This window comes from Elgaria multicarinata, chromosome 1, assembly GCF_023053635.1.
Source record: "Elgaria multicarinata webbii isolate HBS135686 ecotype San Diego chromosome 1, rElgMul1.1.pri, whole genome shotgun sequence".
Lineage (NCBI taxonomy): Eukaryota > Metazoa > Chordata > Lepidosauria > Squamata > Anguidae > Elgaria > Elgaria multicarinata.
Window position 1 is genome coordinate 214607090 of NC_086171.1, and position 144179 is coordinate 214751268.

At 46.7% G+C, this 144179-nt stretch overlaps 1 protein-coding gene across 1 annotated transcript; it reads right to left on the reverse strand.

Annotated features, from left to right (window-relative positions):
- Positions 1-16445: 16445 nt before the first annotated feature.
- Positions 16446-76805, reverse strand: RSPO4 (R-spondin 4). The gene is made up of 5 exons (XM_063143600.1): positions 76612-76805; positions 33559-33747; positions 26308-26451; positions 18823-19051; positions 16446-16503 (listed from the first exon to the last, which is right to left on the reverse strand). Exons 1-5 carry the CDS (start codon positions 76688-76690, stop codon positions 16446-16448), a joined length of 699 nt encoding a protein of 232 aa, XP_062999670.1. The 5' UTR covers positions 76691-76805.
- Between the last annotated feature and the right edge of the window lie 67374 nt (positions 76806-144179).

Sequence of the window (144179 nt, forward strand, 5' to 3'; positions counted from 1 at the left end):
ATTCCCTCTTCATCACAACAGTTCAAGCTGCAGGAGCTATACTAGAGTGACCAGATACAAAAGAGGGCAGGGCTCCTGCAGCTTGAACTATTGTGATGAAGGGTGGTTGAGGGAGGGGAAGGAGTGCGAGAGTGAGGCGTCCCTGGCCCCCTCCTCCTTACTAGTGCTCAGCAAAGGTGCTGCAACCTTTGACCTCGTAGCAGTACTGCCATGGAAGCCGAGTTTCCAAGTCACCTCTCTAGGGCTGGTCTCCGGTTATGTGGGGCAGAGAGGGGGAGAAAGAAAGAGAGAGAAGAGAAATCTCTTACTAGGTCCTCTTGTGGCATCGCTACCGTTGCAACGGTGCTTGCAGCTCGGCTAGGGTTGAGTTCAGCACCAAGGCGACGGAGCCCATGGGAAGCGACCCAAATGTGGTGGGTCTCCCAACGTGGCTACCTCTCTCTGTTCCTTCGTATTCCAGGAGGAAGGAGTCTAGGCCGAGCAGGGAGCATCTATGAACAGCCCAGCCAGTTCGGGAGCACGCACAGCAGCCTCGCAAGACATTAGGTTGTGCGTGGGCACACCTGGCACCCCACCTGCGCATGCCTATGGGTGCATGCCTTAGCACTGTGGACTCATCTACATTCTAAAGTGACACCGATTTTATACCAGTCGTGCTCCCCCCACCAGGAATCATGGGAATTCTCCTTTATTGAGGATGTTAAATCTGTTCTGTTAAGAAGAGAGCCCTCATTCTCATCACAGAATTCCAGTTCAATGGGGGAAGAAGGAATAACTATTAAATCACTTTAAACCTGTGATGGAACCAGTTACCTATTTATTTATTTATTTATTTATTGCATTTCTACACTGCCCAATAGCCGCAGCTCTCTGGGCGGTTCACAAAAATTAAAACCATTCAAAGTATAAAACAACAGTATAAAACCATACTATAAAATACAATTTAAAAGCTCAACCAGATAAAAACTGCAGCAATGCAAAATTACAAATTTAAAACACCAAGTTAAAAATTTATTTATAGACTGTTAAAATGCTGGGAGAATAAAAAGGTCTTCACCTGGCGTCTAAAAGCATATCATGTAGGTGCCAAGCGAACCTCCTTAGGGAGCTCATTCCACAGCCGGGGTGCCACAGCAGAGAAGGCCCTGCTCCTGGTAGCCACCTGCCTCACTTCTTTTGGCAGGGGCTCACGGAGAAGGACCCCTGAGAATGACCTTAGGGTACATACGGGAGGAGGCATTCCTTCAGATAGCCTGGCCCCAAGCCTTTAAATGTTAATATCAGCACTTTGAATCGGGCTCGGACCTGGACTGGCAGCCAATGAAGCTGGAAAAGGACTGGCGTGATGTGGTCTCGTCGGCCAGTCCGTGTTACCTAGCGAGGTCGTGGGCTCTCCCACACTGGAGGCATTCAAGAGGCAGCTGGACAACCATCTGTCAAGTATGCTGTAGGGTGGATTCCTGCATTGAGCAGGGTGTTGGACTCGATGGCCTTGTAGGCCCCTTCCAACTCTACTATTCTATGATTCTATGTTAATAATTCCTGTGGGGAAGTGGGAAGAAGACAGGAGGGAGACAGAGCTGTAAAGTCTGAATTGCGACCAAAACAAGTCCCTACGGAACTAAGGCCCTTTCTACACCCAAGGACCTTCAGGGAGGGAGGAGGACAATCCTGGACTTACCTGCTTCCGGGATTGTCCCTGGGCATCTAAACGGAAGCGCGACATCCCAGTAGGGAAGAGGGACGTCGCGCCCTCCATTTTTAAAAACAAAAAAACCCAAACAGGAGCCGGGGCGCACTTGCACTCCAGCGCAAAGTAAAAAAAGAAGAAGCCCCAATTCCACTCCTCCTCCCACAATGTCCCTAGACTCCCCCCAGCCTGGCTCCTTCCCTCTGCTACTTACAGGGAGGAGGGAAGAAGTTGGGATGGGTGCCCACACTGCCCGCAGTCCTCGGGATCGTCCCAGGACCACGGGTAAAACTGGGATAACCGAGGTCTCAGTAATCCCGGGAAAATGGAGGGATTGTCAATGCCTGCTCCCAGGATTCCATGGGTGTCATTTGGATGCACAGGGACAATCCAGGGATGATCCCAGGGGAAAAGTCTGGTGAAGGGTCTTTGTCAACCTTCTCCAACCAGGTGCCCTCCAGATCTTTTGGACTGCAATCCAAGCATTCCTGACTATTGGCTATGCTGGCTGAGTTGCAGTCCAACACATCTAGAAGGCATCAGGTTGTGGGATACAGTAGGAATACACTCAGAATGATCTAGGAATACATTCGAGATTATTATTATTATTATTATTATTATTATTATTATTATTATTATTATTATTATTTATTTATATAGCACCATCAATGTACATGGTGCTGTACAGATAACACAGTAAATAGCAAGACCCTGCCGCATAGGCTTACAATCTAATAAGTTGTAGTAAACAATAAAGAGGGAAGGAGAATGCAAACAGGCACAGGGAAGTGTAAACAGGCACCGGGTAGGGTGAAGCTAACAGTATAGAGTCAGAACAAACTCAATATTTGAGGGCTATAGGGAAAAGAAAAGTTTTTAGCTGAGTTTTAAAAGCAGTGATTGAGTTTGTAGTTCTCAAGTGTTCTGGAAGAGCGTTCCAGGCGTAAGGGGCAGCAGAAGAAAAAGGACGAAGCCGAGTAAGGGAAGTGGAGGTCCTTGGGCAGGCGAGAAGCATGGCATCAGAGGAGCGGAGAGCACGAGCGGGGCGATAGTGTGAGATGAGAGAGGAGAGATAGGCAGGAGCTAGACCGTGAAGAGCTTTGAAGGTCAGCAGGAGAAGTTTATATTGGATTCTGGAGTGAATTGGAAGCCAGTGAAGAGATTTCAGAAGTGGAGTGACATGGTCAGAGCGGCAGGCCAAGAAGATGATCTTAGCGGCAGAGTGGTGGACAGAGACCAGCGGACTGATGTGAGACGAAGGAAGGCCAGAGAGAAGAAGGTTGCAGTAGTCCAACCGAGAGATAACCAGTGCGTGAACGAGAGTCTTGGCAGAAGAGACAGACAAAAATGGTCGAATCCTGGCAATATTATACAGGAAGAAACGACAGGATTTAGCTACTGCCTCGATGTGAGGAGTAAAGGAGAGCGAGGAGTCAAATATAAAGCCAAGACTACGAGCTTCCTTGACCGGAGTAAGCGTGACATCGTTGACAGTAAGAGAGAATGAGAGGTGAGGAGAAGGTTTAGGAGGAAAAACAAGCAATTCAGTCTTTGCCATGTTAAGTTTCAAACGACGATGAAGCAGTCAGGCTGAGATGTTTCATAAAGTATTACAGGACACACGTGGAGCATCTGTGGAGTGGTTCCAGGCCCTCCATCCTCCCCATCTTGATTTGGGCTGGAAAGACCACAAAAAAGCGTGGGTACATTGGGGGGGGGCAGAAAGTTGTAAGTAAGCACAGTTTGTGACATCGCACAACATCATTATTACAGGTCATAGTGGCATATCTTAAACCAGTAGGGTTTTTTTTTAAAAAAATCATTCAATACTATTTTAGCTCTTTGGAACTGTTCCTCAGCCCTTAGTAAATTCCTTTGTTGCTGAAAAGTTTCTTTCCCTCCATGCTCTGTTTTAAAGTGATTTGGAATTTTATCGTGGTATTTTGGTTGCATTTTTTAGGTTTATTGCAATTTCTTTTGTTTTATGCTTTGTCATAGGGTGGCCTATAAATTGTATAAATAAAAATAAACCATCACACCCAAGACTCTGCAATGCTTTGGGGAGAAGGGTGCTTTTATTTATGTTTGTTGATAAGGAAGCATTTGTTCTATAATGTTCTCCCTTCTTAAGAGGAATTCAAAGCCATTGTCCAAGCAACATGAGAGGCGAAGTCCTTGTCTGAGATGTTGCAACGGAAGCTCTGAGGAATCTGTCCCGTTCTGCCAGGCGTGCTGGGGCCGTGCCAGCTGGGCAAATAAACATCCTGGCCAGTTCTCTTTACATGTTTGGACAGACTGCTCCTCCGAGGCCCTGCCCTTTGATCCGCATTTGGAAATAGAACCGGCCCAAACTCCCCTAGTCTCTAATGCAAATTGTCATACTTATGCCTATTTCGGTAGATGAAAACTGGCAGGAATCCATGGACTTAACCATGCTTCACATAGGACAGGGCTCCGGGTTTGTAGAGTTGACTTTTTAAAAAATTAGAATCATCATAGAATCATAGAATAGCAGAGTTGGAAGGGGTCTGCAAGGCCATCGAGTCCAACACCCTGCTCCATGCAGGAATCCACCCTAAAGCATCCCCGACAGAGGGTTGTCCAGCTGCCTCTTGAAGGCCTCTAGTGTGGGAGAGCCCACAACCTCCCTAGGGAACTGATTCCATTGTCGTACTGCTCTAACAGTCAGGAAGTTTTTCCTGATGTCCAGCTGGAATCTGGCTTTCTGTAACTTGAGCCCGTTATTCCATGTCCTGCACTCTGAGAGGATCGAGAAGAGATCTTGGCCCTCCTCTGTGTGACAACCTTTCAAGTATTTGAGGAGTGCTCTCATGTCTCCCCCTCAGTCTTCTCTTCTCCAGGCTAAACATGCCCAGTTGTTTCAGTCTCTCCGCATAGGGCTTTGTTTCCAGACCCCTGATCATCCTGGTTGCCCTCCTCTGAACACACATACTTATGCAAAGCTGGGTAGATGAAAACTGGCAGGAATCCATGGGCTTAACCGTGCTTCACATAGGACAGGGCTCCGGGTTTGTGGAGTTGACTTTTTTTAAAATTAGAAATCTGAGTTCCACCAACCAGAGCTCGGTGGACCATAGTGGTGCAGGAGTGGAGCCAATGACCTATGGCATTCTATGAGCCGCGCACTGGTGTGGTGATCTTCACATACAAGTCTATCTTTCAATGGCTGCAGATCATGAGACTCTTAGCCTAAATTTTTGCTGTCGCTGCTATGAACCAAATGGGAGTCAGAAAGCTTTGCCAGAGACTGCTGCAAATCATTCAGTGATCTACTGGTAGATCGTGTCTAACTGCTGCCCACTCTTGATGTAGGGTTCAATAGTGGCCCTGGTCTTGTGGGATTGCTGAGCTGGGACTTATCACAATGGATTGATCTTTTAAAGCAAAGCCTGATCAGAGTCCAGGATTTGAGGAAGGAAAGGTTAGCATATCCCTTAATTGTCCAAGATAGCCTGGGGATGTCTTGATGGGAGCGAATGTTCAGAAGATGACTTCTCTTGAAATAGCAACTTCTCCGGAATGTTTGCAGTGGGAGAAACCCGTCAGAGTTTAAGGAAGGTGATACATCCCAAGCCCTCCAGCTAAAGGAAGTATGTGTGTGTGTGAAAGTGAATCAGAGAGAGAGAGAGAGGAAGTACTAGAGCATTCTTCCCCACCCTGATGTCCTCCAAATGTGTTGGACTACAACACCCATCATCCCAAGCCAACATGGCCCTTGGCATCAGGTTGGGGACAGCTATAACAGAATGTCTCCAAAACAACAGATAGCTGAAAGGCACACATTTAATTTAATTTAATTTTTTTTAAAAAAATCAAACCAGTCACAGCAGTCTTACAGCAAAATAATGTTAATTATCAGTTACATGTCCTGCTTGTGGGTTTCCTGTGGGCAGCTGGTTGGCCACTGTGTGAACAGAGTGCTGGACTAGATGGACCCTTGGTCTGATCCATAATGGGCTCAAGTGAAAGGAAGCCAGATTCCAGCTGGACATCAGGAAAAACTTCCTGACTGTTAGAGCAGTACGACAATGGAATCAGTTACCTAGGAAGGTGGTGGGCTCTCCCACACTAGAGGCCTTCAAGAGGCAGCCGGACAGCCGTCTGTCAGGGATGCTTTAGGGTGGATTCCTGCATTGAGCAGGGGGTTGGACTCGATGGCCTTGTAGGCCCCTTCCAACTCTGCTATTCTATGATTCTATGATTCTTCTGATGTGTAATTGTCACACGTCCCTTAGAGTGGTGTGCATGGGGCCCCCACTTTTTTTAACCCCACGACAACCCTGTAAAGGAGGCTAGGCTACGTGACTGGCCCAGGGTTATCCATCACGTTTCATAGCTGAGTGGAGCATAAGAATAAGCGCTACTCTGTACAGCACCATGTACATTGATGGTGCTATATAAAATAATAATAATAATAATAATAATAATAATAATAATAATAATAATAATAATAATAATACCTGCCCTCCAAGGAGTCTCCCCGTTCCTTGTTCCTGTGTGAATCACTGTTGGGGGCAGGGTGGGGGCTGCTTCTGAGTAGAATCATGCAGAGATGCAACAGAACCTCCTCTGAGCTCAGGCCATTCTGCCACATCCCTATTTATTTATTTATTTATTACTTTTCTACACCGCCCAATAGCCGAAGCTCCCTGGGCGGTTCACAAAAATTAAAACCAGAATAAAACAACCAACAGGTTAAAAACACAAATACAAAATACAGTATATAAAAAACACACAACCAGGATAAAACCATGCAGCAGAAATTGATATAAGATTAAAATACAGAGTCAGAACAGTAAAATTTAAATTTAAGTTAAAATTAAGTGTTAAAATACTGAGAGAATAAAAAGCCTTCAGCTGGCGACAAAAGGAGTACAGTGTATTTATTTATTTATTACATTTCTATAATGCCCAGTAGCCGCAGCTCCCTGGGTGGTTCAGTGTAGGAACCAGGCGGACTGAATAATAATAATAATAATAATAATAATAATAATAATAATAATAATAATAAATGTATTTATTTATTACCTGCCTCTCCCTCTGGATCAAGTTGGGGAATAACACTAAATAAAATATAATACATAAAATTAGTTAAAAGAGCATATAAAACCAATACAATATTAAAATAACAATCGCAACATCTTGAAATTCTCAGGTTAAAATTCATCTGGGTAGGCCTGCCAGAAGAGACTAGTCTTTACAGCTGTCTTAAACTCAAAGAGAGCTTTAAGCTGACGAATCTCCTCCGTCAGGCCATTCCACAGTCTGGGGGCAGCAGAAGAAAAGGTCCTCTGGGTAACAGTTGCCAGCCTAGTGGTGGCTGACTGGAGTAAACTAGGGCTGTGCACGGACCCCCCCCCCCCAAATCTGCTTCGCACCTGGTCCGCAACTTTCGGATAGGGTCTGCTCCGCCCCGCGTCGATCCGCCTATGGTCCGCTCCACTCCGGATGCTCCGGATCCGAATTGGAGCTCTGCAGAGCTGCCACCGCCGCAGCCAGGTAAGCCCCCCTCCCTCCTCCTCCCTTACCTGGCTCCGTCGTGGTTCAGTGGCTGCTTCAACTGAGCTTGAGGACTCAAACAGGAAGACCAGGCCTGGTTTGAGTCCTCGGGCTCAGTTGAAGCCACTGCCGGAACGTGACGGACTCAGGTAAGACCCTGCCCCCTTACCTGGCTCTGCTGCCGTCGTCGCATGGACTGCAGTGGCGGCGCTATCACCAGGTAAGGCCCCCTCCCTCCTCACCCCTTACCTGGCTCCGTTGTGGTCCAACGATGCTTCAACTAGGGTGACCATATTTGGGAAACCAAAAAGGAGGACACCTAGTGTGTGTGGGGGGGAAGCAGCTTTCTGAGTCCTGCAGAAAGTACGTTATTCCCCCGCCACCTTAACGAACCCGATTGGAGTGGAGGAGGGGAAAGGATTTCATTCTGCACCACCACCATCCACTCCAATTGGGGCCTTTTCTATAATGTCCACGAATGACCCACTTTCCCCTTTAAGACCTCAATTGGAGCTCGGGGTGGGGGAATGATGTGCCTCAAGAAAGCATGTCATTCCCTCCTGCCATGCTAATGGCAGCCTTAAAGGGGAAGGTGTGTCATTCCAGGACATTATTGAAAATTATAGAAAATCCCCCCTGACACCATGGAAAGAACAAAAACCAGGACAAATCCGGGGAAATCCTGACAGTTGGTCACCCTACTTCAACTGAGCCCGAGGACTCAAACAGGAAGACCAGGCCGCAGTCTTCCGGTTTGAGTCCTTGGGCTCAGTTGAAGCTGCTACCGGAACACGACGGACTCAGGTAAGACCCTTCCCCTCTGCCCCCTTACCTGGCTCCGCTGCCGTTGCCGCATGGACTGCAGTGGCAGCGCCAGCGCCAGGTAAGGCCTCCTCCGTCCTCCCCCCTTACCTGCGTCCGTCGCATTCCGGCAGTGGCTTCACTTGAGGCCAAGGCTCAAAGTAGAAGGGCAGGCCGTGGTTGCGGCCTGGTCTTCCAGTTTGAGCCTCCAGTTGAAGCCTCTGCTGGACCGCGACAGAGGCAGGTAAGTCCCACTCCCCTCTGCCCCCTTACCTGGCTCTGCCGCCATTGCCGCACGGACTGCAGCATTGCCAGGTAAGCCCCCACTTACCTTTTTTTCGGAGCTCCTGATGGAGGCAAAGGATCCACTTGGTCTTGATCCTCTTCGCCTCGAACCGCAGCCCCCCCGACCCACTTCGTCTCCGCCTTTGTCAGAGGTGAAGTAGGCTGCCTCGCTATTGCTTCTGCGCTCCGAAGCGAAGCGGAGCACAGGCCTAGAGTAAACCCTTCCCAGAGGACCTGAGTACGTGGGGCAGATTGTACGGGAGAAGGCTCAAGTTAAAGGAAGCCAGATTCCGGCTGGACATCAGGAAAAACTTCCTGACTGTTAGAGCAGTACAACAATGGAATCAGCTACCTAGGGAGGTTGTGGGCTCTCCCACACTAGAGGCCTTCAAGAGGCAGCTGGACAACCATCTGTCAGGGATGCTTTAGGGTGGATTCCTGCATTGAGCAGGGGGTTGGACTCGATGGCCTTGTAGGCCCCTTCCAACTCTGCTATTCTATGATTCTATGAATCCCGCTGGTAACCTGGACCCTAATCATGTAGGGCTTTAAAGGTAATAACCAACACTTCATACTTCGCCCGGAAACTAATTGGCAGCCAGTGAAGTGATTTTAAAGTTGGTGTAATATGGTCACCCCTAGGTGTACCGTTGACCAACCTGGCTGCCTGGATTGAATGATGGGATCACACCTGATGAATAGAAGCAGCGGGGTTATTATTCATCCCCAGCAATGGCTGAATAGAAGAAGGCTAGGGCAGGACAGTGAGCTGTCAGGCACACCAGAAGCAGTTGGTATTTTGGTCTCTTTCTCTCCATTGGTCATAGGACGAGATCTCAGGGTTGCCCAATCCAAGTGGAGGGGGCGCGCGAAAAGGAAGCAAATGGGCTGCTAGCTGACCATTATTTTTGTCAGGCCGGCTGCTGGGTAATAGCTCAGAGTGGTCATAGTTGGGGGACAGTGGATGATCTGTGTTGGAATGAGATACCTACCAGAGCCCAGGGAAGGTGGATGTGTGTGGAAAAGCAGCAGTTTTGCACAAGACAGAGGGAGGGGAGGGGGTTAGGCTAAAAGTATCTTTAGGATGTTGAGACCCTTTCTGGGGCTCTGATCTGGTTAAGGAACTGCTGTAGCGATGGCCACCAATCTGGATGGCTTTAAAAGGGGGTTGGTTAAATTCCTGGAGGCAAAGGCTATCAGTGGCTACTCGCCCTGATGGTTGTGTGCTACCTCCGGTATTCGAGGCAGTAAGCTTGTGTGCACCAGTTGCTGGGGAACATGGGTGGGAGGGTGCTGTTGCACCATGTCCTGCTTGTTCGTCCCTGGCTGATGGCTGGTTGGCCACTGTGTGAACAGAGTACTGGATTAGACGGACTCTTGGTCTGATCCAGCATGGCGCTTCTGATGTTTTTATGCCCACTCTTTGCCTCCACCAGCAATGCTGGTAAATAAAGTGGGTAGTGCAAAAACTCCATACCTCTCCAATTGGAAGCCAGACCCCAGCAGCCCTGCACCAGGACGTCTCACAACTTGCAGATGTTGAGAAGTGAGCAACTTTACAATCGATGGACAGAATTGCTGCAGTTTTGCAAACGGGGGAATTTATTTATTTTTATTTATTTATTGCATTGATATACCGCCCCATAGCCGAAGCTCTCTGGCTGGTTTACAAAAGTTAGAAACACTAAACGTTAAAAACAAATATACAAAGTTTAAAAACATAAAAAGCATCAAAACAACAGTATCCTTACAAAAACAGCTATTCTGGGGGTCTATTTTTGGTCTGTCTTCTGGGCAATGAGTTTGTCTTCTGGGCAACGAAAAATGGCAGCCATTTTTCATGACTATACAAAACAACCTCCCTAGGGCTGCCATTTTGTGAGAGTGCCCACGACTCTTTCAACATTCCAAATGTCCCCTCTGGCTCAAATATATGTTTCTTTTATTGAAGCTGCCAATAAATTCGGCTTCCTTCTCATTGCAGGTCCAAAGCCTTTGTGCTTTCTCACATCCTTGTCAATGGCAGCACTGGGTAGGGTGACCATCTGAAAAGGAGGACAGGTCTCCTGTATTTTTAACAGTTGCATAGGAAAGGGAATTTCAGCAGGTGTCATTTCATCAAAGCAGTTAAAGGTGCAGGAGCTATACTAGAGTGACCATTTTAAAAGAAGGCAGGGCACCTGCAGCTTTAACTATTGTGATGAAGAGGAAATTTCACCAGGTTCCCCATATATACAAATGACACCTGCAGAAATTCCCTTTTCAATACAACTGTTAAAGATACAGGAGCCCTGTCCTCCTTTTCAGATGGTCACCCTAGCACTGGGTTGCTGTGAAGGGGAGGGGGAAGGAACCCCCCGCCCCCAGAAGACACACACACACACACACACACACACACACACACACACACACACAGAGTTGTAGGTCTTTTTTCTGTCTAAACATGCATAGGATTGCACCTTAAGTAAGTTAAGTAAGTAAATATATGCACAAGCCCCGTTGAGGTCTATGAAGTTTATCCCCAGGTAAGGAGTGTGTCTTGTTGCACTGTTAAGCACCTACCTTTATACTGTCTCACTGAAGTCAATGGGACTTAAACGTTCCTAACTCCGAATAGGTCATGCCTGGTGTTGGACTGCAACTCCCATCATCCCTGGCCAGGTACGTGGGGATGATGTGTGATGTAATCCAAAACATCCAGAGCTCACTAAGTTAGAAAAGGCAGGCTTAACTGCAATATTCCTTCAAGCAAGCAAGAATCTGTACTGCACACAACCCAACGTCCTTTTTTATAGTCTTTATTGAATAGTGAGTAAACCAGAGAGCTGCCCTGCTTTTTGACGCAATACAGGCAATATATAAAACCGTAGCAGTTTATGATCTCGTGTTTCTCTTGCACTCACCAAAAAGCAAGGTTTTTTTAGAAAAAATTATTTAGTACAAACAGGAATAAAAGAGTATCAGTCATCCTCTAACTCTGTAGTGCCTCCATGTGGTTGCCAATAAAATGCACGTGGAAAAGGAATGCAGGCATTTCGCTTGGATAACTTCTTTGCTAAGATAAAAATTAAGGGGCAATGTTTTCGTCAGGCTTGCATGCTTTCTTGTTTATTTGCTTTTCAGCCTAAGTGTTGATGAAGATTGAAATCCAGACAGCTATTTACAATGCATCATTAAAAACCACAACCCAAAAGACAAAAATATATATTTTTATAAAAAAATTAAGAAATATATATATATATAATGAAGGGCATTCTTAAATACACTGACATCCTAGAAATAAATTCTCTATATTATATATTTATTTAGTCATTAATTATTTATAGAAACAATAAAATGTTTTTTCTTTCATCCAGAATCACAGAAACCCATCTGAAATCCACACCAAGCTGAAGAAGTAGACCCATCTAGACTTACAGTGCATGTTTACTCAGAAGTAACTATAGGCTTAAGGAACATTGTCCCGGAGGACTTTGTCCTATGCAAGCTTCTTTGAAAATCATACGTGCAGGAGAAATTCCTGGTGGATTGGTCCCACTATATAATCCCGTCATTCCAGGGTCATGCAATCCCAGAACATTGGTGCATTTTCAAATCCAGGACTTTGGAAGATGAAGTATTATTATGGCTGTTTCAAGTGAGCAACATCTTCAAGGCTGTTTCCATGAATCTAACACCTGATAAAATGCTTGTTACAAACATTCCTAGTCAACCCCAGAATAAAATTGTAGAGCATTTTTGTAAAAAAGAAAAGAAAAGAAAAAAGAAAAAAGGGACTAATTAAATATGACCACTTAGGTTTTTTAATCAGGTGGATGAAATGCACCTGTGCAATGTTGTGCACTTGAAACATATGTAGCACATGCTTGTCTTCAAACTCAGTTAAATTAGGGTGACCATATGAAAAGGAGGACAGGGCTCCTGTATCTTTAACAGTTGTATTGAAAAGGAAATTTCAGCAGGTGTCATTTGTACGCATGCAGCACCTGGTGAAATTCCCTCTTCATCGCAACAGTTAAAGCTAGGTGCCCTGCCCTCTTTTAAATCTGGTCACTCTAGTATAGCTCCTGCACTTTAACTGTTGTGATGAATAGGGAATTTCACCAGGTTCTCCATATATACAAATGAGACCTGCTGAAATTCCCTTTTCTATGCAACTGTTAAAGATACAGGAGCCCTGTCCTCCTGTTCATATGGGCACCCTTGTTAAATTACTGTTGTAAACTGGAGGGGTGGGGGAGGGTTGGACTCAATGACCGCTGGGATCCCTTCCAACTAGTAATTCTAAGACTCTGGTTTGGATAGACAGGATTATCTAGGGAGGTTGTCATTTATCTAGGGAGGTTGTGGGCTCTCCCACACTAGAGGCCTTGAAGAGGCAGTTAGACAAACATCTGTCAGGGAGGCTTTAGGGTGGATTCCTGCATTGAGCAGGGGGTTGGACTCGATGGCCTTGTAGGCCCCTTCCAACTCTACTATTTTATGATTCGATCTTAATAGCCTCAGCCCAAAGAATCTTTTGTTAGGCAAATATAGGTGATACCTTGCCATGGGAACTAAATTGGCCAAGAGGTAAAGGGCATGCATGGAGGAGACTCATCATTATTTTAGGGTGGGCATTTACACCTCATCGAAAAAGAGGACATGCACCACCAAAACAGAGGAGAAGAATTTGCATCAAGTCTGAATATGCTCATGTACGTGTACAGAAGCATATTTATAAATAATTACTAGAATTAAAGTTTTTTAGAAGGCAAACCACGCCAATTCATTTCACATCCAAACCGCTCCCCAAAATGCCGCGTTTCAGGGCAAAACTCTCCCAAGGCAACCCACAACGGCGTGCCTGTATACTTTCCCAATTCTCCTTTCATTCATTCATTTATAGAATGTAGTAAAGGAATGAATGGAAAACTGGTTAAGCACACAAAAGCAATCCCAATTCCGCGTCCAAAAGTTCTCCCACCCATGATCTGGCCATTGCTCCATTTCATTTTAGAATGTTTTTGGCAACAGACGATCCTCGTAAATACACACAGGAAAGCACTTTTAGTGGAAGAGGGCAGTGCAGGAGCGAAGACCCGCTTGGAAGCAGAAAACCCAACAGAAGTTAAAACAGAGCGTTAAAATAGGTCATTCGGGACACCTCACATTACTCTCCCCTCTCTCTCCAGGGTGAGGGGGGCAAGATTAAAACTGCATGCAAGTAGGGAATAAAAGGACAGAAAAGCAGACTGCAGTTTTAATTCAGGCAGGAACAGAGAGCTGAGTTTGGAGTTGTGGAATAATAACACCTTGGGGTGTGGTGTTCCTCCCTGGAGATCTGCTGTAGGAACTGTGGATCTGGGACTCTCCATTCAAGTCTTAAAGCTGCGCTTCCATCTATGCTCAACACATATATTTGTAAATAAACTAAATATTACAAACACCGGCAAGTGTCCAGTAACTTCCTTTCAAAGGCAACATCTCACTGCTCAGAGAAATGAGGTGCACGACCACCTAGGAGGTTAGGATGAAGCTAAGCAGAACCAGCACAGGATCACAGTTGTCCTCATCACAGATCAAGATCCATGATGCTCCCATGAGATGCTTTGGCGCCTCTCCTGCGTTACAGAGTCCTCTCTTTAGTGGCTCCAGCGGAAGGGGGTGGGTGGGATGGTTGCCTAGCAACTGCTCAAAGTTTTGCCTGTCCTCTTCTCCCATGAGAAATACATTGGGTGCCTGCTAGAACCCAACTAGGTTCCTCTCTCCGGAAGAGGTCGGTTCTGTTAGACAACCTATTCTGCTCCTAGGTAAAGGATGTGGGGGGAAAACAGGGGAGTCAGTCTATTTAGGAAAGGCAAGAAGTTGTCCATCCATCTGCAGAAGAGTCTGTACAGCTTGCATAAACTTGTGAGTGGCCATTTCTGCATCGCCGTGCAAGAAGACGCGCAGGGCAGGGCAGGGGGAGACGTGGTCTTAGGCTTATGAGACGTTCATTTTCCCAGTTCCTAACCGAGTTAGGATGTCCTGCTGGCTCAATGCCTCATTCTTCCCAGGGGCCACTGGGACACCTTCTCCTCACCAGTCTTCTCTGAATCCCATTGTGATCTCTCCCCATTTCAATACAGGAAGAGTCATCGTATACAGCCACGGTTTTTCCTTCGGTGCTGTCCTATTTGTGCAATCCCGTGAGCGTTCCAGCAAAATGGAGCCATGGGGAGGGGGGGAACTTGTGTGGTGGTGTGGTGGTGGTGTGTGTATGTGGGGGTTGGGCGGTGATGCTTCATATTTGAATTGGCAAAAGGGATGCATGTAATAGGCTGCAAATGCTCCCTCTTCTCTCTTCCTTTGTCCGAGCATGCTGGAAAGAAAGCCGAGAAGTATCGCGCAAGGGATGGAAAGGACGGGATGGGGGGAATTACAATAGCTGGGGAGCAAACTCTGCTGAGGCAGACAGAGGGATTTTGGTCCACTACAGTGCCCCCTGGTGGACTGCCTCACGAGTTGCTCCCCCCCACCCATGACATTCCACTTGCTCTGAAGCTAATTAAGTGATCATTTGGGAATCTAGCTTTTTCTTCTTCCTCCTCTCTTTCTTTTCTCTTCTCTCTTTCCTCTTTTCATTTTTCTCTGAAAGACAAAACCAGGATTCAGTTAATACATGGGGTATATTTAATGCCCTAAGCCAGCTTTCTCCAACCTGGTGGCCCCCAGGTTGGACTGTAACATCCATCATCCCCAGCAAAGGTGATGGGAATTGCAGCCTGACACATCTGGAGGCTACTAGGCCAGGGAAGGCTGCCCTAAGCAAAATCAAGGCCAAACGGATCATCCAGCCTAGAACTGAGCCAAAACTACCCACACAGTTTCATTTTTAAGATTGTCATTAACAAAACGAAACAAAACCCTGAACACTTCTGTTTTCCACTGTCTTTTCATCAGCTGCTTGACTTTTTTTGAGGGGGGAGGTCAGGGAGCTTCCTTCAGCTTCATTCTTGTAGACTAGTTCTGCTCCTTCAGGACTTAAAATAGGGTGACCATATTTGGGAAACCAAAAAAGAGGACACCCAGTTGAAGGGTGGGGTGAGAAAGTACACCTTCCAGGGCCTCTGGAAAGCGCATCCCCTTCCCCGACACACTATTGGCAGCTGCCATTAGCATGGAGGTTCTGAATGACAGGCTTTCCATGGTGGTCTTAAAGGGGAAAGTGTGTCATTCCAGGACGTTATAGAAAATTACAGAACCACCACCACCCTGACACCCAGGGTTGAACAAAAACCAGGACAAATCCAGGGAAATCCTGACAGTTGGTCACCCTACTTAAAACAACAGTGACAAAGCAACGTCCTGGTCTCCGGAGTTTCTGCACAGCCAATGACAAAACCTGTGTGTGTATGTGTGTGTGTGTGTGTGTGTGAGAGAGAGAGAGAGAGAGAGAGAGAGTTGCTCAGGGATGTGAAAGAGCAAACTAACTCCAGTTTTCACATGATTTGCACGGTGCCTGTTTGAAAAGTTCCTCCATACCACACTGCCTCATCAGGGTTGGCTCTAAAAGGTGAGATACAAACACAATTCAAAACCAAACAGTCCGTCTTAAGGATGCAAGTGTCGATATGGAAACGGCCATTCACAATAACTCTGGCTTGGCCCTAATCTAGAACAGACCAGGTGTTTCCTCTGACGGACAGCGCCTCTCCAGGGCCTCCGGCTCTCTTTCCGAATTCTGACACCTGAGATCCTTTAACTTGAGATGCAAGAAATTGAACCGGGGACCTTCCACATGGCCATTCAAGATGAAGACCCCACCCCCAAATACCTTGCATTACAACAGGACAATATTTGTTGTTGTGAAAATGTGCCATTCCCCATTCACACACACACACGCCTACTGTAAGAATTGCAGCTAAGTTCAGAAGAAACAGGGAAATCATAAGGGTGTGAGAGATGATTTCAGTGTCCCTGCAAGGAAAAAAGTTGCTGGCACTGTTTTCCTGTGAGCCCTGGCTACACTACACCGCTTGTTATTTTATTTTATTTATTGCATTTTTATACCGCCCAATAGCTGACACTATTTGGCTGGAGTGGAGGAATGGTGGGGTGCAGAGAAGTTGCTTAATCTACTACTTCAACAACAACATACATGTTTTTCAATTCAAATTTGCCTTTTCTAAGCTGCCTTCAGACAGTGAATTACCCCAGAGAAATACACAAACCGGATACCAGGGCTGCCGTGAAGGGTGGGAATGGTCAGGCATCTACTGAGGGCCCACGCTCCAGCAGGGGCCCCACTAACAAGAGGGACTTGTTCCTCTTCTTCATCATCATTGCAACCTGCTTGCTCATTTGCCTCTCGCTCTGGCCCAGACAACGAGGTGCTGGTGAGAAGATGGAGCAGAGGCCGCGGCCTCCTCGCTCCCTGCCTCCCTGCCTGTCAAGTGAGCAAGTGGGGGAAATGATGGAGCGGAGGAGGAGGAGCTGGTGACACTGGTGGTGGTGAGTGTCATGGGCTGAGCCCATGGTCCCTTTAAGAGAACATCTTTTGCTTCATCCTAGGGAGAGGGAGAGGGGTTTCTTTGTGTCCGAAAAGGGAGTAGCAAGGGAAATGCCAAGGCCGCGCTGGACGAGAAGCGCCTGGCATTTGATAACGCCTCCCCAGGCTGGTACCAGGGGTGGGGGAGAGTAAGAAGTTGCAGCTGTGCAATGTCTGGGAGCATTCCCCCCTCCCTTCAGGAGAGGGGTGGGTAGCTATGGGGTTTCTATTGGTCAGGGTGGGTCTGGTGACAAGGGGGTCCCAGAAAGGGATAAAAAGCCTGGGCACCCAAGGGTCCGGTCTCTTTCCTGTGGGTGTCAGGAGTCCAGCGTGTGCGTGGTGAGTCAGAGCATCCAGGCCAGGCCGGCTGGATGGCGGAAGCTCCACGCGGCCGCTGAGGGAAAGAGTCCTAGTTCGAGTGACGTAAAGTCAAGTCAGAGTGAGCAACAAGGGGTTGAGTCGCAGAGTTAAATGTCTGTCATGTTTTAAGTCTAGGTTTGGGTACAAGTGGGCAAGGGACCTTGCCGGAGTTACGGCTGGTGGGTGGTTAAGTGGGGAGTGAATGCGAATTCAATTGGCTTGAGCATGTAAACGGGGAGGGTAAGGTATTAGTCCCTGCTGTCCTAAGTGTGTCATTCCTTTGTCCGTGTTTTTCTCCCAAACCTCTTACGTGTTTACCTTAATGTGTGGACCTTTACGGAAGTGTGTAGTGTGAAGAATAAAAGTGTTTGGTCCCTATCTGTGGAGTGTGGTGTTGAGAACCTAGACTACAAAGGGTTAACAAGTGGCAGCGAAGGGGCATGTGCCTGGGCTGGCTGAGTTAGACCCCCCGTTCTCCGGCTGGGGAATCGCTGAATCAAACGGAGCGACTCCACTACAGTGAGAAGGCATGTCTACACAAGGGCTTATCCCAGGGATCACCCCGGGGTCATCCCTGTGTGTTCACATGATGCACAGGGGATTCCGGGGGCGGGGAGGGATGATCCCTCCCTTTCCCCAGGATAACCGGTATGGCTATAATCCCGACTTTTCCCGCGGTCTTGGGATCGTCCTAAGACCACGGGACGTGTGGGCAGCCATCCCGGTTTCGTCCTGGCTCCTCGTGAGTAAACGCGAGGAGCCAGGAACTGGACATTGGGCACAGGGCTCTTCAGGAGCTCCATGCCCATTGGGGGTAGGGAGGGAAATCTATTTAAAAAACAACAACAACCCAAACCTTCTCAATGGAGCGCTTGTGCGCCCATCTTCAATAGAAAAACAAAAACAAAATGGTGGTTGTGACGTCCTCCTTCATCCCAGCACGTCACGCGCCATGTGTGGACTGAGAGGGAGGATCTTGCGATCACCATCTCGTGAGATCCTCCCCCTCCCTAGGTCTAGACATGCCCTCAGTGAGGAAGGGGGGCTGTTGAGAGTGACTTGCTCAAGGGGCTTCAAAAACCTGGAGGCACCACACCATCAGGGGTGCGTGCGTGTGTGTGTGTGTGTGTGTGATGTTTCTCAGAGAGCTCCTGCTTTCGATGGGAGACAAACGATGAGGCTCCATGACCGACAGCCCACAGGTGGATTCCTGCATTGAGCGGGGGGTTGGCTCGATGGCCTTGTAGGTCCCTTCCAACTCTGCTATTCTATGATTCTATGATTCTATGACCCTAGCATCAGCTAGCTTGTTGGGACGCTCACCTCCAGAAGAAGGCTCACTTCCCACTGAGTGTGTAGGATTTGGCCTTGAGGAGATAAGCTCTGGAGAGGGCTGACTCCCAGATGGGGAATCGCTCCTGAGAGCTTCCTCCTCCACTGGTACAGGCTGGCTGGTGTCTGGCGCTGCGTCTCCTAGTTCTGACTCTGACTCTGACTGATTACCTGAAACACCTTCTCCCAAAACAGGGGCAGTACGGTTAGACACGACAATGAGATGGGAGGCACCCTGCCCAAACCATCCACTTCGTTATAACCTTCAAGAGAGCAGCTTCGGATTTTAAAACAGCGGCACATGCTTATGGCTTTTAGCCACCTAGCAGCCATCTGCAACCCTGCCCCCTCCTGCCTCGCCTCACCTCCGGGGCAGTGCTTCTTCATCCGGCATTTCCTGGACTCGGAGAGCACCGGGCACGTCGCCACATCCTCTCTGCTGTTTCTGACGACCTCGCGGACCCTTGTGGCTGAGCCCCGCTTGAAGCCGCACGTCCGCCCTTGTTTGGTGCAGAGGCTCCATTCGCCCCATGGACCCATCTCACACTTTTCTGGCAGGGATGAGATAGGAAGAGAAATCCATCATCAGGATAAGAACGTAAGAACATCAGAAGTGCCCTGCTGGATCAGACCGAGGGTCCATCTAGTCCAGCACTCTGTTCACACAGTGGCCAACCAGCTGTCGGCCAGGGACCAACAAGGCAGGACGAGGTGCAACAGCACCCTCCCACCCATGTTCCCCAGCAATTGGTGCACACAGGCTTACTGCCTCGAATACAGGCGGTAGCACACAACCATCAGGGCTAGTAGCCATAGATAGCCTTCGCCTCCAGGAATTTATCTAACCCCTTTTCAAAGCCATCCAAATTGGTGGCCATCACTACACCTTGTGGTAGTGAGTTCCATAATTAGAAGAAACCTAGAGACTGAAAGAACTGGGCATGTTTAGCCTGGAGAAGAGAAGATTGAGGGGAGACATGAGAGCACTCTTCAAATACTTAAAAGGTTGTCACACAGAGGAGGGCCAGGATGTCTTCTCGATCCTCCCAGAGTGCGGGACACGGAATAACGGGCTCAAGTTAAAGGAAGTCAGATTCCAGCTGGACATCAGGAAAAAGCATGACTGTTAGAGCAGTATGGCAATGGAACGAGTTACCTAGGGAGGTTGTGGGCTCTCCCACCCTAGAGGCCTTCAAGAGGCAGCTGGACAACCATCTGTCAGGGATGCTTTAGGGTGGATTCCTGCATTGAGCAGGGGGTTGGACTCGATGGCCTTGTAGGCCCCTTCCAACTCTGCTATTCTATGATTCTATGATTCTAGGAAGAGGCCTCATCCCAGGCCAGACTCTGTTCATCTGTCCCAGAATCACCAAGTCTGACTGTGAACTACACAGTTTCAGGCAGAATCTTCTGCATCATTTGCTACATGGACCTTTCACTGTTAACTGAAGAAGCCAGGAATCAGGGGTCTTGTTAGCTACTTCAAGAATCCAGGGCAGAGGCCCATGATACAAATTTGCATGTGCCAATAGATGTGTATGGCTGTGAGAGTGAATGAATACACACACATGTATACACGCAAATTTAGAATTACTAGAATTTATTTACATTTCACCAACGTTAGCAAAAAATAGCAGTGAAATAAGGAGTACCTCTGAGCATATGTAGAATGGTTTTCTCACACCACTGACCAATTCCCGCTCCTCCTCCATGCACACTTAATAGTGATGGAATATATCCAACACAGATTAACGCCTCAACATCCACGTTTTAGAGACTAAATACTGGCCACACTCACTGCAAGGAAACTATAACCAGATCTCATGCATTCTCTTCCCTTGCACAAAATAATCCTGCTTCATTTTTCCATCCCTCAGCAACTTTTCATAAAGGCAGATGTTTTGTTTTTGTTTTTTTGTAAATCTGTTCTACCTCTTCCTTGTTAAGTGCAAGTTCTCCTTGCCTCTTCCTCCCCATAACTTAATTTGTGCCAAGATTTCACCAGGATTCAGCCAAGGAGTCTGTTTTCAATACTAAGAACATAAGATAGGCCATGCTGAGCACAAACTCAAAAGAATCCCTGCTTTCTAGTCTCCAAGGAATCATAGAAAAGCAGAGTTGGAAGGGGCCTACAAGGCCATCAAGTCCAACCCCCTGCTCAATGCAGGAATCCACCTTAAAGCATCCCTGACAGGTGGTTGTCCAGCTGCCTCTTGAAGGCCTCTACTGTGGGAGAGTCTACGACCTCCCTAGGTTCTATTGTTGTACTGCTTTAACAGTCAGGAAGTTTTTCCTGATGTCCAGCTAGAATCTGGCTTCCTGTAACTTGAGCCCATTATTCCGTGTCCTGCACTCTGGGAGGATCGAGAAGAGATCCTGGCCCTCCTCTGCGTGACAACCTTTTAAGTCTTTGAAGAGTGCTATCATGTCTCCCTTCCATCTTCTCTTCTCCAGGCTAAACCTGCCCAGTTCTTTCCGTCTCTCTTCATAGGGCTTTGTTTCCAGACCCCTGATCATCCTGGTTGCCCTCTTCTGAACACGCTCCAGCTTGTCTGAATCCTTCTTGAATTGTGGAGCCCAGAACTGGACGCAATACTCTAGATGAGGCCTAACCAGGGCCAAATAGAGAGGAACCAGTACGTCACGTGATTTGGAAGCTATACTTCTATTAATGCAGCCCAAAATAGCATTTGCCTTTCATGCAGCCATATCGCACCGTTGGCTCATATTCAGCTTGTGATCTACAACAATTCCAAGATCCTTCTCGTTTGTTGTATAAGAGCTATCCTAGATCAGACCGGGGACTCACCTAGTCCTGCATTCTATTCACACAGTAGCCAACCAGTTTCCTTTGGGAACCCAACAAGTCAAACATGAGAGCAATAGTACCTAATGTACTGGGGCTAGGTTATGGAGAAAGTACCTCTGAGCACATACCAAGTGCCTTTCCCCACCACTGAAGCTAGAGAACATGCAAAAAAAGGAAAAACCCAAATGTCAAAATGTGCATAGGCTTGGGCTGAAAAAGTAGCCTAGTCACTGGGATGCATAGGCGTGCGCAGTAAATCTCATTAGGTGGTTCGGCCAGGGATATATATTTTTAAGGTAAACACTGATTGAATATACAGTAATAAAGGACTTTTTTCATTCATCAAACAAACGAAATAAACAAAAACTGAATTAAACTGTATTTTTTTAATTATAAGGTAATCTGTCCTGCACTGTTGTAATTATTTGATTGCCACGGAAGTAGAGGAGCACTAATTTTACTGTACTTATTGTCTTTAAATATGGTTAAATATCCCACAGTCACCTTGCTATTCTATTTTTACAATTCTTTTTCTCCTATCTTTTTTTCATCCTCTCTTCGTTTTCAGGCTGCATCCTATACACATTCATCTCAGAGTAAGTTTGATTGATCTCAGTGGGGCTTACTTCTGAGTAGACGTACATAGGATTGTGCTGCAGCTCTGTTTTAAACTGACACAAGATACACACATACCATGTTTACCAAAAGAACGGCTTGAAAAAAGGGGGTTGGACACCCTAAAATAAGCAAGGGCAGATAGGAATAGTTTTAGCAAGCATTCTGAAAAAGGTGCCGCTGAATGAACCCTCCTTAGCCAGGAGGTTCGGGGGCGGGCATTGCAGTTCTCCCCCCTTCCCCCTTTCTTTTCTCTTGCTGGAGTCCAGACTGTGGTGGGCGGTGGGGCAGCGATGAGGAGAGGAGGCACGTAAACAGACAGCTTCTCTCTCTCTCTCTCTTTATTATTTATTTATTTATTTATTTATTTATATAGCACCATCAATGTACATGGTGCTGTACAGAGTAAAACAGTAAATAGCAAGACCCTGCCACATAGGCTTACATTCTAATAAAATCATAATAAAACAATAAGGAGGGGAAGAGAATGCAAACAGGCACAGGGTAGGGTAAACAGGCACTGGGTAGGGTAAAACTAACAGTATAAAGTCAGAACAAAATCAAGTTTTAAAAGCTTTAGGAAAAAGAAAAGTTTTTAGCTGAGCTTTAAAAGCTGCGATTGAACTTGTAGTTCTCAAATGTTCTGGAAGAGCGTTCCAGGCATAAGGGGCAGCAGAAGAAAATGGACGAAGCCGAGCAAGGGATGTAGAGACCCTTGGGCAGGCGAGAAACATGGCATCAGAGGAGCGAAGAGCATGAGCGGGGCAATAGTGGGAGATGAGAGAGGAGAGACAGGAAGGAGCTGGACAGTGAAAAGCTTTGTAGGTCAACAGGAGAAGTTTATATTGGATTCTGAAGTGAATCTTTCTCCCAAACATTACAGTACCAGCAGGGCTGATGACGAGAGGAGGGCAGCAGCTCTGAAGGGGGGAGGGCAATCTTGCTACTTACAGAAACAGTCCCCTCCTCGGCTCCACCACGTGCTGCTTCCTGGCCCCAGCGTGGCTGCTGCTCCCACCTTGCTCAGCAACTGTCTCGCGAGAGGTCAGGCAGAGCAGCTGGGAGCAGGGAGCGCACATGCCTTGTGGTCACTTTTTCTAAAAAGGCCCATACTGGGAATTGAACCAGGATTTTTTGCATGCAGTATAGGTGCTTTGCCACTGAGCTATAGACCTTCTCCTAACAAAAGGAAAAACACAATAATTCATGCTTCTGGTGGGCTAGGCATGGGGGAGAAATTCATTGTTTTGCACTTCATTTGGTTCGCATTTACATGAACTGAAATTCAGTTATCCTTTGAAACTGGTCCAAAAATATTTACAAAAGAGTATAAGGTTGGGCAAAAATGCGCATGTTAGTAAAATAATGTTAAAAAGGCGGTTTATTTGGAAAAGCACTTGCAAAAATTTGTACATTAGGCAAAATTGGTTAGGAAATTAATGTATTAGGAGAAATGTGCACAAGAACGCATAGGGATTTTCATGCATTTTTAAAAATTTTCTTCTTTTGTGGTAAATCTCAATGCCTGGGATGAACCAAACTTAAGATTGGAAAAAATGAGAAACTGGGAACAACTGAAATTGACAGACGCTTCCATCTCTATGCTAAGAACATGTCTTGTTCATGTAGGCAATATTTGGTTCTTCTGATCGTTGTACTGACAAGTGACTCTAGGGTGACCCTATGGAAAGGAGGACCTCTTTTGTATCTGGTCAAGAGGGCAGGGCTCCTGCAGGTTTAACTGTTGTCATGAAGAGGGCATTTCACCAGGTGCTGCATGCATACAAATGACATCTGCTGAAATTCCCTTTTCAATACAACTGTTAAAGATGCAGGAGCCCTGTCCTCCTTTCCATAGGGCCACCCTACAAGAGACCACACAAACAGGGATGAATTTTATATAGCATTTTACTATAAAAACCAGTATAAGATTAGTTTAAACTAGGACTACAACATCTAGTCAGAGTAATTAAGTTACACTTTTCATTGACTTAAAAATGGCCTCCTCATTAATTGGGACGCAGATTTTCAAAATGAAAAAAAGTAATTGCTTGTCATTCAAATACTGTAAAAAAAACACCGGTTGGTATTAGGTGTCATGTCATCTTCTTCAGAGAGGCCTTACTGCCTTACTGCTTGAAACATAGAACGCTTCTGTAATGTTACCTGTTGCACTAAAAACAATGTACGCGCATTCCCTCCTCTTTCAAAACTATGTATTTTATTCACGTGCGCATGCATACAGCTGGAATCAGTTGACGGAAATGTAATGCGTCGGGCAATAGATTTCCTCATTCAACTGCCCTAATTTACGGTAGCTGCTGGAAAGACACTCTCGGATCTGTCGCTTAGGGTTGTCTGTGGGACATTTATTGGCAGCAGGGAAGACTTCTAGCATGCTGTGTGGAATGGTGGCCGGGTTGCAACATCTAGTTGATTGATTGGTTGCACAAATTAAGTAGCAACCCTGCTGGGCTTGTCAGTCGAGTGGCAGACTGGAGCACAGAACATATGAACATGAGAAGAGCCCTGCTGGATGAGACCAAGGTTCATCTAGTTCAGCATTCGGTTCACCCAGTAGCCAACCAGCTGCTTGTGGGAATCCCTCAAGGAGAACATGAGTATAATATCAGCCTCCCAGTTGGATTGTCACACAGAGGAGGGAGAATCCTCTGTGTGTCACACAGAGGAGGGCCAGAATCTCTTCTCGATCCTCCCAAAGTGCAGGACACAGAATAACGGGCTCAAGTTACAGGAAGCCAGATTCCAGCGGGACATCAGGAAAAACTTCCTGACTGTTAGAGCAGTACGACAATGGAATCAGTGACCTAGGGAGGTCATGGGCTCTCCCACACTAGAGGCCTTCAAGAGGCAGCTGGACAGCCATCTGTCAGGGATGCTTTAGGGTGGATTCCTGCATTGAGCAGGGGGTTGGACTCGATGGCCTTGTAGGCCCCTTCCAACTCTGCAATTCTATGATTCTATGATTCCCCAGCAACTGCCTCTGGTACTGGAGGTTGTCTTTAGCCATCAGCATTAATAGCCTTCTCCTCCACGAATTTGTCCAACCCCCTTTTAAAGCCACCCAAATTGGTGGCCATCACTACATCTTGTGGAAGTAAATTCCATAGTTTAGCTATGCACTGTGTGAAGAAGGCCTTCCTTTTATTCCTTTTTTTGTGAACCGCCCAGAGAGCTCCGGCTATTGGGCGGTATAGAAATGAAATAAATAAATAAATAAATAAATAAATAAATAAATAAATAAATAAATAAATATTTGTCCTGAAACTCTCACCAATCAGATTCATGAGATGACCCTTTTGATAGGGTTACCCTATGGAAAGGAGGACAGGGCTCCTGTATCTTAAACAGTTGCATAGACAAGGGAATGTCTGCAGGTGTCATTTGTATTTATGGAGAACATGGTGAAATTCCCTCTTCATCACAACAGTGAAAGCTGCAGGAGCTATACTAGAGTGACCAGATATAAAAGAGGGCAGGGCACCTGCAGCTTCAACTGCTGTGATGAAGAAGAAATTTCCCCAGATTCCCCATGTATACAAATGACACCTGCTGAAATTTCCTTTTCAATACAACTGTTAAAGATACAGGAGCCCTGTCCTCCTTTTCATATGGTCACCCTACCTTTGGGTTCTAGTATTATGGGAGAAGGAGAAAAATGTCTCCTTATCCACATTCTCAATACTGTGCATAATTTTATAGACTTGTATCATGTCTCCCCTTATTCGCCTTTTTCCAGGCTAAACAATCCCAGCTGTTGTATTTATTTATTTATTACATTTTTATACCACCCAATAGCCGAAGCTCTCTGGGCAGTTCACAAAAATTAAAACCATGAAAAGCATAATAAAACAACCAACCGTCTGAAAACATAAATACAATATAAAAAGCACAACCAGGATAAAACCACACAGCAGAAGTTGATATAGATTAAAACACAGAATTAAAACAGCAGAGTTTAAATTTAAGTAAAATTAGGCGTTAAAATACTGAGAAACTGAAAAGATCTTCAGCTGGCGACGGAAGGAACCTCTCTGGGGAGCTCATTCCAGGCGGACCTCTCTGGGGAGCTCATTCCACAGCCGGGGTGCCACAGCAGAGAAGGCCCTCCTCCTGGTAGCTACCTGCCTCTCTTCCCTTGGCAGGGAACCTTCCTTCCTATGAGAACCCCTTCATCATCCTAGTTGCCCTTTTCTGCACTTTTCCCAACTCTACAGTTTCCTTTTTTAGGTATGACAGGTTCACCTTGGTTTTTCGACTCCTTTCATGTGGGAGCCTCAGAAGGACTAGAGCTTTGAGCAGCCTAAATGGTGACAACACTCGTTGTTCCCCCAAGGGGGAAAGACTATCTGCCCGGCTTACCTTGGCATTCCCAGGTCCCGGACTGAGCCACGGTGTCGGGAGGACACGTGTTGAAACATTTGCCTTTGTGTAGGTAGAACTGCTCTTTGCATTTCATGCAGAAATCTTTGCTGAAACAGCTGTCGCAGCTGGGTGATTTGCACTCTGCACAAGAGAAGAGAGAACCAATAGTCAAGACCAGTTTGCAAACTACAACAACGATAGGGTGACCATATGAAAAGGAGGACAGGGCTCCTGTATCTTTAACAGTTGTATTGAAAAGGAAATTTCAGCGGGTGTCATTTGTATATATGGAGAACCTGGTGAAATTGCCTCTTCATCACAACAGTTAAAGTTGCAGGTGCCCTGCCCTCTGTTAAATCTGGTCACTCTAGTATAGTTCCTGCAGCTTTAACTGTTGTGATGAAGAGGGAATTTCACCAGGTTCTCCATATATACAAATGACACCTGCTGAAATTCCCTTTTCTATGGAACTGTTTAAGATACAGGAGCCCTGTCCTCCTTTTCATATGGTCACCCTAAACAACAACAACAACACACACACATACACACACACACACGAGACGCGGGGAGAGAGAGAATACCAAAGGACACCAGGACCGTTTCTCTACACCTGCCTTTTCCCCTGGGATCGTCCCTGTGCATCGAAATGACACACAGGGGATTCCGGGAGCAGGCAGAGACAATCCCTCCATTTTCCTGGGATAATCCTTCGGTGTAGAAAGGGCCTAGGAAGCCATCACAAGGCTAGGGTGACCCTATGAAACAGAGGACCGGGCTCCTGTATCTTTAACAATTGTATTGAAAAGGGAATTTCAGCAGGTGTCATTTGTATATATGGAGAACCTGGTGAGATTCCCTCTTCATCACCACAGTTAAAGCTGCAGGAGCCCTGCCCTCTTTTAAACCTGGTCACTCTAGTATAGCTCCTGCAGCTTTAACTGTGGTGATGAAGAGGGAATTTCACCAGGTTCTCCATATATTTAGTTATTTATTTATTTATTACATTTCTATACCGCCCAATAGCCAGAGCTCTCTGGGCGGTTCACAAAAATTAAAACCATTCAAAGTATAAAACAACAGTATAAAACCATAATATAAAATACAATATAAAAGCTCAACCAGATAAAAACAGCAGCAATATATACAATATATACAATATATACAAATGACGCCTGCAGAAATTCCCTTTTCCTTGCAACTGTTAAAGATACAGGGGCCCTGTCCTCTTTTCCATAGGGTCACCCTATGTCACAAGGCTAAGGGGGTGGGGGGTGGTCTCTACAATGCAGATTGCATCTTTGGGGTTCCCTCCTCCCCCCGCAATGAATCTTAGCAGTCCTGTTTCCAGGACAGCAGAAATATGCACTTGCTTTAAACACACACAGACACACACCAAAACAAACAATTGTGTGCAATTGTGACCTTCCCTCCCAGGCTCAAGAGGGAGCAGAAGGCATCATTGCACCCTTCTGCCACCACACTGAAGCGGTGCAGTGCAGTAACCAGAAGGTGGGTGGGAAACATTCCCCTCACCGTCCCGCTGCTACAGCTTGATGGCAGACAGGCGGGCAGAGAATGCTCCCTGCCCACCCTTACAGCACTGCAACCCAACGCTCTCTCTGTATCTGTCACTGGCAGGGATAGAGAGATCTTGAGCCACGGTAATTAGGGTGACCCTATGAAAAGGAGGACAGGGCTCCTGTATCTTTAACAGGAATGTAGAAAAGGGAATTTCAGCAGGTGTCAATTGAAGAGGGTGAACTTTCCTCTTCATCACAACAGTTAAAGCTGCAGAAGCCCTGCCCTCTTTTGTATCTGGTCACTCGACTATAGCTAGTGTAGCTTTAGCTGTTGTGATGAAGAGGGAAGTTCACCCTCTTCAATTGACACCTGCTGAAATTCCCTTTTCTACATTCCTGTTAAAGATACAGGAGCCCTGTCCTCCTTTTCATATGGTCACCATAACGGTAATGGCAGTAGAAGGGTTGGGGGAAGGCGTTCCCCCTTTCCGCTGCCATGCAAAAGCAGAAAATCTACCAGCTGGCCTGATTCACTGCAGGGCAAGTCAGGCCAGCTGGAAAATGTCAAACCAAAGTCTGGGGGGGTCAAGCCGGCAAAAGCTCCCTAAATACGGTGACCCTATGGAAAGGAGGACCGGGCTCCTGTATCTTTAGCAGTTGTATTGAAAAGGGAATTTCAGCAGGTGTCATATGGGGAACCTGGTGAAATGCCCTCTTCATCACAACAGTTGAAGGTGCAGGAGCTATACTAGAGTGACCAGATTTAAAAGAGGGCAGGGCCCCTGCAGCTTTCACTGTTGTGATGAAGAGGGAATTTCACCAGGTTCCCCATATATACAAATGACACCTGCTGAAATTCCCTTTTCTATGCAACTGTTAAAAGGTACAGGAGCCCTGTCCTCCTTTTCATAGGGTCACCCTATCCCTAAACCCCACCCCACAAATGGATTCCTCAGGCATCCCTGATTGCTTGTTACTCACTTGTTGTTGCAGAGAACAGGGTAGGCTAAACGTTGATGAGCCCAAATGTACCATCAAAGCAATTACATTGTGCAGCATTTCCTGGACTAGAACATTGTAGGTGGCAACAGAGCGCATAGTTAAATTATGGAATTCACTACCATGAGAAGTAGGGACGGCCACCCATTTGGAAGGCTTTAAAAGGGGGTTAGATAAATTCCAGGAGGTGAAGGCTGTCAATGGCTACTAGCCCTGCCGAGGCAGTAAGCCTGTGTGCACCAGTTGCTGGGGAACATGGGTGGGAGGGTGCTGTTACACCAGGTCCTGCTTTGGTGATCCCTGGTCAACAGCTGGTTGGCCACTGTGTGAACAGAGTTCTGGACTAGATGGACCCTTGGTCTGATCCAGCAGGGCTCTTCTTATGTTCTTAAACTCACCCAGTGAGCTTTATGACTGAGTGGGCACTCCTGAATTCCCAGAGTCCGACACTCTAACCACTACACCATACTGCCTCTCAGACTGTGTTGTATGTATTTGTGTTTAATATGAGGGAACATTCGAAGATATAGTCTACCACCTTCAGTCTGAAATGGTTCAGCCCAGCGGGAGCTGCATGTGGGACTCCTGGTTGTGTTCTCTTTGTCTTAGTTACTGGATTATTCTGCTTTCTTGGAACAAACGCAAATACAACAATTCTCTTTTTGTGTGTGCATGCCTGGCTTTTGTGAATTGGGGAAGGGATTTAGATGTATTAGTATATGCTGAGTTCCCTTTTTGATTGTTCGTCTTTTCCCCATGACTTAAGAAACTAATAATGTTGCGGTTTTAGCTACTGGTGGCTCTTTTGCCTTGGATGTTCTAAAATGTTCTTAATTTGTTGTCTTACGCACTGTTATTTTTTTCCAAAAAAAAAAAAGTCTGTTGTTGTAAGCCGTTTTAAGCATATGGGAAAGTAGCTCAAAAGGTTTTCATGAATCAGTAAATGTACTGGTCCACATAAATAGCTTATACTATGTCCAAGTCTACACTGAATCAGGACTGTTGACATCTAGGAAAATGTATATTGTGTTAAAGAACCAGCCTTGAACTGTTTCACGTTGAGAATATTACCAACTGTTAAGTAAAGACAGTCCATTTCAACCCTACTACCGCTTTGGTATTATCATTGCTGTATTTATTATTTATTTTATTTATTTATTACATTTTTATACCGCCCAACAGCCGAAGCTCCCTGGGCGGTTCACAAAAATTTAAAACCATAATAAAACAACCAACAGGTTAAAAACACAAATACAAAATACAGTATAAAAAGCACAACCAGGATAAAACCACGCAGCAAAATTGATATAAGGTTAAAATACATTGTTTAATTGGTTATAAATACTGTTATCTACTTTGGAATTTTGTTTATGGAAAGGCCAAGTTGGTTAAGGGTTTTGAGCTAACCATGATGACTTGGTGTGTTGCATGTAGGGCATTTTCTCTAACCATGGTGGCTACATAACCATGGTTTAACCATCCTCACTAACCATGAGCTGCAAAGGGGTTAACCATGGATTAGTGTGTTATCTGCCACACCCCCGTGGTTAACCAAGTGCTGCTATAGAGCTCCCATTAGCTCCTCCGTTAGAGGCGTGAGTAAATGTAAATGGTGGCTCTATGCTAGGGTGACCATATGGAAAGGAGGACAGGGCTCCTGTATCTTTAACAGTTCTATTGAAAAGGAAATTTCAGCAGGTGTCATTTGTATATATGGAGAACCTGGTGAAATTTCCTCTTCATCACAACAGTGAAAGCTGCAAGTGCCCTGGCCTCTTTTCAATCTCGTCACTCTAGTATAGCTCCTGCACCTTTAACTGTTGTGATGAAGACAGAATTTCATCAGGTTCTCCATATATACAAACAACACTTGCTGAAATTCCCTTTTCCATGCAACTGTTAAAGATACAGGAGCCCTGTCCTCCTTTCCATATGGTCACTCTAGCAGTGGGGGTTTGAGGACCCCAGTTTGGCAGCCCAAATGAGAGAGGGAAGTTTGTTGGTCTCCATCTCTCTATCGGACGCCTGCGACATCCCTAGCGGGGAGCAAAGATGTTTTCGATCCCACACCACTGTTATCATCACAGCCAGCTCGAGCACTCTGCATTCCCAGGCACAAATACTTGCGGAGGAAAGCAAAAACATCCCCGCTCACCTGCTGATGGCCAAGTGCATGTCTAGATGAGTGTTTATCCCGGGGATCGCCCTGGGATCATCCCTGTGTGTCCACATGATGCACAGGGGATCCCGGGAGCAGGGAGGGATAACCGGTACAGCTATAATCCCGACTATAGTCCCAAGACCGCGGGACGTGTGGGCAGCCGTCCCGGTTTCTTTCCGGCTCCTCGTGAGTAAACACAAGGAACCGGGCACAGAGCTCTTTAGGAGCTCCGTGCCCATCGGAAGTGGGAGGTGGAAGTGGGAGGTGTTTTTTAAAGGCTTACATTTGCGATGGAGCACTCCTGCGCTCTTTTTCATTAAAAAAAAAAAAAGCCAAAATGGCAGACCCAACGTCCTTCCACTGGTCTAGACATGCCCCAAGAGGAATGAAAACTTCTCCCCATGGTTCTTCAAGTAGTTACAGAAGAGTGGCTACTCCCGCACCCTGCAGCAGTGCAAGGAGAAAAGAAAAGTGCTCAAGAAAAGTGGTTAGGGTGGAGGGTAGTTATGCACAGTGGTTAGTGCCTCTGTGGCAGGAGCCCTCAGCGTGGTTCGTGCTAACCACCATGCACTGTGGTTAGTCTTCCCCAAGTTATGTCTGTACAGAGCCACACACAGCACGGAATCAGAGATGGAGGTACCTTGGACAGCATTCTGGACAGACGGCCGTGCAGGCACGTTTTGGGGGAGCTTTAAATCAGAACCTGCCGCAACCCCTGAAGAACAGACAGATGTCACACAGGTCCGCATGACCACCTCTGTCCTGGATCCTTGCCCCTCTTGGCTAATAAAAGCTAGCAGGGATGGAACAGCCAGCTGGGCCAAGGAGGTGATTAATGCCTCTCTGCGAGAGGGAGTGGTCCCAGGCCGTCTGAAAGAGGCGGTAGTGAGACCACTCCTGAAGAAAACTTCCTTGGACCTGGAAAATCTTAGTAACTACAGGCCGGTAGCAAATGTTCCATTCCTGGGCAAGGTCCTTGAGCGGGTGGTGGCGGGCCAGCTCCAGACACTCTTGGATGAGACTGATTATCTGGATCCATTTCAGTCAGGCTTCAGGCCTGGTTTTGGCACGGAAACAGCCTTGGTCGCCCTGTATGATGACCTATGTCGGGAGAAGGACAGGGGGAGTGTGACTTTGTTGATTCTCCTTGATCTCTCAGCGGCTTTCGATACCATCAACCATGGTATCCTTCTGGAACGTCTGGCTGAGTTGGGAGTGGGGGGCACTGCATTGCAGTGGTTCCGCTCCTACTTAGCAGGACGGCTCCAGAAGGTGGTGCTTGGGGGACATTGCTCGGCCCCGTGGACTCTCCAGTATGGGGTTCCGCAGGGGTCGGTCTTGTCCCCCATGCTGTTTAACATGTACATGAAACCGTTGGGTGCGGTCATCCGGAGTTTTGGAGTGCGCTGTCATCAGTACGCTGGCGACACGCAGCTCTACTGCTCCTTTTCATCCTCATCAGGTGTGGCTGTGGCTGTGCTAAACTGGTGCTTGGCTGCGACAATGGACTGGATGAGGGCTAATAAACTGAAACTCAATCCAGACAAGACTGAGATGCTGCTGGTGGGTGGTTCCTCTGATTGGATGTGGGGCGTTCAACTGGTTCTGGATGGGGTTGCCCTCCCCCTGAAGGAGCAGGTTCGTAGCTTGGGGGTTCTCCTAGAACCATCTTTGTCACTTGAGGCTCAGGTGGCCTCGGTGGCACGGAGTGCTTTCTACCAACTCCGGTTGGTGGCCCAGCTACGCCCCTATCTGGACAGGGATAACCTAGCTTCAGTTATCCATACTTTGGTAACTTCCAAATTAGATTACTGCAATGCCCTCTACGTGGGGCAGCCTTTGAAGATGGTCCGGAAGCTGCAGCTTGTGCAAAATGTGGCGGCCAAATTGATAGCTGGAACAGGGAGGTCTGAGCATTTAACACCGATTCTGGCCCACTTGCATTGGCTGCCTATATGTTTCCGAGCCCAATTCAAGGTGCTGCTTTTAACCTATAAAGCCCTACATGGCTTGGGACCACAATACCTGATGGAACACCTCTCCTGACATGAACCTACCCATACACTGTGCTCAACTTCTAAGGTCCTCCTCCGAATGCCTATTCCGAAGGAAGCTCGGAGGATAGCAACAAGGGAGAAGGCCTTTTCGGTGGTGGCCTCCTGACTGTGGAATGATCTCCCCGATGAGGCTCGCCTGGCGCCAACATTGTTATCTTTTCGGCGCCAGGTCAAGACTTTTCTCTTCTCCCAGGCATTTTAACAGCATTTAACAAAGTTAAGTTTGTTTTTAATGGACCCCAGAATTGTTGTTTTTAAATGGATACTGTTTTTTTTTATACAGTTTTTTTATGCTTTTGATGGTTTTTAAATTTTGTATACTTTTAATGTTTACTATTTTTAATTGTTGTAAACCGCCCAGAGAGCTTCGGCTGTGGGGCGGTATATAAATGTAATAAAATAAATAAATAAATAAATAAATAAATAAATAAATAAATAAATAAAAAAAAGATGGGCGGCTGACCAGGCACACCGTGGGATGGAAAACACATTTGTGGAATCGGCCACCTACTAATGCATCGGTTGACCTCTTGGCCTCGCACCCCAAAGTATCCCGGTGGGCAGGCATGGACACAGGCACCGTACTGACGGATCCCGTCCCTCCAGATGAGCAGGAACAGCCTCTGCTGGCAGGAGATGCAGCCGTTGTCCTCTGAGCACATGATGCATCCAGTGCAGTTCTCAAACAGCGCAGCGCTTACTGGAAGAGAAACAAATGCGAGATGCAAGCTGGCGCCATACGAAACCACAATTGCAACGACATTTTTGGACGAGGCTGTTAAGTCCAGGTTCTAAAATCACCTAGCTGTGCCACTGAAGGAGACACCGCTTTTTAACACACATACACAGAGAGAGAGAGAGAGAGAGAGAGAGAGAGAGAGAGAGAGAGAGAGAGAGAGAGTCCAACAGTGCAAAGAGATTCAATGTCTCTTAAGGAAGCTACAATTGCGCCAGTGGTCGGTTTGGCAAGGAGAGGGGAGTGAATTCAACACACATCCGTGTCTACGGTGGCCAAAAAAGAGGAAATGCAACATCAAAAAGAGGGCAAACAGGGACACAGATCTGCATAAATTGTGCATGTGCTAATGTATAGGTATCAGGGCAATTTTTGACATATTGTCTAGATTTTAAATAGAAATGCACTATGAGCGTCACGTTTCTTGCACGTTAGCTATTGCCCCCTTATGGATGTTCAGGCGTCTTTTAGATTATGATGTCTGCCTCCCACTCGCCTCCTGCTCCTTCTGCTCATTTTCCCGTCGCAAAACAGACCCCTTTTAATCCGTCTTTTAAAAAAAGAAACGGAACATGTCACCATTTCCTGCTGTGTGCAGGAAAAGCAGCGTGATAAAATCGGCCCCTGAAAAGCGTGTTAAAAACGGTCCCTCTTTGTTTACTTCCTCTTTCCTCTCTGGGAGAAAAGAAGAAGTAATGAAGGACAGAAGCGGGGGCAGAGAAGCGACGGTAAGGAAAGGCGATTCCCCCCCCCATGTGATGACACTCTAGGCCTCACCAGAATGGGGAAGACAGCAGCCTGTGTACCTGCTGCTCAAAGCGTGGCCATGCATCTACTTTTACAGAGGACAGTCCTCTGTTTGAAGGGCTGTCAGAGGACTATCCTCTATTTGGAAAGCTTCAAGAGGCAGCTGGACAAGCATCTGTCGGGGATGCTTTAGGGTGGATTCCTGCATTGAGCAGGGGGTTGGACTTGATGGCCTTGTAGGCCCCTTCCAACTCTGCTATTCTATGATTCTATGATAAAGACATCGAATCTTCACAAGGAAGAGCTGGGCCTTGATGTGGCCCATCAACAGCACCTGAACACCCACTATGGTGAGATGCTCTGTATTTCTATTTAAATTATAATAATTATTTCTACATTTGCATATATATGCAAATTTAATGCAAATCAGTGTCCTATTTTGCCTTCTGTTTTGGTGATGCATGACTTCTTGTTTGGCAATTAAGTGGCACCCCCAGCTGCCCAATTAACTGTAGAGGTACGAGCTGTTGGCAGACAACTTCACGGTCTCTGGTTTTCCTTCTTACTGTTCTTTGACTTTAAATTGGACTTGAAGGTCCGGGCCCGATTCAAAGTGCTGGTATTGACATTTAAAGCCATAAATGGTTTGGGGCCAGGCTATTTGAAGGAACGCCTCCTTCCATATGTACCTGCCCGGACCCTAAGGTCATCCTCAGGGGTCCTTCTCCGCGAGCCCCTGCCAAAGGAAGTGAGGCAGGTGGCTACCAGGAGCAGGGCCTTCTCTGCTGTGGCACCCCGGCTGTGGAATGAGCTCCCTAAGGAGGTTCGCTTGGCACCTACACTGTACTCCTTTCGTTGCCAGCTGAAGACCTTTTTATTCTCTCAGTATTTTAACACTTAATTTTAACTTAAATTTAAATGTGACTCTTTTAACTCTGTATTTTAATCTTATATCAATTTTGCTGCGTGGTTTTATCCTGGTTGTGCTTTTTATACTGTATTTTGTATTTGTGCTTTTAACCTGTTGGTTGTTTTATTATGGTTTTAATTTTTGTGAACCGCCCAGAGAGCTTCGGCTATTAGGCGGTATAAAAATGTAATAAATAAATAAATAAATAAATTCAAACAGAGGAAGAATTGAAATGTAGTACTGTGTTCTGGCAGCTCTTGAAATAGAGGACTGCCCTCTGTAAACCAGCACACAAGGACACTCTTCCCACATCCTTTCACAAGATATGGATGATTTTAGCTTCCTCGAAAGTGCTACGCATACACAGCCCCAGAGATCAGCTTGATGTAGGGGAACAATGGCCAGAGCATGGTCATAATGCTCCCTTCGGCTATGGAGGCCTCCTGCCTTTAGGTGGATCAAGGCTAGGATCAAAAGCAGTTCTTCAGAACCACCTCAGGGAGGTGAACAGCACATGCCTTGAACATTCAGAAGACAAGCTGAACATGGCAAACTCCCTGGAAAAAGTGAACTTGTTTTTGCATCCACGTTAAAAAAATAAATAAAAATGAATAAAGCTTGCATAATCAACCCTGAGGCAGCAAGAAAGAACTTTGTGGTGAAGATCTAGGGGGAAAAAATAGCATGCCAAAGACCAAATAACACAGCCATCTAGGAATATGGAGTTAAATATTTCCTATGGAAATATTTAATAAGCTGCTAAATATGTCTTTCCAAAGCACACACGGACATAAGAAGAGTATCAGACCAAAGGCCTAGTCCATTAATCTGTTCACACAGTGGTCAATCAGAGGTCCGTGAGCACAAAAACACCTTCCCAGCAACTGGTATTAAGAGTGAGAGAGATGCTGCCTCTGATACTGAAGGTTGCACGACTAGTAGCCATTCATAGCCTTATCTAGGGGTGTGCTCCACTCCAGTACGGATCCCCAGATCCAAAGTGGAGCGGGCCGATCCGCACCTCTGGAGCCCAGTTCTGGATCGGATCGGGGGAGATCCGGATCGGCTCGAAGCGGTTCGGAATGGTCCGAAGCGATTCGGACTGTTCTGAAGCTTCGGAGCAAGGTAAGTGAGGAGGGCAGCTTACCTGGCTCCCTCGTCCGTTGCCACCGTGGTCTGTGCGGTGACGGCAGCAAAGCCAGGTAAGTGGGGAAAGGGGGAGGGGGGCTTACCTGGCTCTGTCGTGGTCCGGACGGCGGCTTCAACTGCAGCCCAGGCCTAAGGCCAGAACAGGCCTGTTTCCGGCCTGAGGCCTGGGCTGCAGCTGAAGCCGCCACCCGGACTGCGATGGAGCCAGGTAAGTGTGGGGGGAGGAGGCTTACCTGCCGCCGCCGCTGCAGTCCGTGTGGCGATGGCGGCGGAGCCAGGTAAGGGGGGAGGGGGGCTTACCTGGGTCCATCGCGGTCCAGGCGGTGGCTTCAACTGTGGCCCAGGCTTCAGGCCGGAAACAGGCCGTGGCTTGTTTCTGGCCTGGGCCACAGTTGAAGCTGCTGCCCAGACCACGATGGACCCAGGTAAATGGGGGTGGGAGGGCTTACTTGGCGGCAGCAGCACAGTCCCGGTGACAGCGGCGGAGCCAGGGAAGGGGCCTTATTCAGCCCCCATTTTGTCCCTCCTTCCCCACTTACCTGCCTCTGCCTTCCACCGCACAGGCAAGTAAGTGGGTTAGGGGGGGCAAAATGGGGGCCGAATATCAATCCGGACCTCCGGATCTCACCCTGGATCCGGTTCCGGAGCGGATAAGGTCCAGATTGATTCGAACCGGTTCCGGCCCAATCCGGAAGGTCCGGTTCGTGTTCCGAAGTGGTTCGGGTAGGGGTTGCACAGGCCTAGGCCCTTATCCTCCATGAATTTGTCTACTATCCCATTAAAGCCATCCACGTTGGTGGCTGTCACTGCATCTTGTAGTAGCAAATTCCATAGCTAACATTTGAAGACGTCCTCCCTTTAATCTGTCCTGAATCTTGCTTCATGGGATGACGCCCGGTTCTAGTATTATGAGAGAGGGAGAAAAATGTCTCCCCCTCCACAATCTGCACACCAGGCATAATTTCCTACACTTTGGTTATGTTGCCCCTTGCTCACACTTTGTCTAAGCCTAACAGCCTCAGACATTGTAACTTTTGTTCATAGGGGTGTTGCCCCCAACCCCTTGATTTTTGGGTTGGCCTTTTCTGCACCTCCTGGGGCAGAGCGAAATGCACCCCAAACCAGATCTTGTACATACCCTTGAATACGCATAGTCACCTTTACTCAGGTTGGGGCCATTAGAAACCAACACAAGCCAGGCTTGTCCTTCTAGATGTATAGATTGTAAGCCCCTTGGGGCAGAGACCGGTCCTCTCATGTTATTGTAAAACATGGATGACCATGGCCATAGCTAGACGGGGTGATATCCCGGGGATGATCCCTCCCTTCCCCCTTTTTTGTGGTTTTTCCATGGTCTCTGGATGATCCCGGGACCGCTGAAACTGTGGCCCACCGTCGCGGTTTGTCCCGGCTCCTCGCGAGTAACCGCAAGGAGCCAGAAGCCGGGCATGGGGCACAGAGCTTCTCAGGAGCTCTGTGCCCATCGGGGGTGGGGTGGGGGAAGAGGGGAAATTATTATTATTTTTTTAAAAAATCTTGTATTCTGCGCACAAGCGCTCGTGCACTCCCTCCCCGATAAGAACAAAAACAAAATGGCGGCCGCACTGTCGCGCGCTGTGTGTAAACGGGGCGACGATCTCGCAATCATAAAATTGCGAGATCGACACCTTTTTACCCCCCTTGTCTAGCCGTGGCCCTAGATGTATATACCACATTTGGTATATATGGCTCGGGTCCAGGTTATTTGAAAGACCGGATTCTCCCTTATGAGCCTGCCCGTGCTTTAAGATCTTCTGGAGAGGCCCTTCTTTCAGTCCCACCATCTTCACAGGTGCCCTTGGTGGGAACATGGGAGAGGGCCTTCTCGGTGGCTGCTCCGGTGCTCTGGAACTCTCTTCCCGGGGAAGCTAGGCTGGCTCCCTCCTTGACGGGCTTTCAGAAGCAGGCTAAAACTTGTTTGTTCCAGCAGGCCTTAGGAGAATAATCTGGCCCTCCATCTATGTTAATGTCTTATAATTTTGTTGTGTATTTTAACCTTTTTTTTCTTTTCTTTTTTACATTTCTTTTCCTAGGTTTAACAATGTACGTTTAAAACTTTGTAAGACCGTCTTGAGGCCCAGTATCGGGCAAAAGGTGGGATATAAAGAAATAATAATAATAATAATAATAATAATAATAATAATAATAATTTCTTGGAAGTTGAAAGGGGGAGTCAAGAGGATTAAATCCTTCAAAATGCTTGAAGATTTCTCAAAGCCACATTAATAGAAGCTCAGTTAAAATGTATACCGCAGGTTAACAATGGTGGCACCAAGTCCAAGAGGTCACTGGCATGGCATGGTTAACAGCGTCAAGGACGCTATTGTAGAAAAGAGGACTTCCTTCAGGAAATGGAAGTCTTGCCCAAGTGAGGAAAACGAAAGGGAGCACAAGCTTGCACAAAGGTTATGCAAACAGACAAAAAGAGATGCAAAAAAAGCATTTCGAAGAGCACATTGCTAACCATATATAGGCCAACAAGATTTTAAATATATCAGAAGTGGAAAACCAGCTAGGGAAACAGTTGGACCGCTGGATGACAATGGAGTTACGGGAGTCCTAAAGGAGGACAGGGAGATTGCAGAGAAGCTAAATGAACTTATTTTACTGCTGAATTCAGATTGCCTGGATTTCTGATTGGGTGCAGATGTTTGCTAAAAGCTGGCCACAAGCTGAGTGCAAAAAGGCATCATCCACCCACCCCATTGCTGTAGGAGAAATGATAAAGAGGAAAGGCAGGAAGTAGGCTGGTGGGGGCATGCAAAAAACCATTTGTTGGTATAAGAAGATGGTTGGCTTAGCTGGATGTATTTTCGAGAGCATCACGGTTGAGCTTTGGGCTGGAGATCAGAGATGACTCCAGAAGAGATGCTTACAGAATCCACCTCAAGTAGATTCCGTCCCGGATTTTGAGGTTCCATATTTCTTTCCAGCATGCTTTTTGGATCAGGAGTTGGCACAGCAGAACCCATCTTGTGCTTGGATTCCGAAGGAATATTTTTGGAATTTCCCCAGGAACAGCTCCCCCCCTTTTCTTTAAAGAATGGCTCCTTTACTTTTCTTAATTTGTGACATTACACTATGGCGCAAAATTTCCATATGAGAGGACCGCATATTGGCTGTCCTTGCATCCTGTTCACTGAATGATGGGAGGTTCTCCTATATTTTTGCATTTCTTCCATCAAGCTAGCCAGTTCCAAAAGGGTGCAATGGTGAATACTCTCTATTCGGCCCTGGTTAGGCCTCATCTAGAGTATTGCATCCAGTTCTGGGCTCCACAATTCAAGAAGGATGCAGACAAGCTGGAGTGTGTTCAGAGGAGGGCAACCAGGATGATCAGGGGTCTGGAATCAAAGCCCTATGAAGAGAGACTGAAAGAACTGGGCATGTTTAGCCAGGAGAAGATGAGATGGAGGGGAGACATGAGAGCACTCTTCAAATACTTGAAAGGTTGTCACACAGAGGAGGGCCAGGATCTTTTCTCCATCATCCCAGAGTGCAGGACACGGAATAACGGGCTCAAGTTAAAGGAAGCCAGATTCTGTCTGGACATCAGGAAAAATGTCCTGACTGTTAGAGCAGTATGGCAATGGAATTAGTTACCTAGGGAGGTTGTGGGCTCTCCCACACTAGAGGCCTTCAAGAGGCAGCTGGACAACCATCTGTCAGGGATGCTTTAGGGTGGATTCCTGCATTGAGCAGGGGGTTGGACTCGATGGCCTTATAGGCCCCTTCCAACTCTGCTATTCTATGATTCTATTCTATGATTCTATAATTCTATATCCTTGTTTGCAAGGATAATAACAAGTGTATAGAATTTGTTCCATCTAGATATTCTCTTCGGGTTGGACTCGATGGCCTTATAGGCCCCTTCCAACTCTGCTATTCTATGATTCTATGATTCTGAAATCCATATTTCCAACCAGAGTTTAATCGGAATGGAACCAGCTGGATGCCAAAATCCCAGAACAATTACAGAAGGGAACCGTTCCATTCCACTCTTCCCTAGTCCCAGGACACTTTGGTGCCTGACACAGAAGATATAAATCATGCTCCACATGGTTGTAAAAACAGAAACACACAAAATAATTGACAATTAGCTTCCCTTTAATGCTGCCCCCAAATTTACCGCCTTTGGCCCTGCTAGAAAATAAAACTGCCAATAACATACTGCCCTCATACAAATCTCTGGTGGGACCACACTTGGGAATACTATGTACAGAGGAGGATTTTGTAGCGTTGGAAAATGCGCAGCAAAGAGAAACCTAGATGATCAAGGGGCTGGAGCAATTCCCCTATGGGGGAAGGTTAGAACATCTGGGACTGTTCAGCTAACAGTCGGGTGAGAGGAGAAATGATTGAGACTTATAAAGTTCTGCCTGGTATGGAGACAGTCAAGAGGGAGACATCCTTCTTGCTCTTTCATAGTACTAGAACCCAATGGGGTCATCACGTCAAGCCGATTGGTGGGAGATTCGAGAAAATTAGTGCAGTGCTGAAAATTACTCCTACAAAAATTTTGACCGTTCTCATTCAGTTAGATAGAAAAGGAATTGATTTCGAAAAGACATTCAAAGGAGAAGAAATTTCGGAGAAATTCTCATGGGTTTGGTTCAGGCTTCTTGTGCTGATCTTATTTATTTATTTATTTATTTATTTATTTATTACACTTATATACCACCCCCATAGCCAGAGCTCTCTGGGCAGTTTACGGAAATTCTAAAATTGAGATAAAAACAAGTATACAAAATTTAAAATTTTAAAACACAGAACATACACACATAAAGCATTAAAAAAAACTAAACATCTGGGTGATTAAGATGTGCCACCATATGCCTGAACAAAGAGGAAAGTCATAACCTGGTGGCGGAAAGATAGCAGCGTTGGCGCCAGGCGAGCCTCGTCAGGGAGGTCGTTCCATAGTCTGGGGGCCACCACCGAAAAGGCCCTGTCTCTCATTGCCACACTCCAAGCCTCTCTCGGAGTAGGCACTCAGAGGAGGGCCTTAGATGTTGAACGTAGTGACCGGGTATATTCACGTCGGGAGAGGCGTTCCGTCAGGTATTGTGGTCCCAAGCCGTGTAAGGCTTTATAGGTCAAAACCAGCACCTTGAATTGGGCTCGGAAACATACAGGCAGCCAGTGCAAGCGGACCAGAGCAGGTGTTATATAGTCGAACCTTCTGGTTCCCAAAATCAATCTGGCCGCTGCATTTTGCACAAGCTGCAGCTTCCGAACCGTCTTCAAAGGCAGCCCTACGTAGAGGGCATTGCAGTAATCTAACTTGGAGGTTACCAGAGCATGGACAACTGAAGCCAGGTTATCCCTGTCCAGATAGGGGCGTAGCTATGAGAAGGCTGAGGAATGTCTTGTCTTTCATTGTACAATGAGCCTGCAGCCTCCTTGGCTTTCAGCGGCTTTCGATACCATCGACCATGGTATCCTTCTGGAACGCCTGAGGGGTTTGGGAATCGGGGGCGCTGTGCTGCAGTGGTTCTGGTTCTACTTCTCGGGTAGATTCCAGATGGTGATGCTTGGGGATAGCTGCTCCTCAAAAAAGGAGCTGTTGTATGACATGCCACAAGGTGCCATCCTATCCCCAATGCTGTTTAACATCTACATGAAACCGCTGGGAGAGATCATCCGGAGGCATGGGGCGGGGTGCTATCAGTATGCTGATGACACCGAAATATATTTCTCTATGCCTTCAATAACAGCATCAGCTAAGGCTAGCGTGTCTCCTCTGAATGAATGCTTGGAGGCGGTAATGGGCTGGATGAGGAAAAACAAACTGAAGCTGAATCCAGACAAAACAGAGGTGCTTGCTGTCAAGGGCTCTGACCTAGGTTTGGAGGTGTGTCAGCCGGTTCTGGATGGGGCTACACTCCCCCTGAAAGACTGTGTTCGCAGCTTGGGGGTGCTCCTGGATCCGTCGCTCCAAATGACAGCCCAGATAGATGCGACAGCCAGGAGCGCCTACTATCAGCTTCGGCTGATACGCCAGCTGCGCCCCTTCCTAGAGTCAGAAGACCTGAAGACGGTCGTGCACGCGATGGTAACCTCAAAGCTTGACTTCTGTAATGCGCTCTACATAGGGCTACCATTGTACGTAGTTCGGAAACTTCAACTAGTTCAAAATATGGCAGCCAGGTTGGTCACCAGTACATCTAGGGGTGAGCATATTACCCCAACGTTAAAATCACTCCACTGGCTGCCAATTAGTTTCTGGGCAAAGTACAAAGTGTTGGTCATTACCTTTAAAGCCCTAAATGGTTTGGATACCTGCGGGATCGCCTTCTCCCATACAGTCCGCCCCGCACACTCAGGTCCTCTGGGGAGAACTTACTTCAGTCAGCCAAGACTAGGCTGACATCAGTTTCCCAGAGGACCTTTTCTTCTGTCGCCCCTGGATTACGGAACGGCCTGCCAGAGGAGATTCGTAATATTAACTCCCTCTGTGATTTTAAGGCAGCTTTGAAGACGAGCCTTTTCCGGCAGGCCTACCCAGATTAATGTCAAATCAAGAATTTTAAAGATGTGTTGATTCCTGCACTAATGTTGTTCCCCACCTCGATCCAAAGGGAGAGGCGGGTAAGAAATAAATAAATAAATATATTATTATTATTATTATTATTATTATTATTATTATTATTATTATTATTATTTAGGCTGACCCTATGAAAAGGAGGACAGGGCTCCTGTATCTTTCACAGTTGCATAGAAAAGGAAATTTCAGCAGGTGTCAGTTGTATGCATATCGCACCTGGGTGAAATTTCCTCTTCATCACAACAGTTAAATCTGCAGGAGCTATACTGCAGCTATATTGTGACCAGATTTAAAAGAGGGCAGGGCACCTGCAGCTTTAACTGTTGTGATGAAGAGAAAATTTCACCAGGTTCTCCATATATACAAATGCCACCTGCTGAAATTCCCTTTTCAATACATAGGCATCCTCAGCGGCTCTTTGCGTCCTTCAATTCTCTTCTGAAGCCTAATCCGCCATCTCTCCCCGCCTCTCTGTCTGCTAACAACTTTGCCTCTTTTTTCAATGCTAAAATCCAAACTATCCGCTCTGATCTGGCCAGCTCTGCTCCTCTTCCAGTTCCTGTTCCTCATCTGTCAGCTCCTCCTGCAAATTTCTCTGCGTTTCCTTCGGTCTCTGCGGATGAACTGTCTACAATACTGCGCTCTTCGAAGCCTTCCACTTGTTCTCGTGATCCGATTCCTTCTCGCGTCTTTATTAATCTTATTCCTGCTATCCTCCCTTCCTTGCTACATATTATTAATCTTTCTCTGTCCTCTGGTTCATTTCCTTCTGCTTTTAAACATGCTACAGTCTCTCCCATTCTCAAGAAACCTACTCTTGATAGGCTATCTCTGTCTAACTACCGACCTGTCTCTTTGTTGCCGTTTGTTTCAAAGATCCTGGAGCGTGCGGTCTACTCTCGCTGTCTTGACTTTCTTTCTAGTAACTCTGCTTTGGATCCATTTCAATCTGGATTCCGTCCTCTGCATTCCACCGAAACAGCCCTTACTAAGATCACCAATGATCTCCTTACTGCCAAGTCTAAAGGCCATTATTCCGTTCTTATTCTCCTTGATCTAACTGCAGCCTTTGACACGGTTGATCATGATCTTCTCTTAGATTCCCTTCATGACCTTGGATTTTGTGGCTCTGTCTATAACTGGTTTGCCTCCTATCTAGCGGGTCGCTCTTTCAGCGTGTTGACTAATGGCAGCTCGTCTTCCTCCTTTCCCCTTTCAGTAGGGGTTCCGCAAGGCTCGGTGCTTGGCCCGTTGTTGTTTTCCTTATACATGTTGCCCTTGGGCAAGCTTATTCAATCTCATGGTCTCCAATATCATCTGTACGCCGATGATACACAACTATATCTGTCATCTCCGGAACTTTCTCCTGATGTTCACGATCGTATCTCGGCATGTCTTTCAGATATCTCAGCTTGGCTGCTTCATCGTCGCTTGAAGCTTAACACGGCAAAGACTGAATTGCTTGTTTTTCCTCCTAAACCTTCTCCTCATCTCTCATTCTCTCTTACTGTCAATGATGTTATGCTTACTCCGGTCAAGGAAGCTCGTAGCCTTGGCTTTATCTTCGACTCCTCGCTCTCCTTTATTCCTCATATTGAGGCAGTAGCTAAATCTTGTCGATTTTTCCTGTATAATATTGCCAGGATTCGATCATTTTTGTCTGTCTCTTCTGCCAAGACGCTTGTTCATGCACTGGTTATTTCACGGTTGGACTACTGCAACCTTCTTCTCTCTGGCCTTCCTTCTTCTCACATCAGCCCGTTGGTTTCTGTTCACCACTCTGCCGCAAAGATCATCTTCTTAGCACGCCGCTCCGACCATGTTACTCCGCTTCTGAAATCTCTTCATTGGCTTCCAATTCACTTCAGAATCCAATATAAACTTCTCCTGTTAACCTTCAAAGCTTTTCACGGTCTAGCTCCTTCCTATCTCTCCTCTCTCATCTCACACTATTGCCCCGCTCGTGCTCTTCGCTCCTCTGATGCCATGTTTCTCGCCTGCCCAAGGGCCTCTACTTCCCTTGCTCGGCTTCGTCCATTTTCGTCTGCTGCCCCTTACGCCTGGAACGCTCTTCCAGAACATTTGAGATTGTAAGCCTATGCGGCAGGGTCTTGCTATTTACTGTTTTACTCTGTACAGCACCATGTACATTGATGGTGCTATATAAATAAATAATAATAATAATAATAATAACTACAAGTTCAACCACAGCTTTTAAAGCTCAACTAAAAACTTTTCTTTTTCCTAAAGCTTTTAAAACTTGATGTTGTGCAGACTTCTACTGTTACTTTCTACTGTTAGTTTTTCCCTACCCTGTGCCTGCTTACCCTTCCCTGTACCTGTTGGCATTCTCTTCCCCTCCTTATTGTTTTACTATGATTTTATTAGATTGTAAGCCTATGCGGCAGAGTCTTGCTATTTACTGTTTTACTCTGTACAGCACCATGTACATTGATGGTGCTATATAAATAAATAATAATAATAATAATAATAACTGTTAAAGATACAGGAACCCTGTCCTCCTTTTCATATGGTCACCCTATTATTATGTCATGAATGTATTCCTCCCCTAGGGCCTTTTCAGATCAGGAAGTGCAGGCAGCCTGGGAGGCTGTAGAGCAATGGTGAGATGTGTACTAGAAAGAAACAGAGGCCGTTTCTACACCAGCCTGAAAATCCGGGCTGGTCATGGCCAAGTCCCTGTGCATCCAAATGATGCACCGGGACTCCCGGGGGCAGGGGGGGTGGAACGAGTGCGGGTTTTCCTAGGGATAAATAATCTCTGGGGAAACCTGATTACCCCCGCAGTCTCGGGATCATACCAAGACTGCGGAGAGGTGTGTAGCCACCCGTCCTGGCTTCTTCCCTCCTCCCCGCAAGTAGCGGGCATCAGTAGAGGGAAGGAACCGGGCCAGGAGGAATTGTGGGGGGAGTGGGAGCAGGGTTTCCCCACACACACTTGCCTTTTGCTGGAGCACGAGCACATTCCAGCTTTAAAAAAATGCCCGCCTCCACTTGCACAACGTCTCTCCTCCCATCCCGGACATCACGCTGGCCATTTGGACATGGGGGACGATCCCGGAAGGAGGTAAGTCCGGGAACGCCCCTCCCTCTCTCTACACCCGTATGGTGTAGAAAGGGCCATACATACAGTACCTTCAGTCACCTCGCAGTGATTAGGTGAAGTCAAAAAATACCACCCACCCACATTCAAAATAAATTATAAACTGCCCTGAGAATGAGGCAGAAAAATGGAAACACTTTTCATGGAAAAGAAAACTTTCCGGAAATTCCTGGTTTTTTCTTACCCTCGAGAAGTTAAAGGACACTTTTCAGAATTTTCTCCAGATTTTCTTCACTGTTATATTTTTTTTTTTTGGTGGCTACATTTGTGTGTGTATGTGTGTGGCTGCAATTGTGAAGGATGCAAAATGGGGGTCAGGCTGCCAACACAGTAGACGCGGTTGCCACTTGCAGCGGCAGTGCAGAAAAACAGAAAACCCATAGGAAAAAAAAGGAAGACGCTGTTCTACATCCCTTGCCAATGCTGATGCCTACCTGTGAGAAACGGTTGGAGAATTTCTCCTCTCCCTGGAGAAATTCAGTGAAAGTGTCCCCCAATTTCTCTACCCAGAAATAGGGTGAAGAATTTTTGAGAGGCCACTTGTGCACAGCTCTAGGTAAAATGAAGGACTTCTTGACATATACACTATGGAATTTGCTACAGCACATAGTTAAGGTAAGGAATTTAAAACTGTGCATTGCTTCAGGCCGAAACCACGAATCTGAGTTGAGGCGGACTGATTTGGCCTGCCTCGGACCAAATCTGGATTGGGATTGGATCAGGCTAAGGCTATCTGAAGCACTTCAGGTCGCCACAGCCAGATTTGGGGCAACGGTGAGCCACTGCATCCAGTTCTGGGCTCCACAATTCAAGAAGGACGCAGACAAGCTAGAGCATGTTCAGAGGAGGGCAACCAGGATGATCAGGGGTCTGGAAACAAAGCCCTATGAAGAGAGACTGAAAGAACTGGGCATGTTTAGCCTGGAGAAGAGAAGATGAAGGGGAGACATGATAGCACTCTTCAAATACTTAAAAGGTTGTCACACAGAGGAGGGCCAGGATCTCTTCTCGATCCTCCCAGAGTGCAGGACACGGAATAATGGGCTCAAGTTAAAGGAAGCCAGATTCCAGCTGGACATCAGGAAAAACTTCCTCACTGTTAGAGCAGTACGACAATGGAATCAGTTGCCTGGTGAGGTTGTGGGCTCTTCCACACTGGAGGCCTTCAAGAGGCAGCTGGACAACCATCTGTCAGGGATGCTTTAGGGTGGATTTATGCATTGAGTGGGGGGTTGGACTCGATGGCCTTGTAGGCCCCTTTCAACTCTGCTATTCTATGATTCTATGCCCCCACCTGCCCGCCCTTGGAAATTGCCTGAGCAATCTGGCAACTGCCCATCATCAATGAGTCACCATTTTCAGTGAAGATGGGTACTCTCATATTTCCTAGCTCTAATGTCTCAGAGTACGGTGGCTGTAAATGGCCATTTCCAGAAATGGCCTGAAGCACCCTGAGCTGAATCGGGGCCGATTTAAAAACCACAAATCACTCTCCGAAGCGAATAGGGGGTGTGCGCACAGTCCTAATGGAATTCACTTACAGAATGTAGTGATGGTCGCCAAATTGGATGGCTTTCAAAGAGGACAGCGAAAATTCATGAAGGCTATCAAAGGCTACAAGTCCTGTGGGTTATATGCCACCTCAAGTATCAGAGGTAGTATGCCCATGAACACCAGTTGCTGGGGAACATGGGTGGGAGGGTGTCTGGCTGGTTTTTAATTGATTGTGTATTTTACTGTGTGTTTTATTGTGCATGGCACTTAGACAGATGTTGTCTATGAGGCATTAAAGAAATTTAGGTCACAGTGATATGCACATTTAGACAGAAAACATGTCTGAACATGTATAGGATTGCATGCTTAAGCAATAAATAAATGCATCCTTTCTTTTGTCCCGCTACCAACTCTAGTCACCTGAGTCCAGCACGCTACAGTATCTTAACAAGACATCTGGCCGTCTGTGTTATCTGCCTTTGCCTCCCTAGGGAGCCCGGCCTCATACTCTGAACACTCACCAACCTGGCAACCAGGGACGGTGAGCAGCACTTTTCATCTGGCAATGCTCATAACGCTGAGTTTACGCGGGAGGCAGCTTTCGCCACTTCGCATCCAGCTGCAATTATTCCAGAGCATGGAAAATCAAGAACCAGTTGAACTTCCTGAAATGATTAGCTGATGCCTGCTTAGCAGAGTGACCACTGACACACAGCCAAGAAAAAGAAAGAAAGAGGAAATGCATCACCTAAAAAGAGGACAACAGTTTGCATAGCATTTGCATGGGCTAATTTATAGGTAGCGATGCTAGGGTGACCACATGAAAAGGAGGACAGGGCTCCTGTATCTTTAACAGTTGTATTGAAAAAGAAATTTCAGCAGGTGTCATTTGTATATATGGGGAACCTGGTGAAATTTCCTTTTCATCACAACAGTTAAAGCTGCAGGTGCCCTGCCCGCTCTTAAATCTGGTCACTCAGGTATAGCTCCTGCACCTTTAACTGTTGTGATGAAGAGGGAATTTCACCAGGTTCTCCATATATTAGGATGACCATATGAAAAGGAAGACAGGGCTCCTGTATCTTTAACAGTTGCATAGAAAAGGAAATTTCAGCAGGTGTCGTTTGTATACCTGGGAAACCTGGGGAAATTTCCTCTTCATGACAACAGTTAAAGCTGCAAGTGCCCTGCCCTCTTTTAAATCTGGTCACTCTAGTATGGCTCCTGCAGCTTTAACTGTTGTGATGAAGAGGAAATTTCAGCAGGTTCTCCATATATACAAATGACACCTGCTGAAATTCCCTCTTCTATGCAACTGTTAAAGATACAGGAGCCCTGTCCTCCTTTTCATATGGTCACGCTATCATATATACAAATGACACCTGCTGAAATTCCCTTTTCTATGCAACTGTTAAAGATACAGGAGCCCTGTCCTCCTTTTCACGTGGTCACCCTAAGCGATGCAAGTTTAGAAATAATAACTATAACCAGAAATACAATACATCATGCTGTGTGCCTGTTTAGTCTGCTGTCCAGTATTAAACTTTGCTGGGCAGCCTCAAAGCCTCTGTGGCCCGGACTTGGACAGGACAAAGAGAGGACACCTTTGATCAGACAGCTGTTCTCTGACTGCTTTCCAAGTAGAGGACTGTTGTCTGTAAGGTAGGACACCTGGCCACCCTACTGGCTGAATGTTATTTATTAAAATATTTGCATCCTGCCTTTCATCATTGTGATCTCAGGGCGGCGTACAGATGAAATCAATTCAAGCAATATAAAACAATAAAATAATTTGCACAGCTAAAAACGTAATAATCCATTAACAAGCGAATACCAGTAAAAAAAAAAATGAGTAGAAAGTAGTGAAATCGACTGCTCCCAATTGTTTTGCTGATACTTCAATTCCTATTGTGCACTTTGGTACTTACTTCTGAGTAGACATGGATAAGACTGCACTGTTAATCTCTGATTCCACCAACCTCACCCCAGCCTCTACCCAAAGCATGGGATGCCTTTAAAACAGCCTTCCTCAACCTGGGGCGCTCCAGATGTGTTGGACTACAACTCCCAGAATGCCCCAGCCAGCTGGCTGGGGCATTCTGGGAGTTTAGTCCAACACATCTGGAGCGCCCCAGGTTGAGGAAGGCTGCTTTAAAACCTTTCAGACTTCTTGCAAAAAAAAAGAATCTTTGGAAAAGGGTTAGAAAACTACTTTATTTTTTAAAAAGAAAGAAATCCAAATGTAAACAATAAAAAAACACATTTTTTTCTTTCGCCTTTAGCCTCTTCCAGCCCGAGAGCTTCTCCAAAATTGAATTTGACCCTCAGTCCAAAAGATGTTCAACTCCCCTGATCTAGAAAGAGCAAAGACACTGACATAGGGACAAGGGAGAGAGATGCTGCCCACACCTGACAAAGGAGAGAAAGCAGGCGTAGTTGTGCAACACGTAGGGTGACCCTATGAAAAGGAGGACCAGGCTCCTGTATCTTTAAAAGTTGCATAGAAAAAGGAATTTATTATTATTATTATTATTATTATTATTATTATTTATTTATTTATTTATTTATTTATTTAGCACCATCAATGTACATGGTGTTGTACAGAGTAAAACAGTAAATAGCAAGGCCCTGCCGCATAGGCTTACAATCTAATAAAATCATAGTAAAACAATAAGGAGGGGAAGAGAATGCCAACAGGCACAGGGTAGGGTAAGCAGGCACAGGGTAGGGTAAAACTAACAGTATAAAGTCCGCACAACATCAAGTTTTAAAAGCTTTAGGAAAAAGAAAAGTTTTTAGTTGAGCTTTAAAAGCTGCGATTGAACTTGTAGTTCTCAAATGTTCTGGAAGAGCGTTCCAGGCGTAAGGGGCAGCAGAAGAAAATGGACGAAGCCGAGCAAGGGAAGTAGAGGCCCTTGGGCAGGCGAGAAACATGGCATCAGAGGAGCGAAGAGCACGAGCGGGGCAATAGTGTGAGATGAGAGAGGAGAGATAGGAAGGAGCTAGACCGTGAAAAGCTTTGAAGGTTAACAGGAGAAGTTTATATTGGATTCTGAAGTGAATTTCAGTAGGTGTCGTTTGTAGGCAGGCAGCACCTGGAGAAATTCCCTCTTCATCACAACAGTGAAAGGTGCAGGAGCACTGCCCTCTTTTGTATCTGGTCATGCTAGGCAGGGCTCCTGCAGATTTCACTGTTGTGATGAAGAGGGAATTTCACCAGGTGCTGTATCCCTACAAATGACACCTGCTGAAATTCCCTTTTCTACACAACTGTTAAAGGTACAGGAGCCCTGTCCTCCTTTCCATAGGGTCACCCTATCATAATAGGAATGTCATGAGTACACAACAAGAGTGTTCTTATTTTCATCTGTGAAATGTTAAAGAGGGCACGTGACAAATAACTATGATAACTTAATGGAACCTCCAGGTTCAGAGACCGTATACCAGGCATGGGGAATTCAGCGGGTGTTCTTTGTATGCATGCAGCACTTGGTGAATTTCCCTCTTCATCACAACAGTTAATGCTTCAGGAGCCCTGCCTTCTTTTGAATCTGGACAAGAGGGCAGCTTTAACTGTTGTGATGAAGAGGGAAATTCACCAGGTGCTGCATGCATACAAATGACGCCTGCTGAAATTCCTTTTCCTATGCAACTGTTCAAGATATAGGAGCCCAGTCCTCCTTTCCATAGGGTCCTTCTACACAACAGGCTCCTCCCCAGGTTGGACAACCAGAGTTTGCCTTCTCGACAGAAAGCTGTTGGTGCTGTGATGCCTGCTCAGCACTCCCTAAGCTAGACTGCTGCCTTCAGGTCCAGTGGAGGAGGAGTCTGTCTCATCATCACTGAGGAACACAGATTCAGCCGCTGATCCAGTTGGCTTTTGTGCATGGAACAGAAGGAGCACTATCTTGTTCTTCACCTCAGAGAGCAAAATGTCTCAGGTTGACCCTGCTGTTTCACATCTTGTTGCACTGCCCACAACTGTGTGCAACTGGAATGAATTCTTCCACAATGGAATTTTGTCACAAGTATGGAAAATTCTAGATTTAAGATAATATGTGTGTGTGTGTGTGTGTGTGTGTGTGTGTGTGTGTGTGTGTAACACAGCTACTGGTGTTTAACACTCAATATATTTTGAAATTACTTTGTTGTTTAGGGTGACCATGTGAAAAGGAGGACAGGGCTCCTATATCTTTAACAGTTGTATTGAAAAGAGAATTTCAGCAGGTGTCATTTGTGTGCATGCAGCATCTGGTGAGATGTCCTCTTTAGGATAACAGTTAAAGCTGCAGGAGCCATGCCCTCTTTTGTATCTGATCAAGAGGGCAGGCCCCTGCAGCTTTAACCGTTGTGATAAAGAGGGGATTTCACCAGGTGCTGCATGCATACAAATGGCACCTGATGGAATTCCCTTTTCTATGCAACTGTTAAAGATACGGACACCCTGTCCTCCTTGTCATGTTGTCACCCTATCATAAAATCATAGAATCATAGAATAGTAGAGTTGGAAGGGGCCTATAAGGCCATCGAGTCCAACCCCCTGCTCAATGTGGAATCCACCCTACAGCATACTTGACAGATGGTTGTCCAGCTGCCTCTTGAAGGCCTCTAGTGTGGGAGAACCCACAACCTCCCTATGTAACTCCTTCCATTGTCATACTGCTCTAACAGTCAGAAAGTTTTTCTTGATGTCCAGCTGGAATCTGGCTTCCTTTAACTTGATCCCGTTATTCCGTGTCCTGCACTCTGGGAGGATCGAGAAGAGATCCTGGCCCTCCTCTGTGTGACAACCTTTTAAGTATCTGAAGAGTGCTCTCATGTCTCCCCTCAATCTTCTCTTCTCCAGGCTAAACATGCCCAGCTGTTGTTAGCCTCTTTATCTTCTGTGCTACTAAGGGTGCGCCCCACTCCAATGAACTGTCAGAGAATTCCTCCTCCTCTGGAGACATTTGTTTCAATGGTGCCCCCAATGCCTCCCTCCACCCCAAAGAGAACAAAGAACTTTGAGAGGCCATTACCACGCACAGGGTGACCATATGAAAAGGAGGACAGGGCTCCTGTATCTTTAACAGTTGTGTTGAAAAGGGAATTTCAGCAGGTGTCATTTGTATATATGGGGAATCTGGGGGAAATTTCCTCTTCATCACAGCAGTTAAAGTTGCAGGAGCCCTGCCCTCTTTTAAATCTGGTCACTCTAGTATAGATCCTGCACCTTTAACTGTTGTGATGAAGAGGGAATTTCAGCATGTTCCCCATATATACAAATGACACCTGCTGAAATTCCCCTTTCTATGCAACTGTTAGAGATACAGGATCCTTGTCCTCCTTTTCATAGGGTCACCCTATTTGAGAGGCCATTACCATGCACAGGGTGACCCTATAAAAAGGAGGACAGGGCTCCTGCATCTTTAACAGTTGTAATGAAGAGGGAATTTCAGCATGTTCTCCATATATACAAAAGGAAATGAAAGGAAATGAAAGGAACCTCTTGTGCAAGCACTTGAGTCATTGCTGACTCCTAGAGGGACACCTGCTTTCGCTGACTTTTTTTGGCAGACTTCGTAGCGGGGTGGTTTGCCATTGCCTTCCCCAGTCGCAGTTACCTTTCCCCCAGTTAGCTGGGTACTCATTTACTCATTTTATGGAAGGCTGAGTCGACCTGAGCCAGCTGCCTTAGAACCAGTTTCCGCTGGGATCAAACTTGCGCCGTGGGGAGAGTTTCGGCTGCAGTAACTGCTGCTTACCGCTCTGCGCCACATGAGGCTCTTGTGTGGCACAGACACCAGCTCAAATTCCCTTTTCCATGCAACTGTTAAAGATACAGGAGCCCAGTCCTCCTTTCCATAGGGCCACCCTAACCACGCAGCTACAGCCAATCCATCCTATACAAAGCCAGCTCCTCCTAGCCACGAGTGTGATTTGATATGGTTGTTGCTACCGAGAGCTCAGCATCCTCTCTTCCAGTTCCTACAGCACCTGGGAGTTATAAGAGTTTATGGTCTGCATTACGTATTTGCTAACTGCCGGCTGCATCTGTTTTGCAGACTCCCTCTCCAGGGACTCCAATCTGACTTCATGGCATGTTTGATTTGAGTCTAGTTTTCTTTCAACTTCTCCTTTTTTTATATATATATATATATATATATATATATATATATATATATATTCTTTCTTTCCCTTCTTTCCTGCCCCCTTAGTTTGAAAACCAAAACAGAGAAATAGCTTAAGGTCATTGCCAATGGAACCCTATTCCTATTGGAATAGTTCCCCCCCCCCCATTCATGAGGCTGAAACAATTCAGACTTTTCAGGAAAGCCTGGTTTTCCACTATGAGAGCGAGCCACAGCGAGCCTCCACACTTCCACGCCCCTTCCCCTCGCTTCTTCTTTTGCACACTAAAAAAAAAACCCAACATACTGGAAGCATCCATTTCCAGTTTTAAGCCAGCCACAGTTCCTTGTGATGTCCGAATCTGGGGAACTCTGGTTTATTTAAACGGTGGTTTCAGAATAAGCCGGGCTCCGAAACCACAGTTCAATCCTGGTTTGTTCTCACTCCTGTTCTCGATAACGAGACTTGAAACCAGGGATGAGAAACACATGCAGAAGCTCGGCTTTTATTCGGTTCCCAGATAACTGCAGAAAACCAGCAGTAAATATCGTTGTACCCCATCGAGCTCAGAGAGGCGGCCCTCTCCTCCAAATCCCTGGTGGGAATATTGTAACCTTGTCTGCGAGTTACAGGAAGGGGACAGATTGGCATTTAGCTAGTTAATGCATGGGAATTTGGGCATGAAAGCATGGTTTAATTTGTTTTTAACTGTGCATATTTATTGTTTTATACTGTGTGTTTTTATCTGTACGCCGCTCTGAGATCTTAATGATATAGGGCGGGATATACATGTTTTAAATAAATAAATAAATAAATAGTTAGCTTTAGGATCTCTATAGCCTACCATATGGCCTTCTGCTCCTCCCCCTTCCTTCCCCCCCCCCTCTGTCTCTGCCTTCCTCTATTGCTGGGAGAACACACTGCTTGTTCTGTCCTGTCCCTGCCAGTGTTATAGAACAGTGGTCCCCAACCTTTTTGGCACCAGGGACCGGTTTCGTGGAAGACAATTCTTCCACGGACCGGGGTGGGGTGGGGGTTGAGGGGATGGTTTTGGGAAGCCCGCCCAACCCCCCCTCCAGCGTCCTGGCTTCGCTTCGGCTGGGCAGGCGAGATGGCGCCCCGCGCCCATGTTCGCTGGAGTGAAGGGGTGAAAGCAGCTCACCTGCGCGGCCCGGTTCCTAACAGGCCACGGACCGATACCGGTCCATGGCCCGGGGGTTGGGGACCCCTATTATAGAACACAAAGAAATGGATCAAACAAACTCCTGTTTTTGAAACTACGCTGTACCTGCATTTTATATGCAAGAATAAAGTAAAGCTGTTTTCTATCTTCGCTAAAAGAAAGATGTGGATTCTTTTGTGTGTTTGCATGTGAGGCTAGTAAATGCTCATTCTGCTTTGCCTTTTTGTTTTTACTCTGCTAATTGCCTACAAGAAGCTGCAATACTATATAATCCCATCAGGCACATCAGCTTCAGCTGATATACCAACTGCGCCCTTATCTGGACAGAGATAGCCTAGCTACAGTGATCCCTGCTCTGATAACCTCTCGTTTGGATTACTGCAATGCGTTATACGTGGGGCTGCCTTTGAAAACGGTCTGGAAACTTCAACTGGTACAAAACAGGGCAGCACAGTTACTAACAGGGACTGGCCGATGAGACCACATGACGCCAGTCCTTTTCCAGCTTCATTGGCTGCCAGTCCAGGTCCGGGCCTGATTCAAAGTGCTGGTATTAACATTTAAAGCCCTAAACAGCTTGGGGCCAGGATTTCTGAAGGAACGCCTCCTCCCGTATGTACCTGCCCAGACCTTAAGATCATCTTCAGGGGTCTTTCTTCGCGAGCCCCTGCCAAAGGAAGTGAGGCAGGTGGCTACCAGGAGCAGGGCCTTCTCTGCTGTGGCATCCCGGCTGTGGAATGAGCTCCCTAAGGAGGTTCGCTTGGCACCTACATTATATTCTTTTAGACGCCAGGTGAAGACCTTTTTATTCTCCCAGTATTTTAACAGTCAATAAATTAATTTTAATTTTGCTGTTTTAAATTTGTATTTTAAATTTGTATTTTTGCATTGCTGCTGTTTTTATCTAGGTTGTGCTCTTATACTGTATTTTATATTATGGTTTTATACTGCTGTTTTATACTTTAAATTGTCTTAATTTTGTAAACCGCCCAGAGAGCTTCGGCTATTGGGTGGTATAGAAATGCAATAAATAAATAAATAAATAAATAAATATTCCGTGGAGGAATCGCCACTGTTATCTCCAATCGCTAATAGGAAATAACAGTGGGGATTCAGCTTTGCATGCTGCTCCTTGTCCCAATGACTCGGCTGGTGCTTGAAGGAGTCCTTTTCTCTGTGTAGAGAGAGCCGAGGAGAAAAGAAAAATGGGCGATGTCAGGGAGGGGCTTGGGCTTTGGGGTGAGATATCACCACTCTCACATTATAGAGTAAATCGGAAAGTGAATAGTGAATTGAAAAGGAAATTTCAGCAGCTGTCATTTGTATATATGGAGAACCTGGAGAAATTCCCTCTTCATCACAACAGTTAAAGCTGCAGGAGCTATACCAGAGTGACCAGATTTAAAAGAGGGCAGCTTTAACTGTTGTGATGAAGAGGAAATTTCCCCAGGTTCCCCATATATACAAACGACACCTGCTGAAATTTCCTTTTCAATACAACTGTTAAAGATACAGGAGCCCGGTCCTCCTTTTCATAGGGTCACCCTAGCCATAGGGCCATGTGGGACCACCAGGAGCAGGCCCTCCAGTGACCTCATTGGTTGGGGAGGTTGGTAGGGGAGAAGGCCCTCTCTCAGGGATCCCTGGTCCAAAGTTGTTTAGGGCTTTGCACATTAGTACCTGGCCCGGTAGCCAATAGACTGATAGTGCCATTCCCTCAGCAAAGGAGTTATATGCTGCAAAGAGGCAGCTCCTGACAACAGCCGAGCTGCTGTGTTCTGTGCTCTTTACTGCCTGTCAAAATTCTGGCCCGCTTGCACTGGCTGCCTGTATGTTTCTGAGCCCAGTTAAAGGTGCTGTTTTTTTAACCTACCGTATTTCTTCGATTCTAAGACGCACCCCATTTTTAGAGATGTTTATTTGGGGGAAAAGGGCATCTTAGAATCGAAGAAATACGAACAGAGACACACACTTTACCAACATTTTTATTAATGATTTGGACGAGGAGGTGCAGGGAACGCTGATCAAATTTGCAGATGACACCAAATTGGGTGGGATAGCTAATACCCTGGAAGACAGAAACAAACTTCAAAGTGATCTTGATAGGCTGGAGTGCTGGGCTGAAAACAACAGAATGAAATTTAATAGGGATAAATGCCAAGTTCTACATTTAGGGAATAGAAACCAAATGCACAGTTACAAGATGGGGGACACTTGGCTGAGCAATACTACAAATGAGAAAGATCTTGGAATTGTTGTAGATCACAAGCTGAATATGAGCCAACAGTGCGATATGGCTGCAAGAAAGGCAAATGCTATTTTGGGCTGCATTAATAGAAGTATAGCTTCCAAATCACGTGAGGTACTGGTTCCTCTCTATTCGGCCCTGGTTAGGCCTCATCTAGAGTATTGCGTCCAGTTCTGGGCTCCACAATTCAAGAAGGACGCAGACAAGCTGGAGCGTGTTCAGAAGAGGGCAACGAGGATGATCAGAGGTCTAGAAACAAAGCCCTATGAAGAGAGACTGAAAGAACTGGGCATGTTTAGCCTGGAGAAGAGAAGATTGAGGGGAGACATGATAGCACTCTTCAAATACTTAAAAGGTTGTCACACAGAGGAGGGCCAGGATCTCTTCTCGATTCTCCCAGAGTGCAGGACACGGAATAACGGGCTCAAGTTAAAGGAAGCCAGATTCCGGCTGGACATCAGGAAAAACTTCCTGACTGTTAGAGCAGTGCGACAGTGGAATCAGCTTCCTAGGGAGGTTGTGGGCTCTCCCACACTAGAGGCATTCAAGAGGCAGCTGGACAACCCTCTGTCAGGGATGCTTTAGGGTGGATTCCTGCATTGAGCAGGGGGTTGGACTCGATGGCCTTGTAGGCCCCTTCCAACTCTGCTATTCTATGATTCTATGATTCTATGAACATAACTGGCTTCCTCCTTAAGCATTCCTCAGAAATTTGGGAACAGTTCCTAATATTCGTGTTTTCTAAGGGAAACCGCCAGCGGAAGAACATATGAGATTTTGGAAGCAGGAATAGATCCCGAGGTGGAGGGTGCACTTATATGTTAAGAAAGAATATATTTGTAATGATAGGATAGGTTATAGTTAATATTTACTCAATATATATGTACTCAACATTTATTCAATGTATGTAGTATGTTGTGTTGTTGTTTCTTTTTTGTAAGATGTTTATTTTGTGTTTTAAAATAAAAAAATTAAATTAAAAAAAAAAGCATTCCTCAGAGCCACTTTCCTACTCTAGCCTTACAGAAAAAGGACGGTAACATACAGCTCAATTTCCCCGCGCTAGTCTCTCCCAAAAGCGCTGAGCCCGCCCCTGCGCGATTGCACGCGGGGTGGGGAGAGCGGCTGGAGCGCAGAGCAATAGCCGCCATCCGAGGACCGTCACGTGCTCGAGACCCTCTGCCGCCCCCTCTCTTGGAAAGAGGCGAGAGCGGCTCCTCGTCTCGTGGCCTCCTCCGCTATTTCTACCTAGACAGGATTTGTGTGTGCGCGTGTGTTTTGTTTTGCGATCCCATCCGATCTCTCTCTCTCTCTCTCTCTCTCTCTCCAATTCTGGGTTGCCGGAGGGTTCGCGCCCCGCCCATTTGGCTGGGGCCTCGCGCCAGGCTTTTGCTCTCTTGCTTCCCGTCTCGCGCCGGCTCCGGCGAGCCGGGAAGGTCAGTGCAACAGCAATTCGCAGGCAAGGCAGAGCAGGCAGGGCAGAAAGGGCGGTAGATGGTTGCTGCTGCTGCTGTTTCCCCCCCACACACCCTTTTTCTCCACAGGACACAGGAAGTGGTGTGTGCTTAAACCCACACCAACAAACCGTTGCTTGCTTGCTGTGATTGCCCTGAGGCTAAGGATTAAGCCGCTCGCCTTTTTTCTTCCTTTTATCTCTCTTGCGAATGTATGTTGCTGTGCGGGGAAGGGTTAGAGGCGATTATTACCGTATTTCTTCGATTCTAAGACGCCATCGATTCTAAGACGCACCCCATTTTTAGAGCTGTTTATTTAGGGGAAAAAGTGTGTCTTAGAATCGAAGAAATACGGTATAAAGCCTTACACAGCTTGGGACCACAATACCTGACGGAACGCCTCTCCCGACATGAACCTCCCCGTACACTGCGCTCAACATCTAAGGTCCTCCTCCGAGTGCCTACTCCGAGGGATGCTCGGAGGATGGTAACAAGGGAGAGGGCCTTCTCAGTGGTGGCCCCTCAATTATGGAACGATCTCCCAGATGAGAATCGCCTGGTGCCAACATTGTTATCTTTTTGACGCCAGGTCCAGACTTTTCTCCCAGGCATTTAACAGCATTTAACAGCATATGCTGAGTGTGTGTTTTTTAACTGACAACAGAATAGTTGTTTTTAAACGGATATTGTCTGTTCTGGTTTGTATTTTATGCTTTTTATGGTTTTAAATTTTGTATATTTCTTTTTAACGTCCACTGTTTTTAACTTTTGTAAGCCGCCCAGAGAGCTTCAGCTACGGGGCGGTATATAAATGTGTTAAATAATAATAATAATAATAATAATAATAATAATAATAATAATAATGGCACGTTAGGGCCAAAATGGAGTCTTAAAAGCATCGTGCCTGTCTTTCACCCAGCACAACTGATAGCAGCTTTGCCTTTGGGGTGGGAGGTGGGGGGGGGCATTCTAGAATTCTGATCATGAGTATTTTCAGCCACATCTCTTTGGCCCATATTTACCATTAGAGAAGGGGGGGGAAGGTAAGCCAGAGGGGAGAACAGCACAAGGCATGCTGGGCTTGTCACTTCAAGAGCCCCAAGTTCAGCCTGGCCCAACCTGGGAGCCTTCAGACTGGATGTTCCATCATTTCCAGCCTGCATTGGCTGGTGAATGAATATCTTTATTGAATAAGTCTTCTGACCATTTCAAAAAATCACATAATCATTAAAAACAAACAGTCATTACTTAAAATTTATGATTTTAAATTTTAAAACACTATACAGTTCGTATATGATATATTATATATGACTAACAGTTAATAAGACCCCTCGTATATTACAACATTTGATAAAAACTTGTTAATTGATCCATTTTTTCTAATTCTTTTTTCCTTATGCTGGCTGCTTTAAGAGCGAAGAGAACAACCCTCTGGGTCACAAAATAGTTAGAACCACGTAAGAGAAAGGACCATTTATCCTTGGCTGTCCAGTCTCTCATGCGTATTAAAAACATAGAGAGATAACGTTCTACATTTTGAATATAGGAAAAGGAGGAAAGGAACCTCTCTCGTGCAAGCACTGAGTCATTACTGAATCTTGGAGGGACGCCAGCTTTCGCTGACGTTTTCTTGGCAGGCCTTATAGCGGGGTGGTTTGCCGTTGCCTTCCCCGGCCATTATTACCTTTCCCCCAGCTAACTGGGTACTCCTTTTACCGACCTTGGGAGGATGGAAGGCTGAGTCGACCCGAGCCGGCTGCCTGAAACCAGCTTCCGCTGGGATCGAACTCAGGCCATGGGGAGAGTTTCACCTGCAGAAACTGCTGCTTTACCGCTCTGCGCCACACGAGGCTCGTGTTTGAATATAAACAATATTCAAGTAAATAGTGGGCTAAATCTTCTATTTCAGGGTTGCCACATATACATAGTCTATCTTTCGATGGAATACCTTGAAATCTACCCTGTAACACCATTGTGTCCATCAGCTCGAATCGAAGCCGGGTAAAGGCTACTCGATGGACCCGTTTCATATCAAAGAACAAATATTTTCCTTCTTTAAAGTGGAATTTTGTTCTGGCTAGCCATTTCATGGCCCTTGATTTTGACACTGCAGCTATATCAGTCTGACTTCTAATGTCTGAAATCCTAAGTTGGTGGGGAACCATCACACGAAATCCAATGCCAGTGGGGTGGGAAATCAGAATCAGTGAGATTCAGGCCATAGCTAGACAGGGCAATTTCCTGGGGCGATTCCCGGGATCATCCCTGTGCATCCACATGACACACAGTGGATCCCAGGAGCAGGGAAGGATGACTCCTCCCTTGCCCCTGGATCTCGCCCCCCTCCCACTTCTAGCCCGCTTTTTCCATCGTCTCCGACTGATCCCGAGACCGCAGAATGTGTGGGTGGGTGTCGTGGTTTACCCGGCTCCTCGTGAGTAACCGCCAGGAGCTGGGAGCCGGGCACAAGCCACAAGAGCTCTGTGCCCATCGGGGGTGGGGTGGGGGGAGCAGGGGAAATTATTATTATTATTTTTAAAAAAGACTTACCTTCTGCGCAACAGTGCTCGTGCGCTCCTTCTTCTTTAAAACAAACAAAAAAAGGCGGCCACAATGCCGCGCGCCAGGTGTAGACCAGTGCGACGACCTCGCAATCATAAAATCGTGAGATCGTCGCGGTGAAAAACCCCTGGTCTAGCTGTGGCCTCCGTCAGAATCAGTCAGATTCAAGTCAGAATCAGCCAGAATTGGTCAGAACTCTAAAGGAGCTTTCCAAGGTGTGGAGCAGAACAGAACGGATTCCTTGCCGAAGACTCCCACCTCCACTCCCACCCTGCTGGCACCCCACCCCACTCCCTGGTACATGCCTCTCTGGGCTTTGCTAGACCTACCTGTTAATCCGGTCTGGAGTAGGGGTCAGCCCGTGCTGCAGCTAGCGCAGGCCGTCGCCCCAGTCTAGACGTGACACACGACGGGGTAAGGGAAAGCCCCGTTGCGTCGGCCATTTTTAAAAAAAACTTAAAGGGGCCATGTGCGCAGGAACGCACCAACAACGTAGGTCTTTTTTAAAAAAGGGTTCCCTGCTCCCCCCCGATTCCCCCCCCCCGTAATTTCCGATGCCCGCCCGCCCACCCACCTTGTCCGATGCCCCCCATCGCCCCTGGGCCACGATTCCCCCCCAATGTCCCCTGGCTCCACTCTTCCCCCCTATCTGTCCCGCCAGGTCCGCTCTTCCCCCCCCCGGCCCCCATCTCTCCCCCCCCCCGCAATCCGGCTCAATGGGCACAGTGCAGCTTCTCCCAGCTACTCGCGAGTAAGCCACATAGCTGGGAAAAGCCGCGGAAACGGCTAGACATTCCGCAGCCCTGGGCTCAGCCCGGGGCTGCAGAAATACCAGGCCACAACTGGTGCCGGTTATCCCGGGCCAACGGAGGATTTAGCCCAGGCTGACCCCGTGATCCGCTGTGCGTCATCCGGACGCACAGGGGTGAACCCGGGTATCAGCCCAGGCTAAACCCTCATCTAACAACGGCCTCTCTCTCTCTCTCTCTCTCTCTCACACACACACACACACACACACACACACACACAGTCTGGGGTCTGCTCTATGTAATCCTGGCCAGGCCATGACCTCTCAGCTAGCCCAGTGAAATCCAGAGTTATTCACGTGGGGAACCATCACACGAACAAACCGGACCTTCACCTCCAACCATACCTCAGAACTAGGGATCCTCCAGTATCTCCTTTCGCCTGCATTTTAAGTGGATCAGCCAGATTCACAGGTCCTGCCTGGACTAATATGCAAATGTGGAGCATACATTATCCTCCAAGTTTTGCACTGCTCTGAATTTTGCAGTACAGCTTTAGGCTCAAACATGCACCAAAAGGCAGACAAATATGCATTTTTTTAGGTTTAAATGTGTAGAGAAACGTGTGCTTTAGGGTAACATTGTGTGCACAGACATGTATTTTAGGGTCCAATGCATACAAAATGCATATTTTAGAGTAAAATGTGTACAAAATGCATAGTTGGGGTGAATTTTAAAAACAAATTCTCCGATTCATTCCTTTCCTTCCTTCCCCCTCCCTTCATTTCTTTTTGCCGTCTTTCTTTGGTTCCTTCCTTTCATTTTTCCTCTTTCTTTTCTTTTTATTCCAACTTTCCTTCTTTCCCCTTCCCACTGCAAGCAATCAAGGCAAGTACAGATAAATAAATATTCTTTGAGGCTCACACTCCAGCCTGTTTACTAACAGTGACTGGCCGACGAGACCACATCACCTTTTACAACTTCATGGGCTGCCAGTCCAGGTCCGGGCCCAATTCGAAGTGCTGGTATTGACATTCAAAGCCCTAAACGGCTTGGGGCCAGGTTATTTGAAGGAACGCCTCCTCCCATATGTACCTGCCCGGACCCTAAGATCATCCTCAGGGGTCCTTCTCCACGAGCCCCTGCCAAAGGAAGTGAGGCAGGTGGCTACTAGGAGCAGGGCCTTCTCCGCTGTGGCACCCCGGTTGTGGAATGAGCTCCCCAGAGAAGTCCGCCTGGCGCCTACACTGTACTCCTTTCGTCGCCAGCTGAAGACCTTTTTACTCTCTCAGTATTTTAACCCTTAATTTTAACTTAAATTTAAATTTTACTGTTCTAACTCTGTATTTTAATCTTATATCAATTTCTGCTGCGTAGTTTTATCCTGGTTGTGCTTTTTATATTGTATTTTGTATTTGGGTTTTTAACCTGTTGGGTTGTTTTTTTTTAATGGTTTTAATTTTTGTGAACCGCCCAGAGAGCTTCGGCTATTGGGCGGTATAAAAATGTAATAAATAAAATAAATAAATAAATAAATAAATTCTGATAATAATAACACCCTAGAAAGAGGGACATCCCAGCTGTCCTTGCAGACATGCAGTTGCTGAGATCCAGGAAGTTCTGGCAGTCAGTCAAATGCCAGCAGCCTCTCATTCCAATGCCAGAAGCGGCAGATGAAACACCTCTGCGTTCATTCTTCCCCCATTCCTTACTCTGGTTCCCTCACCTGAAAGACAGTGGGAGGTGCAGCCAGATCTACACCAAGCAGAATATGACACTTTGACCACGTTTAGAAAACTGTATCTGGAGTGTGTTCCACGCCCCAACAGTTGTCACTACTGTTAGAAACTGTTTTAAAGCAGTAGCGTCGGTCCCGCCTATTCCAGAACACCCCTCTCTCCTTGACAGCAGGTGTGTTTGGTTTGCAACCAGAGCTTGGCATTGCAAGCCAGAGGCTCCTGAGGCCTGCACTGCATCGCTGATCACAGCCTGCCGGTCCTCTGTTTTATCCCAACGAAGAGACAGCAGGAATTCAAGAAAAGCAGAGCTTTGCTGAAAGTATTTGCGTCTGGAGTTGTTGCCACTAGAATCAAATGGCTGGATGTTTGGCTTAAGGTTCCCGAGCTTGCTCTGATTCCAAATCCATCCAGAGGGACGGTTCAGCTCCCCTGAGAAGAAATCCCCTTATCTGAACCTGCTGCAAAGATCTCAGGAAAGACGGAAAACCTAGGATCAATATGCATCAGCATCCCTGAGGCAGCTGGACAAGCATCTGTCAGGGATGCTTTAGGGTGGATTCCTGCACTGAGCAGGGGGTTGGACTCGATGGCCTTGTAGGCCCCTTCCAACTCTGCTATTCTATGATTCTATGATTCTATGGTCAAATGAAGGACTAGTCCCCAATGGATGTTTGGTGGATGGAAGGAACGTGACCACCAAGGTTATCCCTTTATCCCTTTAGGGTGGATTCCTGCATTGAGCATGGGGTTTGACTTGATGGCCTTGTAGGCCCCTTCCAACTCTGCTATTCTATGATTCTATGATTCTCCTGATAATAATTCTCACACAAAAAGCTTTGCACTGCAGCATTCATCAGAACCTGAATTGTTTGGGTGTTCTCCCACAATCATGTCTGTGAAGCATTTTGAAATATTTGGGGGCGACTGTCCTCCCTCTTCTGAATGAGAACGGGGCAAGCAGATGTGGTTCCTGGACCATATGTTGCTATTCAGATGAATGAGGTCGCACCGGGCACTCATCGCCACCCCCCAGTTGGCGAGCTAGCCTGTACGCAGCGCATGACAGCGCATAAGAAGGTTTCATGAATGTGACTTTTTTTCCATATGCTGAACGCCAAGTATTGCTCAAACTTTCGAGACGGCATAAAATCCATCCGGCTTTTATAAAACCCACCAAACCCATCCAATTCTCCAGTACCTCAAATGCATCGTGTTCATCTGTGGTATCGTTTGTTTTTCGTCTGTTTACTTTCCCCCAGACAACTGGCTAGGTCATCGATCAACCTGCTCTTCCCGCAAAAGCTACATCAGACACACTGTCCAAAGTGTGTCCAAAGTACACTTCAGCGCAGTTGAATTCATTGGCACCTAAGTGGCCTCACTCTGTGGCCAGCGGTTTGGGCTATTTAGGAACATAGGAAACTGCCTTAAACTGAGTCTGATCCTTGGTCCATCCAGCCCAGTATTGTCGACACTGACTGGCAGCCACGGCTCTCCAGGGTTTCAAGCTGGATTCTTTCCTCGTCCTACCTGGAGATTGCCAGGAATTGAACCTGAGACCTTCTGCATACAAAGCAAGGGCTCTACCACTTAGCTACAGTCCCTCCCTTAGTTCTCTATTTACGTTTAACATAAATTATTTATGCTGTTTAACATATACATGAAGCCGCTGGGGGAGGTTATCCGGAGATGTGGACTGAAGTGTCATCAATATGCGGATGATACCCAGCTCTACCTTTCCTTTTCATCAAACCCAGGTGAGGCAGTGGCTGTTCTGAACCAGTGCCTGGGCACGGTAATGGACTGGATGAGGGCTAACAAAGTGAGACTCAATCCAGACAAGACGGAGGTACTGTTAGCGGGTGGTTCATCTGTCCGGCAAGGTGATGTTTGCCCTGTCCTGGACGGGGTTGCACTCTCCCTAAAGGATCGGGTCCATAGTTTGCGGGTGCTCTTGGATCCAGAACTGTCACTTGAGGCACAGGTGAACGCAGTGGCAAAGAGCACCTTTTATCAGCTTAGGTTGGTATACCAACTGCGCCCTTATCTGGACAGAGATAGCCTAGCTACAGTCATCCATGCTCTGATAACCTCTCGTTTGGATTACTGCAATGCATTATACGTGGGGCTGCCTTTGAAAACGGTCCGGAAACTTCAACTGGTACAAAACAGGGCAGCACGGTTACTAACAGGGACTGACCGACGAGATCACATCACGCCAGTCCTTTTCCAGCTTCTTTGGCTGCCAGTCCAGGTCCAGGCCCGATTCAAAGTGCTGGTATTAACATTTAAAGCCCTAAATGGCTTGGGGCCAGGCTATCTGAAGGAACGCCTCCTCCCGTATGTACCTGCCCGGACCCTAAGGTCATCCTCAGGGGTCCTTCTCCGCAAGCCCCTGCCAAAGGAATTGAGGCAGGTGGCTACTAGGAGCAGGGCCTTCTCTGCTGTGGCACCCCGGCTGTGGAATGAGCTCCCTAAGGAGGTTCGCTTGGCACCTACATTATATGCTTTTAGAAGCCAGGTGAAGACCTTTTTATTTTGCCAGCATTTTAACAGTCTATAAATAAATTTTATCTTGGTGTTTTAAATTTGTAATTTTGCATTGCTGCTGTTTTGATCTGGTTGAGCTTTTATATTGTATTTTATACTATGGTTTTATACTGTTGTTTTATACTTTGAATGTTTTTAATTTTTGTGAACTGCCCAGAGAGCTCCAGCTATTGGGCGGTATAGAAATGTAATAAATAAATAAATAAAATGTGTTTGAAATAAAGTCATTTAGAACAGGAGTGGATCTGGATCTTCTGGTAGATCTCTGGGTGATTTGTAGTAGATCTTTTATATTGTATTTTATATCACGTTTTTATACTGCTTGTTTTATACTTTGAATGGTTTTAATTTTTGTGAACCGCCCAGAGAGTTTAAAAATGCAATAAATAAATAGATTAGCAAGGATTTTTGACTCTCCTGTGTTGCACAGGAGCAGCAACAATAGTAGAAACACCCCATCCCCCCACACACATTATACTGCTGAACTGAAGGAAGTTTGGGTTAACCGGGACTGGATTTTGGTGTGAAAGGTCTATGAGCTCCATTCAGTTTTGTTACTCAGAACAGATTCCTGGGCTCAGGCTTCTTTCATTCTAAGCATGATGTCTTTTCCACCAGGCTCTGGTTGATGGCTCTCGGGAGACAAAGCAGATCCTGCAAGACTGAAGTCTATCCTGACCCAGTGGAGGCTGGTGGCTCCGATGACAGTGGGGTGGTGAACTCTAAAGGAGCTCTCCAAGGTCAGAACCTTGAGAGCTCTGACTGAAACCCAGGCCAGATCTACAAAGCAGGATATTGCACTACAAAAGTGGTATGAAAGCAGTATATAAAAGGCAGGAGCCACACCAAGCAGGATATAGCACTATGAAAGCGGTTTATGGTCTGTGTCCATGGGCCCCAACAGTTGTCAATGCACTTCAATACCGCTATAAAGCAGTCGTGTGGCTCCTGCCTTTTATATACCGCTTTCATACCGCTTTCATGGTACAATATCCTGCTTGGCGCTGGAGAGGAAACTGGTGAACTGTTCTATCAAATAAATAAACAGGCATCTCTCAAGAAGATTATACTTAGATCTGTACTGGCCAACCTTTCCGGCAAGTGTGCCACAAGCCAGGGGGCCAATTATGAGCGAGCACCACTCTTGGGAGCTCATTGTACCCCTTGGGTGACTTTGCCATGAGTCGGCTCTGAGCCAAGGAGCAGGAGGCATCACAGCTGGGGAGGGAGGGAGGGAGGGAGAGAGAGAGAGAGAGAGAGAGAGATCAGTCTCAAGAGCAAGCCATTGTGCCCCATAGGCCCATGGCCAGTACTACTTGAGGCACCTGTCGAGCAAATTGGGCATCTTAGAGACAATATTTGTTCTTCCTTGAGACAGAGGGTGGACTAGATGGCTAAGGGGCATAGGACTTGCAGGCTGCGAAGGATCCCCAGCATCTTTAAATCTGCTGATGCTTCTCTGTTTTGTCCAATCCTCCTCCACCTCCTCCACCTCCTCCTGCTTGTTACAGCAAACAGGGGGAGGAGTGAGCAACAGGGTCAGGAGAGGTACAGCATAGAGAAGATGTAGCAACCGCATCTCTGGAATCAATCTCCATTTCAAAAAAAATGCTATCTATCAATTTAAAGGTCGGTGACAAATCTCCTAATTAGGGCTGTGCTTCGCTTTGTTTTGGATCCCCGAATCCGAAGTGGAGCAGGCCGATCCAGACCTCTGAAGCCCGGTTCCGAAGCGGATCGGGGGAGGTCCAGACCGGCTCAAAGCGATTCGGAACAGTCCGAAGCTCCGGACGCAGGTAAGTGGGGGGAAGGGAGCTTACCTGGCGCTGGTGCTGCAGTTCATGCGGCCATGGCGGCGGAGCCAGGTAAGGGGGCAGGGGGAGGGGGGCTTACCTGCGTCTGTAGCAGTCCGGGCGGCAGCTTCAACTGAGGCCCAGGCCTCAAGGCGGAAACAGGCCTGGACCGTGACAGACACAGGTAAGTGGGGGGAGGGGGCTTACCTGGCTCTGCCACCACAGTCTGTGCGGCAACGGTGACGGAGCCAGATAAGGGGGAGGGGGGCTTACCTGTGCCTGTCGCGGTCCAGGCAGCGGCTTCGACTGAGGTCCAGGGCCGCAGTTGAAGCTGCTGCCTGGACCGTGACAGACACAGGTAAGTGGGGGGAGGGGGGCTTACCTGGCTCTGCCGCCACAGTCTGTGTGGCAATGGTGGTGGAACCAGGTAAGGGGGCAAGGGGGAGGGGTCTTACCTGTGTCTGTCGCAGTCCGGGAGGCGGCTTTGACTGAGGGGGGGGAGGACCTATTCGGCCCCCATTTTGTCCCCCCTTCCCCACTTACCTGCCTCCGCCGTCTGCCGTGGAGGCAAGTAAGGGGGGGCAAAATGGGGTCCTAATCTCGATCCGGCCCTCCGGATCTCGCTCCGGATCCAGTTCTGGATCGGATTGGGGGAGGGTCGGATCGACCCGAACCGGTTCAGGGGGGTGCACAGCTGTACTCCTAATTGCATCTTATAGGGCACTATGAAAATGGTCCTTCTATTTCAAATGAGATTTCTGTTATGCTTCGAATATCCATGAAAACACCATAGATTCCCCCCCCCCTTTTATGAATAGGATGGGGTGGGATGGGAGGTTAGTTAGTTAGTTTTACTCTGAAAAGGCAGAGTAAAAAAAATCTGGTAGCAGCAGGGCTCATTCGTGTGTGTCGACAACATGCCGTTCTTGTGGGCGCAATGACAAATTGGAAGGCACGTCAGAATGCACTTCTCACATGGGTGGTGCTGACAGAAAATGCATTGTGATGCTACATGCATTTTCTGATGCACGCTCTGATGTGCACGCAGCCTCAATATATCTGCCTCACCTCCTTGGCTTGAGCAGATGTTTGTGCCACCAGCTGCCCACTACCGATATGCCCCCCCCCGGGGCAGAAGTAAATTAGATCAAATTAGACACACGGAAGGTTCTGAATAATGTCCTGCCACAATGGAACAAAATATACGCTTTGGAAGTCCAGCCTTCTGGATTGCTATAGCATTCCAAGAGATGAGGGGGCACAGGGAAAACCGGGGGGGGGGGGCGACCTGGAAAAAAGAGATTCCCCTCCCCCATCCATGGGACTTCTTTTTTGTTTTTGGAAAAAGAAAAAAGAAAAAAAACCAAGTTCTTTTCTGGGTTCCTCCCCGCCCAGGTTTTCCTAGTTTTTCCCATTTTTTTGCCTGGCCTTCCCATTTCTAGACCTCCCTGGCAACCCTAGAGGAGAATCGATCTCAACCTAGATCAATAAATGGTTTCAGACTTATTCCCATTCTTCCCCTGGGGCAATTGCTTGTGGTTCTATTATTATTATTATTATTATTATTATTATTATTATTAATTTATTTATATAGCACCATCAGTGTACATGGTGCTGTACAGAGTAAAACAGTAAATAGCAAGACCCTGCCGCATAGGCTTACAATCTAAAAAATCATAGTAAAACAATAAGGAGGGGAAGAGAATGCAAACAGGTACAGGGTAGGGTAAGCAGGCACAGGGTAGGGTAAAACTAACAGTAGAAAGTAACAGTAGAAGTCTGCACAACATCAAGTTTTAAAAGCTTTAGGAAAAAGAAAAGTTTTTAGTTGAGCTTTAAAAGCTGTGGTTGAACTTGTAGTTCTCAAATGTTCTGGAAGAGCGTTCCAGGCGTAAGGGGTAGCAGAAGAGAATGGACGAAGCCGAGCAAGGGAAGTAGAGGCCCTTGGGCAGGCGAGAAACATGGCATCAGAGGAGCGAAGAGCACGAGCGGGGCAATAGTGTGAGATGAGAGAGGAGAGATAGGAGAGGAGAGAGGAGAGATAACTTTTGGTAACTACTTTGCACCTGTTTCATTCACACAGTTAATCCCAGTCTAACGACACCCCCCCAATACAAAATACCGAAACCTGAGAAAAGAGGGAAGAGTTCCACTCAATACTGTAAAAAGAGAGGGATCACTAACCAGAGCAAAAGAATCAGATCATACGTGGAAAAACTATTGTGGCAAGTGACAACTATTTATGACACACTGAACAATTACTGCGAATGTATATTTACAATAATGAATGCCAAACAGTCCGAGTGGTGTATACAACAGCGTAAGATAACAGTTACTCCGGATACATATAGCTGTTTCGTTTCTTCATCAGATCTAACTTAACCCTTTAATTGCAGTCAGGTGATCTAGAATATCCACTGGGTGATAAACTTCATTAAAATGGGAAGAACTCATATGTTAAACAAATTGTTTTGTGTCATTTGATGGAACTAAAAAGCATAAATTCCTTCAGTTAGGGGAAACAACATGTACAAACACTGATTTGTATATCCCCTGTAACGAGCATCTGTAAAAATACAACAATTTGTAAATTTTAATTCCTGTTTCTTAGTTATTTCTAGTTTTTCTTATTGTTATTAAAAATTAAAGGCAACTGGTCTAAAGTTAAGCATGTAACTGTCTGTAAAAAGGTGCCCAAATATATTTATCTCATTTTAAGGAAGGCTATCACCAAGTGGATGTTCAAGACCAGCTGCCTGCAATTAAAGAGTTAAGAGTGATCTGATGAAGAAATGAAATAGCTATAAATATCTGGAGTAACTGCCATCTTATGCTGTTCATAGAATCATAGAATCATAGAATAGCAGAGTTGGAAGGGGCCTACAAGGCCATCGAGTTCAACCCCCTGCTCAATGCAGGAATCCACCCTAAAGCATCCCTGACAGATGGTTGTCCAGCTGCCTCTTGAAGGCCTCTAGTATGGGAGAGCCCACAACCTCCCTAGGTAACTGATTCCATTGTCGTACTGCTCTAACAGTCAGGAAGTTTTTCCTGATGTCCAGCCGGAATCTGGCTTCCCTTAACTTGAGCCCGTTATTCCGTGTCCTGCACTCTGGGAGGATCGAGAAGAGATCCTGGCCCTCCTCTGTGTGACAACCTTTTAAGTATTTGAAGAGTGCCATCATGTCTCCCCTCCATCTTCTCTTCTCTGTTTGGCATTTCTGTACACTGAATTTGACAGTTCTGTATACTGTTTGGCATTCATTATTGTATCTATACGTTCACAGTAATTGTTCAGTGTGCCATAAATTGTTGTCACTTGCCACAATAGTTTTAATGCATCATTGGTACCTTTTGATTCTTTGGTTCTGGTTAGTGACCCCTCTCTTTTTATTATAATCCACCCTCACACCTGGTATTCAATTGGTTCCCTGTAATGCACTGCAATTTAACAGGACATTGGCAAACTGGAATCAGTCTGGAGGAGGGATATTGAGAAGATAGAACATAAGAAGAACCATGTTGGATCACACCGAAGGTCCATCTAGTCCACCATTCTGTGCACACAGCGGCCAACCAGCTGCCCACAGGAAACCTGCAAGCTGAACATGAGTTCAACAGCACCCTCCCATCAATCTTCGCCAGCAACAGGTGTACATAGGTGTACTGCCTTGGATACTGGAGATAGCACACAACCATCAGCACTAGTAACCATTGATAGCCTTCTCCTTCAGGAATTCATGCAACCCCCTTTTAAAGACATCCAAATTCGTGGCCATCACTACGCCTTGTGGTAGTGAATTCCATCGTTTAACTCTGCGCTGTGTGAAGAAGCACTTCCTTTTCTCTGTCCTGAATCTCCCACCAATCAGCTTCATGGGATGATGACCCCATTGGGTTCTAGTATTATGGGAGAAAGAGAAAAATGTCTCCCTCTCCACCTTCTCCATACCATGCATGATTTTGTGCACCTCTATCATGTCTCCCCTTAGCCTCATTTTTTCCAAGCTAACCAATCCCAGCTGTTGTCACCTTCCCTCATAGGGGAGATGCTCCAGCCCCTTAATCATTTTAGTTCTCCCTTTTTTTGCAGTTTTACAAACTCTACAATATCTTATTTTAAAAAGGTTTCATGATCAGAATTGTACATAGTATGTACCTACAAAGAAAGGCTGAAGGAGGATATAACACTTTGAAAGCAGTTTGAAAACGATATATGGGAAGTGTCCTGGGCTCCAACGGCTGTCAATACTGTAATAAAGCAGTAGTGTAGATCCTGCCGGAGTTGGGTATGTTTAGCATATCAAAGGTAGGACTAAGAAGTGTCATGCTAGCCTTCTTCAAGCATTTGAAGGGGTCTCACAGGGATGATGGAAGAAATTTCTTTTCTGCTGCTCCAGAGGGAAAGACCTGGACCAATGTATTCAATTCACAAGACAAAGGATTCACAAGACAAATTACAACACATAGGATTAGGAAGAATGCCCTTTTCTGAAGGCATGAGCTGTACAACGGTGGAGCGGACCTGCCTCAGAAGGAGGTGGACTCCTCTTTGTTAGACATTTTGAAACAAATCCTGGACGTCAACCTGTCAGAGTGCTGTAGTAGTGGATTCTCTGCACTTATAGGGGTGTTGGTGGAATTAAATGACCTCTGAAGTCCCTTCCAAGCCTATGATTCTATTATTCGCTTTATGCTGGAAATGGGGTCTCCTACACTATTTACCAGTGAACATGCAATATAGATGCCAAAGGCCAAACTTTCTGTCCAGGAGACAGAATAATTCCCTCGATTGATACACACTATCATACAAATCCAAATTCTGTGTTTTCCAAGAACACCTCAGATCTGAATTAAACCGAAATTACATCTGTACAAATGTGAATCAATCAGGGGTAAGGTACCCCCCCCATTACATCTACAGGGTAAACCATCTACTTCAGAGTAAATCTGGTTGATGGTTTACTGAAGTAAACCATCTACTTCAGTAACCATCATCTGAATTAGATGATTTACTGAATAACGGGCTCAAGTTAAAGGAAGCCAGATTCCAGCTGGACATCAGGAAAAACTTCCTGACTGTTAGAGCAGTACGACAATGGAATCAGTTACCTAGGGAGGTGGTGGGCTCTCCCACACTAGAGGCCTTCAAGAGGCAGCTGGACAACCATCTGTCAGGGATGCTTTAGGGTGGATTCCTGCATTGAGCAGGGGGTTGGACTCGATGGCCTTGTAGCAACTCTGCTATTCTATGATTCTATGATCTACAGTGGTAAATCATCTACTTCAGACAAAGAGTTCTGTGTAAGCTGTAAGGCAGCCCTGCTGTACCAGGCCAACTGGTGCAGTAATGGGTTTCCTTTAGCAGACACCCTCCAGGAAGCCTGCAAAGGAGGCAACAGATCTATCTATTTATTTATTTATTTATTACATTTCTATACCGCCCAATAGCCGGAGCTCTCTGGGCGGTTCACAAAGATTAAAACCATTCAAAGTATAAAACAACAGTATAAAACCATAATATAAAATACAATATAAAAGCTCAACCAGATGAAAACAGCAGCAATGTAAAATCACAAATTTAAAACACCGAGTTAAAATTTATTTATAGACTGTTAAAAAGGTTGGGAGAATAAAAAGGTCTTCACCTGGTGTCTAAAAGCATATAATGTAGGTGCCAAGCAAACCTCCTTAGGGAGCTCATTCCACAGCTGGGGTGCCACAGCAGAGAAGGCCACCTGCCTCACTTCCTTTGGCAGGGGCTCGCAGAGAAGGACCCCTGAAGATGACCTTAGGGTCCGGGCAGGTACATACGGGAGGAGGCGTTCCTTCAGATAGCCTGGCCCCAAGCCGCTGCCTTCTCCCATTGCCACCCACTCCCCAGCCACTGGTATTCCATGAAATACTGAATAAACATCAATAGGTAGCATGGAGTTACATATAAGCTCAGCCTATATTGTGTGAAGGACTTTCTTGCATCGGTCTGGTCAATTTCATTCCATGACCCCATAAACAAATGCTAAAAAGAAGCCTTCCAGGAGCACTGGACCACAATCCCATCATCCCCTGGGGTTGATGGATGTTTTGGCCCATTACATCTGGATGATGCCAGATTGGGTAAGGCTGTGATAAAGGGGGTGGGTGGGAAATATCTCAACCCTTTCTTCACACCACTCCTAATTTTATATCCCTTTATTATGTATTGATCTTCTTTTTAATTAACCCCTCCTGCCCAATGATTGAACCTCCATTCAGTTCCTTCTCCCCATTCATTTTGGTTGCCTTTTTCTCTACATCCTTTTCCTTCCACCTGTTTTTGGGTCGCTCCACCCCACCTGCTATAACCATGTTGCAGCCGTGCAATGCCACAGATATAATAATAATAATAATAATAATAATAATAATAATAATAATAATATATTTATTACTTACCCGCCTCTACCTCTGGATCGAGGTGGGGAGCAACATTAAGTAAAATATCATATATAAAACTAGTTAAAAGAGCATATAAAACCAATACAATATTAAAATAACAATACACACACACACACACACACACATACAACTTCATTATCTGGGAAGAGTTTTATCCACAGAAGTGTTTTTTAGGTGATGATGTTGGGCAGGAGGGGGCCATCAACCATCTTTTCCAGGGTCGAATTGGACTAGTGAGTGTTTTAGCTAGAGCCATTGATTCAAGTTCAAGATTCAAGTTCAGGAGCGAGGATTTGGGAGGCTCTGGAATTGGAGAAGGGAAAGACATTTGCTGCCCTTGACCCCATCAGCTATCCTACTGCTTTTAAAGCGCTTTAAAGCACTTTGAAAAAGTTTTGAAAACTGTATATGCCGTGTGTCCTGGGCCCCAACAGTTGTCAAAACTGTTATAAAGCGCTTTAAAGCGCTTTAAAGCAGTAGTGTAGATCCCTCCCTAGGCTGAAGACTGAGGATAATGCACACCCACACGATCAATTCCGTGGACAGGTGCTTCAGGATTTTGTAGTGCAAAATCCAGTTGACCAAAGACAAAAGTAGGTCAAAAAGGTGAGAGTAAAGGATGTGCGGACATCTTGGGGAAATGATGTCTATCAATCCACCTCCGATTTTCTTTTTAAAAAAATCCAAAACATTGTCTGTCCCCCTCAAACAGCCTCAGGCTCCATCCTGATTTGTTTAGCTGCCAAATTTTAGCAGGATTCTGTCTGCAATCCAGGATCTCTACTAGACACGAGGGAGAAATTTCTTCACCTGTTTCACACTTTCAACTAAATCCACACTTTCAAACCACGATGTGAACAAAACTCAGTTATCCTTTAGAACTTCACACTTTCCCATACGTTGCAAAGGACTCTCCAAAATTTTTTTAAAAAAATGTGCAATTTTTTTTAAAATATTAAAAGAAAGCATACACAAAAATGCACAAAAAAGTAAAAACAACATTAAAAGATGCATGAGATATGACAATTGTTGTGGGGGAGTATGTTAGGCAAAATCATTTTTAAAAAAGCACATGTTAGGAGAAACCCACACGAAAATAAGTATGAATTTCCCTGCGTACTTTCTCTCTCTCTCAAAGTTCACTATGAACCAAATGTAAGATCGGAAAAATGAGAAATAGAGAGAAGCCAAAATTGACGGATTCACCCATCAATAATCTCTACTGTCCTAGTTATCCTACCCAAGGCTCCTTAGGGTGGAGGCCAGGTGACGGAGGGCAGGAACTGGAACCAGCTAACAGAATTACAGGCCTGCCTAGCCTTTGAATAAAGATGAAGTGCGTAAATCTCTCTCTCTATATGTCCCTAGGTAAGGCCCAAACGGAATCTTACTGACAGCCATGTGCACAAATCTAGCTTCAATGCATGTTCTGGTCAAAAGGGTGCTGCACAGAACAGGATCCAGAACTATTTTCCATTGCCACAGAAATTACGACCCAAAATACCGGGTATAAGTTACAGTCACCTAGATTTTGATTAAATATAAGGAAAAACTTCCTGGTGGTCAGATCTGAACAACGGTGGAACAGTCTACCTACGGAGGTTGTGGTTTCTCCATCTCTGGGTTTTTTTAAGAAGAGGCTGGACAGCCGCCTCTCATGGATGGTTTCTTTGGATTTCCCGCACATTGCAGGAGGCTGGACTAGATTATCTTTGTGGTCCCTTCCAACTCCACAGCTCTATGATTCTAAAACTTACTGTGGCCTGCAAAATCTTTCTGGGGCGCTGTGACCTTAGTGCTCCACCAGGAAGAGCAACGTGGGTACCTATCGCAGCATTCACAAGGCCAGTTCAACCCAGAAAATGTAGGCAGGAGAGGGGAAGGGAAGAGGATCAGCCTGGATCGGTTTCCCCATTTCGAAAGCAGCCCCACACCCCCGTGCCTGGGCTTTGCAGCCCTCAAGGCAAAATGACTGACGAATGGACCACGAGCCGTACCTCGTTTCTTCCTTCTGCCTTGTGTCAGCATTTCCATGGAGTTTACGAATAACAGCAACAGCAGGAGTGTCCGCTGCATCTGGGCAGGAGTAAATTCGGGCAAAGAAAGAATCAGATCATCCAAGCGGCTGACGTTTCTCCTCCTGCCAAGAGCAGATTGAGCGAAGGAGAGAAAACAGCTCTTGCGGCAAAAAAAAAAATTAAAGGAAGAGAAAACTGGAATGTTCACAGCATCCCCCAGGAGCGGGATCTTGGCCTGAGTTGTTCACAAAATGCAGCCTCAACGGTGGCATGAGGTGAGCGTCAGCCGAGAGGGCAGGCGGTCAGTCTGTCAGCAGAACCATGGTGCTGAAGAAGCATCAACGGCGGAGGCTCCCGGAGGCTCTTATAAGCAGCGGTCCCCCTCCTCACCTGTTTCACGCGCAGCGCAAGGAGATCCCGCATCAAGGGAACGAAGTGGCTGAAGTCTGCCGCTTCGCAAAGCCCCCGGCTTAACCTCTGCTGAGAGCTGCCGGACTGCCGTGCACCGTTCGAGCTGAACTTCTGCCATGGCTCGGGAATCAGGTTCAATGAAAAGCCTTCCAAATTGTCAGGGTGGAGCCAGGGAATTAACCGTGTCCCTGCCGAGGAGCTGCTCCTTCACCCTTGCCCCCCCCCGAGTCCCAGTGGCCCCCTCCAGAATCCCTGACAGACTTTCTGGATTAGTCAGACACAAATGCTAGCCTCTCCTCGAGACTTTATTTCAGAAAGGGGAAATTTAATCACTTCAATTTACTCAACCGCATTCCATATGACAAACTCGGTGTCTCTTGGCAGGGGGTCAGAGCAGCCCCCCCCCTTAAACAAAAACAAAACAAAAGAAGAAGAAGACTCAAAAGAACCTCGCCCCAGCTTTTCACAGCCACCACTCATTACAGCAACTAATAAATTTCATTTGATAACTACTGACCTGGGATGCTTCTTTTCCCTGCAGGCGGTTTTCTCGCCTTCCAACGAGTGAGCAAAACAGCAGATCTCGGCCTTTGCTGTGTCGACTTGCGTGTTCATTAACTGTAGCACTGGATGTTGCATTTTCCACAAACGGTTGGCACAAATGAACATTCTTCGCATCCAGGAAAGAATATCCAAAGAGATTTTAAGGGGGGGAAACAACGAAAGACTGAAAACAAGAAGGAACATCTTTAAATGAATAAAACAGAAACTGCTTCCTCCCCAGAACTGACAAACTGCTAATTCAAAGCTAAATAAAGACCTATCATAAGAGACCTGCCAACCGTTCATCCTACTGTTACAGGAAACCTGAATGTTTGAACATTATCTACATCTGGACAGGAATGGCATTTAGTACGTTTCTGGGGTGAAGGGAAGCTTTGAACTATTTTCTTTTTTAAAAAAATAGTGAAAATGAAGCCTACAACCCTGTTTTTTTTTAAATCAGAATGCTAAATCTCAACAGCAAAAGCTTCCTGATTATGGAGTACGTCGAACACCATGTTTGAGTTTCTTTCCTTGTTAATATTTGGAAATTTAGTGCCATTTTGGAAATTTTAAAGCGGAGTGTTAACATTCGCCAATTAAATCAACAGGCTCAGGTTGAAATAAAGATTGTTCTAGATTTCTCTTGGTTTTTCTCTCCTTGTTTGGCAGAAATGTGTGTAGACATTGGGGGGGGGGGCATATTGACATGAATATGATCAGAACCAGTAATCTCCTAAACCAACCTTCTCCAACCTGGTGCCTGCTAGATGTGTTGGACTACAACTCCCATACTACCCTGCCAGCATGGCCGTTTATTTTCAGCCTGTAGGGTGACCATATGAAAAGGAGGACAGGGCTTCTGTATCTTTAACAGTTGCATAGAAAAGGGAATTTCAGCAGGGGTTATTTGTATACGTGGAGAACCTGGTGAAATTTCCTCTTCATCACAACAGTTAAAGGTGCAGGAACCAGGTTTAAAAGAGGGCAGCTTTAACTGTTGTGATGAAGAGGGAATTTCACCAGGTTTTCCGTTTATACAAATGACTCATGCTGACATTTCTTTTTCAATACAACTGTTAAAGATACAGGAGCCCTGTCCTCCTTCTCACCTCAGCCACCTTGCCTTTGGGGCCCCTGTCTTTAGCTTCTCCACTGTCTCATATTTCTCTCTACTCGCCTGTTTGCCCCCAATGCAGGCCCTATCATTTGAACTTGGGTGAGGTTTTCTCTCAGCTAAGTTGATGCCTTTCCATTCCCACAGAGAAGTGGGGCTGCAAACAGGGCCTGTGCCAGACTATTTTGCGCCCTAGGCAAGGTGAGCTACTTTCACGCACACACACACACCCAAAAATGCCAACTTTGATTTTTAAGAACAGATGTTTCCTGGAAAAAATAAGAAGCACAAAACTTGAAACTGCTAAATTTATTTTAAAGTACAAGAAATACATCATGCCAATTATAACAAACAAATTGGAAAGGAACGTCTATGGGTCTAAAATGGATTATTTAATGGGAATATCACCTCCAAATCATCCCCCCCAACTCATGCGCATGCGCGCGCACACACACACTCAGCATCACTCACTCCAAACAAACACACGCATGAACACATGCATTCACTCAAAGAACCCATGCACCCCATTCACCCATACATTCTCTCTCTCTCTCTCTCTCTTCCGGGCACGTTCTGGAAGTCCGAACGTGGAGCCGCCCCACCCCCACCCCAGCATCCTTGGCTTTGCTTTGGCTGGCACAGGGCACCATCTCGCCTGCCCAGGCCCGGCTGAATCCTCGGGCCAGGCCGGCTCACAGCTAACGCGCGTGAGTGCTGTGCTGCGTCCAGCACCCCTCCTAGCTTGGCACCCTAGGCGGCTGCCTGAGTGGCCTCTATGGTAGCACCGGCCCTGGCTGCAATTGTCCAGCAGCTTTGTTCCCAGAGCAGCTGGAATGTTCGTGAACATTCTATGCCATTACATCAGCTCTACCAAACAGCATCAGAGCTTTCACTGTCACAAGGGCAGTGCAATAATTAAAAATTACATAAGTAAACAAATAGTTATTATCTTGACCCCCCTGGTTACAATCCAAAGTGCATCTAGGTGTTCCAAAGAACTTAGACATGCTCAGTATGATCTTTGATTTCTTTTCTTTGAACAGTTGAATACCCACTGAACACTAGGGATGAATTCAAATGAGTTCACATTTTTATGAATCCGACCTGCGTTTTCTGCAGCGGTGTGGCTTCTTCCAAGTCACATGGATTCTGTTGACTTGCAGCCGAGATGTTCACATTTGGGAGGGATCTGAGCTAATTCACATCAGCGCTAATGCACATTAGTGTGAATGTCCACTTGTGCAAATGTGCTGATATGCATTTCTTAATGCATTTAGGTCTATTTTGCATGAAATAATCTGCATTAACACATTTGTGCAAATTCGCAAAGCGCCCATAAGCGCCAATGCGAATTAGCACTAATGCAAACTAGCAGAAGTAGAATGAAATTCTGGTAAAATCAGATTCCATCAATGAGCAGACGATGGAACGAAAGACGCCTGACAATCCGCGAAAACACAGAAGGAACTGATTTAACAAAATTCATGCATCTCTACTCAACACTGACTGAGGCTCTTGCTGCTTACACTCAGTGAGCAAGGCAAGGAAGATGGTTGGCCAGGAACTAACTTGGAACCGTATACCCAAGAGACTTCAAACAGAGTTTCAAGTACAGTCAAAATATACTTGGGGTTTTGGAGAACTGGGCATGAAAACACCAAATTTGCGCATTTTAATTAGGTCAGATTAACAGTCTTACTCTGAAAAAAAAATAGCCTCAACTATGAAATCTTAAATCAACTTTGAATATTTTAGGGCTGGACAAGTCTCTCAATATTGGCTTCTCTCAGTTTCAACTTTCCATTCTAAGTTCATTAATTTCTGAATGCTGAAGGTTTGGTTTTTTTAAAAAAAAATGCATGAAAACTCATAGACATTTTTGTGCGTATTTCTTTTAATGCACACATTTTGTATGCAGTTTTGCCTAATGTGCACATTTTTACAAGCAATTTTATTAATATGATGCTTTTTTTACCATTTTTTTCACAATTGTGTGCATTCTTTCCTCTAATATATACATTTTTTGTATGCATTTTTGATGGGATGACTTCATTGCAGAATTTGGAGAAGTGCAAATTTCGAAGATAACCAAGTTTCAGGTCATGTATTCGTTCGAAAGTGAAGCATTAAGCAAGATTGCATTAACATGTGATGAACTATCTCTCCCAGCCCTAACTGTGATATATTGTGAAGTAGGTGATATGTCTTCTACCATTTCTATTAACTTTAATGCAGCTGCAGAGTTTAGCATTCCAAGTTTGATTGACACGTCACTGCAGTGGGATGTGGTACTTAAATCTTTCATGGCAGATTAATTTTCCCAGTCGAAATCAACCCATCCACTCCCAGATGCTTTTCTCACCCCCCTCAAGGCAAAATAAATGCAAGCTTTATTTATGAATTAATTAAGGGAGCCATCCTATGGCAGCCGTAGGAATGTTTAGATTCCTGGCTCCAAGGTCGGAGGAACTGTTCCAACCTTGGAGCCAGGAATCTGAGCTCCCTGACCCCTCTCACAGACAGCACAGAGTTAACTGCACCCGCTGCCTCTCTGAGATCACAAAGGTGACCTCAGAGAGGAGGGAAATGGGACATGCTGGTGGGCGAGGCGGCGAGGCAACTGGGGAGGCCGGTTTACATTGTATCCCCAGGTCGCCCCCCCAACCTCCTTCCCTCCTGCTCCACAGAGCCCTGGCTAGATGGGCGAAAAAGACCATCTAGCCCAAATGCAGAGCGGCCTCTGCCCCTCCTCCTGCTCTGGATTGGATGGCTGTAAGCTTCTGAGATCAGAGACTTACAGCCATCCAATAGGATTGTGCTCTAAATGTATATACCACCCTCAGGGCATTTCGCAACCATAAAAAAATCCCAAACAACACAGTAATAACCAAAACAATAAATACAACAATAAAAATATGAAAATATTGTAACAGTAAAAATTATTAATGACCCAGCTGTAACATTAATAATCACAGCAACAGATCAAAAATTAAAGGCCTGCTTTCATCTACACTTAAACAGGCAGGCAGGTCTCCCTGGGAAGGGTATCTCACAGATCGGGGCTGGCTGGCGGGGGAGACACCACAAAGAAGGCTCTTTCCCTGATAGCCACCCTTGTGGGCACCCATTCAAAAGCCTCTGAAGATGATCTTAGCAACTGGGCAGGAATATATGAGAGAAGACGCTTCCTCAGTTTCATAGAGTCATAGAATCATAGAATAGCAAAGTTGGAAGGGGCCTCCAAGGCCATCGAGTCCAACCCCCTGCTCAATGCAGGAATCCACCCTAAAGCATCCCCGACAGATGGTTGTCCAGCTGGCTCTTGAAGGCCTCTAGTGTGGTCAGGACAGTTGCTGGCAGGGGCAATTTTATAGTGGCTAAATTTTTGTAGTGGGTCTATAAGGAAAGGAATAAGCAGCCCTCCCACTATTACTCCAATTAAATCCAGGACTTTCTGCATCTGCTTTAAAGATATATTCTTTTTGTATCTTGTTCTAAGCCATCAGAATTGCGTCTATTGATATTATGTTGGACTTCCTTGTAATTTCCTCTTTACTCTTTTGTGTTTAGAGTCTATTGTCATCAGATCTCAAACTTTGCTCTGTAGTCATGAACACTCAGCAGGAGCTGAGAATCTCAGGTTTCCAGCCCTTCGAACGTCAAGGAAAGTGGTTTCCAGCTGACGTTTAACCTCAGTTGATGCACAATTTAAATATGACGCTTCTTGTACTGTCATCTTCTTTCTGACATCCTTCTGAAAACTGACCATATGTGCAGGATGTGGTGGGGGAGAGGGGGTTACCTACTAGGGATGTATGAGAAATTTGTTTCAATTCTTCCCCCAACCCCCAGGGTTTACCCAGTTTTCACTGTCCGAATTGAACACAGACTCACATGAAATCTGTGCTCTAAGTCTGTACATTTCCAATCTTTCAATGCGATTCACAGACCCCAAAAAATGCATTCAGGAGCATGCAGACGTTTGAAAAATGCACATTAAAAAAAAAATGCATCGTTTTGAAAAATGCACCCAGATCCACTATAATCAATGACAGAAGAAAGCACAGATTTCAAAGGGGGCACATATTTGGAAAAACCGATGCATACAACCTTTGCTCGCAATCAGATACAGACTAAAGAGATTGAGCTTTGAGATGGAATTTGGAGAACTTCAGTTTGGGTGATTCATTCATCTCTAGTATCTGCGAATGTGTAGGTATCTACCAATTTCATGCCAGCTCCCCAAAAGATTTTAGCACCTATCTATCTATTTATTTATTTATTACATTTTTATACAGCCCAATAGCCAAAGCTCTCTGGGCGGTTCACAAAGAATTGGGAATATTTTCCGGCCCTGAACATCTTCCCTTTATTTTTCCATGCTTAAGTCTTGGCATCGCGCAATCCTTCCGTTATTTTTTCTCCTACAATTTTTCTTCTCAACCTTTAGTCATGTTTATTTTTATTTATTTATTTATTTATTACATTTCTATACCGCCCAATAGCCGAAACTCTCTGGGCGGTTCACAAAAATTAAAATCATAGTAAGACAATCAACAGGTTAAAAGCACAAATACACAATACAATATAAAAAGCACAACCAGAATAAAAACCACGCAGCAAAATTGATATAAAATTAAAATACAGAGTTAAAACAGTAAAATTTAAATTTAAGTTAAAATTAAGTGTTAAAATAATGAGAGAATAAAAAGGTCTTCAGCTGGCGACGAAAGGAGTACAGCGTAGGCGCCAGGCGGACCTCTCTGGGGAGCTCGTTCCACAACCGGGGTGCCACAGCGGAGAAGGCCCTCCTTCTAGTAGCCACCTGCCTCACTTCCTTCGGCAGGGGCTCATGGAGAAGGGCCCCTGTAGATGATCTTAAGGTCCGGGCAGGTACATATGGGAGGAGGCGTTCCTTCAAATAGCCTGGCCCCAAACCGTTTAGGGCTTTAAATGTCAATACCAGCACTTTGAATCGGGCCCAGACCTGGACTGGCAGCCAATGAAGTTGTAAAAGGACTGGCGTAATGTGATCTCGACGGCCAGTCCCTGTTAGTAAACGGGCTGCCCTGTTTTGTACCAGTTGAAGTTTCCGGACCGTTTTCAAAGGCAGCCCCACGTATAACGCTTTGCAGTAATCCAAACGAGAGGTTATCAGAGCATGGATCACTGTAGCTTGGCTATCTCTGTCCAGACAAGGGCGTAGTTGGTATATCAACCTAAGCTGATAAAAGGTCTACTCATAAGAACATAAGAATCACATAAGAATCACTCATAAGAACATAAGACTCACCAGACCCAGACGTCCTGTGGCAAGGTGGTACTGATGGGTCTAGGAGTACATGGGGTCAGGGAAGAGAATCAATGCAAAATAGCCAGAAGTGAAATACGGGTACCTAATACGTTTAAATTCGTTTAATGGCAGGGAATATTAAGAAAGCGTCACTAAGTGGTATGAAACATGAACTGTGCTTTAGTCCTCGTCCGTCATCCTAGAGCCTTTGAACTCATTGCCTGGAACTTTGGAAGGCTGTAGCAGGTTTACTAATTAGGCAGCAATTGGGCAGAATATTGTCTGCACATTTTTTTCCACAAGCCGAAAGGCGAGCGGGCTTGCTCGTTTTTGAATGAAAGCAGGACATTTGGGGAAGGGGCCCAGAATATTCAGGGAAGCCCCCTCCCCAGGGTCTCTGCTATGGCTTGTTCCCAGCATTTGGGATCCAGAAACCGGCCCCCTCTGTAAACAGAACGTCCATTTAGCTATGCCCTCGGCAGGCTCATCTTCCATTAATTTATCTAATCCTTTTTATGAGCCATCTAACCTAATTAATTCCATAAGCTCCGTGAGGAAGCACTTCTTTTTGTCAATGCTGAACCCGCTGCCAGTTAGCTTCCTCGGGTGACCCTGACCGACTTTTTTGTTTGGTTTTAGAATTATATGAAAGAAAGAGACAAACCCTCTTTCTGCATGGATATTTTATAGATCTCTATCGTGGTGAAGGGGATCCTTTTTCCTCTCGAGCTCTGCGTTACCTCCGTTGTCGTCTGCCATGAAGATGACAACACAGCCAGAGCCAAAGGCGATACGAGCCAGCAACAATGAGGGCATGTGCGTTGCAACATGGGCAGGTTTACAAAGTGGGCTGATGACCCCATGGGGCCTTCAGGTTGCCCACCCCATTTCTACCAAGAGTTCAGCAAACTCAATTTAGCCAGAATTTCCAAACCACTTTATTTTATTGAATCATAGAGTCATAGAATAGCAGAGTTGGAAGGGGCCTACAAGGCCATCGAGTCCAACCCCCTGCTCAATGCAGGAATTCATCCTAAAGCATCCCTGACAGAGGGTTGTCCAGCTGCCTCTTGAAGGCCTCTAGTGTGGGAGAGCCCACCACCTCCCTAGGGAACTGGTTCCATTGTCGTACTGCTCTATCAAGTTTTTCCTGATGTCCAGCTGGAATCTGGCTTCCTTTAACTTGAGCCCGTTATTCCGTGTCCTGCACTCTGGGAGGATCGAGAAGAGATCCTGGCTCTCCTCTGTGTGACAACCTTTTAAGTATTTGAAGAGTGCTATCATGTCTCCCCTCCATCTTCTCTTCTCCATGCTAAACATGCCCAGTTCTTTCAGTCTCTCTTCATAGGGCTTTGTTTCCAGACCCCTGGTCATCCTGGTTGCCCTCCTCTGAACATGCTCCAGCTTGTCTGCGTCCTTCTTGAATTATTTATTTGTTCATTGCATTTATATCCCACTTTTTTCCTCCATGGAACCCAAGGCAACATACATAATCCTCCTCCTTTTCTCCATTTTATCCTCACAACGACCACCCTGTGAGGTAGGTTGGACTGAGAGCCTGTGACCGGCCCAAAGTCACCCAGTGGGTTTCCATGGTTGAGTGGGGACTAGAACCCGGATCTCCTGACTCCCAGGCCTTTAGCTGTAGAATACATCAGTTATTATGGGGAAGCCATATTGTTCCACTTAATCACAAGCCCCTGGTGATGGCAAAAGCCATTATATGATGGTAGTATGAAGGGGAATGCTGTCTGAAGCCATCCAATATTACTCTTATTTATTCGTAGAATCATAGGCCATGGCTAGACCAGGGCTATATCCTGGGATTGTCCTAGGATCGTCCCTGTGCATCCAAATGACACACGGGGGATCCCAGGAGCAGGCAGGGATGACCCCTCCATTTGTCTGGGATAATCCTTAGGTCTAGCTAAGGCCTTAGAATCATAGAAGAGTTGGAAGGGGCCTCGAAGGCCATGGAGTCCAACCCCCTGCTCAATGCAGGAATCCCACCTCAAAGCATACCTGACAGGTGGCTGTCCAGCTGCCTCTTGAAGGCTTCTAGTGTGGAAGAGCCTCTCTAGGTCATTGGTTTCATTGTCATATGGATATTTGGATTCTCAGCCCAAGAGGGTAAGGATGAATACAGTTGGTGATGTGTGAACTGACCCCTGACATAATTCATTATTTGCTCACCAAGTTACGATTCCAACGTTATAAACTCGGACCTAAGCTCCCTCTGGTGAGATTTTGAAGTATCTCCAAATGTTGGTGCATGCACAGCAACCAAGTGCATCTTGGGAATGGAGGCTGCAACTTTGATGAAGCTAAGCAGGTCTAGGTCTGGTCAATTTCTGGAAGGGTGACTACCTGGGAACCCCATGTACATTGATTCCTGCATTGAGCAGGGGGTTGGACTCGATGGCCTTGTAGGCTCCTTCCAACTCTATGATTCTATGAATTTGGCATCCATAATATGATGTTATTTCTCATCCCAACGCAGTGTGACACCAGCATGATCCCTGTATAATTGTCTCTCACTTGCACTTTGGTTACAAGAGTAAATCAACACAGCATCACTGTAAGCAGGAGAATGGGCAGTTGTAGCAACAAACGCGACAGTGATCATTAGGGTGACCCTATGGAAAGGAGGACCTGGCTCCTGTATCTTTAACAGTTGTATTAGGGTGACCCTATGGAAAGGAGGACCGGGCTCCTGTATCTTTAACAGTTGCAAAGAAAAGGGAATTTCAGCAGGTGTCATTTGTATGCATGCAGCACCTGGTGGAATTCCCTCTTCATCTTGACCAGATACAAAAGAAGGCAGGGCTCCTGCAGCTTTAACTGTTGTGATGAAGAGGGAATTTCACCAGGTTCTCCATATATACAAATGACACCTGCTGAAATTCCCTTTTCTGTGCAACTGTTAAAGATACAGGAGCCCTGTCCTCCTTTCCATATGGTCACCCTATGTTCATTACATACCTACCCCACCAACCCACAATACCCCTTGGGCCCCCCTACTCACTCCTGAGTCCAATATGCAAGTTCAGCAAATGGCTGGAAACCTGGGAGAAACACAACATTTCCTATACCCCTCTCAGCACCACTCAGCACCCATCTGCACATTTACTTACCTAAAAACTCTCATAGAATCATAGAATCATAAAATAGCAGAGTTGGAAGGGGCCTACAAGGCCATCAAGTCCAACCCCCTGCTCAGCGCAGGAATCCAACCTAAAGCCTCCCTGACAGATGGTTGTCTTGAAGGCCTCTAGAGTGGAAGAGCCCACAACCTCCCTAGGTAACTGATTACATTGTCATACTGCTCTAAGAGTCAAGAAGTATTTCCTGATGTCCAGCTGGAATCTGGCTTCCTTTAACTTGAGTCCATTATTCCATGTTCTGCACTCTGGGAGGATCGAGAAGAGATCCTGGCCTTCCTTTGTGTGACAACCTTTCATGTATTTCAAGAGTGCTCTCATGTCTCCCCTCCATCTTCTCTTCTCCAGGCTAAACATGCCCAGTTCTTTCAGTCTCTCTTCATAGGGCTATGTTTCCAGACCCCTGATCATCCTGGTTGCCCTCCCCTGAACCCACTCCAGCTTGTCTGTGTCCTTCTTGAATTGTGGAGCCCACAATTGTGGAGCTCAATTGTGAATTGAGACTCGTGGCTCCAGGGTCAGTGACAAGGTAAATCCGCTCCGGGTTTCAGTCAGAACTCTAAAGGAGCTATTTGCACCTTGGATCACTCCTTTAGATTTCTGATTGGTTCTGACTGAAACCCGGAGCGGACTTACCAACCCACAGACATTGGAGCCACCAGCCTTCAGTGCTAAAAATACATTTTTATATCTGATACTCCAGAGCAGGAGATGCAGGCACTCAGGCCCACAAACCAAATTTGGCCTGCCTGGGGTCCCAATCCAGTCCACGTGGGTTCCACAGATAGCCACATCTCCTCCCCCCACCCCCCACCCTCCCACCAATCCTTTCACTTTGGGAAAAACTTTCCCCATTCTAAAAGAATGGAATGCCTCTTCTAAAGTTTAAGTAGTGGCAGTAAGACCTGGCAATAACCCCCTTAGAGCTTTTATTATATTAAGCGGTATCCCACATTAATTAATTAAATTAATAAGCATGTTACACTAAAATGTGGTGGCCTTTTGGGAATCCATGCTCCGCCCCTTTTCCTTTGCTACCATCCCATTGTTTTTGGCCCCACCAAATATGGGAATGTGTCCCCCCCCTGTTCCCCCCCCCAAGCTTCTTCCGAACTGAATGTGGCCCTTTGGCGGAAAGCGGTCCAACGTCCCCTGCTCCGGAGGAACGCCAGACGCAAGCAGACTGGCTGGAAGAGAAATGACCACCCAAACCCAAGTGAGACAGAAACGTTGAACAAGTTGGGAACAAATCAACATGACTTTTTCTTCTGGCCTGTTTGGATCCTTTGGTTTCAGACCAGACCTTTAAACTGATTTATTTATTTTATTTATTATTGCATTTATATCCCGCCTTTTTTCCTCCAAGGAACCCGAGGCGGCATACATAATCCTCCTCCTCCTCCTCCTCCTCTCCATTTTATCCTCACAACAACAACCCTGTGAGGTGGGTTGGGCTGAGAGGCTGTGACTGGCCCAAAGTCACCCAGTGAGTTTCTGTGGCTGAGTGGGGACTCGAACCCAGATCTCCTGACTCCCAGGGCCTTGCTAGACCTACTGGGGAATCCGTGTGGGAGGAGGGGGCAGCCCACGCTAAAAGTAGCGCCCCTATCTACACATAAGACATGACGGGCTGCTAGAAGGACCCGTCACATCCACCATTTTTTTTTAGTTTAAAGGGGCCGCGTGCGCAGGAGCGCACCACCGGAAAAAGTAGGACTTTTTTTTTAAAAAAAATGGCTCCCCTGCTCCCGATGTCCTCTTTCCCGCCCTCCCATGTCCCCAGCCTCTGTTTCCCGCCACCCCCATGTCCCCTGGCCTGTGATCCTGCCACCACTGAGTCCCCAGCCTGTGTTGGCCTTCGCCGCTGAGTCCCCGGCCTGTGATGCCCAGTACTGCCATGTCGCCAGCCTGTGATGCCAGGCCGGGGGACATGGCAGCGCCAGGCATCACAGGCCAGAGACACGGCAGCGGCGGGATTGCAGGCCAGAGGACATGGGGGGGCGGGAAACGGAGGCCAGGGGACTCGGTGGTGGAGGCCAACACAGGCCAGGGGACGCGGCAGCAGCAGCGGCAGGAGCACTGCGGCCCGTCTGCTGCTTTTCCCAGCTACTCGAGTGTAAATGCGGTTAGCCCAGGGCCAGGGCGGCTTGAGCCCTGCCTGGGCCCGGGATCCTCTGTGCATCATTTGGAAGCACAGGGACAAGCCCGGGCCTCGCACCGGGCTAACCTGCCATCTAGCAAGGCCCCCAGTCCAACACTTTAGCCACTACACCACACTGGCTCTCACTGATGGATTCCTTTGGCAAAGAGGAAGCACAGGGTTACAATAAAATCATTTTGCGCATGCGCATGGCACACGGGATTTTTCCCCTGACCGCACGCAAAGATGGCACCAATATGACTGCTTGGTTATGCCAACCAAGCAGGCTGTGCAGATGCAGAAAATATAAATTCACCTGTGATCCTTGTGCTTTGAAAAGAAAAAAAAAATCCGTGAAAGTTTGTAGTGATGAGACTGAAACTTGAAAGTAGTTGGGCTGTAAGATGAATCTTGTAGTTGAACCAAAGAGATTCAACTTACAACCTGACTACTTCCAGGTTTCGCTGTCATCACTAGATAGGAAGGAAAGGAACCTCTCGTGCAAGCACTGAGTCATTACTGACTCTTGGAGGGACGCCAACTTTCGCTGATGTTTTCTTGGCAGGCCTTATAGCGGGGTGGTTTGCCGTTGCCTTCCCCGGCCATTATTACCTTTCCCCCAGCTAGCTGGGTACTCATTTTACCGACCTCGGGAGGATGGAAGGCCGAGTCAACCCGAGCCGGCTGCCTGAGAACCAGCTTCCACTGGGATCGAACTCAGGCCGTGGGGAGAGTTTCGGCTGCAGAAACTGCTGCTTTACCGCTCTGCGCCACACATATATTTAACATCCAGTTATTTGGTAAGCAGTTTTTCACATACATGGAACGATTCTGTTAAGAGATGTCAGTCAGCTTTGACCTAATCCTGCAGCGTCTGTTGGGGTGTCAAACCTTTCCCAAAGCTCAGAAGGAAGAAGGAACGGATGCATAACTTTAAGCTTGGCTTTATAATAATGTCAAGTCTCCTCCCACCCGCCCGGCCCAATCCCATTTTATGTGTGTGTGTGTGTGTGTACAATCCAGAGTTCTTTCTTCTGGTTGCCATTAATAACGTGGCATTTACTGGGGTTTCTCCAGATGTTTGCACAAGCAGTGTCCTTTTGAAGGAATTCCTGATCACTGAGGCTTTCATAAGGGTGGCCACGTGATCCTTTTGCAGATGGAGACGCTGGAGAGAGAAATGGTGGTTAAAAGCAAACTCGAAGTGGCAGCCAAAGTGGTCTCATCCTCTTCCTCCAGGTGACACAGATCTTCTAACTACTAGTAAAGGGGTACAGCAGTGGGCACTAGAAGAAGGTGGGCACAGAGTGACATTTCAAGGAACAAAACAGCATCACAAAGTAGTGGAACCAAAGCCGGCATGCAGCTGGAGCCAAGCTATTTAATAGCAACAATCCCACCGATTCTTGGGAAAGAGACACCACATGCAACCACAGGCATTTGTAAATGAAATTCAGAAAATATGAATGAAAGCCCCCTCTCTTCATTGGACAAGTATGTCTCTCGCGCTCAGCCCCAGTCGAAAGGAAACGGGTTTCTCTCTCTGATCCATCTTACTCATTTGCCCAAAGCTTCACATTTCAATGTGCGCCGGCAGTTCTTATCCAAGTTCTGACCCACAAGAAAAGACAAACATGCAAACTCCGAAGTCTTGGATTCCCGGACCATCCAAGTAGGAGTTTCATTTGTCTCCTTCCAAAAGTGGCATCTTTGTGAAGAAGGGCAGGCTCTTGACATGAATTAGTTCTCTTCTATTTACACACCCCGAGGGTGTGAACTTAAACACCAATTATTTCCTCCTTAACAAACTCCAAATAGCCTTTATAGAATTAGAGGCTGGGGAAGTGTCAATTTTTCCCAGGCTTCCCATTTGAATTTATGGGTGTTTTGCACACAAGTATCCCCCCCCCCTTTTAATCAAGAGACTACAAGAAATAGGAAGCTCATTACAGAGCAAGGCCACATGTAGCTCACCTCCTTCTGAAAGGCTTGGATGGAGAAACTTTCCCTCCCAATGTTCCTTGACCCCAAGTACCTTGGCTTTAGGGTGGATTCCTGCATTGAGCAGGGGGTTGGACTCGATGGCCTTGTAGGCCTCTTCCAACTCTACTATTCTATGAATCTATGATTCTATAAACCGAACACATAGTCTTGTCTCCATGCCTGCTTCTACTCCCATCTACTAAAAAATAGTTTTTAAAAGGAGTTAAAACTAAGGCCAGAGCTAGACAGGGCGATATCCTGGGGATCGCCCCGGGATCATCCCTGTGCATCCACATGACTCTCAGGGGATCCCAGGAGCAAAGAATCATAGAATCATAGAATAGCAGAGTTGGAAGGGGCCAACAAGGCCATCGAGTCCAACCCCCTGCTCAATGCAGGAATCCACCCTAAAGCATCCCTGACAGAGGGTTGTCCAGCTGCCTCTTCAAGGCCTCTAGTGTGGGAGAGCCCACAACCTCCCTAGGTAACTGATTCCATTGTTGTACTGCTCTAACAGTCAGGAAGTTTTTCCTGATGTCCAGCTGGAATCTGGCTTATCCCTCCCTCTCCCCGGGATATCGCCCTACCCCTATTTCATGGTTTTTCCGCGGCCTCAAGATGATCCTGAGTCCATGGAAAGTGCCTCCTACCGTCATGGTTTGTCCCAGCAACTCATGAGTAACCGTGAGGAGCCGGGGGCTGGGCATGGGGCACAAAGCTCCTCAGGAACTCTGTGCCCATTGGAGGTGGGGAGGGGGAACGAGGAAATTATTATTTTTAAAAAAGCTTACCTTCTGCGCACAAGCGCTCGTGCTCTCCAATAAAAACAAAAAACAAAATGGTGGCTGTGATGATGCACACCACATGTAAATAAGGGCTATGATCTCGCCATCATAAAATGGTGAGATCGTCACCCTTTTACCCCCCTCATCTAGCTGTGGCCTAAGTTTAAAAACCTAGGCCCTTTCCACACCTAAGGGTTATCCCAGGAAAATGGAGAGATCATCCCTGCCTGCACCCGGGATCCCCTATGTGGCATTTGGCCAGGATCTCTTAAAAGGTTGTCACACAGAGGAGGGCCAAGATCTCTTCTCGATCCGCCCAGATTGCAGGACACGGAATAACGGGCTCAAGTTACAGGAAGCCAGGTTCCAGCTGGACATCAGGAAAAACTTCCTGACTGTTAGAGCAGTACGACAATGGAATCAGTTACCTAGGGAGGTGGTGGGCTCTCCCACACTGGAGGCCTTCAAGAGGCAGCTGGACAACCCTCTGTCAGGGATGCTTTAGGGTGGATTCCTGCATTGAGCAGGGGGTTGGACTCGATGGCCTTGTAGGCCCCTTCCAACTCTGCTATTCTATGATTCTATGATTGTATGATCCAGGGATGATCCTGGGGGAAAAGACAGGTGTAGAAATGTAGGGTGACCATATGAAAAGGGGGACAGAGTTCCTGTATCTTTAACGGTTGCATAGAAAAGGGAATTTCAGCAGTTGTCATTTGTATATATGGAGAACCTGGGCCCAATCTACACCAAGCAGGATATAACACTTTAAAAATGGTATGAAAACAGTATATGTAATATGTCCTGGGCCTGAACAGTTGTCATAACCATTATAAACCATTATAAGCAGTAGTGTAGATACTGCCCTGGTGAAATTCCATCTTCATCACCAGTTATATCTAGAGTGACCAGATATAAAAGAGGGCAGAGCTCCTGCAGCTTTAACTGGTGTGATGAAGAGGGAATTTCACCAGGTTCCCCATATATACAAATGACACGTGCTGAAATTCCCTGTTGAATACAACTGTTAAAAATACAGGAGCCCTGTCCTCCTTTCCATAGGGTCACCCTAAGAAATGGCCCTAGACTCAACATCCATTCCAATTTGGGCAGCTGGTGGTTGCTGAAAGGCACTGATTTACATCAACATTTTTAGCCTGTCAAAGGGCACCTTCAGCAGTTTTGGGGTGATTGCACTGAAAGTAAGGCGAATATTTTCTGAATTGGCTTTCTTTCCCCCCGGTGATGTCATTATGCCCGGCTGCATAACATAGTGACATCATCCTGTTGATTGTGTAGCCCGCAATTTGCTCAGGTCAACCATCTGGCTTGTTCCAAGAAGTCTTGACTATGTGACATCATCACATTGCCAAATCTGATTGAGCACATAGCATTGTGACTTCATCCAACGTGCTACATGATCCCTGATTGGCTGGGACCAACCATGCTTATTATTAGGTCATGTGACCAATTGAGGAAGTAGATATAGTAACGAGAAGAAAAAATGCTATCCAAGAAACAGCAGAAAGGGGAAACAAATGCAGTGATTAGGATCAAAAAGAGCTGAATTTTTCTTACAATTTACTTTTTTTTTTTTTTTGCAGGAAAAAATGAATCGGAAGAATATTTGGCCCATCCCTTAGATACTGTAGCGAATCATAATTAGGAGCCAGCGATTTGACACTGTACACCAACCCTAGTATATCTGGTTTGAAATCATGAGCAACAGAACTGAATGTCACTTAAGAGTATAAGAACATCAGAAGTAGGGCTGTGCTCCGCTTCTCTTCAGGTCAGAGAAGCGGATCGGGGTGCTTCACCTCCCCTTAAGGCAGAGGCGAAGAGGATTGGGGGGGCAGTGGAGCGTCACGCAGCGGATCGAGGTGAGGGCAGATCATTCACCTCAATCCGGAGCTCCGAAAAAAAGCTCAGGGGGCCTTACCTGGCTCTGGCACTGATGTGTGTAAAAGGGAATTTCATTCTGTGAGATTAGTCTATGCTCCAGGTGAAAGGTTAAGAACTGCCCCCAGCATTCCTTCATGGAGGATTCTAGGTGCCTCTTAGACAAAGGAAAAAACTTTCAACCAATCAGTGTCGAATGTAAGCTGTGATGTATGAATTGTATGCACCTTACCTTGTATTGGCAATGTAACCTAGTTTGTTAACAGAGCACGGACCAGTAAAGTCCATTAGAGATAAGAGCACTGGCCAATTATGTTACTAATGAGTGATGTAACCAGAGCCTATATATTCCAGAGGATCCCTTTGTTCGGGGAGCTCTTAATTTGCATTTCCCGCTGGAGCTCCAATGTTGCAACATTTACGAATAAACTTTAACTTGCATTCTCCAACCCGGTGTGTTTATTGGCAAAGTATACACTGAGGGAGCGGCCTGTCCAGCCCTCAGGTTTGAAGGCTAACAGCACCACCCGTGCGGCGACAGCGGCAGAGCCAGGTAAGGGGGGAGGGGGTCTTCTTACCTGGTCCATCACGGCCCGTCACCGGCTTCACTTGAGCTCGCGGCTCAACCCAGAAGTGTAGGCCCCAAGCGGGGCCTACAGTTCCGGGTTCAGCCATGGGCTGAAGTGAAGCTGGCGATGAGCCGTGACGGACCAGGTAAGTGGTGTGCACGAGGGGGGGCTTACCTGGCCCCACCGCCGCAGTTCATGTGGCGACGGTGGCACAGCCAGGTAAGTCTATGGGTGGGGGGAAACGGAGCTCCGATTCGGATCTGGAGCTCCGTAACGAAGCAGACCGGGCCACAGGCGGATCAGGGCGGATTAGCCTGATCCGGAAGTTGCGGATCAGGCCGCGAAGAAGATTGGGGGGGGGGGGTCCGTGCACAGCCCTAATCAGAAGAGCCCTGATGCTGGATCAGACCAAGGGTCCATCTAGTCCATCATTCAGCTCCCACAGTGGCCAACCAGCTGTCGACCAGGGACCCACAAGCAGGATATGGGTCCAACAACACCCTCCCTGCCATGTTTCCCAGCAATTGGTCTATATAGGCTTCTTTCCTCTGATACTTCTCAAAAGCAGAAGCCTATGATGTTGGACGGGGGAGCTGTTACCTTTATTTATTTATTTTTCTGGTTTTGCATTTCACACATTCATCTGGAATTGGAAAAGTAAAGAAAGACTGAGGAATATGGGAAGATTTTACTTAGCAAAAAAATAAGATGAAAAATAATACAAAGGCTGGCAAAAGAAAAGAAAGCCGGATAAACAATTTATGGAGAGCTGAATAAACAATTTACAGAAACAGGAGAGTGTCATCTATAAAACACAACAACTATATTCGAGGTGTAGGAAAATTACCACATCAGAAAAAATAATTCCAAACTATGGAAGTCATACAGTTCTGTCATACTCCTACTCTTCACATGTTACACTTTCTCTATATAGCAGTGCCAAGTGCCATGTTGGCTGGGAATGATGGGAGTTGCAGTCCTACGCATCTGGAGGGCATCAGGTTGGGGAAAGTTCTTCTGTAGCAACCTCTGGTCAATTCAGCCACTTTGGAACTACACCTTAAGCATAAGTCCGAAGTTCCCTTAAGGCATCATACCTGTGAAGGGCACCCCATGCAATCAGGTAGCTTCCCACAGCCCTTCCTGTCCCTGATGTTTGCTCCCAGGGGAGCCAAAACACACATAGGCCATAGCTAGACCTAAGGTTTATCCCAGGATCATCCCGGCTTCGTTCCTGCCTGAGCGCTGGATGCCCTGTGTGGCACTTAGATGAACAGGTTTGACCCCAGGACAATCCTGGGATAAACCTTAGGTCTAGCTATGACCAAAGTGATCTAACATGCATATTATTTTATTATTATTATTATTATTATTATTATTATTATTATTAATTTATTAATTTATATAGCACCATCAATGTACATGGGTTTACACTCTGCTGACAGCCATGCTTAAAATGTGGTTCATGGGGGGGGTGCATGTCCTCAGGGATGGAGTTAGTAGCACTCCCCTTAATTGTGTGTGAAGGGGTCTTCTGACTCACAGTTCATGTTAGGATTAGGTTTGTCTGTTTTTTAGTGTGGATTTTGAATTGGATTTGGAAGCTGAAGTTTAGCTAAGACAGGAAGTGGGGGGAGGAAATTCTCCAAGAGTCGAGGAGGAATCTTCTCAAGAGCTTATCGAACAGGAGGTCCAGACTCAGACATCATCTTCCCCTTCTCCCCTACCCTGGGAAGTCAGCCTTTGTCAGAGGGGGAGGGATCATCAGAATTGACAAATCCCACCACAGGGTCAAACAGGTGGCGCTGAGAGGAGTGAGAGGCGATCTGCTAGGCTAGCCACTCACCAGAGGTTACAGCTTGAAGTCCCTCCCTGAAGGAGGGGTCCGGTAAAAGCCTGTCAGGCACAACGGGAAACTGTCCATTTAGTTGATAGGCAACAGCCTTGCTTTGTTAGGCTAATTAAACTTAGAGGATAGTTCCTAGCATTTGCAGTCCCTTCAGGTGTGAAGAGGTATCTATTTAGTCAATGAAGCTTTTGTGAATTGCACAGCAGACCTCTTTATTGTCTCACGTCTCCGCAGGAGAGCTTGGAATCACAGCAGTTCAAGATGAATGCAATTTTCAGGAGATGTTCCATGGATTTGTACAGAAAAGAAGCCAGCCCATTTCAATCAATATCCAACAAACTCCTTACATGTGATACAATCTCCTTCAAAGAGCCAAAGAACATTCCTTCCTGAATCCTTTTCCTTCTACACTCAAAATATTGGCTTCGTCAATGTCATGGCCTCCAGACCTTCCAATGTGCCAAACAGGATTCTGATAAGGATGAGGCATAGACTACTTCTACAGGGGTAGGACATTCAGTGCCTTATTCTGGACCCTTCAGGCCAGAAGATACAGCACTGTCATTATTATCTGGTTCAGAAGATGTTCCCACCAGAGCCTCCATCTTTCCCGCCTCACAGATGTCTCAGGCTATAAATCAAGTGAGGACCATAATTAACAATTCAGTCAGCTCCTCCCGGAGGGGTGAAGTTGACCACACTGCAGGTCGTGTCAGCCTACCTAAGTCTTTAGTTGGCTTTAGCTCCCTGCTGAGACAACATCCTCCGATTGTTGTAGTAGGAGCGAGTTCTAGGCAGTAGGACCCACTTGGAGCTATCCAAGGTGCTATGTTCTTCTTGCCTTGTTCTGGCTGCCTTCAGATCCTACCAGTTTCCCCTGTGAGCCTCAAAGGGCCAAAGAATGGGACGATCAGCTCTGTTTAGCACTTAATGGCCCCAGGTTTTCTGCAAGACTGACACTCAAGCTAAACAAGCAGATCTTCCAATACTTGAATTTTAACAAAAGCAGGCATGTGTTACGTCTGGGGCGTGGGCGGCAGGGAGATAGGCTGGCCGCCAGGACCCAGGGGAGTGAGGTAGAAGAGAACACCACACTGAAGCGGGATCAAGAAGGGTTCAGCTTTGTTAGCTGTCACTAGTGTGTGCCAGGGCCAGAGGGTCAGGAACCAATAAGGCATGGCAGTGGCAGGGGGCAAGGCAAAGTCCAAAGGCAGTCCAGAAGTCAGGAACCAACAAGGCAAGGCAAAGGCAAGGCAAAGTCCAAAGGCAGTCCAGAAGTCAGGGACCAACAAGTCCAAAGACAGTCCAGAAGTCAGGAACCAACAAGGCATAGCAGAGGCAGAGGCAAAGCGAAGGCCAAAGACAGTCCAGAAGTCAGGAACCAACAAGATGTAGCAGAGGCAAAGCGAAGTCCAAAGGCAGTCCAGAAGTCAGGAACCAACAAGGCGTAGCAGAGGCAGAGGCAAAGCGAAGTCCAAAGACAGTCCAGAAGTCAGGAACCAACAAGGCATAGCAGAGGCAGAGGCAAAGCGAAGGCCAAAGACAGTCCAGAAGTCAGGAACCAACAAGACATAGCAGAGGCAAAGCAAAGTCCAAAGGCAGTCCAGAAGTCAGGAACCAACAAGGCATAGCAGAGGCAGAGGCAAAGCGAAGTCCAAAGGCAGTCCAGAAGTCAGGAACCAACAAGGCGTAGCAGAGGCAAAGCGAAAGCCAAAGACAGTCCAGAAGTCAGGAACCAACACAATCAGGAACGGGCGTAGAGGTTCACGGGAAGCGGAGCCCAGCAGTACAGGAACGGTGTTGCTGTGGCGAAGGTTGAGAGAGAAGTGCAGTGCTTAAATAGCTCTTACCCTGGCCCCACTCAGCTGGACTCCAATCACACACCCTGAGTGTAGTTAGTCAGGGGCCTGAGGCTTGCAAACACCCCAGCAGGACAGGTCCTGACCGAAGACCTGGGTCCTGCAAGCACTCGGTACAGCATAGACCTGGGTCCTGCAAGCACTCGGCACAGCATAGATCCTGACAGCAAGAAGTCTTGAACTGCATTATTATCATGCGTGAGGATTTATACGAGCGAGGCCGACAAAAGCCTGAAGAACGTGTTGTGCTGTTCCTTTGCAGACAGTTGTAAAACAATATATGGAGTTAGAAGGGAAGCAACATCCTTAACACTCTGGAAACGCCAACCACCATCACTTAACTGAGATCTCCCGTTTGCAAGTGGACCGCATGTCACAGAGAGTGATGGTGCTGAAGGACACAGAGCACCCTTTTCATGAACATGGAATAAATAGCCAGTCAATAGCTTGTGGTGTCCAAGTGGCCTGTAAATGCTCACAACGTGTTTATATCTGTGGTCTGTTCCTGCCAAACTGATTTCAGCACATGCTTGGTCCATGTACGTCCTATCATGCGGAGGCTACCAGGGATCCTAGGAGAACAGCACATCTCAGTTTCTGTTGTTCTCCGTGGTCCCTTTCCAGGGCGCCTCCTCTTTCGATTCTCTTGGGAGAACTGTGCTTGCACACTCAGAGGCAGCTATTCAGCATTGCTTTTATGCTCCTTATTCTGCTGAAGAGTATAGAGAATGTATATGTGCGCGCAGGGGGGGGGTGTTCCTTAAGAAGACCCAAATCCCAACTTTTAAAATCAGGAGACAGTAATGTAGCTTGTTCTGCAATGCATGCTATGTGCATGATAGCTTTTAAGCAAAAGTTGACCAATGGTTATTTAAACGGCTGACAAATTGCACCTGTAGCAGTTTTTTATGAGATCGGACTGTGGCAATACCTCGATATCAGCTGACCCCAAATCAGTTCCTTCCAGACGTGTTGGACCACGGAGGGAACCATGCTGACGAAGGCAGAGAGATATAGGTCTCATCTACACCAAGCAGGATATTCCACTTTGAAAGCGGTATATAAAAGGCAGGAGCCACACGACTGCTTTATAGCGCTATTGAAGTGCAGTGACAAACGTTGGGGCCCATGGACACATGCCATATACCACTTTCATACCACTTTCATAGTGCTATATCCTGCTTGGTGTAGATGTGTCATGAGCCCCAACAGTTGTGAGTGCATTTCAGTACCAGTAGTGTAGATCCTGCAGTGCAATTCAATACCGCTATGGCTCCTGCCTTTTATATACCACTTTCATACTACTTTCGTAGTGGAATAAAAGGCTTGGTGCAGATAAGCCCATACACACTTTTATTCTATCCCAGCTCCGAGATCTCAAGGCACCATGCCTGCCTCTCACATATGTTGAAGTGCTTTGGCTTGCCTGATCTCCAGCCAGCAGGGCCATTGGCTATGTCAACTGGGGATGATGGGTGTTGCAGTCCAATGTATATGGTGGACACCAGGGCCAGATCTACACTAGTCTTATAACGTTGCTAGTGTCCCTTTCTAACGTGGTTCTCTGTATCGGTTCTCTGTATCACGGGGCACACTAGCGTGACTTAAGTTTCGCTGTAACGTTACTGCAGGGCACATTGTTAAATCCTTTCCGTTGTTCTCCCTCTTCTCTGAGAGTAGCAGAGTTGCTGGGTTTGCTCCGCCCACTGCCTGCCTCATTCCTAGCCAGCAGTGCAGGGCAATAGTCATAAGCACTCACAAAGCCCCTCCCAAAACATGTTAACACAAGTCCCAGGGAATTGCCTGAATGCATAGGAGCCAGCCACTTTGCTGAAGCTAACCTGGGCTGGGTCTGGTCAGGGTTTGGATGGGTGACCAAATTGAAAAGTTTTAGCAGCGGCCCCATTTTGGACTGGGAGCAGAGATCCTTGTTAATTTTCCTGCACGGAGCTACAGCGATCCTTTGAGCGCTCCTCAGCTCCTTTGCAAAGAGGGGGGAAATGTTTAAAAAAAATCATAAAAAAACAACCGATGACCCGATTCGATTCAAATTTGGTATTTGAATTACTGTGCCAATTTTGGTGTCTTTATCTCTAAAGCTTACGCAGATGTAAGCATTTGTTTAAAATCTTGCTCCTGCACCCACAGCAGCGGCTCGGGCAAATCTTTTGCAAAAGGAGCACAATTAAGGCAGGGTGCATGGGAGTACTTCACAATAAGAGCAGATTCTAAGGTGGAAAACTTCCGAGTCCTTTGCATGCAATTGTCAGTGATTGCACAGTATAAGGCTGGTGTGATTTATCTGCTGTAGCAGATAAGATAGCAAACGGGGCGAAGGAAGGAGAACAGGAAGTGGGCGGAGCAAACTCAGCAGCTTTGCTACTTTCAGAGAAGAGGGAGAGGAAAATTACCGGTAGAACTAGGCACATGGATCTGTAGCCGCGCTGGAACTAAGAAATAGAACCTGTAAGTACAACTCATTTACAACGTTAGAGATACAGGGTCACGTGACGCTGTGCGTCACAGTAACCCATTCAAAACGTTAGAATAACAACAGTGTAGATTCCGACCTGGTTGGAGAAGGCTGGATTAGAGGCTCAGAGAGTGACTGGACCAGGGTCACCCTCTGTGCCTGCCTTTCTGTTCATAAATAACCATTGTTCCTCTAACATGTGCAGCCTTTCAAACTGTTTGGGCAGCATCCTAAGTTATTTGATTATTATTTGACATTCGTATGGCTACTGCAGTCCCTTGCCAAACCAAAAAACAATCCTCCTTGATGGAGCCCTTGGCCCCATACAGTTACCTATTGTATAAAATGTATAGTCTTATAAGGCTATACATTTTAGAGAAAGGATTGGCAAGAATCTTAAACTGGTGTTAACACTGCAGTAGTCGCTGTTGTTATTTGAGTTGTATGCGTTGTTGATGGACATCAGGAAAAACTTCCTGACCGTTAGAGCAGTCCGTCAATGGAACCAGTTACCTAGGGAGGTGGTGGGCTCTCCCATACTAGAGGCCTTCAAGAGGCAGCTGGACAACCATCTGTCAGGGATGCTTTAGGATGGATTCCTGCACTGAGCAGAGGGTTGGACTCGATGGCCTTATAGGCCCCTTCCAACTCTACTATTCTATGATATATGTTTGTATAATTGTAAATGTTCATTTTACCACCGAAGAAGACCACAGATCGGAACGTGTTTGGTATTAGTAAAGTGTTCATAGGTAAAGATGGTTTTTAAATATTACAATATTGGTATAATATTCCTTTCTGACACATGAACTTGCAAACGCAGAGTCTTTGCATTCATGCTTTGTGTTTTGAGGTGCACGCTTAGAACATCTTAGGTGTGCGCTGAAAACTGTAAACGCATGTCTCTGCTGTGCCATGAACCTCGCATTAAGTAAGCAAAGCTGGACTTGGAAAGGCTACTGTTACTCGGAGTAACCCATCAAACAAGGGCGTTGTTATTCTGAGAGCAGTACCCATTGTTCCCTGAAACATGGTGTAGGAATGTATCTCGTTATGCTGTGGAATTGTAAAATCATTTCACTGTTTGATGTTACAACCAGTATAAATTCTACTGTATCTGCATCATACAATTAATTAGAAATAGTTGTTAAGGCTGGCAGTGAGCCATCCTTTGGTCAAACAGCGTGCTTGAGTTGGCTCTGAGTTGGTTGTAGGGTTGCGGATCTGCTGTCTGACAGGAATGCTTGCTGTTCGCCTCTGCGTTTGCTCTGCTTGGATATTTGAAAGCAAAGTGAATAATATAAACGTGTTGTAAGTCTCCGGAGTGCAGACTCTCCCGGAGAGGATACTAAAACCCAGGTTGCAGTACCCCTCCTCACCACTTGAGGAAGTGAGGAGGAAGCTGCAATAGCCATCTGTGCTGTACTAGGACAGGTGGGGATTTCATATCTGTTTTGATAAGAATTTAAGAGCCTCGTGTGGCGCAGAGTGGTAAAGCAGCAGTTTTTGCAGCTGAAACTCTCCCCACGGCTTGAGTTCGGTCTCAGGCAGCCGGCTCGGGTCGACTCAGCCTTCCATCCTCCTGAGGTCGGTAAAATGAGTACCCAGTTAGCTGGGGAAAAGGTAATAACGGCCAGGGAAGGCAACGGCAAACCACCCCGCTATAAGGCCTGCCAAGAAAACGTCAGCGAAAGCCGGCATCCCTCCAAGAGTCAGTAATGACTCAGTGCTTGCACGAGAGGTTCCTTTCCTTTTCCTTGATAAGAATTTAGCCAAATTTGCACATTTCTTCATATTTGGGAGAGAAAGGACTTGAGACTTGAAACATTCAAATGAGGGAGAAAGCCAAACTGACCGATTCACCCAGTCCTATGCAATACTGTCTCCCCAATGATAAAAAATATTTTCTAAGAAGAGCAGTATAGAACCATGAACCATGATGTGCATGGTTTTACATTGGTAGGCCGAACCTCCACAGAATTACAATTCCCAGAGTTCCTTTGGATGCAACCCTATGCATGTTTAGACAGAACAAAGTACTGCCCTTATACAAATCCATGGTGCGACCACGCTTAGAATGCTGTTTACAGTTCTGGTCACCACACCTAAAAAAGGATATTATAGAGCTGGAAAAAGTTCAGAAAAGGGCAACTGAAATGATGAAGGGGCTGGAGCATCTCCCCTAGTAGGGAAGGTTACATCAGCTGGGATTGTTGAGCTTGGAGAAGAGGAGTCTAAGGGGAGACTTGATAGAGGTGTACAAAATTATGCATGGTGTGGAGAATGTGGACAGGGAGACATTTTTCTCCCTCTCTCAAAATACTAGAACCCAATGGGGTCATCCCATGAAGCTGATTGGTGGGAGATTCAGGACAAATAAAAGGAAGCAGTCCTTCACACAGTGCAGAGTTAAATTATGGAACTCACTACCACGAGATGTAGTGATTGCCACCAATTTGGATGGCTTTAAAAGGGGGTTGGATAAATTCCTGGAGGTGAAGGCTATCCATGGCTACTAGCCCTGAAGGTTGGGTGCTATCTCCAGTATTTGAGGCAGTAGGCATGTGCGCACCAGTTGCTGGGGAACATGGGTGGGAGGGTGCTGTTGCACCATGTCCTGCTTGTGGTTCCTGGTCGACAGCCGGTTGGCCACTGTGTGAACAGAGTGCTGGACTAGATGGACCATTGGTCTGATCCAGCATCAGGGCACTTCTTACGTTCCATGTTCGTAAACTACTACAACTTCCATCATTTCCCAGCTAGCATAGTTGGCTGGATAATCTTGGGAGTTGTAGGACATTTTGCTGTCTTTATATACATAGGATTGTGCTCTTAGTTAGAAAACTTAACAGGTTTGAAACTGGGTTAAATTTGAGCTACAAATTAGAGCTGGGTGAATCTGTTAATTTCAGTTTTGCTCAAGCCACAGCTAGGCCGAAGGTTTATCCTGGGATCATCCAGGGTTCGCCCCTGCCTGAGCACTGGATCCCCTGTGGCCACAGCTAGACCGAAGGTTTATCATGGGATCATCCAGGGTTCGCCCATGCCTGAGCGCTGGATCCCCTGTGACCACAGCTAGACCGAAGGTTTATCCTGGGATCATCCAGGGTTCGCCCCTGCCTGAGTGCTGGATCCCCTGTGGCCACAGCTAGACCGAAGGTTTATCCTGGGATCATCCAGGGTTCGCCCCTGCCTGAGCACTGGATCCCCTGTGACCACAGCTAGACTGAAGGTTTATCCTGGGATCATCCAGGGTTCGCCCCTGCCTGAGCGCTGGATCCCCTGTGGCCACAGCTAGACCGAAGGTTTATCCTGGGATCATCCAGGGTTCGCCCCTGCCTGAGCGCTGGATCCCCTGTGACCACAGCTAGACCGAAGGTTTATCCTGGGATCATCCGGGGTTCGCCCCTGCCTGAGCGCTGGATCCCCTGTGGCCACAGCTAGACCGAAGGTTTATCCTGGGATCATCCGGGGTTCGCTCCTGCCTGAGCACTGGATCCCCTGTGGCCACAGCTTGACCGAAGGTTTATCCTGGGATCATCCGCTGTTCGCCCCTGCCTTAGCACTGGATCCCCTGTGGCTACAGCTAGACTGAAGGTTTATCCTGGGATCATCCAGGGTTCGCCCCTGCCTGAGCACTGGATCCCCTGTGGCCCCAGCTAGACCGAAGGTTTATCCTGGGATCATCCGGGGTTCGCCCCTGCCTGAACACTGGATCCCCTGTGGCTACAGCTAGACCGAAGGTTTATCCTGGGATCATCCGGGGTTCGCCCCTGCCTGAGCACTGGATCCCCTGTGGCCACAGCTAGACCGAAGGTTTATCCTGGGATCATCCGGGGTTCACCCCCGCCTGAGCACTGGATCCCCTGTGGCCACAGCTAGACCGAAGGTTTATCCTGGGATCATCAGGGGTTCACCCCAGCCTGAGCACTGGATCCCCTGTGGCCACAGCTAGACCGAAGGTTTATCCTGGGATCATCCGGGGTTCGCCCCTGCTTGAGCACTGGATCCCCTGTGGCCACAGCTAGACCGAAGGTTTATCCTGGGATCATCCAGGGTTCGCCCCTGCTTGAGCACTGGATCCCCTGTGGCCACAGCTAGACCGAAGGTTTATCCTGGGATCATCCAGGGTTCGCCCCTGCCTGAGCGCTGGATCCCCTGTGGCCACAGCTAGACCGAAGGTTTATCCTGGGATCATCCAGGGTTCGCCCCTGCCTGAGCGCTGGATCCCCTGTGGCCACAGCTAGACCGAAGGTTTATCCTGGGATCATCCAGGGTTCGCCCCTGCCTGAGCACTGGATCCCCTGTGGCCACAGCTAGACCGAAGGTTTATCATGGGATCATCCAGGGTTCGCCCATGCCTGAGCGCTGGATCCCCTGTGACCACAGCTAGACCGAAGGTTTATCCTGGGATCATCCAGGGTTCGCCCCTGCCTGAGTGCTGGATCCCCTGTGGCCACAGCTAGACCGAAGGTTTATCCTGGGATCATCCAGGGTTCGCCCCTGCCTGAGCACTGGATCCCCTGTGACCACAGCTAGACTGAAGGTTTATCCTGGGATCATCCAGGGTTCGCCCCTGCCTGAGCGCTGGATCCCCTGTGGCCACAGCTAGACCGAAGGTTTATCCTGGGATCATCCAGGGTTCGCCCCTGCCTGAGCGCTGGATCCCCTGTGACCACAGCTAGACCGAAGGTTTATCCTGGGATCATCCGGGGTTCGCCCCTGCCTGAGCGCTGGATCCCCTGTGGCCACAGCTAGACCGAAGGTTTATCCTGGGATCATCCGGGGTTCGCTCCTGCCTGAGCACTGGATCCCCTGTGGCCACAGCTTGACCGAAGGTTTATCCTGGGATCATCCGCTGTTCGCCCCTGCCTTAGCACTGGATCCCCTGTGGCTACAGCTAGACTGAAGGTTTATCCTGGGATCATCCAGGGTTCGCCCCTGCCTGAGCACTGGATCCCCTGTGGCCCCAGCTAGACCGAAGGTTTATCCTGGGATCATCCGGGGTTCGCCCCTGCCTGAACACTGGATCCCCTGTGGCTACAGCTAGACCGAAGGTTTATCCTGGGATCATCCGGGGTTCGCCCCTGCCTGAGCACTGGATCCCCTGTGGCCACAGCTAGACCGAAGGTTTATCCTGGGATCATCCGGGGTTCACCCCCGCCTGAGCACTGGATCCCCTGTGGCCACAGCTAGACCGAAGGTTTATCCTGGGATCATCAGGGGTTCACCCCAGCCTGAGCACTGGATCCCCTGTGGCCACAGCTAGACCGAAGGTTTATCCTGGGATCATCCGGGGTTCGCCCCTGCTTGAGCACTGGATCCCCTGTGGCCACAGCTAGACCGAAGGTTTATCCTGGGATCATCCAGGGTTCGCCCCTGCTTGAGCACTGGATCCCCTGTGGCCACAGCTAGACCGAAGGTTTATCCTGGGATCATCCAGGGTTCGCCCCTGCCTGAGCGCTGGATCCCCTGTGGCCACAGCTAGACCGAAGGTTTATCCTGGGATCATCCAGGGTTCGCCCCTGCCTGAGCGCTGGATCCCCTGTGGCCACAGCTAGACCGAAGGTTTATAATGGGATCATCCAGGGTTCGCCCCTGCCTGAGCGCTGGATCCCCTGTGACCACAGCTAGACCGAAGGTTTATCCTGGGATCATCCAGGGTTCGCCCCTGCCTGAGCACTGGATCCCCTGTGGCCACAGCTAGACCGAAGGTTTATCCTGGGATCATCCGGGGTTCGCCCCCGCCTGAGCGCTGGATCCCCTGTGGCTACAGCTAGACCGAAGGTTTATCCTGGGATCATCCGGGGTTCGCCCCTGCCTGAGCACTGGATCCCCTGTGGCCACAGCTAGACCGAAGGTTTATCCTGGGATCATCCGGGGTTCACCCCCGCCTGAGCACTGGATCCCCTGTGGCCACAGCTAGACCGAAGGTTTATCCTGGGATCATCCGGGGTTCGCCCCTGCCTGAGCACTGGATCCCCTGTGGCCACAGCTAGACCGAAGGTTTATCCTGGGATCATCCGGGGTTCACCCCCGCCTGAGCACTGGATCCCCTGTGGCCACAGCTAGACCGAAGGTTTATCCTGGGATCATCCGGGGTTCGCCCCTGCTTGAGCACTGGATCCCCTGTGGCCACAGCTAGACCGAAGGTTTATCCTGGGATCATCCAGGGTTTGCCCCTGCCTGAGCGCTGGATCCCCTGTGGCCACAGCTAGACCGAAGGTTTATCCTGGGATCATCCAGAGTTCGCCCCTGCCTGAGCACTGGATCCCCTGTGGCCACAGCTAGACCGAAGGTTTATCATGGGATCATCCAGGGTTCGCCCCTGCCTGAGCGCTGGATCCCCTGTGACCACAGCTAGACCGAAGGTTTATCCTGGGATCATCCAGGGTTCGCCCCTGCCTGAGCGCTGGATCCCCTGTGGCCACAGCTAGACCGAAGGTTTATCCTGGGATCATCCAGGGTTCGCCCCTGCCTGAGCACTGGATCCCCTGTGACCACAGCTAGACCGAAGGTTTATCCTGGGATCATCCAGGGTTCGCCCCTGCCTGAGCGCTGGATCCCCTGTGGCCACAGCTAGACCGAAGGTTTATCCTGGGATCATCCAGGGTTCGCCCCTGCCTGAGCGCTGGATCCCCTGTGACCACAGCTAGACCGAAGGTTTATCCTGGGATCATCCGGGGTTCGCCCCTGCCTGAGCGCTGGATCCCCTGTGGCCACAGCTAGACCGAAGGTTTATCCTGGGATCATCCGGGGTTCGCTCCTGCCTGAGCACTGGATCCCCTGTGGCCACAGCTTGACCGAAGGTTTATCCTGGGATCATCCGCTGTTCGCCCCTGCCTTAGCACTGGATCCCCTGTGGCTACAGCTAGACTGAAGGTTTATCCTGGGATCATCCAGGGTTCGCCCCTGCCTGAGCACTGGATCCCCTGTGGCCCCAGCTAGACCGAAGGTTTATCCTGGGATCATCCGGGGTTCGCCCCTGCCTGAACACTGGATCCCCTGTGGCTACAGCTAGACCGAAGGTTTATCCTGGGATCATCCGGGGTTCGCCCCTGCCTGAGCACTGGATCCCCTGTGGCCACAGCTAGACCGAAGGTTTATCCTGGGATCATCCGGGGTTCACCCCCGCCTGAGCACTGGATCCCCTGTGGCCACAGCTAGACCGAAGGTTTATCCTGGGATCATCCGGGGTTCACCCCCGCCTGAGCACTGGATCCCCTGTGGCCACAGCTAGACCGAAGGTTTATCCTGGGATCATCCAGGGTTCGCCCCTGCCTGAGCACTGGATCCCCTGTGGCCACAGCTAGACCGAAGGTTTATCCTGGGATCATCCGGGGTTCACCCCCGCCTGAGCACTGGATCCCCTGTGGCCACAGCTAGACCGAAGGTTTATCCTGGGATCATCCGGGGTTCACCCCCGCCTGAGCACTGGATCCCCTGTGGCCACAGCTAGACCGAAGGTTTATCCTGGGATCATCCGGGGTTCACCCCCGCCTGAGCACTGGATCCCCTGTGGCCACAGCTAGACCGAAGGTTTATCCTGGGATCATCCGGGGTTCGCCCCTGCCTGAGCACTGGATCCCCCATGTGTCACCTAGATGAACAGGTTTGACCCCTGGACGATCCAGGGATAAACCTTAGGTCTAGCTATGGCCTCAGCTTCTCATTTTTCCCTGACTGTATGTTTATTTCGACCCATTTTTCCATCAGTTTGCAAATTTGGCCAAATAAACATCCGCATGAAAATTCACACACTTTTCTCCTAATATGCACATTTTATGCACTTTTCCTAGCGTGCACCCTTTTTGCAAGCATTTTGTACTGAATGTAGTAGATTTTCCTGTGTACTTCCCCATAATATATGCATTTGGTGGGCATTTTTCCTTACTATATACATTTTTAAAGTTTCAAATTGCATTGCAATATTCTGGGAAGTGCAGAATTTGGTGTGCTTTCTGGTTCTCATATGGGTTTGGGAGATGCAAGTTGGGTGGATTTGTACAAAAATTCAGAACAAAAATAATTTCCCACTCATCCCTACTGTACATATTCCCTTATTCTTCCATACTTCTACAATGTATTTTGGGCTCAATATTTGTTCAGCAGTTTTCCAGGTTTTGGGGCTGTTCTCCATCACCTGCTACCTGATCTTCCCACCTGGAGAGGCTGAGAATTATTGGACCTGAGGCCTTCTGAATACAAAGCAGGTGCTCTAGCACAGAGCTGTGGCCTTGATCTTCATCAGTCCCCCAGATGGAGTCCCGATCCACACGCCCCTCCCCGTGGAGAGTAGGAAGTACATTGACCCAGCGGCATCACATTCCTATGGTAGAAACAAGCTAGGAACCTAAGCTCAACCTGGGTGGCTGTGGTGGGTGGCCCCCCGGGGGTCTGGTCCCTTGGGAGGGGGTTGGCAAAGCAATTTGGGAAGCCCTGAATTAGAATTAAATGATGAAAACAGTCAAGGGCACTTATTCTAGCTCGTTTGTTTATGGAAAGAACAGGGAGGGACAGATGATGAAAAAAAACTTTGTGGGTAATTTTTCAATTTAATTGACATTAGAACAGAAATGATCCCAGCCATTGATACTTCTTTGGGCCCTGGACAGACGTTCCGAAAATGTTGTGGGCCTCAGAAATTAAGTCTTAGTGCAGGAATTCTATTTGTCCGGCTGGAAAGGTTAAGACAAAGGAAGGAAGAAGAGGAAGAAGGGGAAGGAAAGGGAAGGTGGGGAGAAATATGATCAAAGTCAAATAAGCCCAGAAGAAGAAATGAGGGAAGGGGCAGTGGAGAGAATTGTTGTAGATCACAAGCTGAATATGAGCCAACAGTGCGATATGGCTGCAGGAAAGGCAAATGCTATTTTGGGCTGCATTAATAGAAGTATAGCTTCCAAATCACGTGAGGTACTGGTTCCTCTCTATTCAGCCCTGGTTAGGCCTTATCTAGAGTATTGCGTCCAGTTCTGGGCTCCACAATTCAAGAAGGACGCAGACAAGCTGGAGCGTGTTCAGAGGAGGGCAACCAGGATGATCAGGGGTCTGGAAACAAAGCCCTATGAAGAGAGACGGAAAGAACTGGGCATGTTTAGCCTGGAGAAGAGAAGATGGAGGGGAGACATGATAGCACTCTTCAAATCCTTAAAAGGTTGTCACACAGAGGAGGGCCAGGATCTCTTCTCGATCCTCCCAGAGTGCAGGACACGGAATAACGGGCTCAAGTTAAAGAAAGCCAGATTCCAGCTGGACATCAGGAAAAACTTCCTGACTGCTAGAGCAGTACGACAATGGAATCAGTTACGTAGGGTGGTTGTGGGCTCTCCCACACTAGAGGCATTCAAGAGGCAGCTGGACAACCATCTGTCAGGGATGCTTTAGGGTGGATTCCTGCATTGAGCAGGGGGTTGGACTCGATGGCCTTGTAGGCCCCTTCCAACTCTGCTATTCTATGATTCTATGAGAGAGAACTGGGAAGTCCTGAGAAAGTCGGAGCGAAGGAACTCTCTCAACGCTAAGGATGGGAGAACCAACAGCTTTTGAGCTCAGCCTAAATGCTTTAAATATCACCTCGAAACTTATTTTGGTTCCATCCCTGTTTGTTTTCAACCTAGGTCTTTTGCTCTTTCGATTGAGGAAAATGCATGTTTCTGAGTGCACACTTCCCCTCCAATTGACTAAAGCATGAAAATGCATTTTCAAAAAAGCACATTTCAAAGTGTGCATTTTTTTAAAAAAATGGATTTTTCAAACGCAATCTCAAATTCAAGAATTGCTGTGTGTGTTTTTTTCAGGGGTGGGGAAAGGGCTCCTGTTTGCATTTTTGTTCAGGAGTGCAAAAGGGACATGTTCGCATGATGAACAGAAACAAAATTCTTATACGCTCCTCAATGCCCTCATCAAATTGCACATTTAGGCCAGAGAAACAGTGGGGCAGAATTCTGGAGAGAGATCCAGTCCAGGGCCCCCATACACAGTGGAGCTGGCTTACCACATTTTGAAATAAACAAATACACATTGCCATCTCAAGAGGAAGGGGTGTATAAGCATCTAAAATTACTTAACCGCAGCGCTGGGAGAGATGTTGATTTCATTCACAACTTGCCAATTTCAGCCAGGCGTGTTGGCATCCAGCTCATGCAATGTTTATTTAGCGGGGCCTCGTTTTTATTCACAGCCTGTATAGGTATCAAGACTGGGCCACAGGCTAACAAGCACGCAGAAAGCTAAAAGTACAGGACCCTGTAGGACTGCGACCCATGCAGCAATGGGAATCAGCAAAACGTCCGAAAATGGCAACATAAATGTAGCTCCAAACGCAGTCTGGCAGTAGTACTGATCATATGCCAAAGTCTGTGCCAACATTTCTGTTGAAACTCTACTGCCTGATGTGCTAGCTTTCCATTCGTAAGGGATTTTGATGCGGAAGAACAATTTAAGATGCAGCTGACACCAGCATAACCACCTCCACCTGTAATCTGATGTGGTACAAGTCTATGAGGCCTGTACCAAATTAGAGGGCTTCAAGAGGCAGCTGGACAACCATCTGTCAGGGATGCTTTAAGGTGGATTCCTGCAATGAGCAGGGGGTTGGACTCGATGGCCTTGTAGGCCCCTTCCAACTCTGCTATTCTATGATTCTATACCACATTCTCTGAGGACTGTACCATATGGCGTGTGTTTTTCCTGAAAATGCTTGGAACCAGGATACCAGGCAGACTGCCTTCTCGTATACATGCCCATGTGACCTTTGACATCATCAAAGGAGTCCTTGCTGGAGATTCCAAAACTAACAGAATACCACCATGCAATACCCACATGGCAGGGTCTTCTCTGTAGCAGCACCCGCCCTCTGGAATCATAGAATCATAGAATCATAGAATAGCAGAGTTGGAAGGGGCCTACAAGGCCATCGAGTCCAACCCCCTGCTCAATGAAGGAATCCACCCTAAAGCATCCCTGACAGGTGGTTGTCCAGCTGCCTCTTGAAGGCCTCTAGGGTGGGAGCGCCCACCACCTCCCTAGGTAACTGATTCCACCGTCGCACTGCTCTAACAGTTAGGAAGTTTTTCCTGATGTCCAGCCGGAATCTGGCTTCCTTTAACTTGAGCCCGTTATTCCATGTCCTGCACTCTGGGAGGATCGAGAAGAGATCCTGGCCCTCCCCTGTGTGACAACCTTTTAAGTATTTGAAGAGTGCTCTCATGTCTCCCCTCAATCTTCTCTTCTCCAGGCTAAACATGCCCAGTTCTTTCCGTCTCTCTTCATAGGGCTTTGTTTCTAGACCTCTGATCATCCTGGTTGCCCTCTTCTGAACATGCTCCAGCTTGTCTGCGTCCTTCTTGAATTGTGGAGCCCAGAAAACCCTCCCTCGCGCAGTTCAGGAGGCAGAAAATATGGCATCGGGAGGCAGAAAATGTGGCATCTTTCAAAAGTCTCCTAAAAATGCACTTGTTCACCCAGGATTTCTCTGGGCTGTAATTAAATTAATTATGCTGTTCCATTTTACTGAACCTGCATTGCTTTTATTGTAATTGGACGTGGTCTTAATGTTGGGCTTTTAATATTGTATTTTAAATCTGGTTTTAATATTTATTGTGAACCGCTGAATAATTTTATTATATTTAGTGGAATAGAAATAAGTATTTCTTGAAGACTCTGGCTGTTGCTAGACGAGGCGTTAGCCCGGTGTGAGGCCCGGTCTCCCTCCTGTGCATCCAGATGACGCACAGGGGATCCCAGGGTCAAGCCGGGCTAAGTCCTCGCTTGAACAGGGATAACTGAATGCGGGTATGGCCCTGCTTTTCCGCAGCCCCCGCCATAGGAGCGCTGTGCCCATCGGGCCGAGGGGGGGGGGGAATCATAGGGGGGGAGGAGATGGGGGCCGGGGGAAAGACCGGACCCAGCAGGAGAGAGTGGGGGAGAAGGACAGGCACGGGCATCGGGATGGGGGACAGGCCTGGCGAGCGGGAACAGGCATCGGGGACGGGCCTGGCGAACTGGGTGGGGAGAAGAACGGGGACGGGTAATGGTGAACGGGGACGGGGGACGGGCATGGCGGCCGGGGGAGGACGGGTGAGCGAGCGGGCAGGGGGGGCATCAGACATCGTGGGGGGAAATCAGGGGGAGCGGGGAACCCTTTATTTTTTAAAGAAAACACTTACCTGTTTCGTGGGTACGCTCCTGCGCACACGGCCCTTTAAGTTGGGAAAAACCAGAGCACGCGACGGGGCTTTCCCTTGCCCCGTCGCGTGTTGACGTCTAGCTAGGGGCGACGGTGCACACTAGCTGCAGCGCGGCGGCGCCCCTACTCCCGACCGAATTATCTGGTAGGTCTAGCAAGGTCCTCTGTATTTCAGGCAGGCAGCTAATCAGGTATGCATTAGGGTGGATTCCTGCACTGACCAGGGGGTTGGACTCGATGGCCTTGTAGGACCCTTTCAACTCTGCTGTTCTATGTGAAATAAATTTTAATTTAAGTCTTGTGTTTGCACAAGGTGTTTCCATAGATTCAGCTTATCTTTTAATTCTCATATTTGTTTTATAAGCGACATTCTCTGATTTATAATGTATGTTACCAATGTGAGTCCTTGGTGGAAGGATGGGCTATATTAATTGAAATAAACAAACAACAAGTAAATAATTATTGAGAAGCCAGATGAGGCAAAAAAAACAGCAAGACTTTGACCTAATCTACACCTGCCATTTAACCAAGGTTTATTTATTTATTTTATTTTTTAATTTATTTATTACATTTTTATACCGCCCAATAGCCGAAGCTCTCTGGGCGGTTCACAAAAATTAAAACCATAACAAAACAACCAACAGGTTAAAAGCACAAATACAAAATACAGTATAAAAAGCACAACCAGGATAAAACCACGCAGCAAAATTGATATAAGATTAAAATACAGAGTTAGAACAGTAAAATTTAAATTTAAGTTAAAATTAAGGGTTAAAATACTGAGAGAATAAAAAGGTCTTCAGCTGGTGATGAAAGGAGTACAGTGTAGGCGCCAGGCGGACCTCTCTGGGGAGCTCGTTCCACAACCGGGGTGTCGCAGCGGAGAAGGCCCTGCTCCTAGTAGCCACCTGCCTCACTTCCTTTGGTCACGAGGTCATCATTGGGTGTCCAAATGATCCCAGGGTGAACCAGGGCCTGATCTACACTATTGCTTTAAAGCGCTTTATAACAGTTTTATAGCGCTTTAAACACAGCTGATCCCAGGGTGAACCAGGGCCTGATCTACACTATTGCTTTAAAGCGCTTTATAACAGTTTTATAGCGCTTTAAAGCAGTTATATAACTGCTATAACTGTTATAAAGCGCTTTAAAGTAGTAGTGTAGATCCGGCCCAGGGATGAGCGCTCAGTTCTCCTGGGATAGCTGTGACTGCTTTTCCCCCATATTTTCCCACCATCTCAGGACTATCCCAAGCTCCGTGGGCAGTGTGACTCTTCCACCCAGGACCCTCCCTCTTCCCCATGAGTAGTGAATGAATGAATGAATGAATGAATGAATAAATACCTTTATTGAATAAGTCTTCTGACCATTTCAAAAAATCACATAATCATTAAAAACAAACAGACATTACTTAAAATTTATGATTTAAAATTTTAAAACACTATACAGTTCGTATATGATATATTATATATGACTAACAGTTAATAAGACCCCTCGTATATTACAACATTTGATAAAAACTTATTAATTGATCCATTTTTTCTAATTCTTTTTCCCTTATGCTGGCTGCTTTAAGAGCGAAGAGAGCAACCCTCTGGGTCACAAAATAGTTCGAACCACGTAAGAGAAAGGACCATTTATCCTTGGCTGTCCAGTCTCTCATGCGTATTAAAAACATAGACAGATAATGTTCTCTACATTTTGAATATAAACAACATTCAAGTAAATAGTGGGCTAATTCTTCTATTTCAGGGTTGCCACATATACATAGTCTATCTTTCGATGGAATACCTTGGAATCTACCCTGTAACATCATTGTGTCCATCAGCTCGAATCGAAGCCGGGTAAAGGCTACTCGATGGACCCGTTTCATATCAAAGAACAAATATTTTTCTTCTTTAAAGTGGAATTTTGTTCTGGCTAGCCATTTCATGGCCCTTGATTTTGACATTTAAGTGGGGCTCAGGAAACGGACACAGAGCTGTGTGGGGAGAGCCAATGGGCATTGGGGGTGACGGGGAAAGCATTTTCACCATCTTTGGGATGGCGCTCACTGTCTTCCAGTGCCAAGTTTGTTGGGTGTGTGGTGTGGGTGGGTGTTTTTAAAAAAACCTCACTTTTGTGCAGGATCGCACCTGTGCAACTGCACAAATGCTTCCTCTTTTTTTAAAAAAAAAAGTCACCCCAGAACGTCCCTCTTTACTTCCAGTACAACCTGCTGGCACGTGGTCCACGAGGGGTGATCTTGAAAGTGGAAAACTCTGGGCATGTCTAAACCTAGGGACTGGAGGGGGAGGATCTCGAGATATGGTGATCCTCTTCAGTCCACACGCAGTGCATGACGTCCTGGGAGGAAGAGAAAATGAGCGCACGAGCGCTCCAGCGATACCGGTAAGGTTTTGGTTTTATTTATATTTAAAAAAAAGTCCACTCCCCCTCCCCCCCACTGATGCCCAGTTCTTGGCTCCTTGTGTTTACTCGCGAGGAGCCAGGAGGAAACCGGGATGGCTGCCCACCTGCCCCGCAGTCTCGGGATCATCCCCGGACCACAGGGAAAAAACGGGGGAAAAGTGTAGGGCAATATCCCAGGGAAAGGAAGGGATCATCCCTCACTGCTCCCAGAATCCCCTGTGCATCATGCAGACGCACAGGGATGAACCTCGGGTGAGTCCCAGGATAAGCCCTCGTCTAGACATGCTCTCTGTGATTGTCCCACTCCGCTCCCCAAAGGGCTGCAAAATGAGCCCTTTGGGATGCAGATTGTCACATAGGAGATTCTCGTTGGCTTTTGTCTTGGAACACCAAGGTCAGCTAAAACATTAAAAAAAATATAATAAAAAAGAAGAGAGAAATTAAAACAGAAATAAATCAGAGTTGAAGTAGCTTTTTTTTTTTTAACTTCAGCACAGGTGTGCTAAGCAGGCACCAGGCCAATTCTTCATACATCAGATGCAGCATCCTGACTTCATACAATAGTTGATCATAAATTATCACATATATAGGTGGCCGGTCAATTGCCTGACCAGTGGATCATATCTGATTGGGCAATCATAGAATCATAGAATCGTAGAATAGTAGAGTTGGAAGGGGCCTACAAGGCCATCAAGTCCAACCCCCTGCTCAATGCAGGAATCCACCCTAAAGCATCCCTGACAGATGCTTGTCCAGCTGCCTCTTGAAGGCCTTTAGGGTGGGAGAGCCCACAACCTCCCTAGGGAACTGGTTCTATTGTCGTACTGCTCTAACAGTCAGGAAGTTTTTCCTGATGTCCAGCTGGAATCTGGCTTCCTGTAACTTGACCCCTTTATTCCGTGTCCTTTTCAAAAGTATATACTTTTGTACACAAATACAGAAGAGATCCTGGCCCTCCTCTGTGTGACAACCTTTTAAGTATTTGAAGAGTACCTACCTGAACCTTAAGATCATCTACAGGGGCCCTTCTCCGTGAGCCCCTGCCAAAGGAAGTGAGGCAGGTGGCTACTAGGAGGAGGGCTTTCTCTGCTGTGGCACCCCGGTTGTGGAATGAGCTCCCCAGAGAGGTCCGCCTGGCGCCTACACTGTACTCCTTTCGTTGCCAGCTGAAGAACTTTTTATTCACTCAGTATTTTAACACTTAATTTTAACTTAAATTTAAATTATACTGTTTTAACTCTGTATTTTAACCTTATATCAATTTTGCTGCGTGGTTTTATCCTGGTTGTGCTTTTTATATTGTATTTTGTATTTGTGTTTTTAACTTGTTGGTTGTTTTATGACGGTTTTAATTTTTGTGAACCGCCCAGAGAGCTTCGGCTATTGGGCGGTATTAAAATGTAATAAATAAATAAATAAATAAATAAATAAATAAATAAGAGTGCTATCACGTCTCCCCTCAATCTCCTCTTCTCCAGGCTAAACATGCCCAGTTCTTTCTGTCTTTCTTCATAGGGCTTTGTTTCCAGACCCCAGATCATCCTGGTTGCCCTCCTCTGAACACGCTCCAACTTGTCTGTATCCTCCTTGAATTGTGGAGCCCAGAACTGGACGCAATACTCTAGATGAGGCCTAACCAGGGCCGAATAGAGAGGAACCAGTACCTCACGTGATTTGGAAGCTATACTTCTATTAATGCAGCCCGAAATAGCATAAGCCTTTCTTGCAGCCATATCGCACTGTTGGCTCATATTCAGCTTGTGATCTACAACAATTCCAAGGTCCTTCTCGTTTGTAGTATTGCTGAGCCAAGTATCCCCCATCTTGTAACTGTGCATTTGGTTTCTATTTCCTAGATGAAGAACTTGGCATTCATCCCAATTAAATTTCATTCTGTTGTTTTCAGCCCAGCACTCCAGCCTATCAAGATCAGCATGGCAACTCCCTGCTGGTAGCTGGCAAGGATCAAAAGGGCATCATTTCTTCTTTTAAAGCATGGATGGAGACCTTCCAGCCTAAGGCAGTTTCCCTCATAAGCTCCTCCTCTCCCTGGGCTCCACCCTCTCTCAGCAGAGCAAGGAGTGGGGGACCTCCACATTATGGGTTGGTGACAACAATGGCGAATCCCCTCTGAGCGCCATGCACCGCCTCAACCAGGATGGTGTGCTGTGCATGAAGGAGGCACCTGACTCACCTAGGGACGTACGGATAGCGTGAAGCCCGTTCCGACTGTGCTTCATATATTGCGCAGTGTTGTTCATTCTGGCGTCCGTTCACAGGCAGATTCGAATGTTTTCTCCCCGTTATGCCCCCCCAAAATACACGGATAATTCCATAAGAAAGCTCGCAACAATTTACGTCATTGATGTTAGTACGCAACTTTTAGCTCATTGTCCCCTGTTCCATTCGACTTCCCCCCCACGTATATTTTCCAGCATGGCGTAGGTCTCAGCAGAAACGTGCGGATTTTTCTGCAAATGACTGCGGGTAAATTTCAGGAAAGTTAAAAAAAAATCTGGAAGTCTGTGAACTCCAATTCCTACTCCCTTGAGTCAGCTGGTGCCTGCAGGTGCCATTCCTTTCAGTGTTGGCCGAGTCCCTTTCTCCATGGGCAGAGAAGCGTGGAGCACCATGTCTCTCTCTGTGTGAGAAAGACAAAATGGGCGAGGCAGGGGATGAAGGCCAGGACATCGGTGGAGGGGCAGGGCTTCGGGGCAGGGCGCCCACGCCCTCTAACTTCATCTGGCTCACACCATTGCTCCGGGGGGAGGAAGAAGCAAGCAATATGGCCGACAAATCGAAAAGGCCACCTTGAGTACCACTTTTCTCGGTAGAGAGGTGGGACACAAATCAAATAAATAAATAAATGAAGTTCCTCACCTCTGTTTTAGAGCTTCCAGAAGCATATGTCTTGGGAAACTGCTAGAATCATAGAATCATAGAATAGTAGAGTTGGAAGGGACCTATAAGGCCATCGAATCCAACCCCCTGCTCAATGCAGGAATCAGATACAATCAGATATAATGCTAATCTTCAATGCTGGGCAACTGCTCATTCCTAAGAACATCAGAAGAGCCCTGATGCTGGATCAGACCAAGGGTCCATCTAGTCCAGCACTCTGTTCACTCAGTGGCCAACCAGCCATCAGCCAGGGATGAACGAGCAGGACCCATGTATGTTCCCCAGCAACTGGTGCACACAGGCTTACTGCCTCAAATACTGGAGATAACTAGGATGACCATATGACCGGATTTGCCCTGATTTGTCCGGGTTTTGATGACAAATCCGGGAGCGGAAGGGGAAATACGGATTTTTCCAAAGAGCAGCTCTAATGGGAATTAACAAAAATGCTTATAACACCATCATTTTTTAAGATAAAGGCATGAAACTTGGCACAATGGTAGCTCTTAGGAAGAGCTTTAGCCATACCAAATTTGAAACAGCTCCGTTCATCCATTGATTTTTAAGGAATTTTTTAAAAATTAAGGTTTTAAAATTATTATTTTTAAAATCGTCATTTTTAAAGATAAAGAGCTGAAAGTTGGCACCATGATAGCTTTTAGGTAGAGCTTTAGCCATATCAAATTTGAAACAGATCTGTTCATCCATTGATTTTTAGGAATTTTTTAAATTTTGAGGATTTAATTTTTTAAAAAAAATAATGTTATTTTTAAAGATAAAGAGATGCAATGGCACCATGATTACTCTTAACAAGGACTTTAGCTATGCTAAGTTTGAAAAAGATCTGTCCATCCATTGAGTTTTAGGATTTTTAAAAAAGTTTGAGGTTTTAAAATTATTTTTTAAAAAATAATTTTAACATGGCGACCATGTTGTCCTCCTTTTTGGTTTCCAAAATATGGTCACCCTAAGATAACACACAACCATCAGGGCTAGAAACCATGGATAGCCTTCACCTCCAGGAACTTATCCACCCCCCTTTTAAAGCCATCCAAATTGGTGGCCATCACTACATCTTGTGGTAGTGAGTTCCATAATTTAACTCTGCGTTGTGTGAAGAAGGATTTCCTCTTATTTGTCCTGGATCTCCCACCCATCAGCTTCATGGGATGACCCTGGGTTCTAGTATTTTGAGAAAGGGAGGAAAATGTCTCCCTGTCCACATTCTCCATACCATGCATAATTTTGAACACCTCTATCAGCTCTCCCCTCAGCCTCTATCATGTCTTCCCTGACTATATTGCACTTTTCATGCTCTTAACATGCTTGTTTAGGATTGGCATTAAAAAAGAAGAAAAGAAGAGTAGAGTGTTTGGCTACTCTGGAATAAGGAACTGGAAACCCCCATATTTCTTCCTGGGCTAGATGCCTTACAGAGGTCGTGAGTCGTTTTATACTGTTGTTTTATACTTTGAATGTTTTTAAATTTTGTGAACCGCCCAGAGAGCTCGGGCAATTGGGCGGTATAGAAATGTAATAAAATAAATAAATAAATAAATAAATTTATTGCACCTTCTCTGGCTTGGCTAGGTTTGGCGATGAAAGCCTTGCGTTGGTAAACTGAACCACTTGCATCACACTTAAAATCCTTTTCTCTCTCTCTCTCTCTCTTGCTCTCTGAAGGTCGATAAAGTTGCCCAGTAAATAACGTGACTTTGACAATCTTAAGCCCTGAGAAATCCTCCTCCAGAAAACCAGCCTTTATCTTTCTCTTTTTTCCTGAATCTGTGTCTTTTGTAACTCTAATTCAAACTGACAACAGAAGCCTGAAAAACAAGAAGAAAATCGGATCTATTAAAAGAGAGAGAGAGAGAGAGAGAGAGAGAGAGAAGGAGGGGTAAAAGGAGAGTTTTGGATGAAGTATCACAAATCTCTTTTCTCTTTTGCCATCAAGAGACTGCTCTTGGCAAAAGTTGTGTGATCCCCTTTAAAGTAGTACCAGCGGACGTAGCAGAGAAAGTGCCATCCCTTCAGTCTGATCCTTGGATATGATGATCCAGCAAAAGTCAGAGCGCTCCTTCACACCAGCGGTGTTGCTGTGGTTGTGGATCTTATTTATTTTTATTTGTTATGGAATGTGAAAGGATCAGGAGCCCATTGTATCAGGTGCGTTAGGGCACAAGGCAGAATGAGAAGCAGGCATGTGTGCTTAAAATGATCAGAATATAAAAAGGGAAAGGCGATTTTATCTTCTCATTTTACAGATGGGAAAATGATGAGACATGTGAAGGAGAAGGTGCAGAGAAGAAGCTGTGTTCATCGTAAAGACTTAGGCCACAGCTAGACCGAAGGTTTATCCTGGGATCATCCAGGGTTCGCCCCTGCCTGAGCACTGGATCCCCTGTGTGTCACCTAGATGAACAGGTTTGACCCCTGGACGATCCAGGGATAAACCTTAGGTCTAGCTATGGCCTTACAGGTTTATAATGGTGTCAGCTGTCATGGACACTGCCCAGTTCATCAGTTGCCGGACTTTATCTTGAGTTGGCAGATATCAATATCAGTGGAGGCTGGTGGCTGCGATGTCAATGGGGCGAGCGAGCGGGCAGGGGGGCATCAGACATTGGGGGGAATCGGGGGCAGGGGGAGTGGGGAACCCTTTATTTTTTTTAAAAAAAAAGCCTTACCTTTCCATTGGTGCGCTCCTGCGCACATGGCCCCTTTAATTTAAAAAATGGCCAATGCGACGGGGCTTTCCCTTACCCCGTCACGTGTTATGTCTAGCTAGGGGCGACGGCCCCTAGCCAGGGGCCTCGCCCCAACTCCCCACCAGATTATCAGGTAGGTCTAGCAAGGCCCTTACTGCCTCGAATACTAGAGATAACACACAGCCATCAGGGCAAGTAGCCATTTCCTAGTGAGTCTTGTGTAAAAGTGTGAGAGCAAGGTACGTACAGTAGACCTTCATTCGTTTTCTTTGCTCGGGTGGATTTCTGAGCAAAAGGAAGTTCCATTCTCGTGTCCCCTTATCTCTGAAGTATCACCTTCCATAGTCAAAAGCAGCACAGTGTGGGAATAGGGATTGGTGAGTTCATAGAATCCTAGAATAGCAGAGTTGGAAGGGACCTATAAGGCCATCGAGTCCAATCCCTTGCTCAATGCAGGAATCCACCTTAAAGCAGGTAGCTTCCCTCTGGCTGTGCCACTGGGATGGAAAAAGTGGTGAGGTTTTTTAGCTGCTACTTTTTTGCAAGTGAGCAGAGAAAGGAGAATCCTACACCCTTAAACTACTTTTGATATAAGGCACAGCATTTATGCCCCTGTTGCCTCAACACAGCAGGCATGAATTGGTCAGTTTTGCTTTCTCCTGCATTTTAAGATCTCACCCTTATTCACACGTGAGCCGCGAAAAGCTCTGGAGGAGAGCCGTCGCAGCTGACATTTTTTATTTATTTATTTATTTATTTATTATTATTATTATTATTTATATATTTATTTATATAGCACCATCAATGTACATGGTGCTGTACAGAGTAAAACAATAAATAGCAAGGCCCTGCCGCATAGGCTTACATTCTAATAAAATCAAATAAAACAATAAGGAGGGGAAGAGAATGCACCAAACAGGCAGTATAAAAGTCAGAGCAAAATCAAGTTTTAAAAGCTTTAGGAAAAAGAAAAGTTTTTAGCTGAGCTTTAAAAGCTGCGATTGAACTTGTAGTTCTCAAATGTTCTGGAAGAGCGTTCCAGGCGTAAGGGGCAGCCGAAGAAAATGGACGAAGCCGAGCAAGGGAAGGAGAGACCCTTGGGCAGGTGAGAAACATGGCATTTGAGGAGCGAAGAGCAGGAACGGGGCAATAGTGTGAGATGAGAGAGGAAAGATAGGAAGGAGCTAGACAGTGAAAAGCTTTGTAGGTCAACAGGAGAAGTTTACATTGGATTCTGAAGTGAATTGGAAGCCAATGAAGAGATTTCAGAAGTGGAGTTACATGGTCAGAGCGGCGAGCCAAGAAGATGATCTTAGCGGCAGAGTGGTGAACAGAAACCAACGGACTGATGTGAGAAGAAGGAAGGCCAGTGAGAAGAAGGTTGCAGTAGTCCAACCGAGAAATAACCAATGCATGAACAAGAGTCTTGGCAGAAGAGACAGACAAAAATGATCGAATCCTGGCAATATTATACAGGAAAAAACGACAGGATTTAGCTACTGCCTCAATATGAGGAATAAAGGAGAGCGAGGAATCAAATATAAAGCCAAGACTACGAGCTTCCTTGACTGGAGTAAGCATAACATCATTGACAGTAAGAGAGAATGAGAGATGAGGAGAAGGTTTAGGAGGAAAAACAAGCAATTCAGTCTTTGCCATGTTAAGTTTCAAACGACGATGAAGCAGCCAAGCTGAGATATCTGAAAGACATGCCGAGATATGATCGTGAACATCAGGAGAAAGATCCGGAGAAGAAAGATATAATTGTGTATCATCGGCATACAGATGATATTGGAGGCCATGAGATTGAATAAGATTACCCAAGGGCAACATGTATAAAGAAAACAACAGCGGACCAAGCACCGAGCCTTGCGGAACCCCTACAGAAAGGGGAAAAGAAGAAGACGAGCTGCCATTAGCCAACACGCTGAAAGAGCGACCCGCTAGATAGGAGGCAAACCAGTTATAGACAGAGCCACAAAATCCGAGGTCATGAAGGGAATCTAAAAGAAGATTGTGATCAACCGTGTCAAAGGCTGCAGTTAGATCAAGGACGGAATAATGGCCTTTAGACTTGGCAATAAGAAGATCATTGGTAATCTTAGTAAGGATAAAACAGCAGCAGCAGTGCAGGAGCCAGGAAAGGTAAGTAAGGGTTGTTTGTTTGTTTTTTAATTCTCCTTCCCCCCCATCTGCGATCTCCCCCCTGGCCCCATTCTCCTTCCCCCATCCGCGATCCCCCCCAGCCCCATTCTCCTTCCCCTGCCCGACCCCCGCCTGTGATATTCGATCCCCTGTCCACCCCGTCTCCCCCACCCGCCCACGATGTCCAATCCCCCATCCGATGTTCCCCGCCCGCAATTCCCCCTGATGTCCCCTGGGCCGCGATTCCTCCCTGATCTCCCTGGCCTCCGTTTCCTGCCCCCCCCCACCAGGTCCCCACCATAGCCCTGATTACTGCAGCGCTCCTGTGGAGTGCTGCGGCCTGTCCGCCGCTTTTCCCGGCTACTCAGGCCATTAGCCGGGAAAAGCGGTGGACCTGGCTACATGCCTGTGGTCTTGGGCTCAGCCCGAGATTGCAGGAAAAAACGGGCCTGAAGCGGTGCCGGTTACCCTGGGCCCAGGGACGGTTCACCCCTGCCTGAGCCCAGGATACCCTGTGCGTCATCTGGACGCACAGGGGGGAGCCCAGGGCTCACACTGCGCTAAAGCCCCGTCTAGGAAGGCCCAAACCTCAGGGATTCCAGGTGGGGATTCAAGATATGTGCCACCAACCAGCTCTGGCCAACGGGAGAAAATTAGTGCAAGTGAACATTTGCAAATAGGAACAAAATTCTCATATATTCCTATAAAGAAAGAAAAATACCAATTTCATCAATAAAAGACGCCTGACAATCTGTGAAACAGATTTAGCTTCTGCTGGGTGTCCTACTTCACAGAGGACAGTCCTCTACTGGAAGAGCTGTCAAAGGACAGTCCTTTATTTGAAGGTGGGGCTTGCCTTGACGAAGGGTTTGCCCCTGGGTGGATCCACAATGGCGGCAGGTCATCTACATTGCAAAGCCATCCAGGGGCAAACCCCAGAAACTCTGCTGAAAAGAAGTCAGGCATTTACCCTGATTTTTTTGGCTGCGGAAGTGTGTCACAGCCGATGGCGCCCCCTGATTGGTTGCCATTGGCTGCACAGGGAAGGGGGCGGACCTCCAGGAGCTCAGCAGAGCCCCGCTCATCCCTGGGGCCCGTTCCTCCTCCCCAGCTTTTTTTTTTTTTTTAATGTATCTGTGAAGCTGTCCCCTCTGGCTGCTTCATTCCTCCCCCCTTTTCCCTGCTCAGTGCAGTTGTAGTGGCAGCGGCAATTCCGCACTTGCATTCCTCCCCGTGCTGATTCTGGGATGAAGTGCAAATGCAGGAGCCCGAGGCCAAGATGGGAGCCAGTAAAAGTCCGATCTAAAGATAAAGAACAATAAGAAGGGAGAGCCCAGCTGCCTTGAGTTTGCCCATCCACAGTTAACACCTGGACAGCGGATTGTGCAGGTACACTAGTAGTACACTAGCCCCTGCCAAAGGAAGTGAGGCAGGTGGCTACCAGGAGCAGGGCCTTCTCTGCTGTGGCACCCCAGCTGTGGAACGAGCTCCCCAGAGAGGTCCGCCTGGCGCCTACACTGTACTCTTTTCGTCGCCAGCCGAAGGCCTTTTTATTCTCTCAGTATTTTAACCCTTAATTTTAACTTAAATTTAAATTTTACAGTTCTAACCCTGTGTTTTAATCTTATATCAATTTTGCTGCGTGGTTTTATCCTGGTTGTGCTTTTTATACTGTATTTTGTTATTGTGCTTTTAACCTGTTGGTTGTTTTATTATGGTTTTAATTTTTGTGAACCGGACAGAGAGCTTCGGCTATTGGGCGGTATAAAAATGTAATAAATAAATAAATAAATAAATAAATAAATAAAATAATCTGCCCCCCGTCTATATGATAACGGGATTGCTCCTCATTAAATATAAACCCGAATTTTCATTGATTTGAATCTAGGTAAAGAGTGTCACACTGCAGCAACAACAGTGATTTATTTCCTGGTTTTTTTTCATAGTGCAGTTTGTTTATTTATTTATTTATTTATTTATTTATTTATTACATTTATATACCACCCCATAGCTGGAGCTCTCTAGGCAGTTTACAACAGTTAAAAATGTTAAACATTTAAAAGTATACAAAATTTTAAAACCATCAGAAACATAAAAACAACAGTATAAAAACAACAATTCTGGTGTCCATTAAAAACAAACTTAACATTGTTAAATGCTGTTAAAATGCTGTTAAAATGTTAAAATGCCTGGGAGAAGAGAAACATCTAGACCTGGCGCCGAAAAGATAACAACGTTGGCGCCAGGCGAGCCTCATCGGGGAGATCATTCCACAGTCGGGGGGCCACCACTGAGAAGGCCCTCTCCCTTGTTGCTATCCTCCGAGCTTCCCTCGGAGTAGGCACTCAGAGGAGGACCTTAGATGTTGAGCACAGTGTACAGGTAAGTTCATGTCGGGAGAGGCATTCCATCAGGTATTGTGGTCCCAAGCCATGTAGGGCTTTATAGGTTAAAAAACCAGCACCTTGAATTGGGCTTGGAAACATATAGGCAGCCAATGCAAGCAGGCCAGAATCAATGTTATATGCTCAAACCTCCCTGTTCCAGCTATCAATCTGGCCGCTGCATTTTACACAAGCCGCAGCTTCTGAACCGTCTTCAAAGGCTGCCCCATGTAGAGTTATAAATGCGCACATGCGCACATACACGTATACGATGCTATGGAGGAGAGACAATAAAAGCTATAAACTTTATATGCAGAGCTCCACAGATTCATATAACAGACAAACCGGGAGGAGGGAGGGAGAACGAGGCAGCCGGATCAGAGAAAAAACTGTGCACGAACAAACGAGGCAGCCGATAGGTGGGAAATCGGCCAATCACGTTGTCCTACCCTCAAAGCTCCACCCACATGTCAAAATGCAATTTAACTCCGCCAAAGACACATAACCGTAACGCGGCGCAAACTCGGACGTCATCTAAAAGTTGCGGTAAATCGCGAATGCGAATATGCGCCTTATCACGTTAAAAACCCAGCGCTATGGCAAATGGACGGCTGCGTCATGTGACCTGAGATGCGAAGATGCGCATTTAGGTTGGGGTAAACAAGCCATCTAGACAAGCCCCTGGTCAGTCTTCTTGTCCGGGAAAGCCGCCAAATGGCTTGACAAAGAAAGATAAGACCAGCTGGTAGCTAGGTAACGAAGGTGTTTATTTACAGAAGCTAAACAGTGCAGGGAAAGGAGGGGAAAACGGGGGTTTGACAGCAAAAGTCAAGGAACAGGAACAGTTCAAGGAGCAGGCTTGTAGAGTAGTCAATGTCCAGTCCAAAGTCAAGGGAGCGTGGCAAAGAGGAGATTCGATAATGCAGTCCAAGTTCAAACACAGCCAACAGTCAGCGACAAACCAGTAACACAGTCCAGAGTCAGGGGCAACAACAGGCAAGACGTAGTCACAAACCGGTCCAAGGTCGAAGCAGGAATCCAGAGCAGGCAGACGTGGTCACGGGGTCCGGGAATCAAGACAGGAATCAGAATCCAGGCGTTCAGGAACAAGGCACGAGGTCACAAGATCCAAGAGCAAAGGCTTCCGCCAGAATGCTCAGATGATCTCTGACAACTTTGCAGGGCTCACAACTGCGCTTTTATCCTTAGTCAGAGTGCTGAGTCATGGCCTCTCAGCTGATCCCTAATTGCCTGGTGTTTCTGGTGGAGGCGGCAAGACCGGAGTCTGGTTGCTTTCTCCGCCCGCAACTGGCTGAAACCAGGCTTCTCCGCCTCCTCCTCAGACCTCTGCGGCTCCTCCGTAGTCTTTGCTGGCATCAGGCCCTCAGAGCTAGCAGAGGTCCCAGCTGGCCTTGGCTCTTCTCCCTGAGGCTCTGCCACAGTCTCTGCCAGTCCAGCCTCCTCACTACCTGAGCTGGGCTTCTCGGTACTAGGTCCAGCCTCTGCCACCTCCTCCTCATCTCCTGACTCCATCTCTATGCAGGGCATGACACTTCTTCACTGTAGTGAGATACACTGTATGTCTTTAAAATTTTAGTCATTAGTTCTAAAAAGATCAATTAGCATATGCACACGTTACCCAAGTTGGTATCTTGTTGTGTCCTCTTTTGGGGGTGATGCATGTCCTCTCTTTTTGTGGGGCAAATGGGTATGTGGCCACCTTAGATAGCTCCCATTCAAGAGAGAGGCAGAAAGTTCATACATGGGGCCTTCTGATGTCCTGCCAAGCCTACCATCTAGGCTCTGTGCCGCAGACAACTTCGCAACATTCTGGGCTGAGTAACTACAGGGCTGAGCTTTGAGGAGCACTCAGTCAACATTTGGGTCGTTGTGTGCTTCTGTGGTAATGCTTCAGTTGTTTCCTTCCAGCCAAAGACAAAGAATTTTCCAGACTGTGTTGGTTGAATCCTTCCATGAGATATATCAGAGAGGAGGGCTGGAAATTCTCGGCGCCACAAGTCCATTTCACTTGACAGAATGAATGGAATCGCCGTTGCTCAAGTCGTGACACACCAGTCCCATGAGGATAAATAATGGCGTTGTTGTTTAGGGCATCACTCACCACTGAATCAGGTTGGACTACAATGCCAAAGTGGGGACAGACAGGCATGCTGGAGGCCTACCTGATTGGCTACCTTCATTCCTCTCCATTCCAGAGAGGAAGCAGGAAGTTCTTTATACAACACAGTGACTACTGGCTTGACCACAAGAAAGTTTCAAGAACAGGAACTCCATTGCATCCAAAATAACAAATGTGGGATTGATCACTGAAGGATTTTGGGTGGATGGTGGAGGATCAGAATGAAAAATAGCCGGCATTCCTCCATCATAACAACCCCAGATGCCTGGATGGTAGCAGCAATCCCATTCCCCCCACAAGAATGGAAATTCACAGCTGTTGCTTTGCCAGCCTTTGCTAATGGAGCCTCCTGCGCTGAGTGTTTTGAGACATGCTACCATTCCAAAGGCTGAGAAGCTTTCTGAACTCGCCTCCTAGCCACCGAATTGCTTTCAATTAACTCTTCACTCTTGGAAGAGAAAAAGGGAAAATGGCAGAGTGCATCATGACTGAGCTCAGAGTATGATTTCAAATGGCAGAATTAATCCGGAAGTTAACGAGATTCCCTGTTTTCAATTTTATTTTATTTTATTTTATTTCAAAAAGAAGAAGACGATGCAAGCTTCCAGCAATCAAGAATAGCAGCTTCTGCTACAGCCAAGCCACACGGAGCGAATTTCCAATGGTCAGAGCATGCGGCATTTTCACACTTGACATTGCTGGAAGAGTGATGCTTTCCTGTGGAACAGCCTGCACGTTCCACAGCATTAGGAACTTGAGAAGCTGCCTTAAATGGAGTCAGACCCTTGGTCCATCCAGCTCAGTATTGTCTGGTAGCAGCTCCACAAGTTCCCGGATCTGATTATTTAACTTTTCCAGCTTCACTGGCTGCCAGTCCAGGTCCGGGCTCGATTCAAAGTGCTGGTATGAACATTTAAAGCCCTAAACGGCTTGGGGCCAGGCTATCTGAAGGAACGCCTCCTCCCGTATGTACCTGCCCGGACCCTAAGGTCATCCTCAGGGGGTCCTTCTCCGCGAGCCCCTGCCAAAGGAAGTGAGGCAGGTGGCTACCAGGAGCAGGGCCTTCTCTGCTGTGGCACCCCGGCTGTGGAATGAGCTCCCTAAGGAGGTTCGCTTGGCACCTACATTATATGCTTTTAGACGCCAGGTGAAGACCTTTTTATTCTGCCAGCATTTTAACAGTCTATAAATAAATTTTAACTCGGTGTTTTAAATTTGTAATTTTACCTTGCTGCTGTTTTGATCTGGTTGAGCTTTTAAATTGTATTTTATATTATGGTTTTATACTGTTGTTTTATACTTTGAATGTTTTTAATTTTTGTGAACCGCCCAGAGAGCTCCGGCTATTGGGCGGTATAGAAATGTAATTCATAAATAAATAAATTATTTTTCCAACTGTACCTGGAGATGCCGGGTATTGAACCTGGGGCCACTTTCATGCACAGCAGGTGCGCTACCTTTGAGCCCTTCCCCATGAAGGAAAGTCGTCAAGGGTAGGGTGACCATATGAAATGGAGGACAGGGCTCCTGTATCTTTAACAGTAATATAGAAAAAGGAATTTCAGCAGGTGTCAATTAAAGAAGGTGAAATTCCCTCTTCATCACAACAGTTAAAGCTACACTAGCTATAGTAGAGTGGCCAGATACAAGAGAGGGCAGGGCTTCTGCAGCTTTAACTGTTGTGATGAAGAGTGAATTTCACCCTCTTCAATTGACACCTTCTGAAATTCCCTTTTCTACATTACTGCTAAAGATACAGGAGCCCTGTCCTCCTTTTCATATGGTCACCCAAGGGGTAATCCCGTGACGTGACGTCGTGCGCCAATTAGCCTTCAGTTATGTAAGACAAGTGGAAATCCACAATGATTTGATGACAAGTTTCTTCCTGTATTTAGGACAGCGTTTTCTTCCCTTTGTTTCCCACAAAGATTTATTTTGACTTGGTGGCCTCCCGGGATCAACCAGCACTGCCATGCAACAAATGAATTAAATTCCGCTCATCTCTTCCCAAACGAGATGAGCCCAACTTGGCAGCTATATGAAGAGAGCCGTGGATTGATAACACCTGGAGATTAGGCTAGAGAGACCCTGATGTATTCCCATGGCCATAGACCAAAAATCTAAAGCTGATCAGAAACAGAACAGCACCTGGCAACCAGGTGCCAGAAACAACCACACAGCTGTCCAAGTGTAATACATCTTGTCAACCTGAACTCATTGGTGTTTACTCAGGCGCTTTCTGGAGCAGGACCGAGCAAGTTCGACCACTATTCGTTTTGTGTGCTGCTACAACGTCTTGTTGTGCTACATTTTATTGTATTACAATAGGGTGACCCTATGAAAAGGAGGACAGGGCTCCTGTATCTTTAACAGTTGTAATGAAAAGGGAATTTCTGCAGGTGTAATTTGTATATATGGGGAACCTGGTGAAATTTCCTCTTCATCACAACAGTTAAAGCTGCAGGTGCCCTGCCCTCTTTTAAATCTGGTCTCTCTAGCATAGCTCCTGCACCTTTAACTGTTGTGATGAAGAGGAAATTTCACCAGGTTCTCCATATAAACAAAGGACACCTGCTGAAATTCCCTTTTCAATACAACTGTTAAAGATACAGGAGCCCGGTCCTCCTTTTCATAGGGTCACCCTAATTAGAACTCATTTTGTTGTACTACATCGCCAGCCATGGCCAGGCTGGATGAGGATGATGGGAGTTGTAGCCCAAGCAGGTCGGGGAAGCCTGACACAGAGTAACGCCTATGGATTTGGAAAACCTCGTTCACTCTGGCACATTCCATTGATTCGGAAAACCTACCAGCATTTCCAGGAAGGGAGTCTTCGATCTTCCCCATTTGCTTAATAGGGTGCTTCAACAATAAAACATGGTAGTCAGGCCTTAGCTAAACCTACCTGCTATCCCGCGACAGAGGAAGGAAGATCTCGCGTTGTGTTTAACGCGAGATCCCTCCTCCGTTTACATGTGACGACCTCAGAAAGAGAGGTGTCACGCCCACCATTTTTATTTTTTAAAGAGCTAGCAGCGCACAAATGCTCGTGTGCTAAAGGTAAGTGTTGTTTTTTTAATTTAAATTATTTTCCCTGCTCCCCCCACCCGACCCCCAATGGACGCAGTGCTCCTGAGGAGCGCTGCAGCCCGTGCGCGGCTCCCAGCTCCATGCAAGGAATTGCGTAGAGCAGGTCAACCCATGGCTCCTGGAGGGAATCTACACGTCGTACTGAAGGCGCTTGCATGCGCCCCCAGTACGCCCCCAAAACAATGGTGTAGATTCCTGCCTACCTGCAGCCCAGAAGAGACGGAGGAGGCAGCGGCTGGGGAATCTGGCCGCGTCCTTGCCGCCACCGGCGGCTCCCCGCCGGCCTCCTGCTGCCGGGGTAAGAGCGACCTGGGTCGGCGACCCGGGTCGCTCTTACCCCGGCAGCAGGAGGCCGGCGGGGAGCCGCCGGTGGCGGCAAGGACGCGGCCAGATTCCCCAGCCGCTGCCTCCTCCGTCTCTTCTGGGCTGCAGGTAGGCAGGAATCTACACCATTGTTTTGGGGGCGTACTGGGGGCGCATGCAAGCGCCTTCAGTACGATGTGTAGATTCCCTCCAGGCCACCTATTACATGGTCTTGGGCTCAGCCCGGGACTGCGGAAAACCCAGGGCCAAAGGCGAGGCCTATATCCTGATCCCGGGGTTCGCCCTGGGATAAAGACCCATCTAGTTATGGTCTCACATGCATTATCTCAGTGATTGTCGCAACAGACCTATAAGAGGCTGAGTTGTGCGAAACAAGTGGATTCCCTAGGACCACCTGGTGAATTCATCACTAAGATCTAAAGGAGTGCCTATTACTGTAGTTTTATATCTCGGTCTCACAGCCGCTTCGTGGCACATTGTGAAAGAAAACGTTGGCAAATATTTGTGTTAAGAACATGAGAAGTGCCATACTTGATCAGACCAAGGGTCCATCTAGTCCAGCACTCTGTTCACAGCCATCGGCCAGGGATGAACAAGCAGGACATGGTGCAACAGCACCCTCCCGCCCATGTTCCCCAGCAACTGGTGCACACAGGCTTATTGCCTCGAATACTTGTTAAATCCATTCCATCTGTATTTCACATATTATCAGGCATATCTTGTTGATTTCACTGTTCATTGACAGAAATCAGATTTTTTTTTAGGAGTGCAGGAGAATTTTATTCTGCTTGAGCTATCATACTTGTGGTAATGCACATTTATGCCAGTACAAACTGGTGCAAATCCCCCCTCCCCCAGAAGGGAAAAACAGGTCCGCAAGTCCATGGAATACACATGACATGAAAAAAGCCGGTCCGTGACAGGAGTGGCATGTCGGATTCATAAAACTCCAAAGCCATCTCGATCTATTGAGGACTTTCTCTAACATCCCTGATTTGAGTATAGATGTACTTGCATATACATGGTTGACACACATGCGTACATTTACACATTCAACCCTGAGTATGTGCATGGGATCTTTAGACTTCGACCCACCTGTGAAGGGGTGCCCTTTTAAGCCCAAAGATATAGAGAACCATTTTTAAAGAAATAATGTGCGTGATTTCATAGAATCATAGAATCATAGAATAGTAGCGTTGGAAGGGGCCTATAAGGCCATCAAGTCAAACCCCCCCCCGCTCAATGGAGGAATCCACCTTAAAGCATCCCTGACAGATGGTTGTCCAGCTGCCTCTTGAAGGCCTCTAGTGTGGGAGAGCCCACAACCTCCCTAGATAAATGGTTCCATTGTCGTACTGCTCTAACAGTCAGGAAGTTTTTCCTGATGTCCAGCTGGAATCTGGCATCCTTTAACTTGAGCCCGTTATTCCGTGTCCTGCACTCTGGGAGGATCGAGAAGAGATCCTGGCCCTCCTCTGGGTGACAACCTTTCAAGGATTTGAAGAGTGCTCTCATGTCTCCCCTCAATCTTCTCTTCTCCAGGCTAAACACGCCCAGTTCTTTCAGTCTTTCTTCATAGCCTTCCCCAATCTGGTGCTCTCCTTCTGGTGCAAATTCCATCATTCCCAATCACAGCATGGCAATTGGGAATGATGGGAGTTGCAGTCCTGCTCATCTGGAGGTCATCTAGTTGGGGAAGGCTGTCTTATTCTGTCTTTTAACCAAATTAAACTGCACCCCTCTCCCTCTGCTCTCAACCCTGCTCCCTCCCCCCCAATTTCTTGTCAGCTTCAATCTTCTGGCACCTTCAAAGCTCCTCTGAACTTCGCCAGCCATATTGCCTCAGGAGGAACCCCCTCATTTACCAAATTGCAACCCCTGTCATAGGATTGTGTCATCCCAACAATTTCTGGCTTTTCTTCTTGTGGGATTAATCTGTCAAGCTCGATCTTGTTGCGGTTCTCATTTTTCCAGCACCAACATGTTCCATCCCAGTTCCCTCCAAGCTGCCCCCATCCTATCCCCAGCTCAAAAATTGGTGTGTATTTTTCTGCATGTTTTCTTTTCAAAAGTATATACTTTTGTACACAAATACAGAAGAGATCCTGGCCCTCCTCTGTGTGACAACCTTGTAAGTATTTGAAGAGTGCTCTCATGTCTCCCCTCAGTCTTCTCTTCTCCAGGCTAAACATGCCCAGTTCTTTCAGTCTCTCTTCATAGGGCTTTGTTTCCAGACCCCTGATCATCCTGGTTGCCCTCCTCTGAACACGCTCCAACTTTCTTAGAGTTACAGCATATTAAGTTACACAAGTTATGTACAATGTTTAAATTAAATTAAAGGCGGGCAACTTGTGGCAATTATAGACTACTGTTCAAACAGTTGCCAACTAGTGGTCAGGGAACAGTGTGGTGTAGTGGCTAAAGTGTTGGACTGGGAGTCAGGAGATCCGGGTTCTAGTCCCCACTCGGCCATGGAAACCCACTGGGTGACTTTGGGCCAGTCACAGACTCTCAGCCCAACCTACCTCACAGGGTTGTTGTTGTGAGGATAAAATGGAGAGGAGGAGGATTATGTATGCCGCCTCAGGTTCCTTGGAGGAAAAAAGGTGGGATATAAATAAATAAACAAACAAACCCACAAGCAGAACACAGGTGCAACAGCACCCTCCTACCTATCTTCCCCAGCAACTGGTGCTGGAGGTTGTACACATAGCTATCAAGACTAGTAGCCCATTGATAGCCTTCTCCTCCAGGAATTTATCCAACACCCTTTTAAACCCATCCACCTTGGTGGCCACACAATCACGAAACTTTGCATTTCTTTTCGTAGGCAACCTTCCCTAAAAATATGTATTTTTGTTTGACATTTTTCACCATGTTGCATAATTCAGAGTGCTTTGCAATCCGAAGAATAACTGGGTTCCAACCTGCATATCAATATGGGAAGTGTAAACCGGTACAGTCAACTTAAACTTCATGACGTGGTTGTAAAAAATATGCACAGGCATGTTTGTGGGGGCATTGTACTACCCCCCACCCTAAGCCATTTCCAAATGCATCATGGGGTGGTAAAATGCCCCCACAGTCAAACATGTATCTGTGATGTTAGATGAACTCAAAATATTAGGCAAGTATTATACACTGTCAAGGTTGAGGTAAAAGTTTTATTATTAACAGCTAACATTTCTTGGTGTTGTGGGGCATTTTTCTAGGCCTATAGCAAATCTATCTCAGGAAAGGTAAACGTTCCCCGATGACATCCCATGGCTTGTGCCAACCTGACACCCAGCAGATCACTGAAGAGTGCTTCCCTAGACCAGTTTTCTTTGGAAAAAACAATGGGGACATTTTATGCCCCCAAAACATCACTTTTTTGGGGGGGGGACATAAAGGCCATAGCTAGACCCAAGGTTTATCCCTGGATCATCCAGGGGTCAAACCTGTTCATCTTGGTGACACACAGGAGATCCAGTGCTCAGGCAGGGGCGAACCCTGGATGATCCCAGGATCAACCTTAGGTGTAGCTGTGGCCAAAGACACCCCAATGGCAAAATCTATAGATTCTGGAGGTATTTTATGTCCCATGTTAGGAATTGTTTTCAGATAGAAAACGGGAAACAGTAAGAGACTGAAATGTGGGGATATTGTGCAGGTGACAGGACCTAGCAATGTCATGGGAGGACTATGTTGTTCATTTAGTTTTGTGAAAATTCTGCAGCAAAAAGTGCATTTGGGGTACCCCCTTGGGACACCTCATTTTAGCAGAGTTAAAAAAATATGGCCCAAACGAGGGGTGGATGAAAAAAAAAATGTTTCAGTTCAGTTTTGATAAGAATTTACAATGATTTGCAAAGGTCCCCCATATTTAAGGAAAAAGAACTTGAGATTTAAAAATTTTAATGCAGAAGAAAGCCAAACTGACAAATTCGCCCATCTGTAGACCAAATATATTTCTCCCCTGCCACTAGTTGTGTGCAAGAGACACTATCAGCAACAAGTTAGTGTTGTGTTCTTAGTTGTTTGCAACTGTTTTTGTGTTTAGTGTATTTTATAGAATCATAGAATAGCAGAGTTGGAAGGGGCCTACAAGGCCATCGAGTCCAATGCAGGAATCCACCCTAAAGCATCATAAAACAACATAATTTGTTTTATTATGATCTCTATCAAATTTTCTTAAGTTGGGTGACCATATGAAAAGGAGGACAGGGCTCCTGTATCTTTAACAGTTGCATAGAAAAGAAAATTTCAGCAGGTGTCATTTGTATATATGGAAAACCTGGTGAAATTCCCTCTTCATCACACCAGTTAAAGCTGCAGGTGCCCTGCCCTCTTTTAAATCTGGTCACTCTAGTATAGCTCCTGTAGCTTTAAGTGTGATGAAGAGGGAATTTCACCAGGTTCTCCATATATACAAATGACACCTGCTGAAATTCCCTTTTCTATGCAACTGTTAAAGATACAGGAGCCCTGTCCTCCTTTTCATATGGTCACCCTATCTTAGGCCTTAGCTAGAGCTAGCGGTCTAGCGGGATGGAGGGGTGAAGGTCTCACGATTTTTTCATCGCAAGATGTCCCCCTCAAATCACACGCAATGCGACGACCTCAGATGGAGAGGCATTCCGCCCGCCATTTTTTTTTTGTTGTTGTTGTTAAAGGGACAGTAGCGCACGAACGCTCGTGCGCAAAAGGTAAGTGAGGTTTTTTTTAAAAAAAAACTTTCCCCTGTCCCCCCACCCCCTGCAGCCTGAGCGTGGGTCCCGGCTCCTCACGAGGAATCACAAGGAGCCAGGACAAACCACGGTGACTAGCCACACATTCTGCAGTCTCCCGAGACAGCGGAAAAAACGGGCCTAAAGGGTAGAGCGAGATCCCGGGGCAAAGGAGGGATCATTTCTCCCTGATCCCGGGATCATCCCGGGATTTTGCCCCATCTAGCTATGGCCTTAGTGAACGTAAGCTGCCTCAAGTGCTATTTTTGGTAGAAAGATGGGGGGTATAAGTCAAATAAGAGATGATAAATAAATCTTAAATAAATCTTAAGATAAATAAATAAGAACGGGGATGAGAAAAGCATAGGACTCATAAGATCTCTCTTGTAATGTCTCAGTGAGAATTCCTTGGATAGAAAAATCCCTAAAATTCAGCGGCTTCACATTCCATACACACACACACTTTCTGTCCCTGGTTCTGGGTTTAATTATTACAGTAAAAGCAATAGCTTTTCCTGATGTCTCATCAGACCTTTGATTAGAATGTTAAAAGGATTAAGAGGTACCCTGGGAGGGAAGTTTAACCCTCTGATTCTTTCCATCTATGTACTGTGGGTGGGGTGGAGGCTAAATTAACATATAAGCCGAGTCCATTTCTAGTTAGAGAACTCCGTAGAGAAGCCCATGTCCAAGGCATGTTTAACTTTTAGTAAGCGATATGGGAGATGGCAGGATGTGGGGGATTAGGCAAGGGAGACAAAAACAACCAGCCTAGCCAGAAGGTGATGCAAACTTGTACACAAAGCTTACGGGCTTACATGCGGTTCCTTGTCTTTTGCAGTGCAAGGCTTCCAGCCCTGTTCTGAAATCATGGTGGAGTCGGTGCATTTGTCAGCTATATGGTATTAGATAAATGATGATGTATCTACCAAGAATGCGGGCGGGATGTGGGCGGGAACCATTTCCACAGTGATGCAGAGAAGCCCCACATTCGATCCCTGATATCTCGACGGAAGACTGAGAAACACCCACCCCACCCCACCCGTCTAAAACCCTGGCGAGCTGCCACCAACTGAGTGCAGGGAATACTGGGCTAGACAGACCCATGGCCTTTCCTGGTATACAGCAGTTTCTCAGGTTCCTAATGCTAATTCTGTTAGCACTACTACTAATATGAGAGCCAGCGTGATGTAGTGATGAGAGTGTTGGACTGGAACTGGGGAGGGGGGGACCAAGGTTCTGTAATACTAGAACCCAATCAGGTCGTCCCATGAAGCTGATTGGTGGGAGATTCAGGACAGATCAAAGGAAGGACTTCTTCACACAGCACAGAGTTAAACTGTGGAATTCACTACCAGATGATGTGGTGATGGCCACCAATTGGGATGGATTTAAAGGGGAGTTGGATAAATTCCTGGAGGAGAAGGGCTATCTGTGGCTCCTAGTCTTGGTGGCTATGTTAGGGTGACCCTAGGAAAAGGAGGACAGGGCTCCTGTATCTTTAACAGTTGTATTGAAAAGGGAGTTTCAGCAGGTGTCATTTGTATATATGGAGAACCTGGTGAAATTCCCTCTTCATCACAACAGTTAAAGCTGCAGATGATCTGCCCTCTTTTAAATCTGGTCACTCTAGTATAACTCTTGCAGCTTTAACTGATGTGATGAAGAGGGAATTTCACCAGGTTCCCCATATATACAAATGACACCTGCTGAAATTCCCTTTTCTATGCAACTGTTAACGATACAGGAGCCCTGTCCTCCTTTTCATAGGGTCACCCTAGGCTATGTACTATCTCCAAAATCAAAGGCAGTAAGCCTATATGCACCAGTTGCTGTGGAACATGGGTGGGAGGGTGCTGTTGCACTGTGTCCTGCTTTGCTGGTCCCTGGCCAACAGCTGGTTGGCCCCTGTGTGAACAGAGTGCTGGACTAGACGGACCCTTGGTCTGATCCAGTACGGCTCTTCTTATGTTCTTCACTCTTTGAATGAACTTGGGCCCTTGGTCTGATCCAGCAGGCCTCTTATGTTCTTATGAAGCTCACTGGGTGAACTTATCCCACAAGGTTGTTGTGACGATAAAATGGAGGGGACGAGGACTGTGCATGGTTCCTTGGATTTTAAAAAAGTGGGATATAACTCCAACAATCAAACAAACTAATAAATAACCCCACCTTTCTACAAGGAACTCAAATTTATTTATTTATTTATTTATTTATTTATTTATTTATTTATTTATTTATTACATTTTTATACCGCCCAATAGCCGAAGCTCCCTAAGATAAGAATACCCCTCACTTTAGAACAACCAATTGTCAAAATAACTTTAGGATGAAAGTCATACTGAATTGTCTCTTTGGCTGGGCATTCAAGAAACAGATCTCATTTTTTAATAATAATAATAATAATAATAATAATAATAATAATAATAATAATGATGATGATGCTATGTTATGAGAAAGTGATTTGGAAAAGCCCCCTAATTTGGTTCGAAACGCATCATGCTATTAAAGTTACATTAAGCCCATCAGGAAGCAAGCCAGTGCCTTCAAATGTATGTTCCTTTTGGAAATATAAAAATCATTTGGAAAGCATGTCACAGCTACAATTTGGGCTCCACAAAGCCCTTGGAAAGGAATTGGGGTGGGGTGGGGAGTGAAGGAGGGATTGCAACACAGCCGTCATCATAGTGGTAACGTGATGGATATTCTTGATTTTCTCATTACAGGTCCTCCGGGATCCTATCTGTGGCTGTGCTATATGGCGTGGGATGACTTTGGCTGCCAGAACAGAGGCAACTTGGATATTTTTTGTCACTTGCAGCGGTGGAATGGAGCCAGGGCTCACATTCGACACGTGTGGGTTAGCAGGGACAGTGATGTCATGTGCCACCCACCCCCATCCCCACCCTGTATCCTCTGATCTTAGCTGCCGTCCTCCTCCCTGTAGCTGGGGGCAGGGTGGGAGCTGTCAGGGACCATATATACCGTATTTCTTCGATTCTAAGATGCCATCGATTGTAAGACGCACATTATTTTCAGTACCACCAACAGAAAAAAAAAAAAAGCTTTGATTCTAAGAAATAATAAACACACCCGCGATTCTAAGACGCACCCCGTTTTTAGAGATGTTTATATGGGGGGGGGGGAAGCGCGTCTTAGAATCGAAGAAATACGGTAGTTGTGAATGACCCCTGTTGTAATGCAAAGTAGTTTGGGATGGCTCAGTCTTGAAGCATTCAGACCGTTCACTTGATAAAAGAACCGCACCTTGGAGAGATGCAAATTGCTAGAATCAGATGGAGCAGGGCCTTCTCTGCTGTGGCACCCCGGCTGTGGAATGAGCTCCCTAAGGAGGTTGGCCTGGCACCTACACTATCCTCTTTCAGACGCCAGGTGAAGACCTTTTTATTCTCTCAGCATTTTAACAGTCTATAAATTAATTTTAACTTGGCTGTTTTAAATGTGCATTTTAAACTTGTATTTCTGCACTGCTGCTGATTTTATCCTGGTTGTGCTTTCATATTGTATTTTATATTATGGTTTTCAACTGTTGTTTTATACTTTGAATGGTTTTAATTTTTGTGAACCGCCCAGAGAGCTTCAGCTATTGGGTGGTATAGAAATGCAATAAATAAATAACTCTTCCTTCTTCTTCTTCTTCTTCTTCTTCTTCTTCTTCTTCTTCTTCTTCTTCTTCTTCTTCTTCTTCTTCCCTAACTGCTATTCACTGCTCCAAATATTGTAAATAAACAAACAAGTGTGTGCGTGTGAATCTTCTATTGACAGAGAATATATTAAATGCCTTGACTTTTGTAGTCTGAGCAGGAATTCATTGGGCTTCGAGAGGTGGCTGAGGCAGACGTGGCCCGTGGCATTCATGTTTGGAGTATTGTTGACATATGTAGTTAGATACCATCTTCCAGTTTTCCATATGGCAGCTGCTCACGGAGCCCACGTTGTCAAGTTTGCCTGGCCACAGCCGAATGCTTTGCTCCACCGGTGTGTGCGTGTGCGTGTGTGTCGTTGTGTGTGCTAAGTGAAGGAGCCCGAGACCGTGTCAGGTCCTCAACCATGCGTAACGGCTGCTGAGTGTGGAGGCTGCGACGCTTCCCTGGAAGAACCGTGAAATGGGAAACCATATTAACGACCATTATCAAATTAGAACCAGGCGAGGCTCTTGGAAAACATATGGTCGAGCAAAGGCATTTATGGAATCCTCGAGTCAGCGTCAGAAGTCTTGTGATGTTCCTTCTCCTGCCGGCAACAGGAACCTTACCCAAATATCTTTGTTAGGGGGGAAACAAGTTATATAGGGGCTAGGCTAGTAAATAGGGTGGGGGTCAGAAGCCCCCCCCCCCACAGCTCTCCATGGCTGAGACAAGAATCTTCCTTTCGCCGCCCCCTTCATAAGCCCAAAGTAGCCTCTAGGTGGGTTTGGGTTGGGGAGCAGGCAGGGCCAGCAGGGGGAGTCCAACCCTCCGTGGGCCTGATGGGCAGGACAACTCCGTGGGGCAAATTAGGCCCAACCTAGAGATATATGCATATAAAATGCTTCTTTAAAAGGAGCCAGTCCATTGGTCCATCTAGTACACTATCGCCTATTGTGGCTGGCAACTGCTCTCTTCCTGACTGTTAGAGCAGTCCGTCAATGGAACCAGTTGCCTAGGGAGGTTGTGGGCTCTCCCACACTAGAGGCCTTCAAGAGGCAGCTGGACAACCCTCTGTCAGGGATGCTTTAGGGTGGATTCCTGCATTGAGCAGGGGGTTGGACTTGATGGCCGTATAGGCCCCTTCCAACTCTGCCGTTCTATGATTCTATGACCTAGGAAAGGATCTTTTCCATCATCTGCTACCTGAGATCCTTCTTTAAGTGGTTGTGACTGAAACCTGGAACAGGTTCACTGCCCAAAGATTGGCGTAGGGTAGGGTGACCATATGAAAAGGAGGACAGGACACCTGCAGCTTTAACTGTTGTGATGAAGAGGAAATTTCACCAGGGGGGATTCCACACATCGTACTGAGGGCGCTTCCATGCACCCCCAGTGCGACCCCAAAGCGATCGTGTAACTTGCCTGTTCGAAGAGACGAGGAAGAGGCGTCCTTGCCGCCACCCGCCGCCGCCACCCACCTCCCTCCTCGCCGGCCAGGTCGGAGAGCTCGGCCGAAGAAGGCGGGGTGGAGCTCGCCGACCCGGCCGGCGAGGAGGGAGGTGGGTGGCGGCGGCGGCAAGGACGCCTCTTCCTCGTCTCTTTGCCAGGCAAGTACACGATCGCTTTGGGGTCACACTGGGGGCGCATGGAAGCGCCCTCAGTACAACGTGTAGAATCCCCCCAGGTTCCCCATATACACAAATGACACCTGCTGAAATTCCCTTTTCACTACAACTGTTAAAGATACAGGAGCCCTGTCCTCCTTTACATATGGTCACCCTGGCGTAGGGGATTACTAGTGGCTGGTATCACAGGGGCCCAGCCAATCAGTGCTGCTCAGAGCCCACTTTTGCTTGAAACTAATAGAATTATTATTATTATTATTATTATTATTATTATTATTATTATTATTATTATTCAGAGCTCTACCCTGGAGAGGAAAATGCACGTTTGAACTGAACAACCCAGCTCCACTGCTGTCTTCAGCCATAAGAGGGAATGAATGCATCTCCTCATCCAGTCTCATCATCTCATAAATCAAGTCCACATGAACAAATCCTGCCTGGTGTTTCTTTGATCTGCTCTTAGGGAGCTCCAGTGATGAAGAGTTTACAATCCCGCTAGGCAGCAGCTACACTGAGGGCCTCTTTATGTGTTACGTTTTAGGCTCGCAACTCGGAAATTGACAGCTGTGTGTTGGCAAACGCAGGTGTCATACACCTATGATCACCACACCGACCCAAAGGACATGGCAGAGTTAGGTAGGGTGACCCTATGAAAAGGAGGACAGGGCTCCTGTATCTTTAACAGTTGCATAGAAAAGGGAATTTCAGCAGGTGTCATTTGTATATATGGAGAACCTGGGGAAATTCCCTCTTCATCACAACAGTTAAAGGTGCAGGAGCTATACTAGAGTGACCAGATTCAAAAGAGGGCAGGGCACCTGCAGCTTTAACTGGTGTGATGAAGAGGGAATTTCACCAGGTTCTCCAAATATACAAATGACACCTGCTGAAATTCCCTTTTCAATACAACTGTTAAAGATACAGGAGCCCTGTCCTCCTTTTCAGAGGGTCACCCTAGTCAACTCATGAAGCTGATCATGGGAGGTTTAAGACAGATAAAAGGAAAGACTTCTTCACCCCACACATTATTATTTCACAAGATGTACTGATGGCCACCAATTTGAATAGCTTTAAAAGGACTTTGGAGAAATTCATCGGAGGAGAAGGCTATCAATGGCTACTAGTGCTGATGGCTGTGTGCTACCTCCAGTATCATAGAATCATAAAATAGCAGAGTTGGAAGGGACCTATAAGGCCATCGAGTCCGGCCAGTGTGCCTATGTACAACAGTTGCAGGGGAACATGGGCGGGAGGGTGCTGTTGCACTGATGTCCTGCTTGTGGGTTACCTGTGGGGAGCAGGTTGGCCACTGTGTGAACAGAATGCTGGACGAGATGGACCCTTGACTTCATCTTATGTTCTTATGTTCTTACAGGTGCACTCATCAGGAGACCTAGGATATGCAGACTCAGAAGCAGACCTTGGTCTTCTGTGCATAATGACCCCCTAGAGCAGCCTTCCTCAACCTGGGGCGCTGGGGCATTCTGGGAGTTGTAGTCCAACACATCGGGAGCACCCCAGGTTGAGGAAGGCTGCCCTAGAGAATTGTTCTTGCCATTGGAAAGCCTTTCCATAGGATCCATATTAATACCGTATTTCTTCGTTTCTAAGACACACTTTTTCCCCACATAAACATCCCTAAAAACGGGGTGCGTCTTAGAATCGCGGGTGCGTTTATTATTTCTTAGAAACAAAGCTTTTTTTTCTGTTGGTGGTACTGAAATTAGTGTGCGTCTTACAATCGATGGTGTCTTAGAATCGAAGAAATACGGTATTATGAAACATAAAAATGACTGTGCTTCCAGCCCTCGTGGTGTATAGCATTGAATTAGCTTCTCAGTGTGAAGTACTTCCAGCAACTCCTGCTCTGACACAGTTTGGATGATAGTTAAAGTAGGGTGACCATATGAAAAGGAGGACAGGGCTCATGCATCCTTAACAGTTGATTAGAAAAGGGAATTTCAGCAGGTGTCATTTGTATTTATGGAGAACCTGGTGAAATTCCCTCTTCATCACAACAGTTAAAGCTGCAGGAGATATACTGCAGCTGTACTGTGACCAGATTTAAAAGAGGGCAGGGCACCTGCAGCTTTGACTGTTGTGATGAAGAGGGAATTTCACTAGGTTCTCCATATATACAAATGACACCTGCTGAAACTCCCTTTTCAATACAGCTGTTAAAGATACAGGAGCCCTGTCCTCCTTTCCATAAGGTCACCCTAGTTAAAGTGGGCTGAAATTCAGTTAGGCTTAGTAGTTCTTTCATGGGCTTTTCACAGCCCAACACTCCAGGAGCTTTATCACACCAGCATTATACTGTGCAATCACTGCGAATTGCATGCAAAGGACTCAGAAGTTTTCCACCTTATAATCTGCTTTGATTGGGAAGTACTCCCATGCATCCAGCGTTAATTGTGCAATAAAGCCAAAAGATTCACCATATTTAGCCCCTACTTTCTGAGCATATCTTCCGAGCCACCGCTGGGGCGCAGGAGCAGGATTTTAAAGAAATGCTTACATCTGCGTAAGCTTTAAAGATAAAGGCACCAAAATTGACACAGTAATAGATATTAGGGAGAGCCTTAAGCATACCAAATTTGAATTGAATTGGATCATTCGTTGATTTTTAATGGATTTTTTTTTTTTACATTTCCCCCCTTATTCTCACTTCCTGGTATGCAAAGGATCGCTGTCGCCCGGTAGCAAAAACAACAACAACGGCGAAAGCTTAGCGCTACGGGGATAATCCAAGGGAAGCAGGGACGTGGGATGAAGCTCTCATTGACCATATCCTGTACAATAAGGTGCTACATAATAGCGTTGGAAACCGTAGCTCAGAGTCAGCTGGAATCTGACGCAGGGCTAAGCATCTCCTCTCCATCTGAACCCAGGGGCCAGGGCCAAGCTTCCTGTTCAAGCCCCCCCCCCCCGGGGGGGCCCTTCAGAACCTTATTACTATAGCACAGTAGCTTACGGATAAAAATAGCAAGTTTTTGTGTGGTTATGATGAGCCAGAGTATAGTCGAAAGAGCTCAGGAAGACAGAGCAAACACTTAATGAAAACAAGACCTTTCTATTAAAGTGAAAATCAGATAAACATAAAAGAGAGAATTTGAAATAAATAGCTAGCTGATTACACTGCTGCTCCCTTTAAAGTGTTTGGGCTAAACAAACAAATGTGAAGTTA

Excerpts from the sequence above, each read along its gene's own strand:
- RSPO4 (XM_063143600.1), bottom strand. The coding sequence starts at position 76,690 with ATGCAGCGGACACTCCTGCTGTTGCTGTTATTCGTAAACTCCATGGAA. Across the intron at positions 26,452-33,558 it reads AGAGGTCAACCGATGCATTA|AGTGCAAATCACCCAGCTGC; the intron begins GTAGGTGGCCGA and ends TCTCTTGTGCAG. Across the intron at positions 16,504-18,822 it reads GGGTTGCAGATGGCTGCTAG|CCCTGGTATCCGGTTTGTGT; the intron begins GTGGCTAAAAGC and ends CCTTCACGGCAG.